At 43.7% G+C, this 144,179-nt stretch overlaps 41 non-coding genes across 41 annotated transcripts; 27 read left to right on the top strand and 14 right to left on the bottom strand.

Moving 5' to 3' along the window:
* Positions 1–29,112: 29,112 nt before the first annotated feature.
* Positions 29,113–29,185, bottom strand: TRNAY-GUA (transfer RNA tyrosine (anticodon GUA)). The gene has a single exon. It is a non-coding gene; the product is annotated as a tRNA-Tyr (tRNA).
* A 2,424-nt stretch (positions 29,186–31,609) lies between these two features.
* On the bottom strand, positions 31,610–31,682 carry TRNAY-GUA (transfer RNA tyrosine (anticodon GUA)). The gene has a single exon. It is a non-coding gene; the product is annotated as a tRNA-Tyr (tRNA).
* A 21,775-nt stretch (positions 31,683–53,457) lies between these two features.
* Positions 53,458–53,530, bottom strand: TRNAY-GUA (transfer RNA tyrosine (anticodon GUA)). The gene has a single exon. It is a non-coding gene; the product is annotated as a tRNA-Tyr (tRNA).
* A 1,102-nt stretch (positions 53,531–54,632) lies between these two features.
* Positions 54,633–54,705, bottom strand: TRNAY-GUA (transfer RNA tyrosine (anticodon GUA)). The gene has a single exon. It is a non-coding gene; the product is annotated as a tRNA-Tyr (tRNA).
* Positions 54,706–55,807: 1,102 nt separating this feature from the next.
* TRNAY-GUA (transfer RNA tyrosine (anticodon GUA)) lies at positions 55,808–55,880 on the bottom strand. Its single transcript has one exon. It is a non-coding gene; the product is annotated as a tRNA-Tyr (tRNA).
* A 16,882-nt stretch (positions 55,881–72,762) lies between these two features.
* Positions 72,763–72,835, bottom strand: TRNAH-AUG (transfer RNA histidin (anticodon AUG)). Its single transcript has one exon. It is a non-coding gene; the product is annotated as a tRNA-His (tRNA).
* Positions 72,836–73,907: 1,072 nt separating this feature from the next.
* On the bottom strand, positions 73,908–73,980 carry TRNAH-AUG (transfer RNA histidin (anticodon AUG)). The gene has a single exon. It is a non-coding gene; the product is annotated as a tRNA-His (tRNA).
* A 2,368-nt stretch (positions 73,981–76,348) lies between these two features.
* On the bottom strand, positions 76,349–76,421 carry TRNAH-AUG (transfer RNA histidin (anticodon AUG)). The gene has a single exon. It is a non-coding gene; the product is annotated as a tRNA-His (tRNA).
* Positions 76,422–76,788: 367 nt separating this feature from the next.
* On the bottom strand, positions 76,789–76,861 carry TRNAH-AUG (transfer RNA histidin (anticodon AUG)). Its single transcript has one exon. It is a non-coding gene; the product is annotated as a tRNA-His (tRNA).
* A 1,100-nt stretch (positions 76,862–77,961) lies between these two features.
* On the bottom strand, positions 77,962–78,034 carry TRNAH-AUG (transfer RNA histidin (anticodon AUG)). The gene has a single exon. It is a non-coding gene; the product is annotated as a tRNA-His (tRNA).
* A 3,049-nt stretch (positions 78,035–81,083) lies between these two features.
* TRNAH-AUG (transfer RNA histidin (anticodon AUG)) lies at positions 81,084–81,156 on the bottom strand. Its single transcript has one exon. It is a non-coding gene; the product is annotated as a tRNA-His (tRNA).
* Positions 81,157–84,312: 3,156 nt separating this feature from the next.
* On the bottom strand, positions 84,313–84,385 carry TRNAH-AUG (transfer RNA histidin (anticodon AUG)). Its single transcript has one exon. It is a non-coding gene; the product is annotated as a tRNA-His (tRNA).
* Positions 84,386–85,927: 1,542 nt separating this feature from the next.
* On the bottom strand, positions 85,928–86,000 carry TRNAH-AUG (transfer RNA histidin (anticodon AUG)). Its single transcript has one exon. It is a non-coding gene; the product is annotated as a tRNA-His (tRNA).
* Positions 86,001–87,489: 1,489 nt separating this feature from the next.
* TRNAH-AUG (transfer RNA histidin (anticodon AUG)) lies at positions 87,490–87,562 on the bottom strand. The gene has a single exon. It is a non-coding gene; the product is annotated as a tRNA-His (tRNA).
* An 11,041-nt stretch (positions 87,563–98,603) lies between these two features.
* TRNAY-GUA (transfer RNA tyrosine (anticodon GUA)) lies at positions 98,604–98,676 on the top strand. Its single transcript has one exon. It is a non-coding gene; the product is annotated as a tRNA-Tyr (tRNA).
* Positions 98,677–99,043: 367 nt separating this feature from the next.
* Positions 99,044–99,116, top strand: TRNAY-GUA (transfer RNA tyrosine (anticodon GUA)). The gene has a single exon. It is a non-coding gene; the product is annotated as a tRNA-Tyr (tRNA).
* Positions 99,117–99,484: 368 nt separating this feature from the next.
* On the top strand, positions 99,485–99,557 carry TRNAY-GUA (transfer RNA tyrosine (anticodon GUA)). The gene has a single exon. It is a non-coding gene; the product is annotated as a tRNA-Tyr (tRNA).
* A 662-nt stretch (positions 99,558–100,219) lies between these two features.
* TRNAY-GUA (transfer RNA tyrosine (anticodon GUA)) lies at positions 100,220–100,291 on the top strand. The gene has a single exon. It is a non-coding gene; the product is annotated as a tRNA-Tyr (tRNA).
* Positions 100,292–101,539: 1,248 nt separating this feature from the next.
* TRNAY-GUA (transfer RNA tyrosine (anticodon GUA)) lies at positions 101,540–101,611 on the top strand. Its single transcript has one exon. It is a non-coding gene; the product is annotated as a tRNA-Tyr (tRNA).
* Positions 101,612–102,272: 661 nt separating this feature from the next.
* Positions 102,273–102,344, top strand: TRNAY-GUA (transfer RNA tyrosine (anticodon GUA)). Its single transcript has one exon. It is a non-coding gene; the product is annotated as a tRNA-Tyr (tRNA).
* A 368-nt stretch (positions 102,345–102,712) lies between these two features.
* TRNAY-GUA (transfer RNA tyrosine (anticodon GUA)) lies at positions 102,713–102,784 on the top strand. The gene has a single exon. It is a non-coding gene; the product is annotated as a tRNA-Tyr (tRNA).
* A 661-nt stretch (positions 102,785–103,445) lies between these two features.
* Positions 103,446–103,518, top strand: TRNAY-GUA (transfer RNA tyrosine (anticodon GUA)). Its single transcript has one exon. It is a non-coding gene; the product is annotated as a tRNA-Tyr (tRNA).
* Positions 103,519–103,885: 367 nt separating this feature from the next.
* TRNAY-GUA (transfer RNA tyrosine (anticodon GUA)) lies at positions 103,886–103,957 on the top strand. Its single transcript has one exon. It is a non-coding gene; the product is annotated as a tRNA-Tyr (tRNA).
* A 1,248-nt stretch (positions 103,958–105,205) lies between these two features.
* On the top strand, positions 105,206–105,277 carry TRNAY-GUA (transfer RNA tyrosine (anticodon GUA)). Its single transcript has one exon. It is a non-coding gene; the product is annotated as a tRNA-Tyr (tRNA).
* Positions 105,278–105,644: 367 nt separating this feature from the next.
* Positions 105,645–105,717, top strand: TRNAY-GUA (transfer RNA tyrosine (anticodon GUA)). The gene has a single exon. It is a non-coding gene; the product is annotated as a tRNA-Tyr (tRNA).
* Positions 105,718–106,965: 1,248 nt separating this feature from the next.
* TRNAY-GUA (transfer RNA tyrosine (anticodon GUA)) lies at positions 106,966–107,037 on the top strand. Its single transcript has one exon. It is a non-coding gene; the product is annotated as a tRNA-Tyr (tRNA).
* Positions 107,038–107,698: 661 nt separating this feature from the next.
* Positions 107,699–107,771, top strand: TRNAY-GUA (transfer RNA tyrosine (anticodon GUA)). Its single transcript has one exon. It is a non-coding gene; the product is annotated as a tRNA-Tyr (tRNA).
* Positions 107,772–108,872: 1,101 nt separating this feature from the next.
* On the top strand, positions 108,873–108,944 carry TRNAY-GUA (transfer RNA tyrosine (anticodon GUA)). The gene has a single exon. It is a non-coding gene; the product is annotated as a tRNA-Tyr (tRNA).
* A 661-nt stretch (positions 108,945–109,605) lies between these two features.
* On the top strand, positions 109,606–109,678 carry TRNAY-GUA (transfer RNA tyrosine (anticodon GUA)). The gene has a single exon. It is a non-coding gene; the product is annotated as a tRNA-Tyr (tRNA).
* Positions 109,679–111,072: 1,394 nt separating this feature from the next.
* TRNAY-GUA (transfer RNA tyrosine (anticodon GUA)) lies at positions 111,073–111,145 on the top strand. Its single transcript has one exon. It is a non-coding gene; the product is annotated as a tRNA-Tyr (tRNA).
* Positions 111,146–111,660: 515 nt separating this feature from the next.
* Positions 111,661–111,733, top strand: TRNAY-GUA (transfer RNA tyrosine (anticodon GUA)). Its single transcript has one exon. It is a non-coding gene; the product is annotated as a tRNA-Tyr (tRNA).
* Positions 111,734–112,100: 367 nt separating this feature from the next.
* Positions 112,101–112,173, top strand: TRNAY-GUA (transfer RNA tyrosine (anticodon GUA)). The gene has a single exon. It is a non-coding gene; the product is annotated as a tRNA-Tyr (tRNA).
* Positions 112,174–112,688: 515 nt separating this feature from the next.
* Positions 112,689–112,761, top strand: TRNAY-GUA (transfer RNA tyrosine (anticodon GUA)). The gene has a single exon. It is a non-coding gene; the product is annotated as a tRNA-Tyr (tRNA).
* A 1,101-nt stretch (positions 112,762–113,862) lies between these two features.
* On the top strand, positions 113,863–113,935 carry TRNAD-GUC (transfer RNA aspartic acid (anticodon GUC)). The gene has a single exon. It is a non-coding gene; the product is annotated as a tRNA-Asp (tRNA).
* A 954-nt stretch (positions 113,936–114,889) lies between these two features.
* On the top strand, positions 114,890–114,962 carry TRNAY-GUA (transfer RNA tyrosine (anticodon GUA)). The gene has a single exon. It is a non-coding gene; the product is annotated as a tRNA-Tyr (tRNA).
* Positions 114,963–116,063: 1,101 nt separating this feature from the next.
* Positions 116,064–116,136, top strand: TRNAD-GUC (transfer RNA aspartic acid (anticodon GUC)). Its single transcript has one exon. It is a non-coding gene; the product is annotated as a tRNA-Asp (tRNA).
* A 954-nt stretch (positions 116,137–117,090) lies between these two features.
* Positions 117,091–117,163, top strand: TRNAY-GUA (transfer RNA tyrosine (anticodon GUA)). The gene has a single exon. It is a non-coding gene; the product is annotated as a tRNA-Tyr (tRNA).
* A 515-nt stretch (positions 117,164–117,678) lies between these two features.
* TRNAY-GUA (transfer RNA tyrosine (anticodon GUA)) lies at positions 117,679–117,751 on the top strand. Its single transcript has one exon. It is a non-coding gene; the product is annotated as a tRNA-Tyr (tRNA).
* Positions 117,752–118,119: 368 nt separating this feature from the next.
* TRNAY-GUA (transfer RNA tyrosine (anticodon GUA)) lies at positions 118,120–118,192 on the top strand. The gene has a single exon. It is a non-coding gene; the product is annotated as a tRNA-Tyr (tRNA).
* A 515-nt stretch (positions 118,193–118,707) lies between these two features.
* Positions 118,708–118,780, top strand: TRNAY-GUA (transfer RNA tyrosine (anticodon GUA)). Its single transcript has one exon. It is a non-coding gene; the product is annotated as a tRNA-Tyr (tRNA).
* Positions 118,781–119,734: 954 nt separating this feature from the next.
* Positions 119,735–119,807, top strand: TRNAD-GUC (transfer RNA aspartic acid (anticodon GUC)). The gene has a single exon. It is a non-coding gene; the product is annotated as a tRNA-Asp (tRNA).
* Positions 119,808–144,179: the final 24,372 nt, after the last annotated feature.

Below are 144,179 nucleotides of genomic sequence, written 5' to 3'. Positions count from 1 at the left end.
ATTGTGGCAAAACTTTGGCTTTCTACGTTACATTTGAGATCCCACACCACCGCTCCCGGGTGGGCTTGAACCACCAACCTATTGGTTAACAGCCGAACGCGCTAACCATTGAGCCACGGAAGCTCAGAAATTAAATGGTTGTCACGTATTGTGGATAAGTTTTGACTTTTTACGTTACATCTGAGACCTCACAACACCGCTCCCGGATGGGCTCGAACCACCAACCTATTGGTTAACAGCCGAACGCGCTAACCATTGCGCCACGGAAGCCCAAAAATTAAATGGTCGTCAGGTGTTGTGGAAAAAACCTTGACTTTTTACGTCACATCTGAGACGTCACAACACCGCTCCCGGATGGGCTCGAACCACACACCTATTGGTTAACAGCCGAACGCGCTAACCTTTGAGCCACGGAAGCTCAGAAATTAAATGGTTGTCAGGTATTGTGGATAAGTTATGACTTTTTACGTTACATCTGAGACCCTACAACACCTCTTCCGGTTGGGCTCGAACCACCAACCTTTCGGTTAACAGCCGAACGCGCTAACCATTGCGCCAAGGAAGCCCAAAAATTTAATGGTCATCAGGTATTGTGGCAAAACTTTGGCTTTCTACGTTACATTTGAGATCCCACACCACCGCTCCCGGGTGGGCTCGAACCACCAACCTATTGGTTAACAGCCGAACGCGCTAACCATTGAGCCACGGAAGCTCAGAAATAAACTGGTTGTCACGTATTGTGGATAAGTTTTGACTTTAAACGCTACATCTGAGACCCCACAACACCTCTTCCGGGTGGGCTTGAACCACCAGCCTTTCGATTAACAGTTGAACGCGCTAATAATTGCGCCTCGGAAGCCCAAAAATTAAATGTTCGTCAGGTATTCTGGAAAAACTCTGACATTTTACGTTACATCTGAGACGTCACAACACCGCTCCCGGATGGGCTCGAACCACCAACCTTTAGGTTAACAGCCGAACGCGCTAACCATTGAGCCACGGAAGCTCAGAAATTAAATGGTTCACAGGTATTGTGGATAAGTTATGACTTATTACGTTACATCTGAGACCCTACAACACCTCTCCCGGTTGGGCTCGAACCACCAACCTTTCGGTTAACAGCCGAACGCGCTAACCATTGCGCCAAGGAAGCCCAAAAATTAAATGTTCGTCAGGTATTGTGGCAAAACTTTGGCTTTCTACGTTACATTTGAGATCCCACACCACCGCTCCCGGGTGGGCTCGAACCACCAACCTATTGGTTAACAGCCGAACGCGCTAACCATTGCGCCACGGAAGCTCAGAAATTAAATGGTTGTCACGTATTGTGGATAAGTTTTGACTTTTTACGCTACATCTGAGACCCCACAACACCTCTTCCGGGTGGGCTTGAACCACCAGCCTTTCGATTAACAGTTGAACGCGCTAATAATTGCGCCACGGAAGCCCAAAAATTAAATGTTCGTCAGGTATTGTGGAAAAACTCTGACATTTTACGTTACATCTGAGACCTCACAACACCGCTCCCGGATGGGCTCGAACCACCAACCTATTGGTTAACAGCCGAACGCGCTAACCATTGCGCCACGGAAGCCCAAAAATTAAATGGTCGTCAGGTGTTGTGGAAAAAACCTTTACTTTTTACGTCACATCTGAGACGTCACAACACCGCTCCCGGAAGGGCTCGAACCACACACCTATTGGTTAACAGCCGAACGCGCTAACCTTTGAGCCACGGAAGCTCAGAAATTAAATGGTTGTCAGGTATTGTGGATAAGTTATGACTTTTTACGTTACATCTGAGACCCTACAACACCTCTTCCGGTTGGGCTCGAACCACCAACCTTTCGGTTAACAGCCAAACGCGCTAACCATTGCGCCAAGGAAGCCCAAAAATTTAATGGTCGTCAGGTATTGTGGCAAAACTTTGGCTTTCTACGTTACATTTGAGATCCCACACCACCGCTCCCGGGTGGGCTCGAACCACCAACCTATTGGTTAACAGCCGAACGCGCTAACCATTGAGCCACGGAAGCTTGAAAATAAACTGGTTGTCACGTATTGTGGATAAGTTTTGACTTTTTACGCTACATCTGAGACCCCACAACACCTCTTCCGGGTGGGCTTGAACCACCAGCCTTTCGATTAACAGTTGAACGCGCTAATAATTGCGCCACGGAAGCCCAAAAATTAAATGTTCGTCAGGTATTGTGGAAAACCTCTGACATTTTACGTTACATCTGAGACGTCACAACACCGCTCCCGGATGGGCTCGAACCACCAACCTTTATGTTAAGAGCCGAACGCGCTAACCATTGAGCCACGGAAGCTCAGAAATTAAATGGTTGTCAGGTATTGTGGATAAGTTATGACTTATTACGTTACATCTGAGACCCTACAACACCGCTCCCGGGTGGGCTCGAACCACCAACCTTTCGGTTAACAGCCGAACGCGCTAACCATTGAGCCACGGAAGCTCAGAAATAAACTGGTTGTCACGTATTGTGGATAAGTTTTGACTTTTTACGCTATATCTGAGACCCCACAACACCTCATCCGGGTGGGCTTGAACCACCAGCCTTTCGATTAACAGTTGAACGCGCTAATAATTGCGCCACGGAAGCCCAAAAATTAAATGTTCGTCGGGTATTGTGGAAAAACTCTGACATTTTACGTTACATCTGAGACGTCACAAAACCGCTCCCGGATGGGCTCGAACCACCAACCTTTCGGTTAACAGCTGAACGCGCTGACCATTGCGCCACGGAAGCCCAAAAATTAAATGGTCGTCAGGTATTGTGGAAACATTTTGGCTTTCAACGTTACATTTGAGATCCCAAAACACCGCTCCCGGGTGGGCTCGAACCACCAACCTATTGGTTAACAGCCGAATTCGCTAACCATTGAGCCACGGAAGCTCAGAATTTAAATGGTTGTCACATATTGTGGAAACGTTTTGACTTTTTACGCTACATCTGAGACCCCACAACACCTCTTCCGGGTGGGCTTGAACCACCAGCCTTTCGATTAACTGTTGAACGCGCTAATAATTGCGCCACGGAAGCCCAAAAATTAAATGTTCGTCAGGTATTGTGGAAAAACTCTGACATTTTTCGTTACATCTGAGACGTCACAACACCGCTCCCGGATGGGCTCGAGCCACCAACCTTTCGGTTAACAGCTGAACGCTCTAACCATTGCGCCACGGAAGCTCAGAAATTAAATGGTTGTCAGGTATTGTGGATAAGTTATGACTTATTACGTTACATCTGAGACCCTACAACACCTCTCCCGGTTGGGCTCGAACCACCAACCTTTCGGTTAACAGCCGAACGCGCTAACCATTGCGCCAAGGAAGCCCAAAAATTTAATGGTCGTCAGGTATTGTGGCAAAACTTTGGCTTTCTACGTTACATTTGAGATCCCACACCACCGCTCCCGGGTGGGCTCGAACCACCAACCTATCGGTTAACAGCCGAACGCGCTAACCATTGAGCCACGGAAGCTCAGAAATAAACTGGTTGTCACGTATTGTGGATAAGTTTTGACTTTTTACGCTACATCTGAGACCCCACAACACCTCATCCGGGTGGGCTTGAACCACCAGCCTTTCGATTAACAGTTGAACGCGCTAATAATTGCGCCACGGAAGCCCAAAAATTAAATGTTCGTCGGGTATTGTGGAAAAACTCTGACATTTTACGTTACATCTGAGACCTCACAACACCGCTCCCGGATGGGCTCGAACCACCAACCTATTGGTTAACAGCCGAACGCGCTAACCATTGCGCCACGGAAGCCCAAAAATTAAATGGTCGTCAGGTGTTGTGGAAAAAACCTTTACTTTTTACGTCACATCTGAGACGTCACAACACCGCTCCCGGAAGGGCTCGAACCACACACCTATTGGTTAACAGCCGAACGCGCTAACCTTTGAGCCACGGAAGCTCAGAAATTAAATGGTTGTCAGGTATTGTGGATAAGTTATGACTTTTTACGTTACATCTGAGACCCTACAACACCTCTTCCGGTTGGGCTCGAACCACCAACCTTTCGGTTAACAGCCAAACGCGCTAACCATTGCGCCAAGGAAGCCCAAAAATTTAATGGTCGTCAGGTATTGTGGCAAAACTTTGGCTTTCTACGTTACATTTGAGATCCCACACCACCGCTCCCGGGTGGGCTCGAACCACCAACCTATTGGTTAACAGCCGAACGCGCTAACCATTGAGCCACGGAAGCTTGAAAATAAACTGGTTGTCACGTATTGTGGATAAGTTTTGACTTTTTACGCTACATCTGAGACCCCACAACACCTCTTCCGGGTGGGCTTGAACCACCAGCCTTTCGATTAACAGTTGAACGCGCTAATAATTGCGCCACGGAAGCCCAAAAATTAAATGTTCGTCAGGTATTGTGGAAAACCTCTGACATTTTACGTTACATCTGAGACGTCACAACACCGCTCCCGGATGGGCTCGAACCACCAACCTTTATGTTAAGAGCCGAACGCGCTAACCATTGAGCCACGGAAGCTCAGAAATTAAATGGTTGTCAGGTATTGTGGATAAGTTATGACTTATTACGTTACATCTGAGACCCTACAACACCGCTCCCGGGTGGGCTCGAACCACCAACCTTTCGGTTAACAGCCGAACGCGCTAACCATTGAGCCACGGAAGCTCAGAAATAAACTGGTTGTCACGTATTGTGGATAAGTTTTGACTTTTTACGCTATATCTGAGACCCCACAACACCTCATCCGGGTGGGCTTGAACCACCAGCCTTTCGATTAACAGTTGAACGCGCTAATAATTGCGCCACGGAAGCCCAAAAATTAAATGTTCGTCGGGTATTGTGGAAAAACTCTGACATTTTACGTTACATCTGAGACGTCACAAAACCGCTCCCGGATGGGCTCGAACCACCAACCTTTCGGTTAACAGCTGAACGCGCTGACCATTGCGCCACGGAAGCCCAAAAATTAAATGGTCGTCAGGTATTGTGGAAACATTTTGGCTTTCAACGTTACATTTGAGATCCCAAAACACCGCTCCCGGGTGGGCTCGAACCACCAACCTATTGGTTAACAGCCGAATTCGCTAACCATTGAGCCACGGAAGCTCAGAATTTAAATGGTTGTCACATATTGTGGAAACGTTTTGACTTTTTACGCTACATCTGAGACCCCACAACACCTCTTCCGGGTGGGCTTGAACCACCAGCCTTTCGATTAACTGTTGAACGCGCTAATAATTGCGCCACGGAAGCCCAAAAATTAAATGTTCGTCAGGTATTGTGGAAAAACTCTGACATTTTTCGTTACATCTGAGACGTCACAACACCGCTCCCGGATGGGCTCGAGCCACCAACCTTTCGGTTAACAGCTGAACGCTCTAACCATTGCGCCACGGAAGCTCAGAAATTAAATGGTTGTCAGGTATTGTGGATAAGTTATGACTTATTACGTTACATCTGAGACCCTACAACACCTCTCCCGGTTGGGCTCGAACCACCAACCTTTCGGTTAACAGCCGAACGCGCTAACCATTGCGCCAAGGAAGCCCAAAAATTTAATGGTCGTCAGGTATTGTGGCAAAACTTTGGCTTTCTACGTTACATTTGAGATCCCACACCACCGCTCCCGGGTGGGCTCGAACCACCAACCTATCGGTTAACAGCCGAACGCGCTAACCATTGAGCCACGGAAGCTCAGAAATAAACTGGTTGTCACGTATTGTGGATAAGTTTTGACTTTTTACGCTACATCTGAGACCCCACAACACCTCATCCGGGTGGGCTTGAACCACCAGCCTTTCGATTAACAGTTGAACGCGCTAATAATTGCGCCACGGAAGCCCAAAAATTAAATGTTCGTCGGGTATTGTGGAAAAACTCTGACATTTTACGTTACATCTGAGACGTCACAAAACCGCTCCCGGATGGGCTCGAACCACCAACCTTTCGGTTAACAGCTGAACGCGCTGACCATTGCGCCACGGAAGCCCAAAAATTAAATGGTCGTCAGGTATTGTGGAAACATTTTGGCTTTCAACGTTACATTTGAGATCCCAAAACACCGCTCCCGGGTGGGCTCGAACCACCAACCTATTGGTTAACAGCCGAATTCGCTAACCATTGAGCCACGGAAGCTCAGAATTTAAATGGTTGTCACATATTGTGGAAACGTTTTGACTTTTTACGCTACATCTGAGACCCACAACACCTCTTCCGGGTGGGCTTGAACCACCAGCCTTTCGATTAACTGTTGAACGCGCTAATAATTGCGCCACGGAAGCCCAAAAATTAAATGTTCGTCAGGTATCGTGGAAAAACTCTGACATTTTTCGTTACATCTGAGACGTCACAACACCGCTCCCGGATGGGCTCGAGCCACCAACCTTTCGGTTAACAGCTGAACGCTCTAATCATTGCGCCACGGAAGCCAAAAAATTAAATGTTCGTCAGGTATTGTGGAAAAACTCTGACATTTTACGTTACATCTGAGACCTCACAACACCGCTCCCGGATGGGCTCAAACCACCAACCTATTGGTTAACAGCCGAACGCGCTAACCATTGCGCCACGGAAGCCCAAAAATTAAAAGGTCGTCAGGTGTTGTGGAAAAAACCTTGACATCTGAGACGTCACAACACCGCTCCCGGATGGGCTCGAACCACACACCTATTGGTTAACAGCCGAACGCGCTAACCTTTGAGCCACGGAAGCTCAGAAATTGAATGGTTGTCAGGTATTGTGGATAAGTTATGACTTTTTACGTTACATCTGAGACCCTAATAACACCTCTTCCGGTTGGGCTCGAACCACCAACCTTTCGCTTAACAGCCGAACGCGCTAACCATTGCGCCAAGGAAGCCCAAAAATTTTAAGGGTCGTCAGGTATTGTGGCAAAACTTTGGCTTTCTACGTTACATTTGAGATCCCACACCACCGCTCCCGGGTGGGCTTGAACCACCAACCTATTGGTTAACAGCCGAACGCGCTAACCATTGAGCCACGGAAGCTCAGAAATTAAATGGTTGTCACGTATTGTGGATAAGTTTTGACTTTTTACGTTACATCTGAGACCTCACAACACCGCTCCCGGATGGGCTCGAACCACCAACCTATTGGTTAACAGCCGAACGCGCTAACCATTGCGCCACGGAAGCCCAAAAATTAAATGGTCGTCAGGTGTTGTGGAAAAAACCTTGACTTTTTACGTCACATCTGAGACGTCACAACACCGCTCCCGGATGGGCTCGAACCACACACCTATTGGTTAACAGCCGAACGCGCTAACCTTTGAGCCACGGAAGCTCAGAAATTAAATGGTTGTCAGGTATTGTGGATAAGTTATGACTTTTTACGTTACATCTGAGACCCTACAACACCTCTTCCGGTTGGGCTCGAACCACCAACCTTTCGGTTAACAGCCGAACGCGCTAACCATTGCGCCAAGGAAGCCCAAAAATTTAATGGTCATCAGGTATTGTGGCAAAACTTTGGCTTTCTACGTTACATTTGAGATCCCACACCACCGCTCCCGGGTGGGCTCGAACCACCAACCTATTGGTTAACAGCCGAACGCGCTAACCATTGAGCCACGGAAGCTCAGAAATAAACTGGTTGTCACGTATTGTGGATAAGTTTTGACTTTAAACGCTACATCTGAGACCCCACAACACCTCTTCCGGGTGGGCTTGAACCACCAGCCTTTCGATTAACAGTTGAACGCGCTAATAATTGCGCCTCGGAAGCCCAAAAATTAAATGTTCGTCAGGTATTCTGGAAAAACTCTGACATTTTACGTTACATCTGAGACGTCACAACACCGCTCCCGGATGGGCTCGAACCACCAACCTTTAGGTTAACAGCCGAACGCGCTAACCATTGAGCCACGGAAGCTCAGAAATTAAATGGTTCACAGGTATTGTGGATAAGTTATGACTTATTACGTTACATCTGAGACCCTACAACACCTCTCCCGGTTGGGCTCGAACCACCAACCTTTCGGTTAACAGCCGAACGCGCTAACCATTGCGCCAAGGAAGCCCAAAAATTAAATGTTCGTCAGGTATTGTGGAAAAACCTTGACTTTTTACGTCACATCTGAGACCTCACAACACCGCTCCCGGATGGGCTCGAACCACCAACCTATTGGTTAACAGCCGAACGCGCTAACCATTGCGCCACGGAAGCCCAAAAATTAAATGGTCGTCAGGTATTGTGGAAAAACTTTGGCTTTCTACGTTACGTTTGAGATCCCACAACGCCGCTGCCGGGTGGGCTCGAACCACTAACCTATTGGTTAACAGCTGAACGCGCTAACCATTGCGCCACGGAAGCCCAAAAATTTAATGCTCGTCAGGTATTGTGTAAAAACCTTGACTTTTTACGTTATATCTGAGACCTCACAACACCGCTCCCGGATGGGCTCGAACCACCAACCTATTGGTTAATAGCCGAACGCGCTAACCATTCAGCCACGGAAGCTCAGAAATTAAATGGTTGTCACGTATTGTGGAAAAGTTTTGACTTTTACGCTACATCTGAGACCCCACAACACCTCTCCCGGTTGGGCTCGAACCACCAACCTTTCGGTTAACAGCCGAACGTGCTAACCATTGCGCCAAGGAAGCCCAAAAATTAAATGTTCGTCAGGTATTGTGGAAAAACCTTGACTTTTTACGTCACATGTGACACCTCACAACACCGCTCCCGGATGGGCTCGAACCACCAACCTATTGGTTAACAGCCGAACGCGCTAACCATTGCGCCACGGAAGCCCAAAAGTTAAATGCTCGTCAGGTATTGTGTAAAAACCTTGACGTTTTACGTCACATCTGAGACCACACAACACCGCTCCCGGATGGGCTCGAACCACCAACCTATTGGTTAACAGCCGAACGCGCTAACCATTGAGCCACGGAAGCTCAGAAATTAAATGTTTGTCAGGTATTGTGGATAAGTTATGACTAATTAAAGCAAAAAGTATAAAAATAATAGTTTCAGTGAACATATTTGAAAATAGTGAAGAATTACTCAAAGTATGCTTCTTTGGCCGTGAAACGTCGATTTTGAAAATGTTATTAAAAATCGAGGTAAATTTTTAATTATTGTTCAATCGAGATGAAATCGCTTTCAATGAGTGTTTTATAGGGAATTAAGCTGAATTCGTTCAAACATTTCTCCAGAATAAAATGCATTTAAAAGTGTACCGAAAAAATCGCATGTTTTTTTTCTTCAAGATACAAAATCCGTGACAACGATTTCTTGTTTAAAATTGAATTTTAACAGTTTGTTGAATGAATATCGTTACATTTGCTTGAATTAACGCAAAAATTACAAAAATAATGGTTTCAGTGGTTATATTTGAAAATAGTGAACAAATACTCAAAATGTTTTTCTTAGGCAGAGTTACGTCGATTTTGAAAATGTTATTAAAAATCGAGGTACATTTTTATTTATTGTTCAATCGAGATGAAATCACTTTTAATGAGTGTTTTATAGGGAATTAAGCTGAATTCGGTCAAAAATTTCTCCAGAAAAAAATGCATTCAAAAAAGTACCGAAAAAATCGCAGGTTTTTCTTCTTCAAGACACAAAATCCGTGAATACGATTTCTTATTGAAAATTGAATTTTAACAGTTTTTTGAATGAATATCGTTACATTGCTTGAATTAAAGCAAAAAGTATAAAAATAATGGTTTCAATGAATATGTTTGAAAATAGTGAAGAAATACTCAAAGTATGCTTCTTTGGCCGTGAAACGTCGATTTTGAAAATGTTGTTAAAAATCGAGGTAAATTTTTAATTATTGTTCAATCGAGATGAAATCACTTTCAATGAGTGTTTTATAGGGAATTAAGCTGAATTCGGTCAAACATTTCTCCAGAAAAAAATGCATTCAAAAGTGTACCGAAAAAATCGCATGTTTTTCTTCTTCAAGATACAAAATCCGTGACAACGATTTCTTATTGAAAAATTGAATTTTAACAGTTTTTTGATTGAATATCGTTACATTTGCTTGAATTAAAGCAAAAAGTATAAAAATAATGGTTTCAGTGAACATATTTGAAAATAGTGAAGAAATACTCAAAGTATGCTTCTTTGGCCGTGAAACGTCGATTTTGAAATTGTTTGAGATCCCACATCACCGCTCCCGGGTGGGCTCAAACCACCAACCTATTGGTTAACAGCCGAACGCGCTAACCATTGCGCCACGGAAGTCCAAAAATTAAATGCTCGTCAGGTATTGTGTAAAAGCCTTGACTTTTTACGTCACATCTGAGACCTCACAACACCGCTCCCGGATGGGCTCGAACCACCAACCTATTGGTTAACAGCCGAACGCGCTAACCATTGAGCCACGGAAGCTCAGAAATTAAATGTTTGTCAGGTATTGTGGATAAGTTATGACTAATTAAAGCAAAAAGTATAAAAATAATAGTTTCAGTGAACATATTTGAAAATAGTGAAGAATTACTCAAAGTATGCTTCTTTGGCCGTGAAACGTCGATTTTGCAAATGTTATTAAAAATCGAGGTAAATTTTTAATTATTGTTCAATCGAGATGAAATCGCTTTCAATGAGTGTTTTATAGGGAATTAAGCTGAATTCGGTCAAACATTTCTCCAGAATAAAATGCATTTAAAAGTGTACCGAAAAAATCGCATGTTTTTTTTCTTCAAGATACAAAATCCGTGACAACGATTTCTTGTTTAAAATTGAATTTTAACAGTTTGTTGAATGAATATCGTTACATTTGCTTGAATTAACGCAAAAATTACAAAAATAATGGTTTCAGTGGTTATATTTGAAAATAGTGAACAAATACTCAAAATGTTTTTCTTAGGCAGAGTTACGTCGATTTTGAAAATGTTATTAAAAATCGAGGTACATTTTTATTTATTGTTCAATCGAGATGAAATCACTTTTAATGAGTGTTTTATAGGGAATTAAGCTGAATTCGGTCAAAAATTTCTCCAGAAAAAAATGCATTCAAAAAAGTACCGAAAAAATCGCAGGTTTTTCTTCTTCAAGACACAAAATCCGTGAATACGATTTCTTATTGAAAATTGAATTTTAACAGTTTTTTGAATGAATATCGTTACATTGCTTGAATTAAAGCAAAAAGTATAAAAATAATGGTTTCAATGAATATGTTTGAAAATAGTGAAGAAATACTCAAAGTATGCTTCTTTGGCCGTGAAACGTCGATTTTGAAAATGTTGTTAAAAATCGAGGTAAATTTTTAATTATTGTTCAATCGAGATGAAATCACTTTCAATGAGTGTTTTATAGGGAATTAAGCTGAATTCGGTCAAACATTTCTCCAGAAAAAAATGCATTCAAAAGTGTACCGAAAAAATCGCATGTTTTTCTTCTTCAAGATACAAAATCCGTGACAACGATTTCTTATTGAAAAATTGAATTTTAACAGTTTTTTGATTGAATATCGTTACATTTGCTTGAATTAAAGCAAAAAGTATAAAAATAATGGTTTCAGTGAACATATTTGAAAATAGTGAAGAAATACTCAAAGTATGCTTCTTTGGCCGTGAAACGTCGATTTTGAAATTGTTTGAGATCCCACATCACCGCTCCCGGGTGGGCTCAAACCACCAACCTATTGGTTAACAGCCGAACGCGCTAACCATTGCGCCACGGAAGTCCAAAAATTAAATGCTCGTCAGGTATTGTGTAAAAGCCTTGACTTTTTACGTCACATCTGAGACCTCACAACACCGCTCCCGGATGAGCTCGAGCCACCAACCTATTGCTTAACAGCCGAACGCGCTAACCATTGAGCCACGGAAGCTCAGAAATTAAATGGTTGTCACGTATTGTGGAAAAGTTTTGACTTTTTACGCTACATCTGAGACCCTACAACACCTCTCCCGGTTGGGCTCGAACCACCAACCTTTCGGTTAACAGCCGAACGCGCTAACCATTGCGCCAAGGAAGCCCAAAAAATAAATGGTAGTCAGGTATTGTGGAAAAACCTTGACTTTTTACGTCACATCTGTGACCTCACAACACCGCTCCCGGATGAGCTCGAGCCACCAACCTATTGCTTAACAGCCGAACGCGCTAACCATTGAGCCACGGAAGCTCAGAAATTAAATGGTTGTCACGTATTGTGGAAAAGTTTTGACTTTTTACGCTACATCTGAGACCCCACAACACCTCTCCCGGGTGGGCTCGAACCTTCAACCTTTCGATTAACAGCTGAACGCGCTAATCATTGCGCCACGGAAGCTCAAAAATTAAATGTTCTTCAGGTATTGTGGAAATCTCTGACATTTTACGTTACATCTGAGACCTCACAACACCGCTCCCGGATGGGCTCGAACCACCAACCTATTGGTTAACAGCCGAAAGCGCTAACCATTGCGCCACGGAAGCCCAAAAATTAAATGGTCGTCAGGTGTTGTGGAAAAAACCTTGACTTTTTACGTCACATCTGAGACGTCACAACACCGCTCCCGGATGGGCTCGAACCACCAACCTATTGGTTAACAGCCGAACGCGCTAACCATTGAGCCACGGAAGCCCAAAAGTTAAATGCTCGTCAGGTATTGTGTAAAAACCTTGACTTTTTACGTCACATCTGAGACCTCACAACACCGCTCCCGGATGGGCTCGAACCAACAACCTATTGGTTAACAGCCGAACGCGCTAACCATTGAGCCACGGAAGCTCAGAAATTAAATGGTTGTCACGTATTGTGGAAAAGTTTTGACTTTTTACGCTACATCTGAGACCCCACAACACCTCTCCCGGGTGGGCTCGAACCTTCACCCTTTCGAATAACAGCTGAACGCGCTAATCATTGCGCCACGGAAGCTCAAAAATTAAATGTTCGTCAGGTATTGTGGAAAAATTCTGACATTTTACGTTACATCTGAGACCTCACAACACCGCTCCCGGATGGGCTCGAACCACCAACCTATTGGTTAACAGCCGAACGCGCTAACCATTGCGCCACGGAAGCCCAAAAATTAAATGGTCGTCAGGTGTTGTGACTTAGCCCCGTAGCAAACTGTATATGTAATGAAAAGTAAAAAATAAACATTTTGAATTTGAATTTGAATTTGAAGTTTTGACTTTTTACGCTACATCTGAGACCCCACAACACCTCTCGATGGTGGGCTCGAACCACCAACCTTTTGAATAACAGCTGAACGCGCTAACCATTGCGCCACGGAAGCCCAAAAATTCAATGTTCGTCAGGTATTGTGGAAAAACTCTGACATTTTATGTTACATCTGAGACGTCACAACACCGCTCCCGGGAGGGCTCAAACCACCAGTCTTTTTACCTCTCCGAGTGACGTATGTCACGGAGAGGTTCTAATTTCGACGTGTCTGTCTGTCTGTCTGTGTGTGTGTCAGTCTGTTGTTATTGACTTACACCCCAGGGGACCGCGTTCGCAGTTTTCAAATCGGAGCAAACGTTTTCCCAAATTCCGGACCGCATTTACAGTTCCCGGAAATTTGGAAAATTGAATTCCACTTACAATGGCTATTATCCATTGCCTATCTAACACCACTATCCTCAGGCCATTTGTCCATCTTACTGACTTCTATAATCCACCTCCATCTGCTGTTTGTCCATCCCACATGGACACCAGTCTGCACACACTGGCTTCTAATCCCCACCCTCTTGTGGTCTTTGTCCATCCCACATGGACACCAGTCTGTACACACTGGCTTCTAATCACCACCGTCATCTGCTCTTTGTCCATCCCACATGGACACCAGTCTGTACACCTGGCTTCTAACACCACCATCTTCTGGTCTTTGTTTTTGTCCATCCCACATAGACACCAGTTTGTACACCTGGCTTCTAACACCACCATCTTCTGGTCTTTGTTTTTGTCCATCCCACATGGACACCAGTCTGTACACCTGGCTTCTACTCCATCATCATCGTTAAGGTTAAGACATACGCGGCGATCGGCCAGGGTTACGAGAAACGTCTGGCCTTCCAATGGCGGGGCTTCCACCAAAGGTTCACGCAATTGCGCTGTTCTTATCAAAGCTGCGATTCGACACCCTTATATACTACCTATGTGAGTAAGGCGACGCAACCGGCGTATGCTTCATTTCAAACTCCAATATTAGTCAAGTCTCTCAAGAATGTTTAATTATTCTTTTTCAAAACGATGTAACGCTCAATAAGGCGAACAACTATCGAAGAAAATATTTAATATTAATTATATTTATTTTAATATTTAAGATAATCATGTCTCTAAACTCAAAATTAATACGGAAAGGGTAAAACAGCAGTCTATGTGTTTGTCTATGTGTCCGTCCGTTGTTTCACTAGTGCGCTGCGTTAGAAGTTCGTTTTTGTTTTGATGTGTAAAGAAATCCTTCAGAACCTTAATATTCCCGTTTTCCATAATATAAAATGAATATGTGGAAATATTTTTCGTAATTATGATGCATTTAGTACTTTTGTATATTTAAACTCCATTTCATTTTGATATTCCAAAGATTTTTTTTAATATTATTATTTAAAATGGATGTTTATATATTACTTAAGCTATACTACATCTGTTTATAGCATAATCCTTCCTAAAGTGAATACAAGCGCAACGCTACAATGGTGGTCAAATGAACTGTTATTTGTCAATAGGTCTAGTGAACCAAAAAGTAAACGCTTGGGTTTGGTTTTCGTTTCTGTAATGCAGAGACATTAACGGTTCAGAGTGAGCCGAAAGTTAAATACACTATTAAATTATTAGGCTTAGATTTTATAATCATGGTGGAAATCTGGGCCGCGCTCAGCAGAGCCCAGCGCTGTTAGCAGTGTCCTACATAACGGGATTTTGTTTTTGAATTTTGACGTCACGGTGCTTAGCGCTGAGCTAGCGCGGTCTTCAAAGAAAACAGTCGGCTTTTTGGATAACGTGACGTAAAACGTGTAGTTCTAAGCTTGGAGAAAAAACCATGGATGAATTAATACAAATAGCTGTATGGGACTATAGCTATTTAATTGGCGTGAAACCAGTTGATCACGCGAGAATTTTAAGAGATATGTTAGTTTCTAATTTTAATTATAAAAGTTGTTATCTATCTCTATAAATATGTTATCATACAATTTTTGTTAAGCCTTGGTACCTTGCACGCTTTATTGCGCTAGCGTCATTTATAAAACGCCGATGACCGGAGAAAAGCTATGACGACAGAGCTCACCGGTAAACATTTCCAAAATCCGCTGTCTTTTTTGGTGAGCTCTGGTGAACGCAGCCCAGACCAGTGAAAGGTCTGATCGTAATCGGATAATAGCTTCGTGTTTTCATGCTTTTTATGGTACGCATTTACTTTCAGTGTGTGAAGCCACAAATAAGCTTTGGTGTTAACAGTCATGTTGACAAAACTAAGAAAATCGTTGAGGTGAAACAAGAGGATAGTGTTTACATGGCAACCCTGTTGTGAATATGGCTTTGAACATAGAGGGCATACAGTTGAGGAGTAGAAAATTGGGCCTTTACAAACACGTAAAGGTAATATCCCTCCAAAGTTTTATCTCTTCATTTCCCGTTTTTCCCACATCGGATGATTTTAATGTGTACAAGTATATCATTATTGGATGTAAAATGTCGTCTGATTTACAGTATATTTGCTATGCTTTGTATACTGCTTTAATATTTCATAGATTTTAACTTAAGAAACATTTCCATATCTGGGTAAATAAGTTTGTAAGTAGTCGTCTTGACTCGGAGAGTTAATATTTTGGTTTTCCCAACTTGTTAATAGTAGCTGAACGCGCTAACCATTGCGCCACGGAAGCCCAAAAATTAAATGGTCGTCAGGTATTGTGGAAAAACTCTGACATTTTACGTTACATCTGAGACCTTACAACACCGCTCCCGGATGGACTCGAACCACCAACCTATTGGTTAACAGCCGAACGCGCTAACCATTGAGCCACGGAAGCTCGGAAGTTAAATGGTTGTCAGGTATTGTGGATAAGTAATGACTTATTACGTTACATCTGAGACCCTACAACACCTCTCCCGGTTTGGCTCGAACCACCAGCCTTTCGATTAACAGCTGAACGCGCTAACCATTGCGCCACGGAAGCCCAAAAATTAAATGGTCGTCAGGTATTGTGGAAAAACCTTGACTTTTTACGTCACATCTGAGACGTCACAACACCGCTCCCGGATGGGCTCGAACCACCAACCTATTGGTTAACAGCCGAACGCGCTAACCATTGAGCCACGTAAGCTCAGAAATTAAATGGTTGTCACGTATTGTGGAAAAGTTTTGACTTTTTACGCTACATCTGAGACCCCACAATACCTCTCCCGGGTGGGCTCGAACCTTCAACCTTTCGATTAACAGCTGAACGCGCTAATCATTGAGCCACGGAAGCCCAAAAATTAAATGTTCGTCAGGTATTGTGGAAAAACTCTGACATTTTACGTTACATCTGAGACGTCACAACACCGCTCCCGGATGGGCTCGAACCACCAACCTATTGGTTAAAAGCCGAACGCGCTAACCATTGAGCCACGGAAGCTCAGAAATTAAATGGTTGTCACGTATTGTGGAAAAGTTTTGACTTTTTACGCTACATCTGAGACCCCACAACAACTCTCCCGGGTGGGCTCGAACCTTCAACCTTTCGATTAACAGCTGAACGCGCTAATCATTCCGCCACGGAAGCCCAAAAATTAAATGTTCGTCAGGTATTGTGGAAAAACTCTGACATTTTACGTTACATCTGAGACGTCACAAAACCGCTCCCGGATGGGCTCGAACCACCAACCTTTCGGTTAACAGCTGAACGCGCTGACCATTGCGCCACGGAAGCCCAAAAATTAAATGGTCGTCAGGTATTGTGGAAACATTTTGGCTTTCAACGTTACATTTGAGATCCCAAAACACCGCTCCCGGGTGGGCTGGAACCACCAACATATTGGTTAACAGCCGAATTCGCTAACCATTGCGCCACGGAAGCCCAAAAATTAAATGGTCGTCAGGTATTGTGGAAAAACTCTGACATTTTACGTTACATCTGAGACCTTACAACACCGCTCCCGGATGGACTCGAACCACCAACCTATTGGTTAACAGCCGAACGCGCTAACCATTGAGCCACGGAAGCTCGGAAGTTAAATGGTTGTCAGGTATTGTAGATAAGTAATGACTTATTACGTTACATCTGAGACCCTACAACACCTCTCCCGGTTTGGCTCGAACCACCAGCCTTTCGATTAACAGCTGAACGCGCTAACCATTGCGCCACGGAAGCCCAAAAATTAAATGGTCGTCAGGTATTGTGGAAAAACCTTGACTTTTTACGTCACATCTGAGACGTCACAACACCGCTCCCGGATGGGCTCGAACCACCAACCTATTGGTTAACAGCCGAACGCGCTAACCATTGAGCCACGTAAGCTCAGAAATTAAATGGTTGTCACGTATTGTGGAACAGTTTTGACTTTTTACGCTACATCTGAGACCCCACAATACCTCTCCCGGGTGGGCTCGAACCTTCAACCTTTCGATTAACAGCTGAACGCGCTAATCATTGAGCCACGGAAGCCCAAAAATTAAATGTTCGTCAGGTATTGTGGAAAAACTCTGACATTTTACGTTACATCTGAGACGTCACAACACCGCTCCCGGATGGGCTCGAACCACCAACCTATTGGTTAAAAGCCGAACGCGCTAACCATTGAGCCACGGAAGCTCAGAAATTAAATGGTTGTCACGTATTGTGGAAAAGTTTTGACTTTTTACGCTACATCTGAGACCCCACAACAACTCTCCCGGGTGGGCTCGAACCTTCAACCTTTCGATTAACAGCTGAACGCGCTAATCATTCCGCCACGGAAGCCCAAAAATTAAATGTTCGTCAGGTATTGTGGAAAAACTCTGACATTTTACGTTACATATGAGACCTCACAACACCGCTCCCGGATGGACTCGAACCACCAACCTATTGGTTAACAGCCGAACGCGCTAACCATTGAGCCACGGAAGCTCAGAAATTAAATGGTTGTCAGGTATTGTGGATAAGTAATGACTTATTACGTTACATCTGAGACCCTACAACACCTCTCCCGGTTTGGCTCGAACCACCAACCTTTCGATTAACAGCTGAACGCGCTAACCATTGCGCCACGGAAGCCCAAAAATTAAATGGTCGTCAGGTATTGTGGAAAAACCTTGACTTTTTACGTCACATCTGAGACGTCACAACACCGCTCCCGGATGGGCTCGAACCACCAACCTATTGGTAAACAGCCGAACGCGCTCACCATTGAGCCACGGAAGCTCAGAAATTGAATGGTTGTCACGTATTGTGGAAAAGTTTTGACTTTTTACGCTACATGTGAGACCCCACAACAACTCTCCCGGGTGGGCTCGAACCTTCAACCTTTCGATTAACAGCTGAACGCGCTAATCATTGCGCCACGGAAGCCCAAAAATTAAATGTTCGTCAGGTATTGTGGAAAAACTCTGACATTTTACGTTACATCTGAGACCTCACAACACCGCTCCCGGATGGGCTCGAACCACCAACCTATTGGTTAACAGCCGAACGCGCTAACCATTGCGCCACGGAAGCCCAAAAATTAAATGGTCGTCAGGTGTTGTGGAAAAAACCTTGACTTTTTACGTCACATCTGAGACGTCACAACACCGCTCCCGGATGGGCTCGAACCACCAACCTATTGGTTAACAGCCGAACGCAATAACCATTGAGCCACGGAAGCCCAAAAGTTAAATGCTCGTCAGGTATTGTATAAAAACCTTGACTTTTTACGTCACATCTGAGACCTCACAACACCGCTCCCGGATGGGCTCGAACCACCAACCTATTGGTTAACAGCCGAACGCGCTAACCATTGAGCTACGGAAGCTCAGAAATGATATGGTTGTCACGTATTGTGGAAAAGTTTTGACTTTTTACGCTACATCTGAGACCCCACAACAACTCTCCCGGGAGGGCTCGAACCTTCAACCTTACGATTAACAGCTGAACGCGCTAATCATTGCGCCACGGAAGCCCAAAAATTAAATGTTCGTCAGGTACTGTGGAAAAACCTTGACTTTTTACGTCACATCTGAGACCTCACAACACCGCTCCCGGATGAGCTCGAGCCACCAACCTATTGGTTAACAGCCGAACGCGCTAACCATTGAGCCACGGAAGCTCAGAAATTAAATGGTTGTCACGTATTGTGGAAAAGTTTTGACTTTTTACGCTACATCTGAGACCCCACAATACCTCTCCCGGGTGGTTTCGAACCTTCAACCTTTCGATTAACAGCTGAACGCGCTAATCATTGCGCCACGGAAGCCCAAAAATTAAATGTTCGTCAGGTATTGTGGAAAAACTCTGACATTTTTCGTTACATCTGAGACGTCACAACACCGCTCCCGGATGGGCTCGAACCACCAACCTATTGGTTAACAGCCGAACGCGCTAACCATTGAGCCACGGAAGCTCAGAAATTAAATGGTTGTCACGTATTGTGGAAAAGTTTTGACTTTTTACGCTACATGTGAGACCCCACAACAACTCTCCCGGGTGGGCTCGAACCTTCAACCTTTCGATTAACAGCTGAACGCGCTAATCATTGCGCCACGGAAGCCCAAAAATTAAATGTTCGTCAGGTATTGTGGAAAAACTCTGACATTTTACGTTACATCTGAGACCTCACAACACCGCTCCCGGATGGGTTCGAACCACCAACCTATTGGTTAACAGCCGAACGCGCTAACCATTGCGCCACGGAAGCCCAAAAATTAAATGGTCGTCAGGTGTTGTGGAAAAAACCTTGACTTTTTACGTAACATCTGAGACGTCACAACACCGCTCCCGGATGGGCTCGAACCACCAACCTATTGGTTAACAGCCGAACGCAATAACCATTGAGCCACGGAAGCCCAAAAGTTAAATGCTAGTCAGGTATTGTGTAAAAACCTTGACTTTTTACGTCACATCTGAGACCTCACAACACCGCTCCCGGATGGGCTCGAACCACCAACCTATTGGTTAACAGCCGAACGCGCTAACCATTGAGCTACGGAAGCTCAGAAATTATATGGTTGTCACGTATTGTGGAAAAGTTTTGACTTTTTACGCTACATCTGAGACCCCACAACAACTCTCCCGGGAGGGCTCGAACCTTCAACCTTTCGATTAACAGCTGAACGCGCTAATCATTGCGCCACGGAAGCCCAAAAATTAAATGTTCGTCAGGTACTGTGGAAAAACCTTGACTTTTTACGTCACATCTGAGACCTCACAACACCGCTCCCGGATGAGCTCGAGCCACCAACCTATTGGTTAACAGCCGAACGCGCTAACCATTGAGCCACGGAAGCTCAGAAATTAAATGGTTGTCACGTATTGTGGAAAAGTTTTGACTTTTTACGCTACATCTGAGACCCCACAATACCTCTCCCGGGTGGGCTCGAACCTTCAACCTTTCGATTAACAGCTGAACGCGCTAATCATTGCGCCACGGAAGCCCAAAAATTAAATGTTCGTCAGGTATTGTGGAAAAACTCTGACATTTTTCGTTACATCTGAGACGTCACAACACCGCTCCCGGATGGGCTCGAACCACCAACCTATTGGTTAACAGCCGAACGCGCTAACCATTGAGCCACGGAAGCTCAGAAATTAAATGGTTGTCACGTATTGTGGAAAAGTTTTGACTTTTTACGCTACATGTGAGACCCCACAACAACTCTCCCGGGTGGGCTCGAACCTTCAACCTTTCGATTAACAGCTGAACGCGCTAATCATTGCGCCACGGAAGCCCAAAAATTAAATGTTCGTCAGGTATTGTGGAAAAACTCTGACATTTTACGTTACATCTGAGACCTCACAACACCGCTCCCGGATGGGTTCGAACCACCAACCTATTGGTTAACAGCCGAACGCGCTAACCATTGCGCCACGGAAGCCCAAAAATTAAATGGTCGTCAGGTGTTGTGGAAAAAACCTTGACTTTTTACGTAACATCTGAGACGTCACAACACCGCTCCCGGATGGGCTCGAACCACCAACCTATTGGTTAACAGCCGAACGCAATAACCATTGAGCCACGGAAGCCCAAAAGTTAAATGCTAGTCAGGTATTGTGTAAAAACCTTGACTTTTTACGTCACATCTGAGACCTCACAACACCGCTCCCGGATGGGCTCGAACCACCAACCTATTGGTTAACAGCCGAACGCGCTAACCATTGAGCTACGGAAGCTCAGAAATTATATGGTTGTCACGTATTGTGGAAAAGTTTTGACTTTTTACGCTACATCTGAGACCCCACAACAACTCTCCCGGGAGGGCTCGAACCTTCAACCTTTCGATTAACAGCTGAACGCGCTAATCATTGCGCCACGGAAGCCCAAAAATTAAATGTTCGTCAGGTACTGTGGAAAAACCTTGACTTTTTACGTCACATCTGAGACCTCACAACACCGCTCCCGGATGAGCTCGAGCCACCAACCTATTGGTTAACAGCCGAACGCGCTAACCATTGAGCCACGGAAGCTCAGAAATTAAATGGTTGTCACGTATTGTGGAAAAGTTTTGATTTTTTACGCTACATCTGAGACCCCACAATACCTCTCCCGGGTGGGCTCGAACCTTCAACCTTTCGATTAACAGCTGAACGCGCTAATCATTGCGCCACGGAAGCCCAAAAATTAAATGTTCGTCAGGTATTGTGGAAAAACTCTGACATTTTTCGTTACATCTGAGACGTCACAACACCGCTCCCGGATGGGCTCGAACCACCAACCTATTGGTTAACAGCCGAACGCGCTAACCATTGAGCCACGGAAGCTCAGAAATTAAATGGTTGTCACGTATTGTGGAAAAGTTTTGACTTTTTACGCTACATGTGAGACCCCACAACAACTCTCCCGGGTGGGCTCGAACCTTCAACCTTTCGATTAACAGCTGAACGCGCTAATCATTGCGCCACGGAAGCCCAAAAATTAAATGTTCGTCAGGTATTGTGGAAAAACTCTGACATTTTACGTTACATCTGAGACCTCACAACACCGCTCCCGGATGGGTTCGAACCACCAACCTATTGGTTAACAGCCGAACGCGCTAACCATTGCGCCACGGAAGCCCAAAAATTAAATGGTCGTCAGGTGTTGTGGAAAAAACCTTGACTTTTTACGTAACATCTGAGACGTCACAACACCGCTCCCGGATGGGCTCGAACCACCAACCTATTGGTTAACAGCCGAACGCAATAACCATTGAGCCACGGAAGCCCAAAAGTTAAATGCTAGTCAGGTATTGTGTAAAAACCTTGACTTTTTACGTCACATCTGAGACCTCACAACACCGCTCCCGGATGGGCTCGAACCACCAACCTATTGGTTAACAGCCGAACGCGCTAACCATTGAGCTACGGAAGCTCAGAAATTATATGGTTGTCACGTATTGTGGAAAAGTTTTGACTTTTTACGCTACATCTGAGACCCCACAACAACTCTCCCGGGAGGGCTCGAACCTTCAACCTTTCGATTAACAGCTGAACGCGCTAATCATTGCGCCACGGAAGCCCAAAAATTAAATGTTCGTCAGGTATTGTGGAAAAACCTTGACTTTTTACGTCACATCTGAGACCTCACAACACCGCTCCCGGATGGGCTCGAACCACCAACCTATTGGTTAACAACCGAACGCGCTAACCATTGACCCACGGAAGCTCAGAAATTAAATGGTTGTCACGTATTGTGGAAAAGTTTTGACTTTTTACGCTACATCTGAGACCCCACAACACCTCTCCCGGGTGGGCTCGAACCTTCAACCTTTCGATTAACAGCTGAACGCGCTAATCATTGCGCCACGGAAGCTCAAAAATTAAATGTTCGTCAGGTATTGTGGAAAAACTCTGACATTTTACGTTACATCTGAGACCTCACAACACCGCTCCCGGATGGACTCGAACCACCAACCTATTGGTTAACAGCCTAACGCGCTAACCATTGCGCCACGGAAGCCCAAAAATTAAATGGTCGTCAGGTGTTGTGGAAAAAACCTTGACTTTTTACGTCACATCTGAGACGTCACAACACCGCTCCCGGATGGGCTCGAACCACCAACCTATTGGTTAACAGCCGAACGCGCTAACCATTGAGCCACGGAAGCCCAAAAGTTAAATGCTCGTCAGGTATTGTGTAAAAACCTTGACTTTTTACGTCACATCTGAGACCTCACAACACCGCTCCCGGATGGGCTCGAACCACCAACCTATTGGTTAACAGCCGAACGCGCTAACCATTGAGCCACGGAAGCTCAGAAATTAAATGGTTGTCACGTATTGTGGAAAAGTTTTGACTTTTTACGCTACATCTGAGACCCCACAACACCTCTCGATGGTGGGCTTGAACCACCAACCTTTCGATTAACAGCTGAACGCGCTAACCATTGCGCCACGGAAGCCCAAAAATTCAATGTTCGTCAGGTATTGTGGAAAAACTCTGACATTTTATGTTACATCTGAGACGTCACAACACCGCTCCCGGGAGGGCTCAAACCACCAGTCTTTTGAATAGCAGCCGAACGCGCTAACCATTGAGCCACGGAAGCCCAAAAGTTAAATGCTCGTCAGGTATTGTGGAAAAACCTTGACTTTTTACGTCACATCTGAGACGTCACAACACCGCTCCCGGATGGGCTCGAACCACCAACCTATTGGTTAACAGCCGAACGCGCTAACCATTGAGCCACTGAAGCTCAGAAATTAAATGGTTGTCACGTATTGTGGAAAAGTTTTGACTTTTTACGCTACATCTGAGACCCCACAATACCTCTCCCGGGTGGGCTCGAACCTTCAACCTTTCGATTAACAGCTGAACGCGCTAATCATTGCGCCACGGAAGCCCAAAAATTAAATGGTCGTCAGGTGTTGTGGCAAAACTTTTGCTTTCTACGTTACATTTGAGATCCCACACCACCGCTTCCGGGTGGGCTCGAACCACCAACCTATTGGTTAACAGCCGAACGCGCTAACCAATGAGCCACGGAAGCTCAGAAATTAATTGGTTGTCACGTATTGTGGATAAGTTTTGACTTTTTACACTACATCTGAGACCCCACAACACCTCTTCCGGGTGGGCTCGAACCACCAGCCTTTCGATTAACAGTTGAACGCGCTAATAATTGCGCCACGGAAGCCCGAAAATTAAATGTTCGTCAGGTATTGTGGAAAAACTCTGACATTTTACGTTACATCTGAGACGTCACAACACCGCTCCCGGATGGGCTCGAACCACCAACCTTTCGGTTAACAGCTGAACGCGCTGACCATTGCGCCACGGAAGCCCAAAAATTAAATGGTCGTCAGGTATTGTGTAAAAACCTTGACTTTTTACGTCACATCTGAGACCTCACAACACCGCTCCCGGATGGGCTCGAACCACCAACCTATTGGTTAACAGCCGAACGCGCTAACCATTGTGCCACGGAAGCTCAGAAATTAACTGGTTGTCAGGTATTGTGGATAAGTTATGACTTATTACGTTACATCTGAGACCCTACAACACCTCTCCCGGTTGGGCTCGAACCACCAACCTTTCGGTTAACAGCCGAACGCGCTAACCATTGCGCCACGGAAGCCCAAAAATTAAATGGTCGTCAGGTATTGTGGAAAAAACATGACTTTTTACGTCACATCTGAGACGTCACAACACCGCTCCGGATGGGCTCGAACCACCAACCTATTGGTTAACAGCCGAACGCGCTAACCATTGAGCCACGGAAGCTCAGAAATTAAATGGTTGTCACGTATTGTGGAAAAGTTTTGACTTTTTACGCTACATCTGAGACCCCACAACACCTCTCCCGGGTGGGCTCGAACCTTCAACCTTTCGATTAACAGCTGATCGCGCAAATCATTGCGCCACGAAACCCAAAAATTAAATGGTCGTCAGGTATTGTGGAAAAACCTTGACTTTTTACGTCACATCTGAGACCTCACAACACCGCTCCCGGATGGGCTTCAACCACCAACCTATTGGTTAACAGCCGAACGCGCTAACCATTGAGCCACGGAAGCTCAGAAATTAAATGGTTGTCAGGTATTGTGGATAAGTTATGACTTATTACGTTACATCTGAGACCCTACAACACCTCTCCCGGTTGGGCTCGAACCACCAACCTTTTGGTTAACAGCCGAACGCGCTAACCATTGCACCACGGAAGCCCAAAAATTAAATGGTCGTCAGGTATTGTGGAAAAAACTTGACTTTTAACGTCACATCTGAGACGTCACAACACCGCTCCCGGATGGGCTCGAACCACCAACCTATTGGTTAACAGCCGAACGCGCTAACCATTGAGCCACGGAAGCTCAGAAATTAAATGGTTGTCACGTAATGTGGAAAAGTTTTGACTTTTTACGCTACATCTGAGACCCCACAACACCTCTCCCGGGTGGGCTCGAACCTTCAACCTTTCGATTAACAGCTGATCGCGCTAATCACTGCGCCACGGAAGCCCAAAAATTAAATGGTCGTCAGGTATTATGGAAAAACTTTGGCTTTTTACGTTACGTTTGAGATCCCACAACGCCGCTCCCGGGTGGGCTCGAACCACTAACCTATTAGTTAACAGCTGAACGCGCTAACCATTGCGCCACGGAAGCCCAAAAATTAAATGCTCGTCAGGTATTGTGTAAAAACCTTGACTTTTTACGTCACATCTGAGACCTCACAACACCGCTCCCGGATGGGCTCGAACCACCAACCTATTGGTTAACAGCCGAACGCGCTAACCATTGAGCCACGGAAGCTCAGAAATTAAATGGTTGTCACGTATTGTGGAAAAGTTTTGACTTTTTACGCTACATCTGAGACCCCACAACACCTCTCCCGGGTGGGCTCCAACCTTCAACCTTTCGATTAACAGCTGAACGTGCTAATCATTACGCCACGGAAGCCCAAAAGTTAAATGCTCGTCAGGTATTGTGTAAAAACCTTGACTTTTTACGTCACATCTGAGACCTCACAACACCGCTCCCGGATTGGCTCGAACCACCAACCTATTGGTTAACAGCCGAACGCGCTAACCATAGAGCCACGGAAGCTCAGAAATTAAATGGTTGTCACGTATTGTGGATAAGTTATGACTTATTACTTTACATCTGAAACCCTACAACACCGCTCCCGGATGGGCTCGAACCACCAACCTATTGGTTAACAGCCGAACGCGCTAACCATTGAGCCACGGAAGCTCAGAAATTAAATGGTTGTCACGTATTGTGGATAAGTTATGACTTATTACGTTACATCTGAGACCCTACAACACCTCTCCCGGTTGGGCTCGAACCACCAACCTTTCGGTTAACAGCCGAACGCGCTAACCATTGCGCCACGGAAGCCCAAAAATTAAATGGTCGTCAGGTATTGTGGAAAAAACATGACTTTTTACGTCACATCTGAGACGTCACAACACCGCTCCCGGATGGGCTCGAACCACCAACCTATTGGTTAACAGCCGAACGCGCTAACCATTGAGCCACGGAAGCTCAGAAATTAAATGGTTGTCACGTATTGTGGAAAAGTTTTGACTTTTTACGCTACATCTGAGACCCCACAACACCTCTCCCGGGTGGGCTCGAACCTTCAACCTTTCGATTAACAGCTGATCGCGCAAATCATTGCGCCACGAAACCCAAAAATTAAATGGTCGTCAGGTATTGTGGAAAAACCTTGACTTTTTACGTCACATCTGAGACCTCACAACACCGCTCCCGGATGGGCTTGAACCACCAACCTATTGGTTAACAGCCGAACGCGCTAACCATTGAGCCACGGAAGCTCAGAAATTAAATGGTTGTCAGGTATTGTGGATAAGTTATGACTTATTACGTTACATCTGAGACCCTACAACACCTCTCCCGGTTGGGCTCGAACCACCAACCTTTTGGTTAACAGCCGAACGCGCTAACCATTGCACCACGGAAGCCCAAAAATTAAATGGTCGTCAGGTATTGTGGAAAAAACTTGACTTTTAACGTCACATCTGAGACGTCACAACACCGCTCCCGGATGGGCTCGAACCACCAACCTATTGGTTAACAGCCGAACGCGCTAACCATTGAGCCACGGAAGCTCAGAAATTAAATGGTTGTCACGTAATGTGGAAAAGTTTTGACTTTTTACGCTACATCTGAGACCCCACAACACCTCTCCCGGGTGGGCTCGAACCTTCAACCTTTCGATTAACAGCTGATCGCGCTAATCACTGCGCCACGGAAGCCCAAAAATTAAATGGTCGTCAGGTATTATGGAAAAACTTTGGCTTTTTACGTTACGTTTGAGATCCCACAACGCCGCTCCCGGGTGGGCTCGAACCACTAACCTATTAGTTAACAGCTGAACGCGCTAACCATTGCGCCACGGAAGCCCAAAAATTAAATGCTCGTCAGGTATTGTGTAAAAACCTTGACTTTTTACGTCACATCTGAGACCTCACAACACCGCTCCCGGATGGGCTCGAACCACCAACCTATTGGTTAACAGCCGAACGCGCTAACCATTGAGCCACGGAAGCTCAGAAGTTAAATGGTTGTCACGTATTGTGGAAAACTTTTGACTTTTTACGCTACATCTGAGACCCCACAACACCTCTCCCGGGTGGGCTCCAACCTTCAACCTTTCGATTAACAGCTGAACGCGCTAATCATTACGCCACGGAAGCCCAAAAGTTAAATGCTCGTCAGGTATTGTGTAAAAACCTTGACTTTTTACGTCACATCTGAGACCTCACAACACCGCTCCCGGATTGGCTCGAACCACCAACCTATTGGTTAACAGCCGAACGCGCTAACCATAGAGCCACGGAAGCTCAGAAATTAAATGGTTGTCACGTATTGTGGATAAGTTATGACTTATTACGTTACATCTGAAACCCTACAACACCGCTCCCGGATGGGCTCGAACCACCAACCTATTGGTTAACAGCCGAACGCGCTAACCATTGAGCCACGGAAGCTCAGAAATTAAATGGTTGTCACGTATTGTGGATAAGTTATGACTTATTACGTTACATCTGAAACCCTACAACACCTCTCCCGGTTGGGCTCGAACCACCAACCTTTCGGTTAACAGCCGAACGCGCTAACCATTGCGCCAAGGAAGCCCAAAAAATAAATGGTCGTCAGGTATTGTGGAAAAACTTTGGCTTTCTACGTTACATTTGAGCCCCACATCACCGCTCCCGGGTGGGCTCGAACCACCAACCTATTGGTTAACAGCCGAACGCGCTAACCATTGCGCCACGGAAGCCCAAAAACTAAATGGTCGTCAGGTATTGTGGAAAAACTTTGGTTTTCTACGTTACATTTGAGATCCCACAACACCGCTCCTGGGTGGGCTCGAACCACCAACCTATTGGTTAACAGCTGAACGCGCTAACCATTGCGAAACGGAAGCCCAAAAATTAAATGCTCGTCAGGTATTGTGTAAAAACCTTGACTTTTTACGTCACATCTGAGAACTCACATAACCGCTCCCGGATGGGCTCGAACCACCAACCTATTGGTTAACAGCCGAACGCGCTAACCATTGAGCCACGGAAGCTTAGAAATTAAATGGTTGTCACGTATTGTGGAAAAGTTTTGACTTTTTACGCTACATCTGAGACCCCACAACACCTCTCCCGGGTGGGCTCGAACCTTCAACCTTTCGATTAACAGATGAACGCGCTAATCATTGCGCCTCGGAAGCCCAAAAATTAAATGTTCGTCAGGTATTGTGGAAAAAATCTGACATTTTACGTTACATCTGAGACCTCACAACACCGCTCCCGGATGGGCTCGAACCACCAACCTATTGGTTAACAGCCGAACGCGCTAACCATTGAGCCATGGAAGTTCAGAAATTAAATGGTTGTCAGGTATTGTGGATAAGATATGACTTATTACGTTACATCTGAGACCCTACAACACCTCTCTTGGTTGGGCTCGAACCACCAACCTTTCGGTTAACAGCCGAACGCGCTAACCATTGCGCCAAGGAAGCCAGAAAAATAAATGGTCGTCAGGTATTGTGGAAAAACTTTGGCTTTCTACGTTACATTTGAAATCCCACATCACCGCTCCCGGGTGGGCTCGAACCACCAACCTATTGGTTTACAGCCGAACGCGCTATCCATTGCGCCACGGAAGCCCAAAAACTGAATGGTCGTCAGGTATTGTGGAAAAACTTTGGCTTTCTACGTTACATTTGAGATCCCACAACACCGCTCCCGGGTGGGATCGAACCACCAACCTATTGGTTAACAGCTGAACGCGCTAACCATTGCGCCACGGAAGCCCAAAAATTAAATGCTCGTCAGGTATTGTGTAAAAACCTTGACTTTTTACGTCACATCTGAGACCTCACAACACCGCTCCCGGATGGGCTCGAACCACCAACCTATTGGTTAACAGCCGAACGCGCTAACCATTGAGCCACGGAAGCTGAGAAATTAAATGGTTGTCAGGTATTGTGGATAAGTTATGACTTATTACGTTACATCTGAGACCCTACAACACCTCTCACGGTTGGGCTCGAACCACCAACCTTTCGATTAACAGCTGAACGCGCTAACCATTGCGCCACGGAAGCCCAAAAATTAAATGCTCGTCAAGTATTGTGGAAAAACTCTGACATTTTACGTTACATCTGAGACGTCACAACACCGCTCCCGGGAGGGCTCGAACCACCAACCTATTGGTTAACAGCCGAACGCTCTAACCATTGAGCCACGGAAGCCCAAAAATTAAATGTTCGTCAGGTATTGAGGTAAAACTTTGACTTTTTACTTCACATCTGAGACCTCACAACACCGCTCCCGGATGGGCTCGAACCACCAACCTTTCGGTTAACAGCCGAACGCGCTAACCATTGAGCCACGGAAGCTCAGAAATTAAATGGTTGTCACGTATTGTGGAAAAGTTTTGACTTTTTACGCTACATCTGAGACCCCACAACACCTCTCCCGGGTGGGCTCGAACCACCAACCTTTCGGTTAACAGCCGAACGCGCTAACCATTCGCCACGGACGCCCAAAAATTAAATGGTCGTCAGGTATTGTGGAAAAACTTTGGCTATTTACGTTACATTTGAGATCCAAAAACACCGCTCCCGGGTGGGCTCGAACCACCAACCTTTCGGTTAACAGCCGAACGCGCTAACCATAGCGCAACGGAAGCCCAAATATTAAATGGTCGTCAGGTATTGAGGTAAAACTTTGACTTTTTACTTCACATCTGAGACCTCACAACACCGCTCCCGGATGGGCTCGAACCACCAACCTTTCGATTAACAGCTGAACGCGCTAACCATTGCGCCACGGAAGCCCAAAAATTAAATGCTCGTCAAGTATTCTGGAAAAACTCTGACATTTTACGTTACATCTGAGACGTCACAACACCGCTCCCGGGAGGGCTCGAACCACCAACCTCTTGGTTAACAGCCGAACGCTCTAACCATTGAGCCACGGAAGCCCAATAATTAAATGTTCGTCAGGTATTGTGGAAAAACTCTAACATTTTACGTTACATCTGAGACGTCACAACACTTCTCCCGGATGGGCTCGAACCACCAACCTATTGGTTAACAGCCGAACGCGCAAACCATTGAGCCACGGAAGCCCAAAAATTAAATGTTCGTCAGGTATTGTGGAAAAACTCTGACATTTTACGTTACATCTGAGACGTCACAACACTTCTCCCGGATGGGCTCGAACCACCAACCTATTGGTTAACAGCCGAACGCGCTAACCATTGAGCCACGGAAGCTCAGAAAATAAATGGTTTTCACGTATTATGGAAAAAATTTGGCTATTTACGTTACATTTGAGATCCCAAAACACCGCTCCCGGGTGGGCTCGAACCACCAACCTTTCGATTAACAGCTGGACGCGCTAATTATTGCGCCACGGAAGCCCAAAAATGAAATGTTCGTCAGGTATTGTGTAAAAACCTTGACTTTTTACGTCACATCTGAGACGTCACAACACCACTCCCGGAAGGGCTCGAACCACCAACCTTTCGGTTAACAACCGAACGCGCTAACCATTGCGCCACGGACGCCCAAAAATTAAATGGTCGTCAGGTATTGAGGTAAAACTTTGACTTTTTACTTCACATCTGAGACCTCACAACACCGCTCCCGGATGGGCTCAAACCACCAGTCTTTTGAATAACAGCTGACCGCAATAACCATTGCGCCACGGAAGCCCAAAATTTAAATGGTCGTCAGGTGCTGTGGAAAAACTATGACATTTATGTTACATCTGAGACCTCACAACACCGCTCCCGGATGGGCTCGAACCACCAACCTATTGGTTAACAGCCGAACGCGCTAATTATTGAGCCACGGAAGCTCAGTAATTAAATGGTTGTCAGGTATTGTGGATAAGATATGACTTATTACGTTACATCTGAGACCCTACAACACCTCTCTTGGTTGGGCTCGAACCACCAACCTTTCGGTTAACAGCCGAACGCGCTAACCATTGCGCCAAGGAAGCCAGAAAAATAAATGGTCGTCAGGTATTGTGGAAAAACTTTGGCTTTCTACGTTACATTTGAAATCCCACATCACCGCTCCCGGGTGGGCTCGAACCACCAACCTATTGGTTTACAGCCGAACGCGCTATCCATTGCGCCACGGAAGCCCAAAAACTGAATGGTCGTCAGGTATTGTGGAAAAACTTTGGCTTTCTACGTTACATTTGAGATCCCACAACACCGCTCCCGGGTGGGATCGAACCACCAACCTATTGGTTAACAGCTGAACGCGCTAACCATTGCGCCACGGAAGCCCAAAAATTAAATGCTCGTCAGGTATTGTGTAAAAACCTTGACTTTTTACGTCACATCTGAGACCTCACAACACCGCTCCCGGATGGGCTCGAACCACCAACCTATTGGTTAACAGCCGAACGCGCTAACCATTGAGCCACGGAAGCTGAGAAATTAAATGGTTGTCAGGTATTGTGGATAAGTTATGACTTATTACGTTACATCTGAGACCCTACAACACCTCTCACGGTTGGGCTCGAACCACCAACCTTTCGATTAACAGCTGAACGCGCTAACCATTGCGCCACGGAAGCCCAAAAATTAAATGCTCGTCAAGTATTGTGGAAAAACTCTGACATTTTACGTTACATCTGAGACGTCACAACACCGCTCCCGGGAGGGCTCGAACCACCAACCTATTGGTTAACAGCCGAACGCTCTAACCATTGAGCCACGGAAGCCCAAAAATTAAATGTTCGTCAGGTATTGAGGTAAAACTTTGACTTTTTACTTCACATCTGAGACCTCACAACACCGCTCCCGGATGGGCTCGAACCACCAACCTTTCGGTTAACAGCCGAACGCGCTAACCATTGAGCCACGGAAGCTCAGAAATTAAATGGTTGTCACGTATTGTGGAAAAGTTTTGACTTTTTACGCTACATCTGAGACCCCACAACACCTCTCCCGGGTGGGCTCGAACCACCAACCTTTCGGTTAACAGCCGAACGCGCTAACCATTCGCCACGGACGCCCAAAAATTAAATGGTCGTCAGGTATTGTGGAAAAACTTTGGCTATTTACGTTACATTTGAGATCCAAAAACACCGCTCCCGGGTGGGCTCGAACCACCAACCTTTCGGTTAACAGCCGAACGCGCTAACCATAGCGCAACGGAAGCCCAAATATTAAATGGTCGTCAGGTATTGAGGTAAAACTTTGACTTTTTACTTCACATCTGAGACCTCACAACACCGCTCCCGGATGGGCTCGAACCACCAACCTTTCGATTAACAGCTGAACGCGCTAACCATTGCGCCACGGAAGCCCAAAAATTAAATGCTCGTCAAGTATTCTGGAAAAACTCTGACATTTTACGTTACATCTGAGACGTCACAACACCGCTCCCGGGAGGGCTCGAACCACCAACCTCTTGGTTAACAGCCGAACGCTCTAACCATTGAGCCACGGAAGCCCAAAAATTAAATGTTCGTCAGGTATTGTGGAAAAACTCTAACATTTTACGTTACATCTGAGACGTCACAACACTTCTCCCGGATGGGCTCGAACCACCAACCTATTGGTTAACAGCCGAACGCCCAAACCATTGAGCCACGGAAGCCCAAAAATTAAATGTTCGTCAGGTATTGTGGAAAAACTCTGACATTTTACGTTACATCTGAGACGTCACAACACTTCTCCCGGATGGGCTCGAACCACCAACCTATTGGTTAACAGCCGAACGCGCTAACCCTTGAGCCACGGAAGCTCAGAAAATAAATGGTTTTCACGTATTATGGAAAAAATTTGGCTATTTACGTTACATTTGAGATCCCAAAACACCGCTCCCGGGTGGGCTCGAACCACCAACCTTTCGATTAACAGCTGGATGCGCTAATTATTGCGCCACGGAAGCCCAAAAATGAAATGTTCGTCAGGTATTGTGGAAAAACTCTGACATTTTACGTAACATCTGAGACGTCACAACACCACTCCCGGAAGGGCTCGAACCACCAACCTTTCGGTTAACAACCGAACGCGCTAACCATTGCGCCACGGACGCCCAAAAATTAAATGGTCGTCAGGTATTGAGGTAAAACTTTGACTTTTTACTTCACATCTGAGACCTCACAACACCGCTCCCGGATGGGCTCAAACCACCAGTCTTTTGAATAACAGCTGACCGCAATAACCATTGCGCCACGGAAGCCCAAAATTTAAATGGTCGTCAGGTGCTGTGGAAAAACTATAACATTTATGTTACATCTGAGACCTCACAACACCGCTCCCGGATGGGCTCGAACCACCAACCTATTGGTTAACAGCCGAACGCGCTAATTATTGAGCCACGGAAGCTCAGTAATTAAATGGTTGTCAGGTATTGTGGAGAAACTCTGACTTTTTACGTTACATCTGAGACCCCACAAAACGCTCCCGGAGGGGCTCGAACCACCAAACTTTCGGTTCGTCAGTTATTGTGGAAAACGTTTGACTTTTTACGTTACATCTGAGACCTCACAACACCGCTCCCAGATGGGCTCGAACCACCAACCTATTGGTTAACAGCCGAACGCGCTAACCATTGAGCCACGGAAGTTCAGAAATTAAATGTTTGTCCCGTATTGTGAAAAACTATTGACTTTTTACGTTACGTCTGAGACCCCACAACACCTCTCCTGGGCGGGCTCGAACCACCAACCTATTGGTTAACAGCCGAACGCGCAAACCATTGAGCCACGGAAGCCCAAAAATTAAATGTTCGTCAGGTATTGTGGAAAAACTCTGACATTTTACGTTACATCTGAGACGTCACAACACTTCTCCCGGATGGGCTCGAACCACCAACCTATTGGTTAACAGCCGAACGCGCTAACCATTGAGCCACGGAAGCTCAGAAAATAAATGGTTTTCACGTATTATGGAAAAACTTTGGCTATTTACGTTACATTTGAGATCCCAAAACACCGCTCCCGGGTGGGCTCGAACCACCAACCTTTCGATTAACAGCTGGACGCGCTAATTATTGCGCCACGGAAGCCCAAAAATGAAATGTTCGTCAGGTATTGTGGAAAAACTCTGACATTTTACGAAACATCTGAGACGTCACAACACCACTCCCGGAAGGGCTCGAACCACCAACCTTTCGGTTAACAACCGAACGCGCTAACCATTGCGCCACGGACGCCCAAAAATTAAATGGTCGTCAGGTATTGTGGGAAAACTTTGGGTTTTTACGTTACATTAGAGATCCCACAACACCGCTCCCGGGTGGGCTCGAACCACCAACCTTTCGGTTAACAGCCGAACGCGCTAACCATAGCGCAACGGAAACCCAAATATTAAATGGTCGTCAGGTATTGAGGTAAAACTTTGACTTTTTACTTCACATCTGAGACCTCACAACACCGCTCCCGGATGGGCTCAAACCACCAGTCTTTTGAATAACAGCTGACCGCAATAACCATTGCGCCACGGAAGCCCAAAATTTAAATGGTCGTCAGGTGCTGTGGAAAAACTATGACATTTATGTTACATCTGAGACCTCACAACACCGCTCCCGGATGGGCTCGAACCACCAACCTATTGGTTAACAGCCGAACGCGCAAATTGTTGAGCCACGGAAGCTCAGTAATTAAATGGTTGTCAGGTATTGTGGAGAAACTCTGACTTTTTACGTTACATCTGAGACCCCACAAAACGCTCCCGGAGGGGCTCGAACCACCAAACTTTCGGTTCGTCAGTTATTGTGGAAAACGTTTGACTTTTTACGTTACATCTGAGACCTCACAACACCGCTCCCAGATGGGCTCGAACCACCAACCTATTGGTTAACAGCCGAACGCGCTAACCATTGCGCCACGGAAGCCCAAATATTAAATGGTCGTCAGGTATTGTGGAAAAACCTCGACTTTTTACGTCACATCTGAGACCTCACAGCACCGCTCCCGGATGGGCACGAACCACCAACCTTTCGACAAATTTTTGACCGAAATCAGCTTAATTCCCTATAAAACACTCATTAAAAGTGATTTCATCTCGATTGAACAATAAATAAAATGTACCTCGGTTTTTAATAACATTTTCAAAATCGACGTTTCACGGCCAAAGAAGCATATTTTGAGTATTTCTCACTATTTTCAAATATAACCACTGAAACCATTATTTTTATACTTTTTGCTTTAATTCAAGCAAATGTAACGATATTCATTCAAAAAACTGTTAAAATTCAATTTTCAATAAGAAATCGTATTGACGGATTTTGTGTCTAGAAGAAGAAAAACGTGCGATTTTTTCGGTTTTTTTTTGAATGCATTTTTTTCTGGAGACATTTTTGACCGAATTCAGCTTAATTCCCTATAAAACACTCATTAAAAGTGATTTCATCTCGATTGAACAATAAATACAAATGTACCTCGATTTTTAATAACATTTTCAAAATCGACGTTTCACGGCCAAAGAAGCATATTTTGAGTATTTTTTCACTATTTTCAAATATAACCACTGAAACCATTATTTTTATACTTTTTGCTTTAATTCAAGCAAATGTAACGATATTCATTCAAAAAACTGTAAAAATTCAATTTTTCAATAAGAAATCGTTGTCACGGATTTTGTATCTTGAAGAAGAAAAACATGCGATTTTTTCGGTACTTTTTTGAATGCATTTTTTTCTGGAGAAATTTTGACCGAATTCAGCTTAATTCCCTATAAAACACTCATTAAAAGTGATTTCATCTCGATTGAACAATAAATAAAAATGTACCTCGATTTTTAATAACATTTTCAAAATCGACGTTTCACGGCCAAAGAAGCATACTTTGAGTATTTCTTCACTATTTTCAAATATAACCACCGAAACCATTATTTTTATCCTTTTGGTTTAATTCAAGCAAATGTAACGATATTCATTCAAAAAACTGTTAAAATTTAATTTTTCAATAAGAAATCGTTGTCACGGATTTTGTATCTTGAAGAAGAAAAACATGCGATTTTTTCGGTACACTTTTGAATGCATTTTTTTCTGGAGATATTTTTGACCGAATTCAGCTTAATTCCCTATAAAACACTCATTAAAAGTGATTTCATCTCGATTGAACAATGAATAAAAATGTACCTCGATTTTTAATAACATTTTCAAAATCGACGTTTCACGGCCAAAGAAGCATATTTTGAGTATTTCTTCACTATTTTCAAATATATTCACTGAAACCATTATTTTTATACTTTTTGCTTTAATTCAAGCAATGTAACGATATTCATTCAAAAAACTGTTAAAATTCAATTTTCAATAAGAAATCGTATTCACGGATTTTGTGTCTTGAAGAAGAAAAACATGCGATTTTTTCGGTACTTTTTTGAATGCATTTTTTTCTGGAGAAATTTTTGACCGAATTCAGCTTAATTCCCTATAAAACACTCATTAAAAGTGATTTCATCTCGATTGAACAATGAATAAAAATGTACCTCGATTTTTAATAACATTTTCAAAATCGACGTAACTCGGCCTAAGAAAAACATTTTGAGTATTTGTTCTCTATTTTCAAATATAACCACTGAAACCATTATTTTTGTAATTTTTGCGTTAATTCAAGCAAATGTAACGATATTCATTCAATAAAATGTTAAAATTCAATTTTAAATAAGAAATCGTTGTCACGGATTTTGTATCTTGAAGAAAAAAAACATGCGATTTTTTCGGTACACTTTTAAATACATTTTATTCTGGAGAAATGTTTGACCGAATTCATCTTAATTCCCTATAAATACTCATTAAAAGTGATTTCATCTCGATTGAACAATAATTAAAAATGTACCTCGATTTTGAATAACATTTTCAAAATCGACGTTTCACGGCCAAAGAAGCATATTTTGAGTATTTCTTCACTATTTTCAAATATATTCACTGAAACCATTATTTTTATACTTTTTGCTTTAATTCAAGCAATGTAACGATATTCATTCAAAAAACTGTTAAAATTCAATTTTCAATAAGAAATCGTACTCACGGATTTTTTATCTTGAAGAAGAAAAACATGCGATTTTTTCGGTACACTTTTGAATGCATTTTTTTCTGGAGAAATGTTTGACCGAATTCAGCTTAATTCCCTATAAAACACTCATTAAAAGTGATTTCATCTCGATTGAACAATAAATACAAATGTACCTCGATTTTTAATAACATTTTCAAAATCGACGTTTCACGGCCAAAGAAGCATATTTTGAGTATTTTTTCACTATTTTCAAATATAACCACTGAAACCATTATTTTTATACTTTTTGCTTTAATTCAAGCAAATGTAACGATATTCATTCAAAAAACTGTAAAAATTCAATTTTTCAATAAGAAATCGTTGTCACGGATTTTGTATCTTGAAGAAGAAAAACATGCGATTTTTTCGGTACTTTTTTGAATGCATTTTTTTCTGGAGAAATTTTGACCGAATTCAGCTTAATTCCCTATAAAACACTCATTAAAAGTGATTTCATCTCGATTGAACAATAAATAAAAATGTACCTCGATTTTTAATAACATTTTCAAAATCGACGTTTCACGGCCAAAGAAGCATACTTTGAGTATTTCTTCACTATTTTCAAATATAACCACCGAAACCATTATTTTTATCCTTTTGGTTTAATTCAAGCAAATGTAACGATATTCATTCAAAAAACTGTTAAAATTTAATTTTTCAATAAGAAATCGTTGTCACGGATTTTGTATCTTGAAGAAGAAAAACATGCGATTTTTTCGGTACACTTTTGAATGCATTTTTTTCTGGAGATATTTTTGACCGAATTCAGCTTAATTCCCTATAAAACACTCATTAAAAGTGATTTCATCTCGATTGAACAATGAATAAAAATGTACCTCGATTTTTAATAACATTTTCAAAATCGACGTTTCACGGCCAAAGAAGCATATTTTGAGTATTTCTTCACTATTTTCAAATATATTCACTGAAACCATTATTTTTATACTTTTTGCTTTAATTCAAGCAATGTAACGATATTCATTCAAAAAACTGTTAAAATTCAATTTTCAATAAGAAATCGTATTCACGGATTTTGTGTCTTGAAGAAGAAAAACATGCGATTTTTTCGGTACTTTTTTGAATGCATTTTTTTCTGGAGAAATTTTTGACCGAATTCAGCTTAATTCCCTATAAAACACTCATTAAAAGTGATTTCATCTCGATTGAACAATGAATAAAAATGTACCTCGATTTTTAATAACATTTTCAAAATCGACGTAACTCGGCCTAAGAAAAACATTTTGAGTATTTGTTCTCTATTTTCAAATATAACCACTGAAACCATTATTTTTGTAATTTTTGCGTTAATTCAAGCAAATGTAACGATATTCATTCAATAAAATGTTAAAATTCAATTTTAAATAAGAAATCGTTGTCACGGATTTTGTATCTTGAAGAAAAAAAACATGCGATTTTTTCGGTACACTTTTAAATACATTTTATTCTGGAGAAATGTTTGACCGAATTCATCTTAATTCCCTATAAATACTCATTAAAAGTGATTTCATCTCGATTGAACAATAATTAAAAATGTACCTCGATTTTGAATAACATTTTCAAAATCGACGTTTCACGGCCAAAGAAGCATATTTTGAGTATTTCTTCACTATTTTCAAATATATTCACTGAAACCATTATTTTTATACTTTTTGCTTTAATTCAAGCAATGTAACGATATTCATTCAAAAAACTGTTAAAATTCAATTTTCAATAAGAAATCGTACTCACGGATTTTTTATCTTGAAGAAGAAAAACATGCGATTTTTTCGGTACACTTTTGAATGCATTTTTTTCTGGAGAAATGTTTGACCGAATTCAGCTTAATTCCCTATAAAACACTCATTAAAAGTGATTTCATCTCGATTGAACAATAAATAAAAATGTACCTCGATTTTTAATAACATTCTCAAAATCGACGTAACTCGGCCTGAGAAAAACATTTTGAGTATTTGTTCACTATTTTCAAATATAACCACTGAAACCATTATTTTTATACTTTTTGCTTTAATTCAAGAAATGTAACGATATTCATTCAAAAAACTGTTAAAATTCAATTTTTAATAAGAAATCGTACTCACGGATTTTTTATCTTGAAGAAGAAAAACATGCGATTTTTTCGGTACACTTTTGAATGCATTTTTTTCTGGAGAAATGTTTGACCGAATTCAGCTTAATTCCCTATAAAACACTCATTAAAAGTGATTTCATCTCGATTGAACAATAAATAAAAATGTACCTCGATTTTTAATAACATTCTCAAAATCGACGTAACTCGGCCTGAGAAAAACATTTTGAGTATTTGTTCACTATTTTCAAATATAACCACTGAAACCATTATTTTTATCCTTTTAGTTTAATTCAAGCAAATGTAACGATATTCATTCAAAAAACAGTTAAAATTTAATTTTTTCAATAAGAAATCGTTGTCACGGATTTTGTATCTTGAAGAAGAAAAACATGCGATTTTTTCGGTACACTTTTGAATGCATTTTTTTCTGGAGAAATTTTTCACCGAATTCAGCTTAATTCCCTATAAAACACTCATTAAAAGTGATTTCATCTCGATTGAACAATAAATAAAAATGTACCTCGATTTTTAATAACATTTTCAAAATCGACGTTTCACGGCCAAAGAAGCATATTTTGAGTTATTCTTCACTATTTTCAAATATATTCGCTGAAACCATTATTTTTATACTTTTTGCTTTAATTCAAGCAATGTAACGATAATCATTCAAAAAACTGTTGAAATTCAATTTTCAATAAGAAATCGTATTGACGGATTTTGTATCTTGAAGAAGAAAAACATGCGATTTTTTCGGTACACTTTTGAATGCATTTTTTTCTGGAGATATTTTTGACCGAATTCAGCTTAATTCCCTATAAAACACTCATTAAAAGTGATTTCATCTCGATTGAACAATGAATAAAAATGTACCTCGATTTTTAATAACATTTTCAAAATCGACGTTTCACGGCCAAAGAAGCATATTTTGAGTATTTCTTCACTATTTTCAAATATATTCACTGAAACCATTATTTTTATACTTTTTGCTTTAATTCAAGCAATGTAACGATATTCATTCAAAAAACTGTTAAAATTCAATTTTCAATAAGAAATCGTATTCACGGATTTTGTGTCTTGAAGAAGAAAAACATGCGATTTTTTCGGTACTTTTTTGAATGCATTTTTTTCTGGAGAAATTTTTGACCGAATTCAGCTTAATTCCCTATAAAACACTCATTAAAATTGATTTCATCTCGATTGAACAATGAATAAAAATGTACCTCGATTTTTAATAACATTTTCAAAATCGACGTAACTCGGCCTAAGAAAAACATTTTGAGTATTTGTTCTCTATTTTCAAATATAACCACTGAAACCATTATTTTTGTAATTTTTGCGTTAATTCAAGCAAATGTAACGATATTCATTCAATAAAATGTTAAAATTCAATTTTAAATAAGAAATCGTTGTCACGGATTTTGTATCTTGAAGAAAAAAAACATGCGATTTTTTCGGTACACTTTTAAATACATTTTTTTCTGGAGAAATGTTTGACCGAATTCATCTTAATTCCCTATAAATACTCATTAAAAGTGATTTCATCTCGATTGAACAATAATTAAAAATGTACCTCGATTTTTAATAACATTTTCAAAATCGACGTTTCACGGCCAAAGAAGCATATTTTGAGTATTTCTTCACTATTTTCAAATATATTCACTGAAACCATTATTTTTATACTTTTTGCTTTAATTCAAGCAATGTAACGATATTCATTCAAAAAACTGTTAAAATTCAATTTTCAATAAGAAATCGTACTCACGGATTTTTTATCTTGAAGAAGAAAAACATGCGATTTTTTCGGTACACTTTTGAATGCATTTTTTTCTGGAGAAATGTTTGACCGAATTCAGCTTAATTCCCTATAAAACACTCATTAAAAGTGATTTCATCTCGATTGAACAAGAAATAAAAATGTACCTCGATTTTTAATAACATTCTCAAAATCGACGTAACTCGGCCCGAGAAAAACATTTTGAGTATTTGTTCACTATTTTCAAATATAACCACTGAAACCATTATTTTTATACTTTTTGCTTTAATTCAAGAAATGTAACGATATTCATTCAAAAAACTGTTAAAATTCAATTTTCAATAAGAAATCGTACTCACGGATTTTTTATCTTGAAGAAGAAAAACATGCGATTTTTTCGGTACACTTTTGAATGCATTTTTTTCTGGAGAAATGTTTGACCGAATTCAGCTTAATTCCCTATAAAACACTCATTAAAAGTGATTTCATCTCGATTGAACAATAAATAAAAATGTACCTCGATTTTTAATAACATTCTCAAAATCGACGTAACTCGGCCTGAGAAAAACATTTTGAGTATTTGTTCACTATTTTCAAATATAACCACTGAAACCATTATTTTTATCCTTTTGGTTTAATTCAAGCAAATGTAACGATATTCATTCAAAAAACAGTTAAAATTTAATTTTTCAATAAGAAATCGTTGTCACGGATTTTGTATCTTGAAGAAGAAAAACATGCGATTTTTTCGGTACACTTTTGAATGCATTTTTTTCTGGAGAAATTTTTCACCGAATTCAGCTTAATTCCCTATAAAACACTCATTAAAAGTGATTTCATCTCGATTGAACAATAAATAAAAATGTACCTCGATTTTTAATAACATTTTCAAAATCGACGTTTCACGGCCAAAGAAGCATATTTTGAGTATTTCTTCACTATTTTCAAATATATTCACTGAAACCATTATTTTTATACTTTTTGCTTTAATTCAAGCAATGTAACGATAATCATTCAAAAAACTGTTGAAATTCAATTTTCAATAAGAAATCGTATTCACGGATTTTGTGTCTTGAAAAAGAAAAACATGCGATTTTTTCGGTCGTCAGGTATTGTGGAAAATCTTTGGCTTTCTACGTTACATTTGAGATCCCACAACACCGCTCCCGGATGGGCTCGAACCACCAACCTATTGGTTAACAGCCGAACGCGCTAACCATTGAGCCACGGAAGCTCAGAAATTAAATGGTTGTCAGGTATTGTGGAAAAGTTTTGACTTTTCACGCAACGTCTGAGACGTCACAACACCGCTCCCGGATGGGCTCGAACCACCAACCTATTTGTTAACAGCCGAACGCGCTAACCATTGAACCACGGAAGCTCAGAAATTAAATGGTTGTCCCGTATTGTGGAAAAGTTTTGACTTTTTACGCTACATCTGAGACCCCACAAAACGCTCCCGGATGGGCTCGAACCACCAAACTTTCGGTTCGTCAGTTATTGTGGAAAAAGTTTGACTTTTTACGTTACATCTGAGACCTCACAACACCGCTCCCAGATGGGCTCGAACCACCAACCTATTGGTTAACAGCCGAAAGCGCTAACCATTGAGCCACGGAAGCTCAGAAATTAAATGGTTGTCAGGTATTGTGGAAAAACCTTGACTTTTTACGTCACATCTGAGACGTCACAACACCGCTCCCGCATGGGCTCGAACCACCAACCTATTTGTTAACAGCCGAACGCGCTAACCATTGAGCCACGGAAGCTCAGAAATTAAATTCTACAGGGCCGGTAGGCCCTTGTAGATATGACTTGACACCCTTTTGTAACGTTAAAGCAAAATTCACATGCTTTTACTAAATTTCCTATGGAGATTAACATGGCGTTTTTCGTGATTTACCCCCATCGCGAACAGAAAAACTACAGCGAAGTTACTTTTCGGAATACTCTTGAATTAACAATTAAGTATTCAAGGTGTGCTATCGGCTAGTTTAATTTAAATCAATTATCTCTAAGTATGTTAGTTTTAGTTAATTCTGAAAGTACGTCAAAAATTACTTTTGGGTCAGACTATCTAGCAGTAGACGCTGACAAATTACTTTGGTATTTCATCCGAGCTTGAGCACCTTTATATATATTTTCTAATTAACTGTAGCACCCTTAATAAGAAATACGTTGTTATCAGGTCGAATTTTCGTCTAGAAAAGTAATTCAGGTAAATAATTGCAGTTAACAGAGGTTTTTATATCATTCAAAGTAAGTTTTTGGAACGTTCTTTACGGCCAAGGCTTAAGTTGTATTTTAGTTTGTCTATGTAATATAGTTTTTATAGTGTCTTTCCCAGGGTGAGAAATAAGGCGGTGGCACTGGGCAAATGACCAGTTTAAAAATTGCTTTGACCAGTTTATTTATTAAATGCCTGGGGGTCCAGTGGTCACCGTGACCACTTTTTAAATTCCCCTTCTTTAGTAAAAAAATAATTCCCAGAAGTGGGTTATAGAAATTAATGCTTATAAAACAAATAAACAGTATAATAAAACCATCCCTATGGCCATTTCAGTGCAGCTCTGACAGTATATAGAAATATTAAGTGGTCATTCACCAGTTTTTTAATTAAAACCCTTGGGCTCTACTGGTCAAATGACCAGTTTAAAAATTTTCCTTATTTCTCACCCTGGTCTTTCCCCTTTAAAGATAAAAAAGCTAATTTCCAGCTCTGTATTTCAAAAATACGCAGTCTGCTTCGTTTTCTGCTACCAACAAATATAGGAGGTATACAGGGTTTCATTATTTGTTAATCTCACTAAAATGGTACTAATTGTGAAGGTGTGTAATATATTTCCTTAAACTGAACCAATGTAGAGGAATTTCCATGTTTACATCAGCACAGATTCTCTCAACGTAACCACGTTGGAAACGGAGGGTTAAAACAGTTTTTTCCTGGAGAAACAGTCCGTATATGATATTACGTTTTATAAATTATTTGTTACCAAGAGTGGATTGTTTAATTTAGAAATATAAGTAACAGTGGTGCTGGTTAATCCAGGAGAACATTGTCTTTAAGTTTAGTCAAATAAATTCCATGTGCAGATTTTTTCAACGTAAACAGAGGGTTGCGTTCGCTATTTCCACAGTCCTTATTGCCGTTTGTTTATATGTCAGAATTGCTATGAATTGTTTAGGTATTTGATTTAATTACTGGTATTTAAGCGAAACTATGGAATCACATCATTCATTAACATTGTAACCTTTGTAGCGATCCGTTGTAACGGGCTCCCCGGTACAACATATTTAATTGTTAATCTTCACGTTACCGCAAATTTAGCACGGGGCATGATTAAAATTGAACGCAATGTGTTGGAACTAATCAAAAACTCATCTAAACATTAAAATTAAGGTTAATAATTTTTTGAAGCTCAATTTATAAGCTAAATCAATACTGCCAAACCACAATCCTTCATTAATTTCAACATAATTAAGTATAATTAGGGTGAATTTAAACATAAAATATACATATTTTGGATAAAAACTCGAATAAATTTTAAATGGACTACTTGATTAATATTTAAACTGTATAGCTGTTGATAAAGCCTCGTATTTCTATTTCTCACTTAATCAAGATAAACCTTTAAATTAAACTTAATCAGGATAAACCTTTAAATTATACTTAATTAGGATAAACCTTTAATTAAACTCAATCGAGATAAACCTTTAAATTAAACTTAATCGATATAAACCTTTAAACTAAACTTAATCGATATAAACCTTTAAATTAAACTTAATCGATATAAACCTTTAAACCAAACTTAATCGAGATAAACCTTTAAATTAAACTTAATCGAGATAAGCCTTTAAACCAAACTTAATCGAGATAAGCCTTTAAACTAAACTTAATCGAGATAAGCCTTTACACCAAACTTAATCGAGATAAGCCTTTAAACCAAAACTTAATCGAGATAAACCTTTGAACTAAACTTAATCGAGATAATCCTTTAAATTAAACTTAATCGAGATAAACCTTTAAATTAAACGTAATCGAGATAAACCTTTAAATTAAACGTAATCGAGATAACCCTTTAAATTAAACTTAATCGAGATAAACCTTTGAACTAAACTTAATCGAGATAAAAATTAGAACTAAACTTAATCGAGATAAACCTTTAAACTAAACTTAATCGAGATAAACCTTTAAACTAAACTTAATCGAGATAAACCTTTAAACTAAACTTAATCGAGATAAGCCTTTAAACTAAACTTAATCGAGATAAACCTTTAAACTAAACTTAATCGAGATAAGCCTTTAAACTAAACTTAATCGAGATAAACCTTTAAACGTAAGTAAAATTAAGGTGAATTTAACCCAAAACACGATTTTTTTGGTTAAATTCATGGATACCTTATTTAATTAAAATTAAAACTACACTTATCTTTCACCCAGTCTCAATTTTCCTATTTAATCTTTACAATTAAATGAGCACTTAAGTCCATATTTACCCGCATTTCAAGTCCATATTTACCCGCATTTCAAGTCCATATTTACCCGCAATTCAAGTCCATATTTAGACCCATTTCAAGTCGATATTTGGACCCATTTCAAGTCGATATTTAGACCCATTTCAAGTCGATATTTAGACCCATTTCAAGTCGATATTTAGACCCATTTCAAGTCGATATTTAGACCCATTTCAAGTCGATATTTAGACCCATTTCAAGTCGATATTTAGACCCATTTCAAGTCGATATTTAGACCCATTTCAAGTCGATATTTAGACCCATTTCAAGTCGATATTTAGACCCATTTCAAGTCGATATTTAGACCCATTTCAAGTCCATATTTAGACCCATTTCAAGTCCATATTTACCCTATTTCAAGTCGATATTTAGACCCATTTTAAGTCCATATTTACCCCCATTTTAAGTCCATATTTACCCCCATTTTAAGTCCATATTTACCCCCATTTCAAGTCCATATTTAGACCCATTTCAAGTCCATATTTAGACCCATTTCAAGTCCATATTTAGACCCATTTCAAGTCGATATTTAGACCCATTTCAAGCCGATATTTGGACCCATTTCAAGTCGATATTTAGAACCATTTCAAGTCCATATTTAGACCGATTTCAAGTCGATATTTAGACCCATTTCAAGTCCATATTTAGACCCATTTCAAGTCCATATTTACCGTATTTCAAGTCGATATTTAGACCCATTTTAAGTCCATATTTACCCCCATTTCAAGTCCATATTTAGACCCATTTCAAGTCGATATTTAGACCCATTTCAAGTCGATATTTAGACCCATTTCAAGTCGATATTTAGACCCATTTCAAGCCGATATTTGGACCCATTTCAAGTCGATATTTGGACCCATTTCAAGTCGATATTTAGAACCATTTCAAGTCGATATTTAGAACCATTTCAAGTCGATATTTAGAACCATTTCAAGTCGATATTTAGACCGATTTCAAGTCGATATTTAGACCCATTTCAAGTCGATATTTAGACCCATTTCAAGTCGATATTTAGACCCATTTCAAGTCGATATTTACCCCCATTTCAAGTCGATATTTACCCCCATTTCAAGTCGATATTTACCCCCATTTCAAGTCGATATTTACCTCCATTTCAAGTCCATATTTACCCCCATTTCAAGTCCATATTTACCCCCATTTCAAGTCCAAATTTACCCCCATTTCACGTCCAAATTTACCCCATTTCAAGTCCATATTTACCCCCATTTCATGTCCGTATTTACCCCCATTTCATGTCCGTATTTACCCCCATTTCATGTCCGTATTTACCCCCATTTCATGTCCGTATTTACCCCCATTTCATGTCCGTATTTACCCCCATTTCATGTCCGTAATTACCCCCATTTCATGTCCGTAATTACCCCCATTTCTTGTCCCAATTTACCCCCATTTCATGTCCCAATTTACACCCATTTCTTGTCCCAATTTACACCCATTTCATGTCCCAATTTGCCTCCATTTCATGTCCCAATTTGCCCCCATTTCATGTCCCATTTCATGTCCCAATTTACCCCCATTTCATGCCCCAATTTAAAACCCCTATTAATCTCATATCAAACCCCTGTTCACCCCATTTCAGGACCATGCACCTGATTTACAGGAATATTTATAGTCTTGTTCAGTGGGACTTCACTACCTTTCCTATTGTGTTGTACACGTTGAAGGCTCTCTTATTATATCAATCCTGACTGAACACGATTTTAAGTAAAAAAGTTAATGCCGTTAAAATTATCCAAATGAACTCTTTTGGGCAACAACTAATGTAATGGAGTCAGATTGGTTTTAATAATGAGCATGTTTTACTTTTTAAAACATATCACTTAAAAACCTTTCTGAGGTCTGTATGCACAATTTTTTAAAAATACATGCTTATTGGAAAATATTTCATGGCATAAGAATTTTATTTTTTATTTTACAAACCGAGATTAATATTAGGTCATTACTAATCAACTCGGCCCTTTTCCAAAAAATCGTTTATTTTTCAAGGTCTCTCAACAAAAAACGTTGAAAATATTGCTTGTTTTATAGGTCGGGTTAGGTAAGGCATATGTTAATTAGGTTACGTGTCATTGAAACACAAATTTCAAGCATTGTACCTCCTAATAGTAGACGTATTTATCCTATAAATGTTATAAATTTAATAAAAAAAAGTTCAATAATAACAAACGTTTTATCGTTGACAGCTTTTAAAAATAAAAATATTTGCTTTTAATAATATGTGGTTTTTCATAGGCACTATATTACGTTAGAAAATTATTTTTGGGAACTCATTCTATGTTCAAACTTCGTTTAAGTTCGTTACAGTGTTACGTAATTTGACTTAAAAATTAAAATAAGCGAATCGCTTTATAACGGTGCATTTCTGCGATTTAAAAATATTTCATTCTTCTAAACTATAAATTTTGCTTAATGTTTTACAAAATAGATGGGATTATTGCTCATTTTACATAACCACTCAAGTTAATGAGATGTTAACGGGCGTAGATTGAATTTTAATTTAAGCCAAGATGTTTGTCCCATTAGACCAAATCCAAAACCGCCAAATTGCGGTAGTTTTCAGCCGAATTGGAATTCGGTCGTAAGGCAGGCAAACGGTTAATTACCATAGTACAATTAACTTGAAATGGGTCAATAGGGCCTTTAAACGGGGGAAATAGGGTCTTTAATGGGTAAACAGGTCTTTAAATGGGTAAACAGGGACTTGAAATGGTGTATTGACCGGTTTGTTTTACACCATAAACGTGGTGCTAAATATGGAAAAAATAAATATTTAACAACTCTTTCACTTCACTTGGTTTAATAATGTGACAGAGGTAGCGTACTTTTTCCATACTTTTAACACCATTAAACTAAGTAATATTAGAAGTTCAACAGATTGCCTAACAAAGATGTTAAAAACCACTGTAAATGGTGCATAAATGCCTAATATTTCCTTAATACTTGCAAATAATATTAGCAAATGGCGTGAATTGATCATAAAAATGGGGTTAAAGTACACCCTAAATGATGTCTTTTTGGCACCGGAAAACAGCATATATGGTGTTTGAATGCACCGTTATATTTTAGAGTGCAAATGTATGACGGTGAAGCAAACATGATTATTCAAAATTTAATTACATTAAGACTGAAGTGACAGATATTATAAAAAACCGTCTTGGTTTGGACCAAGGCCGAAAAAACAAACGATATGTTTGAGGTTTATCAATTGACTGAAGTTCCAGATATTGAAATTTTTTTCTAGTTATTTTTATCCACTCAATCCTTAATCAATATTTAATTCAATCAACTGATTTTACTGTTAATGGATCTAGTCCCTCTAAATTAATTGAAAAAATTACATATCTACGCTTTTTCAAGAACAATTACATTTTCCGAAAACATTTTATCATGAAATTAATTATTTTGAAGGGATTTCGTGTCAATGCTCACTAACTTGTAAGCACCTTGACCAAAATAGTTTTAATTGTTGCTGGCTTGACAAATTTTCAAGTTTGCACCAAAAGAAGTTTAAATCTGTTTTATGTTGTTGATAAGACTGTCGTTTACAGTGAATGTCGTCTACTTAAGACAAAGCAACAAAGTTTATCCTGCGTGGTTAAGGGTAAAGATCACATAAACAGAAATACTTCTCAGTACCAATGACTTGTTATATTCATTTCCCGCGGAGATAATATGGTTAAACACATCATTCATTACTAGTTATGCCAAGAAGGTCACATTTAACTCCGACACCCCCTCCCTTCCTCTATTTTCCCAATATATTGCATTTTATAATCACCAGTGGTTCCAGTGTATGGGTCATCTGAGCCGTCGCAACACACTATATTATATTACCATATAGATCGATACCTTTTCACATTAGTAAACGGTACATGACACTCCGGACTTGCTCGCCAACATTATTAACCTAACACTATAAAACATTCGTGTACATGAATGGTTATGGTTATGGCTTGACACTCGCTAGCGCCCGAACGACCGATCACTCAGTGTAATCGGTGTACAGTACATTTGTAAGTGAGTTTGGAAATTACATACAGAGAAACTAAAACACAGGTGTGATCCCGCCATTGGGGTGTTTTCTCTCTTTCATTTTCTCGCTCGCTTAGAAGCACCGCTATAGGCAGTGCTAGTTAACTAGCCTCCTGCTCGTAGTGAACTTTGGCACCGTCTGGCGATGACCCTTGGTGCGAGGGAGAATACACCCCAATGGTGGCCTCGCCCCTGTGTTTTCCGAAATGATCTTTACGCTTGCTAAAATGATTACGCGTAATACGTAACCGGTGTAAAGTAGGGGGTGACGTTTCAAATGAAGACTGAGTTATGACCAAGAAATTCTAAAGTATGGAAATGGAAGTTCCAGTGCAACTTTACCTTCATAGAGGCGACAATAGAAATGTAGCATTTCGATATACGAAATTTAATGTATAAATTCGCGCAACACCCTGGTTTGGCATCAATTAAATATTCACATTTTCCATTCGAGTTATGCCAAAGTTCGCTTGCTCTTTTTAGACATCCAGTAGAACATTTCAAATATTCAATACTGATCCCTCAACACGTACTCCCTTCAAAATAATTAATTTCATGATAAAATGTTTTCGGAAAATGTAATTGTTCTTGAAAAAGCGTAGATATGTAATTTTTTCAATTAATTTAGAGGGACTAGATCCATTAACAGTAAAATCAGTTGATTGAATTAAATATTGATTAAGGATTGAGTGGATAAAAATAACTAGAAAAAAATTTCAATATCTGGAACTTCAGTCAATTGATAAACCTCAAACATATCGTTTGTTTTTTCGGCCTTGGTCCAAACCAAGACGGTTTTTTATAATATTCGTCAGTTATTGTGGAAAAACTCTGACATTTTACGTTACATCTGAGACCTCACAGCACCGCTCCCGGGAGGGCTCAAACCACCAGTCTTTTGAATAACAGCTGAACGCGCTAACCATGCGCCACGGAAGCCCAAAAATTAATTGGTCGTCAGGTGCTATGGAACAACCTTGACTTGTTACGTCACATCTGAGACCTCACAACACCGCTCCCGGATGGGCTCGAACCACCAACCTATTGGTTAACAGCCGAACGCGCTAACCCTTGCGCCACGGAAGCTCAAAAGTTCAATGCTCGTCAGGTATTGTGTAAAAACCTTGACTTTTTACGTCACATCTGAGACCTCACAACACCGCTCCCGGATGGGCTCGAACCACCAACCTATTGGTAAACAGCCGAACGCGCTAATCATTGCGCCACGGAAGCCCAAAAATTAAATGTTCGTCGGTATTGTGGAAAAACTCTGACATTTTACGTCACATCTGAGACCTCACAACACCGCTCCCGGATGGGCTCGAACCACAAACCTATTGGTTAACAGCCGAACGCGCTAACCATTGAGCCACGGAAGCTCAGAAATTAAATGGTTGTCAGGTATTGTGGATAAGTTATGACCTATTACGTTACATCTGAGACCCTACAACAACTCTCCCGGTTGGGCTCAAACCACCAACCTTTCGGTTAACAGCCGAACGCGCTAACCATTGGGAGAAGGAAGCCCAAAAATTAAATGGTCGTCAGGTATTGTGGAAAAACCTTGACTTTTTACGTCGCATCTGAGACCTCACAACACCGCTCCTGAATGGGCTCGTACCACCAACCTATTGGTTAACAGCCGAACGCGCTAACCATTGAGCCACGGAAGCTCAGAAATTAAATGGTCGTCACGTATTGTGGAAAAACTTTGGCTTTCTGCGTTACATTTGAGATCCCACAACATCGCTCCCGGGTGGTCTCGAACCACCAACCTTTCGATTAACAGCTGAACGCGCTAACCATTGCGCCAAGGAAGCCCAAAAATTAAATGGTCGTCAGGTATTGTGCAAAAACCATGACTTTTTACGTCACATCTGAGACCTCACAACACCGCTCCCGAATGGGCTTGAACCACCAACCTTTCGGTTAACAGTCGAACGCGCTAACCATTGCGCCACGGAAGCCCAAAAATTAAATGGTCGTCAGGTTTTGTGGAAAAACTTTGGCTTTCTACGTTACATTGGAGATCCCACAACACCGCTCCCGCGTGGGCTCGAACCACCAACCTATTGGTTAACAGCCGAACGCGCTAACCATTGAGCCACGGAAGCTCAGAAATTAAATGGTTGTCAGGTATTATGGAAAAACTTTGGCTTTCTACGTTACATTTGAGACCCCACAACACCTCTCCCGGGTGGGCTCGAACCACCAACCTTTCGATTAACAGCTGAACGCGATAACCATGGCGCCACGGAAGCCCAAAAATTAAATGGTCGTCAGGTATTGTGAAAAAACCTTGACTTTTTACGTCGTATCTGAGACGTCACAGCACCGCTCCCGGATGGGCTTGAACCACCAACCTTTCGGTTAACAGCCGAACGCGCTAACCATTGCGCCACGGAAGCCCAAAAATTAAATGGTCGTCAGGTATTGTGGAAAAACTTGGCTTTCTACGTTACATTCGAGATCCCACAACACCGCTCCCGGGTGGGCTTGAACCACCAACCTATTGGTTAACAGCTGAACGCGCTAACCATTGCGCCACGGAAGCCCAAAAATTAAATGCTCGTCAGGTATTGTGTAAAAAGCTTGACTTTTTACGTCACATCTGAGACCTCACAACACCGCTCCCGGATGGGCTAGAACCACCAACCTATTGGTTAACAGCCGAACGCGCTAACCATTGCGCCGCGGAAGCCCAAAAGTTAAATGCTCGTCAGGTATTGTGTAAAAAGCTTGACTTTTTACGTCACATCTGAGACCTCACAACACCGCTCCCGGATGGGCTCGAACCACCAACCTATTGGTTAACAGCCGAACGCGCTAACCATTGCGCCACGGAAGCCCAAGAATTAAATGGTCGTCAGGTATTGTGGAAAAACTTTGGCTTTCTACGTTACATTTGAGATCCCACAACACCGCTCCCGGGTGGGCTCGAACCACCAACCTATTTTTTAACAGCCGAACGCGCTAACCATTGAGCCACGGATCCTCAGAAATTAAATGGTTGTCACGTATTGTGGAAACGTTTTGACTTTTTACGCTACATCTGAGACCCCACAACACCTCTCCCGGGTGAGCTCGAACTTTCAACCTTTCGATTAACAGCTGAACGCGCTAATCATTGCACCACGGAGCCCAAAAATTAAATGGTCGTCAGGTATTGTGGAAAAACTTTGGCTTTCTACGTTACATTTGAGATCCCACAACACCGCTCCCGGGTGGGCTCGAACCACCAACCTATTTTTTAACAGCCGAACGCGCTAACCATTGAGCCACGGAACCTCAGAAATTAAATGGTTGTCACGTATTGTGGATAAGTTATGACTTATTACGTTACATCTGAGACCCTACAACACCTCTCCCGGTTGGGCTCGAACCACCAACCTTTCGGTTAACAGCCGAACGCGCTAACCATTGCACCAAGGAAGCCCAAAAATTAAATGGTCGTCAGGTATTGTGGAAAATCTTTGGCTTTCTACGTTACATTTGAGATCCCACAACACCGCTCCCGGGTGGGCTCGAACCACAAACCTATTGGTTTACAGCCGAACGCGCTAACCATTGCGCCACGGAAGCCCAAAAACTAAATGGTCGTCAGGTATTGTGGAAAAAACTTGGCTTTCTACGTTACATTCGAGATCCCACAACACCGCTCCCGGGTGGGCTTGAACCACCAACCTATTGGTTAACAGCTGAACGCGCTAACCATTGCGCCACGGAAGCCCAAAAATTAAATGCTCGTCAGGTATTGTGTAAAAAGCTTGACTTTTTACGTCACATCTGAGACCTCACAACACCGCTCCCGGATGGGCTAGAACCACCAACCTATTGGTTAACAGCCGAACGCGCTAACCATTGCGCCGCGGAAGCCCAAAAGTTAAATGCTCGTCAGGTATTGTGTAAAAAGCTTGACTTTTTACGTCACATCTGAGACCTCACAACACCGCTCCCGGATGGGCTCGAACCACCAACCTATTGGTTAACAGCCGAACGCGCTAACCATTGCGCCACGGAAGCCCAAGAATTAAATGGTCGTCAGGTATTGTGGAAAAACTTTGGCTTTCTACGTTACATTTGAGATCCCACAACACCGCTCCCGGGTGGGCTCGAACCACCAACCTATTTTTTAACAGCCGAACGCGCTAACCATTGAGCCACGGATCCTCAGAAATTAAATGGTTGTCACGTATTGTGGAAACGTTTTGACTTTTTACGCTACATCTGAGACCCCACAACACCTCTCCCGGGTGAGCTCGAACTTTCAACCTTTCGATTAACAGCTGAACGCGCTAATCATTGCACCACGGAGCCCAAAAATTAAATGGTCGTCAGGTATTGTGGAAAAACTTTGGCTTTCTACGTTACATTTGAGATCCCACAACACCGCTCCCGGGTGGGCTCGAACCACCAACCTATTTTTTAACAGCCGAACGCGCTAACCATTGAGCCACGGAACCTCAGAAATTAAATGGTTGTCACGTATTGTGGATAAGTTATGACTTATTACGTTACATCTGAGACCCTACAACACCTCTCCCGGTTGGGCTCGAACCACCAACCTTTCGGTTAACAGCCGAACGCGCTAACCATTGCACCAAGGAAGCCCAAAAATTAAATGGTCGTCAGGTATTGTGGAAAATCTTTGGCTTTCTACGTTACATTTGAGATCCCACAACACCGCTCCCGGGTGGGCTCGAACCACAAACCTATTGGTTTACAGCCGAACGCGCTAACCATTGCGCCACGGAAGCCCAAAAACTAAATGGTCGTCAGGTATTGTGGAAAAAACTTGGCTTTCTACGTTACATTCGAGATCCCACAACACCGCTCCCGGGTGGGCTTGAACCACCAACCTATTGGTTAACAGCTGAACGCGCTAACCATTGCGCCACGGAAGCCCAAAAATTAAATGCTCGTCAGGTATTGTGTAAAAAGCTTGACTTTTTACGTCACATCTGAGACCTCACAACACCGCTCCCGGATGGGCTAGAACCACCAACCTATTGGTTAACAGCCGAACGCGCTAACCATTGCGCCGCGGAAGCCCAAAAGTTAAATGCTCGTCAGGTATTGTGTAAAAAGCTTGACTTTTTACGTCACATCTGAGACCTCACAACACCGCTCCCGGATGGGCTCGAACCACCAACCTATTGGTTAACAGCCGAACGCGCTAACCATTGCGCCACGGAAGCCCAAGAATTAAATGGTCGTCAGGTATTGTGGAAAAACTTTGGCTTTCTACGTTACATTTGAGATCCCACAACACCGCTCCCGGGTGGGCTCGAACCACCAACCTATTTTTTAACAGCCGAACGCGCTAACCATTGAGCCACGGATCCTCAGAAATTAAATGGTTGTCACGTATTGTGGAAACGTTTTGACTTTTTACGCTACATCTGAGACCCCACAACACCTCTCCCGGGTGAGCTCGAACTTTCAACCTTTCGATTAACAGCTGAACGCGCTAATCATTGCACCACGGAGCCCAAAAATTAAATGGTCGTCAGGTATTGTGGAAAAACTTTGGCTTTCTACGTTACATTTGAGATCCCACAACACCGCTCCCGGGTGGGCTCGAACCACCAACCTATTTTTTAACAGCCGAACGCGCTAACCATTGAGCCACGGAACCTCAGAAATTAAATGGTTGTCACGTATTGTGGATAAGTTATGACTTATTACGTTACATCTGAGACCCTACAACACCTCTCCCGGTTGGGCTCGAACCACCAACCTTTCGGTTAACAGCCGAACGCGCTAACCATTGCACCAAGGAAGCCCAAAAATTAAATGGTCGTCAGGTATTGTGGAAAATCTTTGGCTTTCTACGTTACATTTGAGATCCCACAACACCGCTCCCGGGTGGGCTCGAACCACAAACCTATTGGTTTACAGCCGAACGCGCTAACCATTGCGCCACGGAAGCCCAAAAACTAAATGGTCGTCAGGTATTGTGGAAAAACTTTGGCTTTCTACGTTACATTTGAGATCCCACAACACCGCTCCCGGGTGGGCTCGAACCACCAACCTATTTTTTAACAGCCGAACGCGCTAACCATTGAGCCACGGAACCTCAGAAATTGAATGGTTGTCACGTATTGTGGAAACGTTTTGACTTTTTACGCTACATCTGAGACCCCACAATACCTCTCCCGGGTGGGCTCGAACTTTCAACCTTTCGATTAACAGCTGAACGCGCTAATCATTGCACCACGGAGCCCAAAAATTAAATGTTCGTCAGGTATTGTGGAAAAAATCTGACATTTTACGTTTCATCTGAAACCTCACAACACCGCTCCCGGATGGGCTCGAACCACCAACCTATTGGTTAACAGCCGAACGCGCTAACCATTGAGCCACGGAAGCTCAGAAATTAAATGGTTGTCAGGTATTGGCTTTCTACGTTACATTTGAGATCCCACAACACCGCTCCCGGGTGGGCTCGAACCACCAACCTATTGGTTAACAGTTGAACGCGCTAACCATTGAGCCACGGAACCTCAGAAGTTAAATGACTGTCACGTATTGTGGAAACGTTTTGACTTTTTACGCTACATCTGAGACCCCACAACACCTCTCCCGGGTGGGCTCGAACCGTCAACCTTTCGATTAACAGCTGAACGCGCTAATCATTGCACCACGGAGCCCACAAATTAAATGCTCGTCAGGTATTGTGTAAAAACCTTGACTTTTTAAGTCACATCTGAGACCTCACAACACCGCTCCCGGATGGGCTCGAACCACCAACCTATTGGTTAACAGCCGAACGCGCTAACCATTGCGCCACGGAAGCCCAAGAATCAAATGGTCGTCAGGTATTGTGGAAAAACTTTGGCTTTCTACGTTACATTTGACGTTATAGTGATTATTCTCATTAAGTAGAAAGAGGCGTGGTCTGGTATCTGTCGGGTCGTTTTCGCCTAAAATTAGAATTGGAACTCTGTTTTCGAATTTATAAACAAATATAGAATAGGGGGATAAATAAACTTTAAATTTCTGGAATGAATCGGAGGTACCGCATTCGGATACAGAGACTCCGGCCTTTTGACAAAGATCTAAAGCCTCTGTTTTTTGGCTTGTGTAACGGGGTCCTGCTTGTGATATGGTCACGTAACGATTTTTTAACTCTGTGTTGTTTTCGTTGTTCATGTGGAGACGATGAGCGACAGCAACACAAAGGCTACGCGCTAAACAGAGATTATCAGTGTTTGGTATTCGTCGAATCCCCCTTCGATCCTTTGAAAAAATACTGAATGGCTTGAGTTGACGATGATTAGAACGTCCATACCCTTCTGGTATTCTGACTATACTAAATATCATTTTTATAGGTCCTTGAAAAAAATGTTCGATCTCATCATCATAAAGTAACTCGGCTAGTTGATCAAAGAGAATAGAAGGGTCTACTTGATCGAGCCTTTTAAAGGATAATTCAAGTTCCGAACGACAGTTTATACCCAGACTTCGTAAAGTTATTTGCACGTAATCTGTTGCTCTATATTCGCTTAATACGTGTTCCGTAATAGAACATATGCTATCCACCGGATCATCAGTTATATTTAGAGTTATTTCCCTGCCATACATATTAAAATGTTCAAAAAATCTCTCGCTCTGCTCTAGAATTTCGCAAGATGGTACATCTTCTATAGGCGAAGGGGGACACCCCCCACCCCATTGATCATAAACATTCGCCTCGGCCTCCTCCGAATCTACGATGGAGCTCTTTTCGCTGGGGGCGTAATCGGAAAAGTTCAGAGACATATATTCAAAAGGGTCGTTCTCTCGTCCAGTGAGGGGAGGGGGGAGGGATTTAAAAAAAAAAATTTTGTAAATATTTTTTATGAATTTTAAATAAATTGTTTTTGTACTTTATTTACTTCTTTTTATTCTGAGAGAGCGGTAGCTCTCTTAGATAAGACTTCATACTGCTTTTAATGTATAAGGAGAGTTTTTTGTTTGGATGTAGTTTTTTTTGTATTATATTAATTCATTCGAAAAAATTCCACAGAACTACAATTCGGGCCCTTAATATGTGGTTAAAATTTCAAAGAGATCCATAAATTAGTTTATTTTATAAAAAATAAAGTTGCTAAGGGTGGTTTTCATTTCTATAAAATTAATCACACCTTTTGATGAAAAACAGGAATTTTTCCCATAGAAATAACATGGGAAATTTTTCGAAAAAAACAAATCGGTTATTCGTGATTTAGGAAAACTATACGTTGGTTAGTTTTGGGAACGGTCTTAAATTAAACTTTAAACTATAATCTAGGATCATTTTTCTTGTTATTAAGAAAAATTAATTTTAAGTATGTTTAATTTTAAATTTCAAAAACTACCCCAATCTGCGATATTTTGGCATGGATACACTGTTTTATTAGCAAATATCAGCGCAACCAATATTGGCCTTTTTTTACGTATAGTTGCCTCATAATAATCCGATTGTTTATTCTTAATGCCTTTTGGTTGAAATGGCCTATCGATAGTGAGATAAGACTGCTTTAATAGCTCTTTTCCCCTTTTTCACCCCGTTTGTGGCCGCCATTTTTTTAAGGTGAAAAAATTTGAGAGTGGGTCCTTTTTCGTTGTCATTTTCATATATTTTGAGGATTTGCTCATGGATGGATTTTAAATATAATATAAAGTAGGTTTCAAGCTTTAATATAAGCCCAATTTCATAATTTTCCACCTTTTTATTGTCCCACAATCTATTTCTAAACTTGGCACTTTTTTTAAGGCGGTGAAATTGCGCTAAGCCTTGGCTTACCGTTAATTTTGCCATTTAAAAAAATGTTTACCTCTCGTTGCCCGTTACTTCGCCTTCTCGTATCGTCGAATTTTTAAAGTTTAGACTTTGAAAGTAGTGCTTAGTTTTCTTAAATATTACTTAACTGTATAAAATTTTAATATTATAATTGCGTAAAACGAATGCAATGTTTTTTGTTGATGGAACGCGCCTTGCATTTGAATTTCGTTCCCTCGAAACTACCCCCTTTTAAGTTACTGGCCGGACTCCGCCGGAGGCTTTTTCTTTAACGCCGCGGTCGCTCCTAAAATGTATACGCTCAGTGTGTTGTTGTGTTTGCATTTTAATGCTTCTAATCGTAGTGCGTGTCGAGGTTTACGAATCCAACGTGTGTTGCGAAATGAAAATCAAGGGTGGATACTATATGATCTATGCTTTAAAAGGAATTTGACGGCGACATGCAGCCAAGCAAAACGGTATTAGGCCTTGCCAAAACTTGACTGAGCTAGTGCACCTTGTCAGATTATCACATATAATAAATTCACCCTCGGATATCCTGTGACTAGGAGATGCTTACAAAGTTACTAACCCTCGATTTTGGAGGTAGATACTGTCTAGTGACACTTAAAGTAACGATTTAATCTTATAAACAGACTACCATCATAAGCCCATATCGTAAATTAAACGATGTTGATATCAAAGCTTACTTGAAATACCAATACCAATTTTTTTAACTTAATGAATCTTAAATATCAACATCAAAAATTATCTTCTGAAAGAGATATCTACTTATATTCCATTCAAATTTCTCGCAACATTTCAAATTAACGAATAGAAATGTGCAAATGAAGTTCAAACTGATTAATTGGGCAAATTGCTATATTGGTCACCATTACCGATCACAGATAGATTTGCGCCCTTCAGTAGTGTCATAAGGTAGTGTTTATTATGCTTGTGAAATGGTAAGCGAAATCTGTGATTAAAGTTTAAAATAGACATGAGCAAAAACGGCTTTATTCATATCAACTCGATTACCGAATATCTAAATTTGACTAAAATTAACAAAATATTCTATTCATGGTTAAAAATCTTGTTTGAAGCAGCAAGCCATTTAATCCTTATTTACCTTCTTTTGAAAAAAAATAATAGGTTGATACCTCTTTCAGTAGATGATTGATTGATATTTCAGTTTCATTGAGTCAAAAAAAATTGGTTCCGCCATTGGTTAAATTACAATATTGACCAATCGACAATCACAAATTTTAATAACTAAATTACAAAAACCGGTTCAAAACCATATTAGTTTTGAAACGATTAAATTATAATTTTAAACATATATACTAGTTAATTCCTCGTAGGTAATTAGTTTATTGCCTTAGTGAAATTAATGCTGAATATTATATACACAAAATAAATAATAAATTAACTTCTAAAATTTAAATGTGAAGTGTGTGTGCATTATTTCCCAATTAATAAAAGATATCCACCTATTTTCATTCAAATTAATTACTAATTTGTAGATAATGGATAGAAAATGTCGAGCTCTAATTGCGATATAGCTAAAATCAATCCCACTGGCTATTTATAATACAATATAACCTTTGCCCTATGTTTACTGTTTTGAATTTTATTTGTAAAATTTAAAACATAAAATAGTATTACAATTTTTTTAATTAAATAATTATTAATAAATTTCAATAAAATAGATACTGGTTAAATACATAACACTACTTTTTATTAAGTTTCTGAAATTATCGGAGCTAAATATCAAAGACACATATTTAATTGCTCTCATTTCGACACAACTGCAACCGTATAGATTTATTCATTTAATAACATTTCTCATTTCTAATTATTTAAATTCAAAGGGCTGTATTAACTTTTAAAGGTGAAAACCCAGCTGACTGAGAAGTAAAAAATACCAGGCTGCCAGGCTGTCTCTAACACAACAGAGTTGGCCATTCTCGCTTATGAGAAATGAATCCTTGTCATATGCATCTCTGGACTTTAGGAGCTCCAGGACTCCCAACTGAAGCAGGGTGGGAAATAGGGATTTTTTTAAAACTAGACATTGGGCCAGCGACCCCCCTGCCCTGGAATAAATGAACTGGTCCATGACCATTGACCAGGGCGCGGCGTCTGCTAAACTAAAGAAGTGGGTAATTAAAATAGTTGAGATAATGTCTCGACCCTGGTTACCCTAGAATTTCCTTAGTGGTCCTGTGGACCACTGCTCCCCCTCCGATTTAATTTTTAAACTGGTCATTTTCCCTGTGCCACCGCCTTATTTACAACGCTGAACTGAAGATTTCTTTTGACCGGACCATAGCCTACTCGATCACGCGCAACACGTCGCAAGCTGCTTGCGCTATAGCGCGAGTCAGGGTGGGAAATAAGGATATATTTAAACTGGACATTAGGCCAGAGACCCTCCTGACTTGGAATAAATAAACTGGTCCGTGACCATTGGCCAGAGCACGTCGTCTGCTAAGCTAAGGAAGTGGATAATTAAAATATTAGAATTTTAATGTGTGGACTCTGGTTACCCTTGAATTTTTTAGTAGTCTCGTGGACCACTAACCCCCCTCCGATTTAATTTTTGAACTGTAACAGGCAATTTTTAAACTCGTCATTTGCCCTGTGTTACCGCCTTATTTCCCACGCTGGCGCGAGTTGCTTTGTGTTGTCGAGTGCGTGATGGAGCGGGCTATGCCTGGAGTCCCAACCCCCGTTACTTACTACCAAAATACCCACTAGCATAGCCCACTCGATCACGCTCTCTTTTCCCCGGCTACATATTTTGAAGAGGGCACTTTTTAGGCGTATTTATTAACAATCTTGGATCACCTTTGTGGACTTTTAGGGTAGCCCTTATAAATTGAGTCGGCATTGCCCTCACTATATTGTGTTTAAGGTTTATAAGCTTAATATCAAACAGACGTTAGTTAATGCTACAAAAAAGTTCGAAATTGATAATCTCGGATCGTCTTTGAGAAGTTTTAAGGATATCCGAATTTCATATTGGGCTTATGAAAAGTTTGAGCTAAAGGTTAAACAGACATAGGCTAAATCAGCGTTTTAAAAAATTGTGTAAAACTGTCAATTTGGTCCTATTTGTGGAATTTTTAGGGGAGCGCCTCGCGTTTCAATAAAGGGTTTAAAAAATTGTATTATGTTAATTACAATAAGAATACAAACTTTAAATGAGTTACGTTTTTATTTTTTGGAGTATCATTATAAATAAATGACTGATTGAGCTAAAGTTACGGTCCCCTTTTTATATGTTTCTGCTTAGTGTAGATTTTGAAAATGTAAAACAGTTTCTTAACAATCTTAATTAAAATGAAGACTGAAGGAGCAGATATTAATCAAAAATGTCTTGATTAGAATCAAGTCCTAAAAAGTATCGATAAGACTGAGGTTATCACTTGACTGAAGGATCAGATATTAACTTTTCTTTTTAATTGAAACTTAAAGGCATGCTTAAGAAAAAACAACGTTCCATTACCGTTTTCCGTTGAAATAACTTATTTTACAGGTAATCAATTTCAAAAATTTACTTATCTCGGGTTTTCGGGCACAATTCCATTCCCCCAAAACATTTTATCATTACATTACTTTTGAGAGATAAGCTTTAAAACAATAGAAAACTGAATGAGCGGTCTGTTTAGCCATGACCAAAACCTTCAAATCAGTGTTGCTAATGTTAGAAAGTGGATTTTCCCACTTCCATTTTAAAAATTTGCCGCATTTCCCACACCCCCTTTTTTACAGTCATATTTATCTGGACTATTTTATCATACTGAGTTTAATATGGAATATCACTCCGCATGGCTTTGACAATATGTACAAATGCTATAAAGCTTTAAAATTCTCAAAATATACTTTCTTTTTTTTTTCAGTGCCAAACTTAAAATCACCGAATTTATTTCAAAATGTCGCTTGAAATTATTAAACCGGATAAAATTTTCGAAAATGCACTAATTTTAACTGTGCAGTTAAAATTAGTGCATTTATGAAAATTTTGCACTATTAACCCTTGAACAGGAAAATTCCGACATTTGATTGATTTCGGAAAAATATTACTTTTTCCCCACAGAGCCTAAAACCAAACCTAAATCTCCCACGATGTGGGAAATTACCCACACATTGGCAACACTGCTTTAAAAACTTACAACAAGCACACTTTCGAGACATGTTCTGAACAAATTAGTGCTTAACCCGCTAATAGTACGACCACAGAGAATTGATGTAAACTGTAGTTGAAATATATTCATGTGCGACCTGCGGCACTGAATGGTCTCTAACCATTGTTTGAAACTAGAGAGAGAGCAATAGTGAGCAGCATTAATCATGTCCTGAGCTATGAGAATGAACAGTATGACTGTTGACTGAAGTACACTAGACATTACATCATTTTTCATAACCACGAGTAAAAATCTAACTGTCCCTACTTAATTTTCCGCCATTGTTTTAAAACGTATCCACTGCGAAGCATGCCGGGCACAAATGAGGGAATGTCATACACGTACTCTCTCAAAAGTGATTAATGTAATGATAAAATGTTTTGGGGGAATGGAATTGTGCCCGAAAACCCGAGATAAGTAAATTTTTGAAATTGATTACCTGTAAAATAAGTTATTTCAACGGAAAACGGTAATGGAACGTTGTTTCTTAAGCATGCCTTTAAGTTTCAATTAAAAAGAAAAGTTAATATCTGATCCTTCAGTCAAGTGATAACCTCAGTCTTATCGATACTTTTTAGGACTTGATTCTAATCAAGACATTTTTGATTAATTTAAAATAAGTTCCTATCAAAAAACTTCGACAAGTTTAAAAGTTTTTCCTACACTTTAGTTATATCTACTTTTATATTTCGTAGGCTTAAAATTTAAAAACTAGAACACATAGAAATTTATATCATTTCTGTGTAGTATTAGTTATATAAAATGGAACAGTTTTTCAGTTTTAAATTCAAATTATTTTGAAACACCAATGAAAAAATACAAATTATCAAATAGATAAAAATTTAAAAATGCGTTAACATGTGCATTCTCTCTTTCAAATAAGTTATTTGACCCGAAATTACCGAGAATACATTATAATTATAAAAATTACTTTGAAGATTTTCTTCTTCAATTACATTATTAAATTTCATTACCACTTGGTACGATGTTACGAAATTGGTGAAGTAACCCACAACTGCGTCGAATTTTTCGGGCTGCCCATCTAAACACGGTATACGATCGTGATCGCCATATAAATTATCATAAATATCATTATAAAATTCTATAATAATATCAGTCATGTGCGTGAATACAATTTCATGGTTACTTAACTTAGTAAGATGCTCCTTAACGGCATTCGAAACTCGGTTCAATGCCGCTGTTTCTAGACTGTCCAAAACAATGGAATCGTCATTTAGTAAATCTTTAATATGACACGTATTATGATACGCCACAACAGTTGTTTTTTCATTTGCGTTATCGATCAAAACGATTTCAAAGTTATTGGTTTCGTGGCCCGCCGTCCATCCTGCTAATACGGGTAAACGCGGGATCAACTTCTCCCATGTACTTGTTGAAATGGCGAAACTTTTTACCGACTGCTTCCTACATAAGCGAATCTCGGGATCGAGGGTGCCGTTCACGAACCCCGTTGTCAGGAACAACTCTCTAGAAATGTGGAATCTACCGTTGATTTTTCGTTCGTTAGTTACGCCAATCTTCCTCTTAACAGCTTCTTGATTTTCCATGTTGCACGTTTAAGGTCTTCTCGAATTATGATACACTCCTCTGTCGTGTTCCACGGTTTTTATACTAAATTTCCTAAGTAGCTATCGCGAAATATCTATTGTCCTTGACTGTTCTGTTGTTAGATTGTAGGCGTATTTTTATGTCAAAGTTCTGAAACCATAGATTAAGAAATTCTAACATTCCCAAAATCAGTAATATAAAGAATACAATAAGTAGTTATTGAGGGTTAACCTCCAAGATCCGACGAATTCTTGACAACCTTTGTGTACTTGCCTCCATAACAGCTGACGAGTAAGTATATAACACAATAGTAAACTTGACCTATTTATCTATTTTGACCCACATTCCTTAGCTCGACCTGTCAATATTTGATTGACGAAATATTTTCCTAACATCTTCAAAGACCTAAGGTCATTGTTGAAGAACCCTCTCCCCTTCTTCGATTATAAGCGTATTTTTAGATGCGTTTTTCAAACCAGGGATTAAGGAATTCCAGCACTCTCAAGACCAATAAGATAAATAGCACAATGAGCAGTTTTTAAATCTCCAAGATCCGACGAATTCCTGACAAGCTTTGTGTACTTGACAGTTGAGGAGTAAATAAATTACACAATAGTAAACTTGACCTATTTATCTACTATTCTCAACATTCCTTAAATAGAACTGTCACAATTTGATTGATTGAAGAAATTATTTCCTAACATTTTCTCAATGTCATTGTTGAAGAAGTCCCCACCTAGTGGAATGTCGCACCAACTCTTTTGTTATAATTATTCCTTTTGTTGAATTATAAAATCTATTGCAAATTCGTTGTTTTGTTATACGACTATTTGACACCCTGTCAAGCCATCGTACGTCTATCTTATATCACCTATTGTTCACTGTCAAACAATGTTAGACGTGTTTAAACATGTCGGAAATCAGCTGCGATGGCCTTTGCTAGGACCTTGTATTGTTAGTCAATAATTTCGAAAAATCAACTGTCCTTGACCCCCCTTGAGAGGAGGAAGAGAAGGGGGGGGTAGGAATCTAGTATAAAGAACGTGAGAAAATAACAGTACTTCACAGTCGAACATCAATCGTCAAAACCTCAACATGGACGCTGAAGCACTTCGCTGGACACTTGACGAAATGGCCGTAAATAAGCCTTGTAACATAGTCGAAATATACAAGTTTTATTATTTTCTATGCTCTTATTTACACTTAGATCCTGCTAATATACCTTCAACATTACCCGGTTTTATCATAAATGGCGGCTTAAATAATGTTCAAACGTTCCTCGATCTAATAGACTATATGAAGAACGTTCCTCGTACACCTGAAACCTGTCAAACACATGACGAATTGGAACATTTATATAATTTAATTCCTACCCCTTTAAAAATTTCTTACTTAGACCGCGTGAAAAGACGGAAGCAAGAAATGGAACGTAATAACCATGAATCTTTGAGACCCAGTTTCGATAATTCACAAACTGGCAGGGAGATGGGGGAGATTCTAGATAACGCGTGTCAACAAGACGAGACGGAAAACGACCCTTTTGAATATATGTCTCTGAACTTTTCCGATTACGCTCCCAGCGAAAAGAGCTCCATCCTAGATTCGGAGGAGGCCGAGGCGAATGTTTATGATCAATGGGGTGGGGGGTGTCCCCCTTCGCCTATAGAAGATGTACCATCTTGCGAAATTCTAGAGCAGAGCGAGAGATTTTTTGAACATTTTAATATGTATGGCAGGGAAATAACTCTAAATATAACTGATGATCCGGTGGATAGCATATGTTCTATTACGGAACACGTATTAAGCGAATATAGAGCAACAGATTACGTGCAAATAACTTTACGAAGTCTGGGTATAAACTGTCGTTCGGAACTTGAATTATCCTTTAAAAGGCTCGATCAAGTAGACCCTTCTATTCTCTTTGATCAACTAGCCGAGTTACTTTATGATGATGAGATCGAACATTTTTTTCAAGGACCTATAAAAATGATATTTAGTATAGTCAGAATACCAGAAGGGTATGGACGTTCTAATCATCGTCAACTCAAGCCATTCAGTATTTTTTCAAAGGATCGAAGGGGGATTCGACGAATACCAAACACTGATAATCTCTGTTTAGCGCGTAGCCTTTGTGTTGCTGTCGCTCATCGTCTCCACATGAACAACGAAAACAACACAGAGTTAAAAAATCGTTACGTGACCATATCACAAGCAGGACCCCGTTACACAAGCCAAAAAACAGAGGCTTTAGATCTTTGTCAAAAGGCCGGAGTCTCTGTATCCGAATGCGGTACCCCCGATTCATTCCAGAAATTTAAAGTTTATTTATCCCCCTATTCTATATTTGTTTATAAATTCGAAAACAGAGTTCCAATTCTAATTTTAGGCGAAAACGACCCTACAGATACCAGACCACGCCTCTTTCTACTTAATGAGAATAATCACTATAACGTCATAACAAATTTAAAACCATTGTTTAGTCACGAACACTTTTGCGAGAAGTGCCTCACACCTTACTGGCGTGTTCAATCTCATAAATGCAATGATTTTTGCTTTAAATGTATGCGTCCGACTGTTTGTCATGGACGTGCAAAAACATGCGACTCCTCCCTACGAAAATTCTGGGGTGACGATTGTTATAACAGCCATTTGGTTCCTGTTGGTAACAGAAAAGCCCTTTGCGAGCGGCTTTACCATTGCAAAAGCTGCTTTAAAATAATTGATTTCGTAAAACGTACTACTAGACATAGTTGTGGGGAGATGTTCTGTCATATATGTGGGAAGCATCAACCCAGCGATCAACCGGGAGAGGTGTTGTAGGGTCTCAGATGTAACGTAATAAGTCAAAACTTATCCACAATACCTGACAACCATTTAATTTTTGGGCTTCCGTGGCGCAATGATTAGCGCGTTCAGCTGTTAATCGAAAGGTTGAAGGTTCGAGCCCACCCGGGAGAGGTGTTGTGGGGTCTCAGATGTAACGTAATAAGTCAAAACTTACATCTGGGACCCTACAACACCTCTCCCGGTTGGGTTCGAACCACCAACCTTACGGTTAACAGCCGAACGCGCTAACCATTGCGCCACGGAAGCCCAAAAACTAAATGGTCGTCAGGTATTGTGTAAAAACCTTGACTTTTTACGTCACATCTGAGACCTCACAACACCGCTCCCGAGTGGGCTCGAACCTTCAACCTTTCGATTAACAGCTGAACGCGCTAATCATTGCGCCACGGAAGCCCAAAAATTAAATGTTCGTCAGGTATTCTGGAAAAACTCTGACATTTTACGTTACATCTGAGACCTCACAACACCGCTCTCGGATGGGCTCGAACCACCAACCTATTGGTTAACAGCCGAACGCGCTAACCATTGAGCCACGGAAGCTCAGAAATTAAATGGTTGTCAGGTATTGTGGATAAGTTTTGACTTTTTACGTTACATCTGAGACCCTACAACACCTCTCCCGGTTGGGCTCGAACCACCAACCTTTCGGTTAACAGCCGAACGCGCTAACCATTGCGCCAAGGAAGCCCAAAAAATAAATGGTCGTCAGGTATTGTGGAAAAACTTTGGCTTTCTACGTTACATTTGAGATCCCACAACACCGCTCCCGGGTGGGCTCGAACCAACAACCTATTGGTTAACAGCCGAACGCGCTAACCATTGCGCCACGGAAGCCCAATAATTAAATGCTCGTCAGGTATTGTGTAAAAACCTTCACTTTTTACGTCACAACTGAGGCCTCACAACACCGCTCCAGGATGGGCTCGAACCACCAACCTATTGGTTAACAGCCGAACGCGCTAACCATTGAGCCACGGAAGCTCAGAAATTAAATGGTTGTCACGTATTGTGGAAAAGTTTTGACTTTTTACGCTACATCTGAGACCCCACAACACCTCTCCCGTGTGGGCTCGAACCTCCAACCTTTCGATTAACAGCTGAACGCGCTAGTCATTGCGCCACGGAAGCCCACAAATTAAATGTTCCACAGGTATTGTGGAAAAACTCTGACATTTTACGTTACATCTGAGACCTCACAACACCGCTCTCGGATGGGCTCGAACCACCAACCTATTGGTTAACAGCCGAACGCGCTAACCATTGAGCCACGGAAGCTCAGAAATTATATGGTTGTCACGTATTGTGGAAAAGGTTTGACTTTTTACGTTACATCTGAGACCCTACAACACCTCTCCCGGTTGGGCTCGAACCACCAACCTTTCGGTTAACAGCCGAACGCGCTAACCATTGCGCCAAGGAAGCCCAAAAAATAAATGGTCGTCAGGTATTGTGGAAAAACTTTGGCTTTCTACGTTACATTTGAGATCCCACAACACCGCTCCCGGGTGGGCTCGAACCAACAACCTATTGGTTAACAGCCGAACGCGCTAACCATTGCGCCACGGAAGCCCAATAATTAAATGCTCGTCAGGTATTGTGTAAAAACCTTGACTTTTTACGTCACATCTGAGACCTCACAACACCGCTCCCGAGTGGGCTCGAACCTTCAACCTTTCGATTAACAGCTGAACGCGCTAATCATTGCGCCACGGAAGCCCAAAAATTAAATGTTCGTCAGGTATTCTGGAAAAACTCTGACATTTTACGTTACATCTGAGACCTCACAACACCGCTCTCGGATGGGCTCGAACCACCAACCTATTGGTTAACAGCCGAACGCGCTAACCATTGAGCCACGGAAGCTCAGAAATTAAATGGTTGTCAGGTATTGTGGATAAGTTTTGACTTTTTACGTTACATCTGAGACCCTACAACACCTCTCCCGGTTGGGCTCGAACCACCAACCTTTCGGTTAACAGCCGAACGCGCTAACCATTGCGCCAAGGAAGCCCAAAAAATAAATGGTCGTCAGGTATTGTGGAAAAACTTTGGCTTTCTACGTTACATTTGAGATCCCACAACACCGCTCCCGGGTGGGCTCGAACCAACAACCTATTGGTTAACAGCCGAACGCGCTAACCATTGCGCCACGGAAGCCCAATAATTAAATGCTCGTCAGGTATTGTGTAAAAACCTTCACTTTTTACGTCACAACTGAGGCCTCACAACACCGCTCCAGGATGGGCTCGAACCACCAACCTATTGGTTAACAGCCGAACGCGCTAACCATTGAGCCACGGAAGCTCAGAAATTAAATGGTTGTCACGTATTGTGGAAAAGTTTTGACTTTTTACGCTACATCTGAGACCCCACAACACCTCTCCCGTGTGGGCTCGAACCTCCAACCTTTCGATTAACAGCTGAACGCGCTAGTCATTGCGCCACGGAAGCCCACAAATTAAATGTTCCACAGGTATTGTGGAAAAACTCTGACATTTTACGTTACATCTGAGACCTCACAACACCGCTCTCGGATGGGCTCGAACCACCAACCTATTGGTTAACAGCCGAACGCGCTAACCATTGAGCCACGGAAGCTCAGAAATTAAATGGTTGTCACGTATTGTGGAAAAGGTTTGACTTTTTACGTTACATCTGAGACCCTACAACACCTCTCCCGGTTGGGCTCGAACCACCAACCTTTCGGTTAACAGCCGAACGCGCTAACCATTGCGCCAAGGAAGCCCAAAAAATAAATGGTCGTCAGGTATTGTGGAAAAACTTTGGCTTTCTACGTTACATTTGAGATCCCACAACACCGCTCCCGGGTGGGCTCGAACCAACAACCTATTGGTTAACAGCCGAACGCGCTAACCATTGCGCCACGGAAGCCCAATAATTAAATGCTCGTCAGGTATTGTGTAAAAACCTTCACTTTTTACGTCACAACTGAGGCCTCACAACACCGCTCCAGGATGGGCTCGAACCACCAACCTATTGGTTAACAGCCGAACGCGCTAACCATTGAGCCACGGAAGCTCAGAAATTAAATGGTTGTCACGTATTGTGGAAAAGTTTTGACTTTTTACGCTACATCTGAGACCCCACAAGACCTCTCCCGTGTGGGCTCGAACCTCCAACCTTTCGATTAACAGCTGAACGCGCTAGTCATTGCGCCACGGAAGCCCACAAATTAAATGTTCCACAGGTATTGTGGAAAAACTCTGACATTTTACGTTACATCTGAGACCTCACAACACCGCTCTCGCATGGGCTCGAACCACCAACCTATTGGTTAACAGCCGAACGCGCTAACCATTGAGCCACGGAAGCTCAGAAATTAAATGGTTGTCACGAATTGTGGAAAAGTTTTGACTTTTTACGCTACATCTGAGACCCCACAACACATCTCCCGGGTGGGCTCGAACCTTCAACCTTTCGATTAACAGCTGAACGCGCTAATCATTGCGCCACGGAAGCCCAAAAATTAAATGTTCGTGAGGTATTGTGGAAAAACGCTGACATTTTACGTTACATCTGAGACCTCACAACACCGCTCCCGGATGGACTCGAACCACCAACCTATTGGTTAACAGCCGAAGGCGCTACCCATTGAGCCACGGAAGCTCAGAAATTGAATGGTTGTCAGGTATTGTGGATAAGTTTTGACTTTTTACGTTACATCTGAGACCCTACAACACCTCTCCCGGTTGGGCTCGAACCACCAACCTTTCGGTTAACAGCCGAACGCGCTAACCATTGCGCCAAGGAAGCCCAAAAAATAAATGGTCGTCAGGTATTGTGGAAAAACTTTGGCTTTCTACGTTACATTTGAGATCCCACAACACCGCTCCCGGGTGGGCTCGAACCACCAACCTATTGGTTAACAGCCGAACGCGCTAACCATTGCGCCACGGAAGCCCAATAATTATATGCTCGTCAGGTATTGTGTAAAAACCTTCACTTTTTACGTCACAACTGAGGCCTCACAACACCGCTCCAGGATGGGCTCGAACCACCAACCTATTGGTTAACAGCCGAACGCGCTAACCATTGAGCCACGGAAGCTCAGAAATTAAATGGTTGTCACGTATTGTGGAAAAGTTTTGACTTTTTACGCTACATCTGAGACCCCACAACACCTCTCCCGGGTGGGCTCGAACCTCCAACCTTTCGATTAACAGCTGAACGCGCTAGTCATTGCGCCACGGAAGCCCACAAATTAAATGTTCCACAGGTATTGTGGAAAAACTCTGACATTTTACGTTACATCTGAGACCTCACAACACCGCTCTCGGATGGGCTCGAACCACCAACCTATTGGTTAACAGCCGAACGCGCTAACCATTGAGCCACGGAAGCTCAGAAATTAAATGGTTGTCACGTATTGTGGAAAAGTTTTGACTTTTTACGCTACATCTGAGACCCCACAACACCTCTCCCGGGTGGGCTCGAACCTCCAACCTTTCGATTAACAGCTGAACGCGCTAGTCATTGCGCCACGGAAGCCCAAATATTAATTGGTCGTCAGGTATTGTGGAAAACTCTTGACTTTTACGTCACATCTGAGACCTCACAACACCGCTCCCGGATGGGCTCGAACCACCAACCTTTCGGTTAACAGCCGAACGCGCCAACCATTGAGCCACGGAAGCTCAGTAATTAAATGGTTGTCAGGTATTGTGGAGAAACTCTGACTTTTTACGTTACATCTGAGACCCCACAAAACGCTCCCGGAGGGGCTCGAACCACCAACCTTTTGAATAACAGCTGAGCGCACTAACCATTGCGCCACGTAAGCCCAAATATTAAATGGTCGTCAGGTATTGTGGAAAAACTATGACATATTACGTTACATCTGAGACCTCACAACACCGCTTTCGGGTGGGCTCGAACCACCAACCTTTCGGTTAACAGCCGAACGTGCTAACCATTGCGCCAAGGAAGCCCAAATATTAAATGGTCGTCAGGTATTGTGGAAAAACCTCGACTTTTTACGTCACATCTGAGACCCCACAAAACGCTCCCGGAGGGGCTCGAACCACCAACCTTTTGAATAACAGCTGAGCGCACTAACCATTGCGCCACGTAAGCCCAAATATTAAATGGTCGTCAGGTATTGTGGAAAAACTATGACATTTTACGTTACATCTGAGACCTCACAACACCGCTTTCGGGTGGGCTCGAATCACCAACCTTTCGGTTAACAGCCGAACGCGCTAACCATTGCGCCACGGAAGCCCAAATATTAAATGGTCGTCAGGTATTGTGGAAAAACCTCGACTTTTTACGTCACATCTGAGACATCACAACACCGCTCCCGGGTACGCTCGAACCACCAACCTTTTGAATAACAGTTGAGCGCGCTAACCATTGCGCCACGGAAGCCCAAAAATTAAATGTTCGTCAGGTATTGTGGAAAAACCTCGACTTTTTACGTCACATCTGAGACCTCACAACACCGCTCCCGGATGGGCACGAACCACCAACCTTTCGGTTCATAGCCGAACGCGTTAACCAATGCGCCACGGAAACCCAAAAATTTAATGGTCGTCAGGTATTGTGGAAAAACTTTGGTTTTTACGTTACATTTGAGATCCCACAACACCGGTCCCGGGTGGGCTCGAACCACCAACCTATTGGTTAACAGCCGAACGCGCTAACAATTAAGCCACGGAAGCTCAGAAATTAAATGGTTATCACGTATTGTGGAAAAATTTTGAATTTTTATGCTACATCTGAGACCCCACAACACCGCTCCCGGGTGGGCTCGAACCACCAACCTATTGGTTAAAAGCCGAACGTAATTAAATGGTTGTCAGGTATTGTGGAGAAACTCTGACTTTTTACGTTACATCTGAGACCCCACAAAACGCTCCCAGAGGGGCTCGAACCACCAACCTTTTGAATAACAGCTGAGCGCACTAACCATTGCGCCACGTAAGCCCAAATATTAAATGGTCGTCAGGTATTGTGGAAAAACTATGACATTTTACGTTACATCTGAGACCTCACAACACCGCTTTCGGGTGGGCTCGAACCACCAACCTTTCGGTTAACAGCCGAACACGCTAACCATTGCGCCACGGAAGCCCAAATATTAAATGGTCGTCAGGTATTGTGGAAAAACCTCGACTTTTTACGTCACATCTGAGACCCCACAAAACGCTCCCGGAGGAGCTCGAACCACCAACCTTTTGAATAACAGCTGAGCGCACTAACCATTGCGCCACGTAAGCCCAAATATTAAATGGTCGTCAGGTATTGTGGAAAAACTATGACATTTTACGTTACATCTGAGACCTCACAACACCGCTATCGGGTGGGCTCGAACCACCAACCTTTCGGTTAACAGCCGAACGCGCTAACCATTGCGCCACGGAAGCCCATATATTAAATGGTCGTCAGGTATTGTGGAAAAACCTCGACTTTTTACGTCACATCTGAGACATCACAACACCGCTCCCGGGTACGCTCGAACCACCAACCTTTTGAATAACAGTTGAGCGCGCTAACCATTGCGCCACGGAAGCCCAAAAATTAAATGTTCGTCAGGTATTGTGGAAAAACCTCGACTTTTTACGTCACATCTGAGACCTCACAACACCGCTCCCGGATGGGCACGAACCACCAACCTTTCGGTTCATAGCCGAACGCGCTAACCAATGCGCCACGGAAACCCAAAAATTCAATGGTCGTCAGGTATTGTGGAAAAACTTTGGTTTTTACGTTACATTTGAGATCCCACAACACCGGTCCCGGGTGGGCTCGAACCACCAACCTATTGGTTAACAGCCGAACGCGCTAACAATTAAGCCACGGAAGCTCAGAAATTAAATGGTTATCACGTATTGTGGAAAAGTTTTGAATTTTTATGCTACATCTGAGACCCCACAACACCGCTCCCGGGTGGGCTCGAACCACCAACCTATTGGTTAACAGCCGAACGCGCTAACCATTGAGCCACGGAAGCTCAGGAATTAAATGGTTGTCCCGTATTGTGGAAAAGTTTTGACTTTTTACGCTACATCTGAGACCCAACAACACCTCTCCCGGGTGGGCTCGAACCACCCACCTTTCGGTTAACTGCTGAACGCACTAACCATTGCGCCACGGAAGCCCAAATATTAATTGGTCGTCAGGTATTGTGGAAAACTCTTGACTTTTACGTCACATCTGAGACCTCACAACACCGCTCCCGGATGGGCTCGAACCATAAACCTTTCGGTTAACAGCCGAACGCGCCAACCATTGAGCCACGGAAGCTCAGTAATTAAATGGTTGTCAGGTATTGTGGAGAAACCTTGACTTTTTACGCCACATCTGAGACCTCACAACACCGGTTTCGGGTGGGCTCGAACCACCAACTTACTGGTTAACAGCCGAACGCGCTAACCATTGAGCCACGGAAGCCCAAAAATTAAATGTTCGTCAGGTATTGTGGAAAAACTCTGACTTTTCACGTTACATCTGAGACACCACAAAACGCTCCCGGATGGGCACGAACCACCAACCTTTCGGTACATAGCCGAACGCGCTAATCAATGCGCCACGGAAACCCAAAAATTCAATGGTCGTCAGGTATTGTGGAATAACTTTGGTTTTTACGTTACATTTGAGATCCCACAACACCGGTCCCGGGTGGGCTCGAACCACCAACCTATTGGTTAACAGCCGAACGCGCTAACAATTAAGCCACGGAAGCTCAGAAATTAAATGGTTATCACGTATTGTGGAAAAGTTTTGAATTTTTATGCTACATCTGAGACCTCACAACACCGGTTTCGGGTGGGCTCGAACCACCAACTTACTGGTTAACAGCCGAACGCGCTAACCATTGAGCCACGGAAGCCCAAAAATTAAATGTTCGTCAGGTATTGTGGAAAAACTCTGACTTTTCACGTTACATCTGAGACACCACAAAACGCTCCCGGATGGGCTCGAACCACCAAACTTTCGGTTCGTCAGTTATTGTGGAAAACGTTTGACTTTTTAAGTTACATCTGAGACCTCACAACACCGCTCCCAGATGGGCTCGAACCACCAACCTATTGGTTAACAGCCGAACGCGCTAACCATTGAGCCACGGAAGTTCAGAAATTAAATGTTCGTCAGTTATTGTGGAAAAACTATGACATTTTACGTTACATCTGAGACCTCACACCACCGCTTTCGGGTGGGCTCGAACCACCAACCTTTCGGTTAACAGCCGAACGCGCTAACCATTGCGCCACGGAAGCCCAAATATTAAATGGTCGTCAGGTATTGTGGAAAAACCGCGACTTTTTACGTCACATCTGAGACATCACAACACCGCTCCCGGGTACGCTCGAACCACCAACCTTTTGAATAACAGTTGAGCGCGCTAACCATTGCGCAACGGAAGCCCAAGAATTAAATGGTCGTCAGGTATTGTGAAAAAACTTTGGCTTTTTACGTTACATTTGAGATCCCACAACACCGCTCCCGGGTGGGCTCGAACCACCAAACTATTGTTTTACTGCTGAACGCGCTAACCATTGCGCCACGGAAGCCCAAATATTAAATGGTCGTCAGGTATTGTGGAAAAACCTCGACTTTTTACGTCACATCTGAGACCCCACAAAACGCTCCCGGAGGAGCTCGAACCACCAACCTTTTGAATAACAGCTGAGCGCACTAACCATTGCGCCACGTAAGCCCAAATATTAAATGGTCGTCAGGTATTGTGGAAAAACTATGACATTTTACGTTACATCTGAGACCTCACAACACCGCTTTCGGGTGGGCTCTAACCACCAACCTTTCGGTTAACAGCCGAACGCGCTAACCATTGCGCCACGGAAGCCCATATATTAAATGGTCGTCAGGTATTGTGGAAAAACCTCGACTTTTTACGTCACATCTGAGACATCACAACACCGCTCCCGGGTACGCTCGAACCACCAACCTTTTGAATAACAGTTGAGCGCGCTAACCATTGCGCCACGGAAGCCCAAAAATTAAATGTTCGTCAGGTATTGTGGAAAAACCTCGACTTTTTACGTCACATCTGAGACCTCACAACACCGCTCCCGGATGGGCACGAACCACCAACCTTTCGGTTCATAGCCGAACGCGCTAACCAATGCGCCACGGAAACCCAAAAATTCAATGGTCGTCAGGTATTGTGGAAAAACTTTGGTTTTTACGTTACATTTGAGATCCCACAACACCGGTCCCGGGTGGGCTCGAACCACCAACCTATTGGTTAACAGCCGAACGCGCTAACAATTAAGCCACGGAAGCTCAGAAATTAAATGGTTATCACGTATTGTGGAAAAGTTTTGAATTTTTATGCTACATCTGAGACCCCACAACACCGCTCCCGGGTGGGCTCGAACCACCAACCTATTGGTTAACAGCCGAACGCGCTAACCATTGAGCCACGGAAGCTCAGGAATTAAATGGTTGTCCCGTATTGTGGAAAAGTTTTGACTTTTTACGCTACATCTGAGACCTCACAACACCGCTCCCGGATGGGCACGAACCACCAACCTTTCGGTTCATAGCCGAACGCGCTAACCAATGCGCCACGGAAACCCAAAAATTCAATGGTCGTCAGGTATTGTGGAAAAACTTTGGTTTTTACGTTTCATTTGAGATCCCACAACACCGGTCCCGGGTGGGCTCGAACCACCAACCTATTGGTTAACAGCCGAACGCGCTAACAATTAAGCCACGGAAGCTCAGAAATTAAATGGTTATCACGTATTGTGGAAAAGTTTTGAATTTTTATGCTACATCTGAGACCCCACAACACCGCTCCCGGGTGGGCTCGAACCACCAACCTATTGGTTAACAGCCGAACGCGCTAACCATTGAGCCACGGAAGCTCAGGAATTAAATGGTTGTCCCGTATTGTGGAAAAGTTTTGACTTTTTACGCTACATCTGAGACCCAACAACACCTCTCCCGGGTGGGCTCGAACCACCCACCTTTCGGTTAACTGCTGAACGCACTAACCATTGCGCCACGGAAGCCCAAATATTAATTGGTCGTCAGGTATTGTGGAAAACTCTTGACTTTTACGTCACATCTGAGACCTCACAACACCGCTCCCGGATGGGCTCGAACCATAAACCTTTCGGTTAACAGCCGAACGCGCCAACCATTGAGCCACGGAAGCTCAGTAATTAAATGGTTGTCAGGTATTGTGGAGAAACCTTGACTTTTTACGCCACATCTGAGACCTCACAACACCGGTTTCGGGTGGGCTCGAACCACCAACTTACTGGTTAACAGCCGAACGCGCTAACCATTGAGCCACGGAAGCCCAAAAATTAAATGTTCGTCAGGTATTGTGGAAAAACTATGACATTTTACGTTACATCTGAGACCTCACAACACCGCTTTCGGGTGGGCTCGAACCACCAACCTTTCGGTTAACAGCCGAACGCGCCAACCATTGAGCCACGGAAGCTCAGTAATTAAATGGTTGTCAGGTATTGTGGAGAAACCTTGACTTTTTACGCCACATCTGAGACCTCACAACACCGGTTTCGGGTGGGCTCGAACCACCAACTTACTGGTTAACAGCCGAACGCGCTAACCATTGAGCCACGGAAGCCCAAAAATTAAATGTTCGTCAGGTATTGTGGAAAAACTCTGACTTTTCACGTTACATCTGAGACACCACAAAACGCTCCCGGATGGGCACGAACCACCAACCTTTCGGTTCATAGCCGAACGCGCTAACCAATGCGCCACGGAAACCCAAAAATTCAATGGTCGTCAGGTATTGTGGAAAAACTTTGGTTTTTACGTTACATTTGAGATCCCACAACACCGGTCCCGGGTGGGCTCGAACCACCAACCTATTGGTTAACAGCCGAACGCGCTAACAATTAAGCCACGGAAGCTCAGAAATTAAATGGTTATCACGTATTGTGGAAAAGTTTTGAATTTTTATGCTACATCTGAGACCTCACAACACCGGTTTCGGGTGGGCTCGAACCACCAACTTACTGGTTAACAGCCGAACGCGCTAACCATTGAGCCACGGAAGCCCAAAAATTAAATGTTCGTCAGGTATTGTGGAAAAACTCTGACTTTTCACGTTACATCTGAGACACCACAAAACGCTCCCGGATGGGCTCGAACCACCAAACTTTCGGTTCGTCAGTTATTGTGGAAAACGTTTGACTTTTTAAGTTACATCTGAGACCTCACAACACCGCTCCCAGATGGGCTCGAACCACCAACCTATTGGTTAACAGCCGAACGCGCTAACCATTGAGCCACGGAAGTTCAGAAATTAAATGTTCGTCAGTTATTGTGGAAAAACTATGACATTTTACGTTACATCTGAGACCTCACAACACCGCTTTCGGGTGGGCTCTAACCACCAACCTTTCGGTTAACAGCCGAACGCGCTAACCATTGCGCCACGGAAGCCCAAATATTAAATGGTCGTCAGGTATTGTGGAAAAACCGCGATTTTTACGTCACATCTGAGACATCACAACACCGCTCCCGGGTACGCTCGAACCACCAACCTTTTGAATAACAGTTGAGCGCGCTAACCATTGCGCAACGGAAGCCCAAAAATTCAATGGTCGTCAGGTATTGTGGAAAAACTTTGGTTTTTACGTTACATTTGAGATCCCACAACACCGGTCCCGGGTGGGCTCGAACCACCAACCTATTGGTTAACAGCCGAACGCGCTAACAATTAAGCCAGGGAAGCTCAGAAATTAAATGGTTATCACGTATTGTGGAAAAGTTTTGAATTTTTATGCTACATCTGAGACCCCACAACACCGCTCCCGGGTGGGCTCGAACCACCAACCTATTGGTTAACAGCCGAACGCGCTAACCATTGAGCCACGGAAGCTCAGGAATTAAAAGGTTGTCCCGTATTGTGGAAAAGTTTTGACTTTTTACGCTACATCTGAGACCCCACAACACCTCTCTCGGGTGGGCTCGAACCACCCACCTTTCGGTTAACTGCTGAACGCACTAACCATTGCGCCACGGAAGCCCAAATATTAATTGGTCGTCAGGTATTGTGGAAAACTCTTGACTTTTACGTCACATCTGAGACCTCACAACACCGCTCCCGGATGGGCTCGAACCACCAACCTTTCGGTTAACAGCCGAACGCGCCAACCATTGAGCCACGGAAGCTCAGTAATTAAATGGTTGTCAGGTATTGTGGAGAAACCTTGACTTTTTACGCCACATCTGAGACCTCACAACACCGGTTTCGGGTGGGCTCGAACCACCAACCTATTGGTTAACAGCCGAACGCGCTAACAATTAAGCCACGGAAGCTCAGAAATTAAATGGTTATCACGTATTGTGGAAAAGTTTTGAATTTTTATGCTACATCTGAGACCTCACAACACCGGTTTCGGGTGGGCTCGAACCACCAACTTACTGGTTAACAGCCGAACGCGCTAACCATTGAGCCACGGAAGCCCAAAAATTAAATGTTCGTCAGGTATTGTGGAAAAACTCTGACTTTTCACGTTACATCTGAGACACCACAAAACGCTCCCGGATGGGCTCGAACCACCAAACTTTCGGTTCGTCAGTTATTGTGGAAAACGTTTGACTTTTTAAGTTACATCTGAGACCTCACAACACCGCTCCCAGATGGGCTCGAACCACCAACCTATTGGTTAACAGCCGAACGCGCTAACCATTGAGCCACGGAAGTTCAGAAATTAAATGTTCGTCAGTTATTGTGGAAAAACTATGACATTTTACGTTACATCTGAGACCTCACAACACCGCTTTCGGGTGGGCTCTAACCACCAACCTTTCGGTTAACAGCCGAACGCGCTAACCATTGCGCCACGGAAGCCCAAATATTAAATGGTCGTCAGGTATTGTGGAAAAACCGCGACTTTTTACGTCACATCTGAGACATCACAACACCGCTCCCGGGTACGCTCGAACCACCAACCTTTTGAATAACAGTTGAGCGCGCTAACCATTGCGCAACGGAAGCCCAAAAATTCAATGGTCGTCAGGTATTGTGGAAAAACTTTGGTTTTTACGTTACATTTGAGATCCCACAACACCGGTCCCGGGTGGGCTCGAACCACCAACCTATTGGTTAACAGCCGAACGCGCTAACAATTAAGCCAGGGAAGCTCATAAATTAATTGGTTATCACGTATTGTGGAAAAGTTTTGAATTTTTATGCTACATCTGAGACCCCACAACACCGCTCCCGGGTGGGCTCGAACCACCAACCTATTGGTTAACAGCCGAACGCGCTAACCATTGAGCCACGGAAGCTCAGGAATTAAAAGGTTGTCCCGTATTGTGGAAAAGTTTTGACTTTTTACGCTACATCTGAGACCCCACAACACCTCTCTCGGGTGGGCTAGAACCACCCACCTTTCGGTTAACTGCTGAACGCACTAACCATTGCGCCACGGAAGCCCAAATATTAATTGGTCGTCAGGTATTGTGGAAAACTCTTGACTTTTACGTCACATCTGAGACCTCACAACACCGCTCCCGGATGGGCTCGAACCACTAACCTTTCGGTTAACAGCCGAACGCGCCAACCATTGAGCCACGGAAGCTCAGTAATTAAATGGTTGTCAGGTATTGTGGAGAAACCTTGACTTTTTACGCCACATCTGAGACCTCACAACACCGGTTTCGGGTGGGCTCGAACCACCAACTTACTGGTTAACAGCCGAACGCGCTAACCATTGAGCCACGGAAGCCCAAAAATTAAATGTTCGTCAGGTATTGTGGAAAAACTATGACATTTTACGTTACATCTGAGACCTCACAACACCGCTTTCGGGTGGGCTCGAACCACCAACCTTTCGGTTCATAGCCGAACGCGCTAACCAATGCGCCACGGAAACCCAAAAATTCAATGGTCGTCAGGTATTGTGGAAAAACTTTGGTTTTTACGTTACATTTGAGATCCCACAACACCGGTCCCGGGTGGGCTCGAACCACCAACCTATTGGTTAACAGCCGAACGCGCTAACAATTAAGCCACGGAAGCTCAGAAATTAAATGGTTATCACGTATTGTGGAAAAGTTTTGAATTTTTATGCTACATCTGAGACCCCACAACACCGCTCCCGGGTGGGCTCGAACCACCAACCTATTGGTTAACAGCCGAACGCGCTAACCATTGAGCCACGGAAGCTCAGGAATTAAATGGTTGTCCCGTATTGTGGAAAAGTTTTGACTTTTTACGCTACATCTGAGACCCCACAACACCTCTCCCGGGTGGGCTCGAACCACCCACCTTTCGGTTAACTGCTGAACGCACTAAAAATTGCGCCACGGAAGCCCAAATATTAATTGGTCGTCAGGTATTGTGGAAAACTCTTGACTTTTACGTCACATCTGAGACCTCACAACACCGCTCCCGGATGGGCTCGAACCACCAACCTTTCGGTTAACAGCCGAACGCGCCAACCATTGAGCCACGGAAGCTCAGTAATTAAATGGTTGTCAGGTATTGTGGAGAAACCTTGACTTTTTACGCCACATCTGAGACCTCACAACACCGGTTTCGGGTGGGCTCGAACCACCAACTTACTGGTTAACAGCCGAAGGCGCTAACCATTGCGCCACGGAAGCCCAAATATTAAATGGTCGTCAGGTATTGTGGAAAAACCGCGACTTTTTACGTCACATCTGAGACATCACAACACCGCTCCCGGGTACGCTCGAACCACCAACCTTTTGAATAACAGTTGAGCGCGCTAACCATTGCGCAACGGAAGCCCAAAAATTCAATGGTCGTCAGGTATTGTGGAAAAACTTTGGTTTTTACGTTACATTTGAGATCCCACAACACCGGTCCCGGGTGGGCTCGAACCACCAACCTATTGGTTAACAGCCGAACGCGCTAACAATTAAGCCAGGGAAGCTCAGAAATTAAATGGTTATCACGTATTGTGGAAAAGTTTTGAATTTTTATGCTACATCTGAGACCCCACAACACCGCTCCCGGGTGGGCTCGAACCACCCACCTTTCGGTTAACTGCTGAACGCACTAACCATTGCGCCACGGAAGCCCAAATATTAATTGGTCGTCAGGTATTGTGGAAAACTCTTGACTTTTACGTCACATCTGAGACCTCACAACACCGCTCCCGGATGGGCTCGAACCACCAACCTTTCGGTTAACAGCCGAACGCGCCAACCATTGAGCCACGGAAGCTCAGTAATTAAATGGTTGTCAGGTATTGTGGAGAAACCTTGACTTTTTACGCCACATCTGAGACCTCACAACACCGGTTTCGGATGGGCTCGAACCACCAACCTTTCGGTTAACAGCCGAACGCGCCAACCATTGAGCCACGGAAGCTCAGTAATTAAATGGTTGTCAGGTATTGTGGAGAAACCTTGACTCTTTACGCCACATCTGAGACCTCACAACACCGGTTTCGGGTGGGCTCGAACCACCAACTTACTGGTTAACAGCCGAACGCGCTAACCATTGAGCCACGGAAGCCCAAAAATTAAATGTTCGTCAGGTATTGTGGAAAAACTATGACATTTTACGTTACATCTGAGACCTCACAACACCGCTTTCGGGTGGGCTCGAACCACCAACCTTTCGGTTAACAGCCGAACGCGCTAACCATTGCGCCACGGAAGCCCAAATATTAAATGGTCGTCAGGTATTGTGGAAAAACCGCGACTTTTTACGTCACATCTGAGACATCACAACACCGCTCCCGGGTACGCTCGAACCACCAACCTTTTGAATAAGAGTTGAGCGCGCTAACCATTGCGCAACGGAAGCCCAAGAATTAAATGGTCGTCAGGTATTGTGAAAAAACTTTGGCTTTTTACGTTACATTTGAGATCCCACAACACCGCTCCCGGGTGGGCTCGAACCACCAACCTATTGTTTTACTGCTGAACGCGCTAACCATTGCGCCACGGAAGCCCAAAAATTAAATGTTCGTCAGTTATTGTGGAAAAACTCTGACATTTTACGTTACATCTGAGACCTCACAGCACCGCTCCCGGGAGGGCTCAAACCACCAGTCTTTTGAATAATAGCTGAACGCGCTAACCATTGCGCCACAGAAGCCCAAAATTTAAATGGTCGTCAGGTGCTGTGGAAAAACTATGACATTTTACGTTACATCTGAGACCTCACAACACCGCTCCCGGATGGGCTCGAACCACCAACCTATTGGTTAACAGCCGAACGCGCTAACCATTGAGCCACGGAAGCTCAGTAATTAAATGGTTGTCAGGTATTGTGGAGAAAGTCTGACTTTTTACGTTACATCTGATACCCCACAAAACGCTCCCGGAGGGGCTCGAACCACCAACCTTTTGAATAACAGCTGAGCGCACTAACCATTGCGCCACGTAAGCCCAAATATTAAATGGTCGTCAGGTATTGTGGAAAAACTATGACATTTTACGTTACATCTGAGACCTCACAACACCGCTTTCGGGTGGGCTCGAACCACCAACCTTTCGGTTAACAGCCGAACGCGCTAACCATTGTGCCACGGAAGCCCATATAATAAATGGTCGTCAGGTATTGTGGAAAAACCTCGACTTTTTACGTCACATCTGAGACATCACAACACCGCTCCCGGGTACGCTCGAACCACCAACCTTTTGAATAACAGTTGAGCGCACTAACCATTGCGCCACGTAAGCCCAAATATTAAATGGTCGTCAGGTATTGTGGAAAAACTATGACATTTTACGTTACATCTGAGACCTCACAACACCGCTTTCGGGTGGGCTCGAACCACCAACCTTTCGGTTAACAGCCGAACGCGCTAACCATTGCGCCACGGAAGCCCATATATTAAATGGTCGTCAGGTATTGTGGAAAAACCTCGACTTTTTACGTCACATCTGAGACATTACAACACCGCTCCCGGGTACGCTCGAACCACCAACCTTTTGAATAACAGTTGAGCGCGCTAACCATTGCGCCACGGAAGCCCAAAAATTAAATGTTCGTCAGGTATTGTGGAAAAACCTCGACTTTTTACGTCACATCTGAGACCTCACAACACCGCTCCCGGATGGGCACGAACCACCAACCTTTCGGTTCATAGCCGAACGCGCTAACCAATGCGCCACGGAAACCCAAAAATTCAATGGTCGTCAGGTATTGTGGAAAAACTTTGGTTTTTACGTTACATTTGAGATCCCACAACACCGGTCCCGGGTGGGCTCGAACCACCAACCTATTGGTTAACAGCCGAACGCGCTAACAATTAAGCCAGGGAAGCTCAGAAATTAAATGGTTATCACGTATTGTGGAAAAGTTTTGAATTTTTATGCTACATCTGAGACCCCACAACACCGCTCCCGGGTGGGCTCGAACCACCAACCTATTGGTTAACAGCCGAACGCGCTAACCATTGAGCCACGGAAGCTCAGGAATTAAATGGTTGTCCCGTATTGTGGAAAAGTTTTGACTTTTTACGCTACATCTGAGACCCCACAACACCTCTCCCGGGTGGGCTCGAACCACCCACCTTTCGGTTAACTGCTGAACGCACTAACCATTGCGCCACGGAAGCCCAAATATTAATTGGTCGTCAGGTATTGTGGAAAACTCTTGACTTTTACGTCACATCTGAGACCTCACAACACCGCTCCCGGATGGGCTCGAACCACCAACCTTTCGGTTAACAGCCGAACGCGCCAACCATTGAGCCACGGAAGCTCAGTAATTAAATGGTTGTCAGGTATTGTGGAGAAACCTTGACTTTTTACGCCACATCTGAGACCTCACAACACCGGTTTCGGGTGGGCTCGAACCACCAACCTTTCGGTTAACAGCCGAACGCGCCAACCATTGAGCCACGGAAGCTCAGTAATTAAATGGTTGTCAGGTATTGTGGAGAAACCTTGACTTTTTACGCCACATCTGAGACCTCACAACACCGGTTTCGGGTGGGCTCGAACCACCAACTTACTGGTTAACAGCCGAACGCGCTAACCATTGAGCCACGGAAGCCCAAAAATTAAATGTTCGTCAGGTATTGTGGAAAAACTATGACATTTTACGTTACATCTGAGACCTCACAACACCGCTTTCGGGTGGGCTCGAACCACCAACCTTTCGGTTAACAGCCGAACGCGCTAACCATTGTGCCACGGAAGCCCATATAATAAATGGTCGTCAGGTATTGTGGAAAAACCTCGACTTTTTACGTCACATCTGAGACATCACAACACCGCTCCCGGGTACGCTCGAACCACCAACCTTTTGAATAACAGTTGAGCGCACTAACCATTGCGCCACGTAAGCCCAAATATTAAATGGTCGTCAGGTATTGTGGAAAAACTATGACATTTTACGTTACATCTGAGACCTCACAACACCGCTTTCGGGTGGGCTCGAACCACCAACCTTTCGGTTAACAGCCGAACGCGCTAACCATTGCGCCACGGAAGCCCATATATTAAATGGTCGTCAGGTATTGTGGAAAAACCTCGACTTTTTACGTCACATCTGAGACATTACAACACCGCTCCCGGGTACGCTCGAACCACCAACCTTTTGAATAACAGTTGAGCGCGCTAACCATTGCGCCACGGAAGCCCAAAAATTAAATGTTCGTCAGGTATTGTGGAAAAACCTCGACTTTTTACGTCACATCTGAGACCTCACAACACCGCTCCCGGATGGGCACGAACCACCAACCTTTCGGTTCATAGCCGAACGCGCTAACCAATGCGCCACGGAAACCCAAAAATTCAATGGTCGTCAGGTATTGTGGAAAAACTTTGGTTTTTACGTTACATTTGAGATCCCACAACACCGGTCCCGGGTGGGCTCGAACCACCAACCTATTGGTTAACAGCCGAACGCGCTAACAATTAAGCCAGGGAAGCTCAGAAATTAAATGGTTATCACGTATTGTGGAAAAGTTTTGAATTTTTATGCTACATCTGAGACCCCACAACACCGCTCCCGGGTGGGCTCGAACCACCAACCTATTGGTTAACAGCCGAACGCGCTAACCATTGAGCCACGGAAGCTCAGGAATTAAATGGTTGTCCCGTATTGTGGAAAAGTTTTGACTTTTTACGCTACATCTGAGACCCCACAACACCTCTCCCGGGTGGGCTCGAACCACCCACCTTTCGGTTAACTGCTGAACGCACTAACCATTGCGCCACGGAAGCCCAAATATTAATTGGTCGTCAGGTATTGTGGAAAACTCTTGACTTTTACGTCACATCTGAGACCTCACAACACCGCTCCCGGATGGGCTCGAACCACCAACCTTTCGGTTAACAGCCGAACGCGCCAACCATTGAGCCACGGAAGCTCAGTAATTAAATGGTTGTCAGGTATTGTGGAGAAACCTTGACTTTTTACGCCACATCTGAGACCTCACAACACCGGTTTCGGGTGGGCTCGAACCACCAACCTTTCGGTTAACAGCCGAACGCGCCAACCATTGAGCCACGGAAGCTCAGTAATTAAATGGTTGTCAGGTATTGTGGAGAAACCTTGACTTTTTACGCCACATCTGAGACCTCACAACACCGGTTTCGGGTGGGCTCGAACCACCAACTTACTGGTTAACAGCCGAACGCGCTAACCATTGAGCCACGGAAGCCCAAAAATTAAATGTTCGTCAGGTATTGTGGAAAAACTCTGACTTTTCACGTTACATCTGAGACACCACAAAACGCTCCCGGATGGGCTCGAACCACCAAACTTTCGGTTCGTCAGTTATTGTGGAAAACGTTTGACTTTTTACGTTACATCTGAGACCTCACAACACCGCTCCCAGATGGGCTCGAACCACCAACCTATTGGTTAACAGCCGAACGCGCTAACCATTGAGCCACGGAAGTTCAGAAATTAAATGTTCGTCAGTTATTGTGGAAAAACTATGACATTTTACGTTACATCTGAGACCTCACAACACCGCTTTCGGGTGGGCTCGAACCACCAACCTTTCGGTTAACAGCCGAACGCGCTAACCATTGCGCCACGGAAGCCCAAATATTAAATGGTCGTCAGGTATTGTGGAAAAACCGCGACTTTTTACGTCACATCTGAGGCATCACAACACCGCTCCCGGGTACGCTCGAACCACCAACCTTTTGAATAACAGTTGAGCGCGCTAACCATTGCGCCACGGAAGCCCAAAAATTAAATGTTCGTCAGGTATTGTGGAAAAACTCTGACTTTTTACGTCACATCTGAGACCTCACAACACCGCTCCCGGATGGGCACGAACCACCAACCTTTCGGTTCATAGCCGAACGCGCTAACCAATGCGCCACGGAAACCCAAAAATTCAATGGTCGTCAGGTATTGTGGAAAAACTTTGGTTTTTACGTTACATTTGAGATCCCACAACACCGGTCCCGGGTGGGCTCGAACCACCAACCTATTGGTTAACAGCCGAACGCGCTAACAATTAAGCCACGGAAGCTCAGAAATTAAATGGTTATCACGTATTGTGGAAAAGTTTTGAATTTTTATGCTACATCTAAGACCCCACAACACCGCCCCCGGGTGGGCTCGAACCACCAACCTATTGGTTAACAGCCGAACGTGCTAACCATTGAGCCACGGAAGCTCAGGTATTAAATGGTTGTCCCGTATTGTGGAAAAGTTTTGACTTTTTACGCTACATCTGAGACCCCACAACACCTCTCCCGGGTGGGCTCGAACCACCAACCTTTCGGTTAACAGCTGAACGCGCTAACCATTGCGCCACGGAAGCCCAAAAATTAAATGTTCGTCAGTTATTGTGGAAAAACTCTGACATTTTACGTTACATCTGAGACCTCACAGCACCGCACCCGGGAGGGCTCAAACCACCAAATTACTGGTTAACAGCCGAACGCGCTAACCATTGAGCCACGGAAGTTCAGAAATTATATGGTTGTCTCGTATTGTGGAAAAACTCTGACTTTTTACGTCACATCTGAGACCTCACAACACCGCTCCCGGGAGGGCTTAAACCACCAGCTTTTAAATAACAGCTGAACGCTCTAACCATTGCGCCACGGAAGCCCAAATATTAAATGTTCGTCAGTTATTGTGGAAAAACTCTGACATTTTACGTTACATCTGAGACCTCACAGCACCGCACCCGGGAGGGCTCAAACCACCAAATTACTGGTTAACAGCCGAACGCGCTAACCATTGAGCCACGGAAGTTCAGAAATTATATGGTTGTCTCGTATTGTGGAAAAACTCTGACTTTTTACGTCACATCTGAGACCTCACAACACCGCTCCCGGGAGGGCTTAAACCACCAGCTTTTAAATAACAGCTGAACGCTCTAACCATTGCGCCACGGAAGCCCAAATATTAAATGGTCGTCAGGTATTGTGGAAAACTCTTGACTTTTTACGTCACATCTGAGACCTCACAACACCGCTCCCGGATGGGCTCGAACCACCAACCTTTCGGTTAACAGCCGAACGCGCCACCCATTTCGCCATGGAAGCTAGAAACTTATATGGTCGTCAGGTATTGTGGAAAAACTTTGACTTTTTACGTCACATCTGAGACCTCACAACACCTCTCCCGGGTGGGCTCGAACCACCAAATTACTGGTTAACAGCCGAACGCGCTAACCATTGAGCCACGGAAGTTCAGAAATTATATGGTTGTCTCGTATTGTGGAAAAACTCTGACTTTTTACGTCACATCTGAGACCTCACAACACCGCTCCCGGGAGGGCTTAAACCACCAGCTTTTAAATAACAGCTGAACGCGCTAACCATTGCGCCACGGAAGCCCAAAAATTAAATGTTCGTCAGTTATTGTGGAAAAACTCTGACATTTTACGTTACATCTGAGACCTCACAGCACCGCACCCGGGAGGGCTCAAACCACCAAATTACTGGTTAACAGCCGAACGCGCTAACCATTGAGCCACGGAAGTTCAGAAATTATATGGTTGTCTCGTATTGTGGAAAAACTCTGACTTTTTACGTCACATCTGAGACCTCACAACACCGCTCCCGGGAGGGCTTAAACCACCAGCTTTTAAATAACAGCTGAACGCTCTAACCATTGCGCCACGGAAGCCCAAATATTAAATGGTCGTCAGGTATTGTGGAAAACTCTTGACTTTTTACGTCACATCTGAGACCTCACAACACCGCTCCCGGATGGGCTCGAACCACCAACCTTTCGGTTAACAGCCGAACGCGCCACCCATTTCGCCATGGAAGCTAGAAACTTATATGGTCGTCAGGTATTGTGGAAAAACTTTGACTTTTTACGTCACATCTGAGACCTCACAACACCTCTCCCGGGTGGGCTCGAACCACCAAACTTTCGGTTAACAGCTGTACGCGCTAACCATTGAGCCACGGAAATTCAGAAATTAAATGTTTGTCCCGTATTGTGGAAAAGTTTTGACTTTTTACGCTACATCTGAGACCCCACAACGCCTCTCCTGGGTGGGCTCGAAACACCAACCTTTCGGTTAACTGCTGAACGCGCTAACCATTGCGCCACGGAAGCCCAAATATTAAATGTTCGTCAGTTATTGTGGAAAAACTATGACATTTTACGTTACATCTGAGACCTCACAACACCGCTTTCGGGTGGGCTCGAACCACTAACCATTCGGTTAACAGCCGAACGCGCTAACCATTGCGCCACGGAAGCCCAAATATTAAATGGTCGTCAGGTATTGTGGAAAAACCTCGACTTTTTACGTCACATCTGAGACCTCACAACTCCGCTCCCGGATGGGCACGAACCACCAACCTTTCGGTTCATAGCCGAAAGCGCTAACCAATGCGGCACGGAAACCCAAAAATTAAATGGTTGTCAGGTATTGTGGAAAAACTTTGGTTTTTACGTTACATCTGAGACCCCACAACGCCTCTCCTGGGTGGGCTCGAAACACCAACCTTTCGGTTAACTGCTGAACGCGCTAACCATTGCGCCACGGAAGCCCAAATATTAAATGTTCGTCAGTTATTGTGGAAAAACTATGACATTTTACGTTACATCTGAGACATCACAACACCGCTCCCGGGTACGCTCGAACCACCAACCTTTTGAATAACAGTTGAGCGCGCTAACCATTGCGCCACGGAACCCCAAAAATTAAATGTTTGTCAGGTATTGTGGAAAAACTCTGACTTTTTACGTCACATCTGAGACCTCACAACTCCGCTCCCGGATGGGCACGAACCACCAACCTTTCGGTTCATAGCCGAAAGCGCTAACCAATGCGGCACGGAAACCCAAAAATTAAATGGTTGTCAGGTATTGTGGAAAAACTTTGGTTTTTACGTTACATTTGAGATCCCACAACACCGGTCCCGGGTGGGCTCGAACCACCACTTTCAATAAGTGTTTTATAGGGAATTAAGCTGAATTCGGTCAAAAATTTCTCCAGAAAAAAATGCATTCAAAAAAGTACCGAAAAAATCGCAGGTTTTTCTTCTTCAAGACACAAAATCCGTGAATACGATTTCTTATTGAAAATTGAATTTTAACAGTTTTTTGAATGAATATCGTTACATTGCTTGAATTAAAGCAAAAAGTATAAAAATAATGGTTTCAATGAATATATTTGAAAATAGTGAAGAAATACTCAAAGTATGATTCTTTGGCCGTGAAACGTCGATTTTGAAAATGTTATTAAAAATCGAGGTAAATTTTTAATTATTGTTCAATCGAGATGAAATCACTTTCAATGAGTGTTTTATAGGGAATTAAGCTGAATTCGGTCAAACATTTCTCCAGAAAAAAATGCATTCAAAAGTGTACCGAAAAAATCGCATGTTTTTCTTCTTCAAGATAGAAAATCCGTGACAACGATTTCTTATTGAAAAATTGAATTTTAACAGTTTTTTGAATGAATATCGTTATATTTGCTCGAATTAAAGCAAAAAGTATAAAAATAATGGTTTCAGTGGTTATATTTGAAAATAGTGAAGAAATACTCAAAATATGCTTCTTTGGCCGTGAAACGTCGATTTTGAAAATGTTATTAAAAATCGAGGTACATTTTTATTTATTGTTCAATCGAGATGAAATCACTTTTAATGAGTGTTTTATAGAGAATTAAGCTGAATTGGGTCAAAAATTTCTCCAGAAAAAAATGCATTCAAAAAAGTACCGAAAAAATCGCATGTTTTTCTTCTTCAAGATACAAAATCCGTGACAACGATTTCTTATTGAAAAATTTAATTTTAACAGTTTTTTGATTGAATATCGTTACATTTGCTTGAATTAAAGCAAAAAGTATAAAAATAATGGTTTCAGTGAACATATTTGAAAATAGTGAAGAAATACTACAGTCACTGTTAACAAGATCTAACTGCATTCTCGACGCTCCCACTACCGTGATTATTGCTATCTTTCTGTTGTGCCCTACTTGTGAGAAGTCAGTTCGCTTTCGCTCGTGATCGATTAGTTTTGTTGCCAAATCCGGCCCCATCAAAAACGAGTAACTAGCAAACCGTGTTAAAAAATCTTCTGTTATTGCGTCGCAACCTAAAAAAAATGGCGTGTAAATTCAAGACCAACGTACTTTCGTGAAACATTCAACGCCCGCTATATAAAAAATAAAATCGAATATCTCTTATTTTATCAGCAACCGACGAAAAATTTGGAATCTCAATTTTTCACTCTTCAGAGCACCAGCCACTGTGAACAAGGACTAACTGTATTCTATCTTTCAGGTATGAATGATCACCTTTAACGTATTCAACGTCTCGCCTTCCACTGTGATCGCTACCGTCGGCTTAGCTACTTGCAAATCGTCGTAAGTCATCCCGCTTTTTCTGGTGGACAGCTTTCTCCAAGACCCGTATTTGCCTCGTGATAAGTACCATTAACTCATAACTTACAATCCGTGCTGAAACAAAAAACATCCGTTTTTGCGTCGCTTAAAAAAGACCTGGCGTGCAAAGCCAAGAGCATCGGTCTTCTTAAAAAAATCAAAGCCCGCTTCTAAAAAAAAAAGAAAGGAACTACTCTCGCTTATCTCATCTACAACCGAGGATTTAAATTGTGATCTCAACGCTTTGGAGCTTCAGTCACTGGTAACAAGATCTAACTGCATTCTCGACGCTCCCACTACCGTGATTATTGCTATCTTTCTGTTGTGCCCTACTTGTGAGAAGTCAGTTCGCTTTCGCTCGTGATCGATTAGTTTTGTTGCCAAATCCGGCCCCATCAAAAACGAGTAACTAGCAAACCGTGTTAAAAAATCTTCTGTTATTGCGTCGCAACCTAAAAAAACTGGCGTGTAAATTCAAGACCAACGTACTTTCGTGAAACATTCAACGCCCGCTATATAAAAAATAAAATCGAATATCTCTTATCTTATCAGCAACCGACGAAAAATTTGGAATCTCAATTTTTCACACTTCAGAGCACCAGCCACTGTGAACAAGGACTAACTGTATTCTATCTTTCAGGTAGTATAGTATCTATTTTTTACACAATTATCTTTCACTGGTGCTCTCACAAAGAACTTATCCATCCACCGTAACTATGGCTGATACCCAAACAATCCTATCCGAATTACAAAAAATGAGGACAGAGGCTAGGAATGACAATACTGAAGTTGTTAAAAAAATTGAAGCTATCAATAGTAAAATTTCAGATACTAATATTAAGATAGATAAAATATGTCAGAAAGTAAACGAGCATGAATTGAGAATTGAAAAGCTAGAAAAACAGGCCGAGAAAATAGACACCTTAGAATTTGAAACAGGGGCTTTCGCTGAAGAGGTAAATGGGAAGCTAGATCAGAAAAATAAGGAGATCCAGGAATTACAAAAACAACTTGATATTCTTGAAACTGACAATCGCAAAAATAATATAGTAATAACAGGTCTACCAGAAAAAACAGGTGAAGATAGAAATAATCTGGCCAAGGAAGTCAACACTGTACTTAAGGAGTTATTAGGAATTGATTTTAAAATTTTCTCATATCAAGTGTCTAGGAGAGGCGAAAACCGTCGAATAATCTTAAAGCTAAATAACGCCGAACTTAAATCTATAATTCTAAAAAATGCTTATAAATTAAGAGGTTCAAAAATCTATATATCGCATGACTTTACAATACGACAGGAACTTGCAAGGTATCACTTAAGAAATTTTGTTAGAGAAAAGGGGAAAGAACACGCCAAATTTAAAACTAATTTTGCTGTGGAATTTGAACATAACATTTACCATTTTAACGAAACTAAGCTCAGAGTTCAAATAAAACACTAAAACCGCATAAAAACAAAGCCTTTCGAATTTAATCCACATTTTTTAACCTGTAATGAAAGCTGTTTATGCCAATATAAGAACTGCGAATTTAAATTTCCCTAGCCTTGTTAGCCACTATGCAAAGATAAAAATTGACATTTATGCTCTAACTGAAACATGGTTCCAGAATAATTATTCTGTCTACATCCCAAACTATCTTTTTACTGGTATTGGAAACAGACGAGGAGGCGGTGTGGGTTTTTATGTACATAAGGACATAAATTTCTCTATTTTAGAGGGAACTTGCGTATTTAATAGCGATATTGAGAGTTATGGTATAAAATTGCAAGACACTGGGGACGTTTTTGTTATTATATATCGACCACATTCTTCAAATTTTGACACATTCATAATGACTTGCGAATCTATTTTATGCACTGCAGGCAACTGCAAAGTTAACAAAACAGTACTTGGAGACTTTAATTTCGATTTTAATTCAGATACTCCCTGCCCACAATCTATAATAGATCTCTATTCTAGCTACGGTCTCAAGAGAATGATTTATGCCGCAACTAGGGTAACCTTAAGTACCTCGAGTTGCATAGACAATATATTTACGAGCGCTCAGGCCAATGCTGAAATATTTAGTGATATTGATGTCTCAGACCACCTACCCATCCTCCTTACTTATGATAAAGTCACAACCGGGAAATCCCAGCAAATCAGAGACCTAAGTCAAGCAAATCTTTTAAAATTTGCCAACATTGTCAGTAATATTAATTGGACTGATCTGTACAGCCAGAAAGACTCAGACCTTGCTTATAACTTCTTTGAAGACAAGATAACCGCCGCCTATAATAATAGTTTCAAAATTAAAACTATAAAATTTTCCCCCGAATCCTGGATTACAGAAAACGTAAAACAATCAATTAGAATCAAAAGAAAACTGTTTAAAATTTACAGGAAAAAACCTACCATAGAAAACCATAAGGAATATACCACCTAAGAAATTCTTTAAATAACCAAATACGAAATGCTAGAAGTACATACATTAGAAATAAGATATCTAAGGCCACATCAAATAAATCCAAGTGGAAAATAATAAATGAAACAACCGGCAGGCTAAAATCGAATTCGCAGATTCCTGGTAGTATCAAACCTAACGCTATTAATATACATTTTACAACAGTTATTGATTCAACCCGAAATTTTAACGTACCGCTTATGTTTAAATCAAACCCATCAACCTTTGCCCTATTTAAAACTTTTGAACTTGAGGTAAAGAATGTAATTGACGGTCTACCTCAATCATCTGCACCAGGAAAAGATGAAATACACCCCAAACCCTTAAAATTTGTAGCAAACTATTTAATAGGTCCCCTTGTCTTCCTAATCAACCTCTCGTTCGCCACAGGAGTTTATCCTGGACGGCTAAAACATGCAATGATAACACCAATTTTAAAAAAAGGTGATCCTCTTATCCTTAGTAACTATAGACCTATATCTGTACTCTCGACATTTGCTAAAATTTATGACAAACTTTTTTTAAATAGGCTGAGCTCTTTTTGTGATAAATACAATATCTTATCGACAAACCAATTTGGGTTTCGTAAAGATAGTAGTACCGAGCTAGCCATTACTAACTTATATAAGTCAATTTTGAATGCACTTGACAAGTCATGGTATTGCCTAGGGATTTTTCTTGACCTTGAAAAAGCTTTCGATAGTGTGCCTCATAAAAGACTATTAGATAAACTGGATCGACTGGGTATAAGAGGACTGTCTCTGAAATGGATATCAAGTTACCTCTCAAATCGGAAATGCTCAACCAAATTAAATAATAATATATCAGATTCGCTGGACATAACTATCGGTGTCCCTCAAGGTTCGGTATTATCCCCACTGCTTTTTAATCTATATATTAACGATATAGTAGAAAAGCTACCCAAAGAGCTTCTTCGTCTTTATGCAGATGACACAGTTTTACTATTGGAAAATAAGCACTTACCTGCTTTAATATTGCAAGGAAACACGTATTTACAAATTATAAACTCTTGGCTAGAGGAAAACGGTCTAAAATTGAACAAATTAAAAACAGAATATATAACAAAAGAGTTGGTGCGACATTCCACTAGGTGGGGACTTCTTCAACAATGACATTGAGAAAATGTTAGGAAAGAATTTCTTCAATCAATCAAATTGTGACAGTTCTATTTAAGGAATGTTGAGAATAGTAGATAAATAGGTCAAGTTTACTGTTGTGTAATTTATTTACTCCTCAACTGTCAGGTACACAAAGCTTGTCAGGAATTCGTCGGATCTTGGAGATTTAAAAACCGCTCATTGTGCTATTTATCTTATTGGTCTTGAGAGTGCTGGAATTCCTTAATCCCTGGTTTGAAAAACGCACCTAAAAATACGCTTATAATCGAAGAAGGGGAGAGGGTTCTTCAACAATGACCTTAGGTCTTTGAAGATGTTAGGAAAATATTTCGTCAATCAAATATTGACAGGTCGAGCTAAGGAATGTGGGTCAAAATAGATAAATAGGTCAAGTTTACTATTGTGTTATATACTTACTCGTCAGCTGTTATGGAGGCAAGTACACAAAGGTTGTCAAGAATTCGTCGGATCTTGGAGGTTAACCCTCAAAAACTACTTATTGTATTCTTTATATTACTGATTTTGGGAATGTTAGAATTTCTTAATCTATGGTTTCAGAACTTTGACATAAAAATACGCCTACAATCTAACAACAGAACAGTCAAGGACAATAGATATTTCGCGATAGCTACTTAGGAAATTTAGTATAAAAACCGTGGAACACGACAGAGGAGTGTATCATAATTCGAGAAGACCTTAAACGTGCAACATGGAAAATCAAGAAGCTGTTAAGAGGAAGATTGGCGTAACTAACGAACGAAAAATCAACGGTAGATTCCACATTTCTAGAGAGTTGTTCCTGACAACGGGGTTCGTGAACGGCACCCTCGATCCCGAGATTCGCTTATGTAGGAAGCAGTCGGTAAAAAGTTTCGCCATTTCAACAAGTACATGGGAGAAGTTGATCCCGCGTTTACCCGTATTAGCAGGATGGACGGCGGGCCACGAAACCAATAACTTTGAAATCGTTTTGATCGATAACGCAAATGAAAAAACAACTGTTGTGGCGTATCATAATACGTGTCATATTAAAGATTTACTAAATGACGATTCCATTGTTTTGGACAGTCTAGAAACAGCGGCATTGAACCGAGTTTCGAATGCCGTTAAGGAGCATCTTACTAAGTTAAGTAACCATGAAATTGTATTCACGCACATGACTGATATTATTATAGAATTTTATAATGATATTTATGATAATTTATATGGCGATCACGATCGTATACCGTGTTTAGATGGGCAGCCCGAAAAATTCGACGCAGTTGTGGGTTACTTCACCAATTTCGTAACATCGTACCAAGTGGTAATGAAATTTAATAATGTAATTGAAGAAGAAAATCTTCAAAGTAATTTTTAAAATTATAATGTATTCTCGGTAATTTCGGGTCAAATAACTTATTTGAAAGAGAGAATGCACATGTTAACGCATTTTTAAATTTTTATCTATTTGATAATTTGTATTTTTTCATTGATGTTTCAAAATAAATTGAATTTAAAACTGAAAAACTGTTCCATTTTATATAACTAATACTACACAGAAATGATATAAATTTCTATGTGTTCTAGTTTTTAAATTTTAAGCCTACGAAATATAAAAGTAGATATAACTAAAGTGTAGGAAAAACTTTTAAACTTGTCGAAGTTTTTCGATAGGAACTTATTTTAAATAAAAAGAAGTAAATAAAGTACAAAAACAATTTATTTAAAATTCATAAAAAATATTTAATAAATTTTTTTTTAACTCCCTCCCCCCTCCCCTCACTGGACGAGAGAACGACCCTTTTGAATATATGTCTCTGAACTTTTCCGATTAAGCCCCCAGCGAAAAGAGCTCCATCGTAGATTCGGAGGAGGCCGAGGCGAATGTTTATGATCAATGGGGTGGGGGGTGTCCCCCTTCGCCTATAGAAGATGTACCATCTTGCGAAATTCTAGAGCAGAGCGAGAGATTTTTTGAACATTTTAATATGTATGGCAGGGAAATATCTCTAAATATAACTGATGATCCGGTGGATAGTATATGTTCTATTACGGAACACGTATTAAGCGAATATAGAGCAACAGATTACGTGCAAATAACTTTACGAAGTCTGGGTATAAACTGTCGTTCGGAACTTGATTTATCCTTTAAAAGACTCGATCAAGTAGACCCTTCTATTCTCTTTGATCAACTAGCCGAGTTACTTTATGATGATGAGATCGAACATTTTTTTCAAGGACCTATAAAAATGATATTTAGGACCCCGTTACACAAGCCAAAAACAGAGGCTTTAGATCTTTGTCAAAAGGCCGGAGTCTCTGTATCCGAATGCGGTACCTCCGATTCATTCCAGAAATTTAAAGTTTATTTATCCCCCTATTCTATATTTGTTTATAAATTCGAAAACAGAGTTCCAATTCTAATTTTAGGCGAAAACGACCCTACAGATACCAGACCACGCCTCTTTCTACTTAATGAGAATAATCACTATAACGTCAAATGTAACGTAGAAAGCCAAAGTTTTTCCACAATACCTGACGACCATTTAATTCTTGGGCTTCCGTAACGCAATGGTTAGCGCGTTCGGCTGTTAACCAATAGGTTGGTGGTTCGAGCCCTTCCGGGAGCGGTGTTGTGAGGTCTCAGATGAAACGTAAAATGTCAGATTTTTTCCACAATACCTGACGAACATTTAATTTTTGGGCTCCGTGGTGCAATGATTAGCGCGTTCAGCTGTTAATCGAAAGGTTGAAAGTTCGAGCCCACCCGGGAGAGGTGTTGTGGGGTCTCAGATGTAGCGTAAAAAGTCAAAACGTTTCCACAATACGTGACAACCATTCAATTTCTGAGGTTCCGTGGCGCAATGGTTAGCGCGTTCGGCTGTTAAAAAATAGGTTGGTGGTTCGAGCCCACCCGGGAGCGGTGTTGTGGGATCTCAAATGTAACGTAGAAAGCCAAAGTTTTTCCACAATACCTGACGACCATTTAGTTTTTGGGCTTCCGTGGCGCAATGGTTAGCGCGTTCGGCTGTAAACCAATAGGTTGGTGGTTCGAGCCCTTCCGGGAGCGGTGTTGTGAGGTCTCAGATGAAACGTAAAATGTCAGATTTTTTCCACAATACCTGACGAACATTTAATTTTTGGGCTCCGTGGTGCAATGATTAGCGCGTTCAGCTGTTAATCGAAAGGTTGAAAGTTCGAGCCCACCCGGGAGAGGTGTTGTGGGGTCTCAGATGTAGCGTAAAAAGTCAAAACGTTTCCACAATACGTGACAACCATTCAATTTCTGAGGTTCCGTGGCGCAATGGTTAGCGCGTTCGGCTGTTAAAAAATAGGTTGGTGGTTCGAGCCCACCCGGGAGCGGTGTTGTGGGATCTCAAATGTAACGTAGAAAGCCAAAGTTTTTCCACAATACCTGACGACCATTTAGTTTTTGGGCTTCCGTGGCGCAATGGTTAGCGCGTTCGGCTGTAAACCAATAGGTTTGTGGTTCGAGCCCACCCGGGAGCGGTGTTGTGGGATCTCAAATGTAACGTAGAAAGCCAAAGATTTTCCACAATACCTGACGACCATTTAATTTTTGGGCTTCCTTGGTGCAATGGTTAGCGCGTTCGGCTGTTAACCGAAAGGTTGGTGGTTCGAGCCCAACCGGGAGAGGTGTTGTAGGGTCTCAGATGTAACGTAATAAGTCATAACTTATCCACAATACGTGACAACCATTTAATTTCTGAGGTTCCGTGGCTCAATGGTTAGCGCGTTCGGCTGTTAAAAAATAGGTTGGTGGTTCGAGCCCACCCGGGATCGGTGTTGTGGGATCTCAAATGTAACGTAGAAAGCCAAAGTTTTTCCACAATACCTGACGACCATTTAATTCTTGGGCTTCCGTGGCGCAATGGTTAGCGCGTTCGGCTGTAAACCAATAGGTTTGTGGTTCGAGCCCACCCGGGAGCGGTGTTGTGGGATCTCAAATGTAACGTAGAAAGCCAAAGTTTTTCCACAATACCTGACGACCATTTAATTCTTGGGCTTCCGTGGCGCAATGGTTAGCGCGTTCGGCTGTTAACCAGTAGGTTGGTTGTTCGAGCCCAACCGGGAGAGGTGTTGTGGGGTCTCTGATGTAGCGTAAAAAGTCAAAACGTTTCCACAATACGTGAAAACCATTTAATTTCTGAGGTTCCGTGGCTCAATGGTTAGCGCTTTCGGCTGTTAACCAATAGGTTGGTGGTTCGAGCCCACCCGGGAGCGGTGTTGTGGGATCTCAAATGTAACGTAGAAAGCCAAAGTTTTTCCACAATACCTGACGACCATTTAATTCTTGGGCTTCCGTGGCGCAATGGTTAGCGCGTTCGGCTGTTAACCAATAGGTTGGTGGTTCGAGCCCATCCGGGAGCGGTGTTGTGAGGTCTCAGATGTGACGTAAAAAGTCAAGGTTTTTACACAATACCTGACGAGCATTTAATTTTTGGGCTTCCGTGGCGCAATGGTTAGCGCGTTCAGCTGTTAACCAATAGGTTGGTGGTTCGAGCCCACCCGGGAGCGGTGTTGTGGGATCTCAAATGTAACGTAGAAAGCCAAAGTTTTTCCACAATACCTGACGACCATTTAGTTTTTGGGCTTCCGTGGCGCAATGGTTAGCGCGTTCGGCTGTAAACCAATAGGATGGTGGTTCGAGCCACCCGGGAGCGGTGTTGTGGGATCTCAAATGTAACGTAGAAAGCCAAAGATTTTCCACAATACCTGACGACCATTTAATTTTTGGGCTCCGTGGTGCAATGGTTAGCGCGTTCGGCTGTTAACCGAAAGGTTGGTGGTTCGAGCCCAACCGGGAGAGGTGTTGTAGGGTCTCAGATGTAACGTAATAAGTCATAACTTATCCACAATACGTGACAACCATTTAATTTCTGAGGTTCCGTGGCTCAATGGTTAGCGCGTTCGGCTGTTAAAAAATAGGTTGGTGGTTCGAGCCCACCCGGGATCGGTGTTGTGGGATCTCAAATGTAACGTAGAAAGCCAAAGTTTTTCCACAATACCTGACGACCATTTAATTCTTGGGCTTCCGTGGCGCAATGGTTAGCGCGTTCGGCTGTTAACCAGTAGGTTGGTTGTTCGAGCCCAACCGGGAGAGGTGTTGTGGGGTCTCAGATGTAGCGTAAAAAGTCAAAACGTTTCCACAATACGTGAAAACCATTTAATTTCTGAGGTTCCGTGGCTCAATGGTTAGCGCGTTCGGCTGTTAACCAATAGGTTGGTGGTTCGAGCCCACCCGGGAGCGGTGTTGTGGGATCTCAAATGTAACGTAGAAAGCCAAAGTTTTTCCACAATACCTGACGACCATTTAATTCTTGGGCTTCCGTGGCGCAATGGTTAGCGCGTTCGGCTGTTAACCAGTAGGTTGGTTGTTCGAGCCCAACCGGGAGAGGTGTTGTGGGGTCTCAGATGTAGCGTAAAAAGTCAAAAGTTTCCACAATACGTGAAAACCATTTAATTTCTGAGGTTCCGTGGCTCAATGGTTAGCGCGTTCGGCTGTTAACCAATAGGTTGGTGGTTCGAGCCCACCCGGGAGCGGTGTTGTGGGATCTCAAATGTAACGTAGAAAGCCAAAGTTTTTCCACAATACCTGACGACCATTTAATTCTTGGGCTTCCGTGGCGCAATGGTTAGCGCGTTTGGCTGTTAACCAATAGGTTGGTGGTTTGAGCCCATCCGGGAGCGGTGTTGTGAGGTCTCAGATGTGACGTAAAAAGTCAAGGTTTTTACACAATACCTGACGAGCATTTAATTTTTGGGCTTCCGTGGCGCAATGGTTAGCGCGTTCAGCTGTTAACCAATAGGTTGGTGGTTCGAGCCCACCCGGGAGCGGTGTTGTGGGATCTCAAATGTAACGTAGAAAGCCAAAGTTTTTCCACAATACCTGACGACCATTTAGTTTTCGGGCTTCCGTGGCGCAATGGTTAGCGCGTTCGGCTGTAAACCAATAGGTTGGTGGTTCGAGCCACCCGGGAGCGGTGTTGTGGGATCTCAAATGTAACGTAGAAAGCCAAAGATTTTCCACAATACCTGACGACCATTTAATTTTTGGGCTCCGTGGTGCAATGATTAGCGCGTTCAGCTGTTAATCGAAAGGTTGAAAGTTCGAGCTCACCCGGGAGAGGTGTTGTGGGGTCTCAGATGTAGCGTAAAAAGTCAAAACGTTTCCACAATACGTGACAACCATTTAATTTCTGAGGATCCGTGGCTCAATGGTTAGCACGTTCGGCTGTTAAAAAATAGGTTGGTGGTTCGAGCCCACCCGGGAGCGGTGTTGTGGGATCTCAAATGTAACGTAGAAAGCCAAAGTTTTTCCACAATACCTGACGACCATTTAATTCTTGGGCTTCCGTGGCGCAATGGTTAGCGCGTTCGGCTGTTAACCAATAGGTTGGTGGTTCGAGCCCATCCGGGAGCGGTGTTGTGAGGTCTCAGATGTGACGTAAAAAGTCCAGGTTTTTACACAATACCTGACGAGCATTTAATTTTTGGGCTTCCGTGGCGCAATGGTTAGCGCGTTCAGCTGTTAACTACTAGGTTGGTGGTTCGAGCCCACCCGGGGGCGGTGTTGTGGGATCTCAAATGTAACGTAGAAAGCCAAAGTTTTTCCACAATACCTGACGACCATTTAGTTTTTGGGCTTCCGTGGCGCAATGGTTAGCGCGTTCGGCTGTAAACCAATAGGTTGGTGGTTCGAGCCACCCGGGAGCGGTGTTGTGGGATCTCAAATGTAACGTAGAAAGCCAAAGATTTTCCACAATACCTGACGACCATTTAATTCTTGGGCTTCCGTGGCGCAATGGTTAGCGCGTTTGGCTGTTAACCAATAGGTTGGTGGTTTGAGCCCATCCGGGAGCGGTGTTGTGAGGTCTCAGATGTGACGTAAAAAGTCAAGGTTTTTACACAATACCTGACGAGCATTTAATTTTTGGGCTTCCGTGGCGCAATGGTTAGCGCGTTCAGCTGTTAACCAATAGGTTGGTGGTTCGAGCCCACCCGGGAGCGGTGTTGTGGGATCTCAAATGTAACGTAGAAAGCCAAAGTTTTTCCACAATACCTGACGACCATTTAGTTTTTGGGCTTCCGTGGCGCAATGGTTAGCGCGTTCGGCTGTAAACCAATAGGTTGGTGGTTCGAGCCACCCGGGAGCGGTGTTGTGGGATCTCAAATGTAACGTAGAAAGCCAAAGATTTTCCACAATACCTGACGACCATTTAATTTTTGGGCTCCGTGGTGCAATGATTAGCGCGTTCAGCTGTTAATCGAAAGGTTGAAAGTTCGAGCTCACCCGGGAGAGGTGTTGTGGGGTCTCAGATGTAGCGTAAAAAGTCAAAACGTTTCCACAATACGTGACAACCATTTAATTTCTGAGGATCCGTGGCTCAATGGTTAGCACGTTCGGCTGTTAAAAAATAGGTTGGTGGTTCGAGCCCACCCGGGAGCGGTGTTGTGGGATCTCAAATGTAACGTAGAAAGCCAAAGTTTTTCCACAATACCTGACGACCATTTAATTCTTGGGCTTCCGTGGCGCAATGGTTAGCGCGTTCGGCTGTTAACCAATAGGTTGGTGGTTCGAGCCCATCCGGGAGCGGTGTTGTGAGGTCTCAGATGTGACGTAAAAAGTCCAGGTTTTTACACAATACCTGACGAGCATTTAATTTTTGGGCTTCCGTGGCGCAATGGTTAGCGCGTTCAGCTGTTAACCACTAGGTTGGTGGTTCGAGCCCACCCGGGGGCGGTGTTGTGGGATCTCAAATGTAACGTAGAAAGCCAAAGTTTTTCCACAATACCTGACGACCATTTAGTTTTTGGGCTTCCGTGGCGCAATGGTTAGCGCGTTCGGCTGTAAACCAATAGGTTGGTGGTTCGAGCCCACCCGGGAGCGGTGTTGTGGGATCTCAAATGTAACGTAGAAAGCCAAAGATTTTCCACAATACCTGACGACCATTTAATTTTTGGGCTCCGTGGTGCAATGATTAGCGCGTTCAGCTGTTAATCGAAAGGTTGAAAGTTCGAGCTCACCCGGGAGAGGTGTTGTGGGGTCTCAGATGTAGCGTAAAAAGTCAAAACGTTTCCACAATACGTGACAACCATTTAATTTCTGAGGATCCGTGGCTCAATGGTTAGCACGTTCGGCTGTTAAAAAATAGGTTGGTGGTTCGAGCCCACCCGGGAGCGGTGTTGTGGGATCTCAAATGTAACGTAGAAAGCCAAAGTTTTTCCACAATACCTGACGACCATTTAATTCTTGGGCTTCCGTGGCGCAATGGTTAGCGCGTTCGGCTGTAAACCAATAGGTTGGTGGTTCGAGCCACCCGGGAGCGGTGTTGTGGGATCTCAAATGTAACGTAGAAAGCCAAAGATTTTCCACAATACCTGACGACCATTTAATTCTTGGGCTTTCGTGGCGCAATGGTTAGCGCGTTCGGCTGTTAACCAGTAGGTTGGTTGTTCGAGCCCAACCGGGAGAGGTGTTGTGGGGTCTCAGATGTAGCGTAAAAAGTCAAAACGTTTCCACAATACGTGAAAACCATTTAATTTCTGAGGTTCCGTGGCTCAATGGTTAGCGCGTTCGGCTGTTAACCAATAGGTTGGTGGTTCGAGCCCACCCGGGAGCGGTGTTGTGGGATCTCAAATGTAACGTAGAAAGCCAAAGTTTTTCCACAATACCTGACGACCATTTAATTCTTGGGCTTCCGTGGCGCAATGGTTAGCGCGTTCGGCTGTTAACCAATAGGTTGGTGGTTCGAGCCCATCCGGGAGCGGTGTTGTGAGGTCTCAGATGTGACGTAAAAAGCCAAAGTTTTTCCACAATACCTGACGACCATTTAGTTTTTGGGCTTCCGTGGCGCAATGGTTAGCGCGTTCGGCTGTAAACCAATAGGTTGGTGTTTCGAGCCACCCGGGAGCGGTGTTGTGGGATCTCAAATGTAACGTAGAAAGCCAAAGATTTTCCACAATACCTGACGACCATTTAATTTTTGGGCTCCGTGGTGCAATGATTAGCGCGTTCAGCTGTTAATCGAAAGGTTGTAAGTTCGAGCTCACCCGGGAGAGGTGTTGTGGGGTCTCAGATGTAGCGTAAAAAGTCAAAACGTTTCCACAATACGTGACAACCATTTAATTTCTGAGGATCCGTGGCTCAATGGTTAGCACGTTCGGCTGTTAAAAAATAGGTTGGTGGTTCGAGCCCACCCGGGAGCGGTGTTGTGGGATCTCAAATGTAACGTAGAAAGCCAAAGTTTTTCCACAATACCTGACGACCATTTAATTCTTGGGCTTCCGTGGCGCAATGGTTAGCGCGTTTGGCTGTTAACCAATAGGTTGGTGGTTTGAGCCCATCCGGGAGCGGTGTTGTGAGGTCTCAGATGTGACGTAAAAAGTCAAGGTTTTTACACAATACCTGACGAGCATTTAATTTTTGGGCTTCCGTGGCGCAATGGTTAGCGCGTTCAGCTGTTAACCAATAGGTTGGTGGTTCGAGCCCACCCGGGAGCGGTGTTGTGGGATCTCAAATGTAACGTAGAAAGCCAAAGTTTTTCCACAATACCTGACGACCATTTAGTTTTTGGGCTTCCGTGGCGCAATGGTTAGCGCGTTCGGCTGTAAACCAATAGGTTGGTGGTTCGAGCCACCCGGGAGCGGTGTTGTGGGATCTCAAATGTAACGTAGAAAGCCAAAGATTTTCCACAATACCTGACGACCATTTAATTTTTGGGCTCCGTGGTGCAATGATTAGCGCGTTCAGCTGTTAATCGAAAGGTTGAAAGTTCGAGCTCACCCGGGAGAGGTGTTGTGGGGTCTCAGATGTAGCGTAAAAAGTCAAAACGTTTCCACAATACGTGACAACCATTTAATTTCTGAGGATCCGTGGCTCAATGGTTAGCACGTTCGGCTGTTAAAAAATAGGTTGGTGGTTCGAGCCCACCCGGGAGCGGTGTTGTGGGATCTCAAATGTAACGTAGAAAGCCAAAGTTTTTCCACAATACCTGACGACCATTTAATTCTTGGGCTTCCGTGGCGCAATGGTTAGCGCGTTCGGCTGTAAACCAATAGGTTTGTGGTTCGAGCCCACCCGGGAGCGGTGTTGTGGGATCTCAAATGTAACGTAGAAAGCCAAAGTTTTTCCACAATACCTGACGACCATTTAATTCTTGGGCTTCCGTGGCGCAATGGTTAGCGCGTTCGGCTGTTAACCAGTAGGTTGGTTGTTCGAGCCCAACCGGGAGAGGTGTTGTGGGGTCTCAGATGTAGCGTAAAAAGTCAAAACGTTTCCACAATACGTGAAAACCATTTAATTTCTGAGGTTCCGTGGCTCAATGGTTAGCGCGTTCGGCTGTTAACCAATAGGTTGGTGGTTCGAGCCCACCCGGGAGCGGTGTTGTGGGATCTCAAATGTAACGTAGAAAGCCAAAGTTTTTCCACAATACCTGACGACCATTTAATTCTTGGGCTTCCGTGGCGCAATGGTTAGCGCGTTCGGCTGTTAACCAATAGGTTGGTGGTTCGAGCCCATCCGGGAGCGGTGTTGTGAGGTCTCAGATGTGACGTAAAAAGCCAAAGTTTTTCCACAATACCTGACGACCATTTAGTTTTTGGGCTTCCGTGGCGCAATGGTTAGCGCGTTCGGCTGTAAACCAATAGGTTGGTGTTTCGAGCCACCCGGGAGCGGTGTTGTGGGATCTCAAATGTAACGTAGAAAGCCAAAGATTTTCCACAATACCTGACGACCATTTAATTTTTGGGCTCCGTGGTGCAATGATTAGCGCGTTCAGCTGTTAATCGAAAGGTTGTAAGTTCGAGCTCACCCGGGAGAGGTGTTGTGGGGTCTCAGATGTAGCGTAAAAAGTCAAAACGTTTCCACAATACGTGACAACCATTTAATTTCTGAGGATCCGTGGCTCAATGGTTAGCACGTTCGGCTGTTAAAAAATAGGTTGGTGGTTCGAGCCCACCCGGGAGCGGTGTTGTGGGATCTCAAATGTAACGTAGAAAGCCAAAGTTTTTCCACAATACCTGACGACCATTTAATTCTTGGGCTTCCGTGGCGCAATGGTTAGCGCGTTTGGCTGTTAACCAATAGGTTGGTGGTTTGAGCCCATCCGGGAGCGGTGTTGTGAGGTCTCAGATGTGACGTAAAAAGTCAAGGTTTTTACACAATACCTGACGAGCATTTAATTTTTGGGCTTCCGTGGCGCAATGGTTAGCGCGTTCAGCTGTTAACCAATAGGTTGGTGGTTCGAGCCCACCCGGGAGCGGTGTTGTGGGATCTCAAATGTAACGTAGAAAGCCAAAGTTTTTCCACAATACCTGACGACCATTTAGTTTTTGGGCTTCCGTGGCGCAATGGTTAGCGCGTTCGGCTGTAAACCAATAGGTTGGTGGTTCGAGCCACCCGGGAGCGGTGTTGTGGGATCTCAAATGTAACGTAGAAAGCCAAAGATTTTCCACAATACCTGACGACCATTTAATTTTTGGGCTCCGTGGTGCAATGATTAGCGCGTTCAGCTGTTAATCGAAAGGTTGAAAGTTCGAGCTCACCCGGGAGAGGTGTTGTGGGGTCTCAGATGTAGCGTAAAAAGTCAAAACGTTTCCACAATACGTGACAACCATTTAATTTCTGAGGATCCGTGGCTCAATGGTTAGCACGTTCGGCTGTTAAAAAATAGGTTGGTGGTTCGAGCCCACCCGGGAGCGGTGTTGTGGGATCTCAAATGTAACGTAGAAAGCCAAAGTTTTTCCACAATACCTGACGACCATTTAATTCTTGGGCTTCCGTGGCGCAATGGTTAGCGCGTTCGGCTGTTAACCAATAGGTTGGTGGTTCGAGCCCATCCGGGAGCGGTGTTGTGAGGTCTCAGATGTGACGTAAAAAGTCAAGGTTTTTACACAATACCTGACGAGCATTTAATTTTTGGGCTTCCGTGGCGCAATGGTTAGCGCGTTCAGCTGTTAACCACTAGGTTGGTGGTTCGAGCCCACCCGGGGGCGGTGTTGTGGGATCTCAAATGTAACGTAGAAAGCCAAAGTTTTTCCACAATACCTGACGACCATTTAGTTTTTGGGCTTCCGTGGCGCAATGGTTAGCGCGTTCGGCTGTAAACCAATAGGTTGGTGGTTCGAGCCCACCCGGGAGCGGTGTTGTGGGATCTCAAATGTAACGTAGAAAGCCAAAGATTTTCCACAATACCTGACGACCATTTAATTTTTGGGCTCCGTGGTGCAATGATTAGCGCGTTCAGCTGTTAATCGAAAGGTTGAAAGTTCGAGCTCACCCGGGAGAGGTGTTGTGGGGTCTCAGATGTAGCGTAAAAAGTCAAAACGTTTCCACAATACGTGACAACCATTTAATTTCTGAGGATCCGTGGCTCAATGGTTAGCACGTTCGGCTGTTAAAAAATAGGTTGGTGGTTCGAGCCCACCCGGGAGCGGTGTTGTGGGATCTCAAATGTAACGTAGAAAGCCAAAGTTTTTCCACAATACCTGACGACCATTTAATTCTTGGGCTTCCGTGGCGCAATGGTTAGCGCGTTCGGCTGTAAACCAATAGGTTTGTGGTTCGAGCCCACCCAGGAGCGGTGTTGTGGGATCTCAAATGTAACGTAGAAAGCCAAAGATTTTCCACAATACCTGACGACCATTTAATTTTTGGGCTCCGTGGTGCAATGATTAGCGCGTTCAGCTGTTAATCGAAAGGTTGTAAGTTCGAGCTCACCCGGGAGAGGTGTTGTGGGGTCTCAGATGTAGCGTAAAAAGTCAAAACGTTTCCACAATACGTGACAACCATTTAATTTCTGAGGATCCGTGGCTCAATGGTTAGCACGTTCGGCTGTTAAAAAATAGGTTGGTGGTTCGAGCCCACCCGGGAGCGGTGTTGTGGGATCTCAAATGTAACGTAGAAAGCCAAAGTTTTTCCACAATACCTGACGACCATTTAATTCTTGGGCTTCCGTGGCGCAATGGTTAGCGCGTTTGGCTGTTAACCAATAGGTTGGTGGTTTGAGCCCATCCGGGAGCGGTGTTGTGAGGTCTCAGATGTGACGTAAAAAGTCAAGGTTTTTACACAATACCTGACGAGCATTTAATTTTTGGGCTTCCGTGGCGCAATGGTTAGCGCGTTCAGCTGTTAACCAATAGGTTGGTGGTTCGAGCCCACCCGGGAGCGGTGTTGTGGGATCTCAAATGTAACGTAGAAAGCCAAAGTTTTTCCACAATACCTGACGACCATTTAGTTTTTGGGCTTCCGTGGCGCAATGGTTAGCGCGTTCGGCTGTAAACCAATAGGTTGGTGGTTCGAGCCACCCGGGAGCGGTGTTGTGGGATCTCAAATGTAACGTAGAAAGCCAAAGATTTTCCACAATACCTGACGACCATTTAATTTTTGGGCTCCGTGGTGCAATGATTAGCGCGTTCAGCTGTTAATCGAAAGGTTGAAAGTTCGAGCTCACCCGGGAGAGGTGTTGTGGGGTCTCAGATGTAGCGTAAAAAGTCAAAACGTTTCCACAATACGTGACAACCATTTAATTTCTGAGGATCCGTGGCTCAATGGTTAGCACGTTCGGCTGTTAAAAAATAGGTTGGTGGTTCGAGCCCACCCGGGAGCGGTGTTGTGGGATCTCAAATGTAACGTAGAAAGCCAAAGTTTTTCCACAATACCTGACGACCATTTAATTCTTGGGCTTCCGTGGCGCAATGGTTAGCGCGTTCGGCTGTTAACCAATAGGTTGGTGGTTCGAGCCCATCCGGGAGCGGTGTTGTGAGGTCTCAGATGTGACGTAAAAAGTCAAGGTTTTTACACAATACCTGACGAGCATTTAATTTTTGGGCTTCCGTGGCGCAATGGTTAGCGCGTTCAGCTGTTAACCACTAGGTTGGTGGTTCGAGCCCACCCGGGGGCGGTGTTGTGGGATCTCAAATGTAACGTAGAAAGCCAAAGTTTTTCCACAATACCTGACGACCATTTAGTTTTTGGGCTTCCGTGGCGCAATGGTTAGCGCGTTCGGCTGTAAACCAATAGGTTGGTGGTTCGAGCCCACCCGGGAGCGGTGTTGTGGGATCTCAAATGTAACGTAGAAAGCCAAAGATTTTCCACAATACCTGACGACCATTTAATTTTTGGGCTCCGTGGTGCAATGATTAGCGCGTTCAGCTGTTAATCGAAAGGTTGAAAGTTCGAGCTCACCCGGGAGAGGTGTTGTGGGGTCTCAGATGTAGCGTAAAAAGTCAAAACGTTTCCACAATACGTGACAACCATTTAATTTCTGAGGATCCGTGGCTCAATGGTTAGCACGTTCGGCTGTTAAAAAATAGGTTGGTGGTTCGAGCCCACCCGGGAGCGGTGTTGTGGGATCTCAAATGTAACGTAGAAAGCCAAAGTTTTTCCACAATACCTGACGACCATTTAATTCTTGGGCTTCCGTGGCGCAATGGTTAGCGCGTTCGGCTGTAAACCAATAGGTTTGTGGTTCGAGCCCACCCAGGAGCGGTGTTGTGGGATCTCAAATGTAACGTAGAAAGCCAAAGTTTTTCCACAATACCTGACGACCATTTAATTCTTGGGCTTCCGTGGCGCAATGGTTAGCGCGTTCGGCTGTTAACCAGTAGGTTGGTTGTTCGAGCCCAACCGGGAGAGGTGTTGTGGGGTCTCAGATGTAGCGTAAAAAGTCAAAACGTTTCCACAATACGTGAAAACCATTTAATTTCTGAGGTTCCGTGGCTCAATGGTTAGCGCGTTCGGCTGTTAACCAATAGGTTGGTGGTTCGAGCCCACCCGGGAGCGGTGTTGTGGGATCTCAAATGTAACGTAGAAAGCCAAAGTTTTTCCACAATACCTGACGACCATTTAATTCTTGGGCTTCCGTGGCGCAATGGTTAGCGCGTTCGGCTGTTAACCAATAGGTTGGTGGTTCGAGCCCATCCGGGAGCGGTGTTGTGAGGTCTCAGATGTGACGTAAAAAGCCAAAGTTTTTCCACAATACCTGACGACCATTTAGTTTTTGGGCTTCCGTGGCGCAATGGTTAGCGCGTTCGGCTGTAAACCAATAGGTTGGTGTTTCGAGCCACCCGGGAGCGGTGTTGTGGGATCTCAAATGTAACGTAGAAAGCCAAAGATTTTCCACAATACCTGACGACCATTTAATTTTTGGGCTCCGTGGTGCAATGATTAGCGCGTTCAGCTGTTAATCGAAAGGTTGTAAGTTCGAGCTCACCCGGGAGAGGTGTTGTGGGGTCTCAGATGTAGCGTAAAAAGTCAAAACGTTTCCACAATACGTGACAACCATTTAATTTCTGAGGATCCGTGGCTCAATGGTTAGCACGTTCGGATGTTAAAAAATAGGTTGGTGGTTCGAGCCCACCCGGGAGCGGTGTTGTGGGATCTCAAATGTAACGTAGAAAGCCAAAGTTTTTCCACAATACCTGACGACCATTTAATTCTTGGGCTTCCGTGGCGCAATGGTTAGCGCGTTCGGCTGTAAACCAATAGGTTTGTGGTTCGAGCCCACCCGGGAGCGGTGTTGCGGGATCTCAAATGTAACGTAGAAAGCCAAAGATTTTCCACAATACCTGACGACCATTTAATTTTTGGGCTTCCTTGGTGCAATGGTTAGCGCGTTCGGCTGTTAACCGAAAGGTTGGTGGTTCGAGCCCAACCGGGAGAGGTGTTGTAGGGTCTCAGATGTAACGTAATATGTCATAACTTATCCACAATACGTGACAGCCATTTCATTTCTGAGGTTCCGTGGCTCAATGGTTAGCGCGTTCGGCTGTTAAAAAATAGGTTGGTGGTTCGAGCCCATCCGGGAGCGGTGTTGTGAGGTCTCAGATGTGACGTAAAAAGTCAAGGTTTTTACACAATACCTGACGAGCATTTAATTTTTGGGCTTCCGTGGCGCAATGGTTAGCGCGTTCAGCTGTTAACCACTAGGTTGGTGGTTCGAGCCCACCCGGGGGCGGTGTTGTGGGATCTCAAATGTAACGTAGAAAGCCAAAGTTTTTCCACAATACCTGACGACCATTTAGTTTTTGGGCTTCCGTGGCGCAATGGTTAGCGCGTTCGGCTGTAAACCAATAGGTTGGTGGTTCGAGCCCACCCGGGAGCGGTGTTGTGGGATCTCAAATGTAACGTAGAAAGCCAAAGATTTTCCACAATACCTGACGACCATTTAATTTTTGGGCTCCTTGGTGCAATGATTAGCGCGTTCAGCTGTTAATCGAAAGGTTGTAAGTTCGAGCTCACCCGGGAGAGGTGTTGTGGGGTCTCAGATGTAGCGTAAAAAGTCAAAACGTTTCCACAATACGTGACAACCATTTAATTTCTGAGGATCCGTGGCTCAATGGTTAGCACGTTCGGCTGTTAAAAAATAGGTTGGTGGTTCGAGCCCACCCGGGAGCGGTGTTGTGGGATCTCAAATGTAACGTAGAAAGCCAAAGTTTTTCCACAATACCTGACGACCATTTAATTCTTGGGCTTCCGTGGCGCAATGGTTAGCGCGTTCGGCTGTAAACCAATAGGTTTGTGGTTCGAGCCCACCCGGGAGCGGTGTTGCGGGATCTCAAATGTAACGTAGAAAGCCAAAGATTTTCCACAATACCTGACGACCATTTAATTTTTGGGCTTCCTTGGTGCAATGGTTAGCGCGTTCGGCTGTTAACCGAAAGGTTGGTGGTTCGAGCCCAACCGGGAGAGGTGTTGTAGGTTCTCAGATGTAACGTAATATGTCATAACTTATCCACAATACGTGACAGCCATTTCATTTCTGAGGTTCCGTGGCTCAATGGTTAGCACGTTCGGCTGTTAAAAAATAGGTTGGTGGTTCGAGCCCATCCGGGAGCGGTGTTGTGAGGTCTCAGATGTGACGTAAAAAGTCAAGGTTTTTACACAATACCTGACGAGCATTTAATTTTTGGGCTTCCGTGGCGCAATGGTTAGCGCGTTCAGCTGTTAACCACTAGGTTGGTGGTTCGAGCCCACCCGGGGGCGGTGTTGTGGGATCTCAAATGTAACGTAGAAAGCCAAAGTTTTTCCACAATACCTGACGACCATTTAGTTTTTGGGCTTCCGTGGCGCAATGGTTAGCGCGTTCGGCTGTAAACCAATAGGTTGGTGGTTCGAGCCCACCCGGGAGCGGTGTTGTGGGATCTCAAATGTAACGTAGAAAGCCAAAGATTTTCCACAATACCTGACGACCATTTAATTTTTGGGCTCCGTGGTGCAATGATTAGCGCGTTCAGCTGTTAATCGAAAGGTTGAAAGTTCGAGCTCACCCGGGAGAGGTGTTGTGGGGTCTCAGATGTAGCGTAAAAAGTCAAAACGTTTCCACAATACGTGACAACCATTTAATTTCTGAGGATCCGTGGCTCAATGGTTAGCGCGTTCGGCTGTTAAAAAATAGGTTGGTGGTTCGAGCCCACCCGGGAGCGGTGTTGTGGGATCTCAAATGTAACGTAGAAAGCCAAAGTTTTTCCACAATACCTGATGACCATTTAATTCTTGGGCTTCCGTGGCGCAATGGTTAGCGCGTTCGGCTGTTAACCAATAGGTTGGTGGTTCGAGCTCATCCGGGAGCGGTGTTGTGAGGTCTCAGATGTGACGTAAAAAGTCAAGCTTTTTACACAATACCTGACGAGCATTTAACTTTTGGGCTTCCGCGGCGCAATGGTTAGCGCGTTCGGCTGTTAACCAATAGGTTGGTGGTTCGAGCCCATCCGGGAGCGGTGTTGTGAGGTCTCAGATGTGACGTAAAAAGTCAAGGTTTTTACACAATACCTGACGATCATTTAATTTTTGGGCTTCCGTGGCGCAATGGTTAGCGCGTTCAGCTGTTAACCAATAGGTTGGCGGTTCGAGCCCACCCGGGAGCGGTGTTGTGGGATCTCAAATGTAGCGTAGAAAGCCAAAGTTTTTCTACATTACCTGACGACCATTTAATTTTTGGGCTTCCGTGGCGCAATGGTTAGCACGTTCGGCTGTTAACCAATAGGTTGTTGGTTCGAGCCCACCCGGGAGCGGTGTTGTGGGATCTCAAATGTAACGTAGAAAGCCAAAGTTTTTCCACAATACCTGACGACCATTTAATTTTTGGGCTTCCGTGGCGCAATGGTTAGCGCGTTCGGCTGTTAACCGAAAGGTTGATGGTTCAAGCCCACCCGGGAGCGGTGTTGTGGGATCTCGAATGTAACGTAGAAAGCCAAGTTTTTCCACAATACCTGACGACCATTTAATTTTTGGGCTTCCTTGGCGCAATGGTTAGCGCGTTCATCTGTCAATCGAAAGGTTGGTGGTTCGAGACCACCCGGGAGCGATGTTGTGGGATCTCAAATGTAACGCAGAAAGCCAAAGTTTTTCCACAATACGTGGCGACCATTTAATTTCTGAGCTTCCGTGGCTCAATGGTTAGCGCGTTCGGCTGTTAACCAATAGGTTGGTGGTACGAGCCCATTCGGGAGCGGTGTTGTGAGGTCTCAGATGCGACGTAAAAAGTCAAGGTTTTTCCACAATACCTGACGACCATTTAATTTTTGGGCTTCCTTGGCCCAATGGTTAGCGCGTTCGGCTGTTAACCGAAAGGTTGGTGGTTTGAGCCCAACCGGGAGAGTTGTTGTAGGGTCTCAGATGTAACGTAATAAGTCATAACTTATCCACAATACCTGACAACCATTTAATTTCTGAGCTTCCGTGGCTCAATGGTTAGCGCGTTCGGCTGTTAACCAATAGGTTTGTGGTTCGAGCCCATCCGGGAGCGGTGTTGTGAGGTCTCAGATGTGACGTAAAAAGCCAAAGTTTTTCCACAATACCTGACGACCATTTAGTTTTTGGGCTTCCGTGGCGCAATGGTTAGCGCGTTCGGCTGTAAACCAATAGGTTGGTGTTTCGAGCCACCCGGGAGCGGTGTTGTGGGATCTCAAATGTAACGTAGAAAGCCAAAGATTTTCCACAATACCTGACGACCATTTAATTTTTGGGCTCCGTGGTGCAATGATTAGCGCGTTCAGCTGTTAATCGAAAGGTTGAAAGTTCGAGCTCACCCGGGAGAGGTGTTGTGGGGTCTCAGATGTAGCGTAAAAAGTCAAAACGTTTCCACAATACGTGACAACCATTTAATTTCTGAGGATCCGTGGCTCAATGGTTAGCACGTTCGGCTGTTAAAAAATAGGTTGGTGGTTCGAGCCCACCCGGGAGCGGTGTTGTGGGATCTCAAATGTAACGTAGAAAGCCAAAGTTTTTCCACAATACCTGACGACCATTTAATTCTTGGGCTTCCGTGGCGCAATGGTTAGCGCGTTCGGCTGTAAACCAATAGGTTTGTGGTTCGAGCCCACCCGGGAGCGGTGTTGCGGGATCTCAAATGTAACGTAGAAAGCCAAAGATTTTCCACAATACCTGACGACCATTTAATTTTTGGGCTTCCTTGGTGCAATGGTTAGCGCGTTCGGCTGTTAACCGAAAGGTTGGTGGTTCGAGCCCAACCGGGAGAGGTGTTGTAGGGTCTCAGATGTAACGTAATATGTCATAACTTATCCACAATACGTGACATCCATTTCATTTCTGAGGTTCCGTGGCTCAATGGTTAGCGCGTTCGGCTGTTAAAAAATAGGTTGGTGGTTCGAGCCCATCCGGGAGCGGTGTTGTGAGGTCTCAGATGTGACGTAAAAAGTCAAGGTTTTTACACAATACCTGACGAGCATTTAATTTTTGGGCTTCCGTGGCGCAATGGTTAGCGCGTTCAGCTGTTAACCACTAGGTTGGTGGTTCGAGCCCACCCGGGGGCGGTGTTGTGGGATCTCAAATGTAACGTAGAAAGCCAAAGATTTTCCACAATACCTGACGACCATTTAATTTTTGGGCTCCGTGGTGCAATGATTAGCGCGTTCAGCTGTTAATCGAAAGGTTGAAAGTTCGAGCTCACCCGGGAGAGGTGTTGTGGGGTCTCAGATGTAGCGTAAAAAGTCAAAACGTTTCCACAATACGTGACCACCATTTAATTTCTGAGGATCCGTGGCTCAATGGTTAGCGCGTTCGGCTGTTAAAAAATAGGTTGGTGGTTCGAGCCCACCCGGGAGCGGTGTTGTGGGATCTCAAATGTAACGTAGAAAGCCAAAGTTTTTCCACAATACCTGATGACCATTTAATTCTTGGGCTTCCGTGGCGCAATGGTTAGCGCGTTCGGCTGTTAACCAATAGGTTGTTGGTTCGAGCCCACCCGGGAGCGGTGTTGTGGGATCTCAAATGTAACGTAGAAAGCCAAAGTTTTTCCACAATACCTGACGACCATTTAATTTTTGGGCTTCCGTGGCGCAATGGTTAGCGCGTTCGGCTGTTAACCGAAAGGTTGATGGTTCAAGCTCACCCGGGAGCGGTGTTGTGGGATCTCGAATGTAACGTAGAAAGCCAAGTTTTTCCACAATACCTGACGACCATTTAATTTTTGGGCTTCCTTGGCGCAATGGTTAGCGCGTTCATCTGTCAATCGAAAGGTTGGTGGTTCGAGACCACCCGGGAGCGATGTTGTGGGATCTCAAATGTAACGCAGAAAGCCAAAGTTTTTCCACAATACGTGACGACCATTTAATTTCTGAGCTTCCGTGGCTCAATGGTTAGCGCGTTCGGCTGTTAACCAATAGGTTGGTGGTACGAGCCCATTCGGGAGCGGTGTTGTGAGGTCTCAGATGCGACGTAAAAAGTCAAGGTTTTTCCACAATACCTGACGACCATTTAATTTTTGGGCTTCCTTGGCCCAATGGTTAGCGCGTTCGGCTGTTAACCGAAAGGTTGGTGGTTTGAGCCCAACCGGGAGAGTTGTTGTAGGGTCTCAGATGTAACGTAATAAGTCATAACTTATCCACAATACCTGACAACCATTTAATTTCTGAGCTTCCGTGGCTCAATGGTTAGCGCGTTCGGCTGTTAACCAATAGGTTTGTGGTTCGAGCCCATCCGGGAGCGGTGTTGTGAGGTCTCAGATGTGACGTAAAAAGCCAAAGTTTTTCCACAATACCTGACGACCATTTAGTTTTTGGGCTTCCGTGGCGCAATGGTTAGCGCGTTCGGCTGTAAACCAATAGGTTGGTGTTTCGAGCCACCCGGGAGCGGTGTTGTGGGATCTCAAATGTAACGTAGAAAGCCAAAGATTTTCCACAATACCTGACGACCATTTAATTTTTGGGCTCCGTGGTGCAATGATTAGCGCGTTCAGCTGTTAATCGAAAGGTTGAAAGTTCGAGCTCACCCGGGAGAGGTGTTGTGGGGTCTCAGATGTAGCGTAAAAAGTCAAAACGTTTCCACAATACGTGACAACCATTTAATTTCTGAGGATCCGTGGCTCAATGGTTAGCACGTTCGGCTGTTAAAAAATAGGTTGGTGGTTCGAGCCCACCCGAGAGCGGTGTTGTGGGATCTCAAATGTAACGTAGAAAGCCAAAGTTTTTCCACAATACCTGACGACCATTTAATTCTTGGGCTTCCGTGGCGCAATGGTTAGCGCGTTCGGCTGTAAACCAATAGGTTTGTGGTTCGAGCCCACCCGGGAGCGGTGTTGAGGGATCTCAAATGTAACGTAGAAAGCCAAAGATTTTCCACAATACCTGACGACCATTTAATTTTTGGGCTTCCTTGGTGCAATGGTTAGCGCGTTCGGCTGTTAACCGAAAGGTTGGTGGTTCGAGCCCAACCGGGAGAGGTGTTGTAGGGTCTCAGATGTAACGTAATATGTCATAACTTATCCACAATACGTGACAGCCATTTCATTTCTGAGGTTCCGTGGCTCAATGGTTAGCGCGTTCGGCTGTTAAAAAATAGGTTGGTGGTTCGAGCCCATCCGGGAGCGGTGTTGTGAGGTCTCAGATGTGACGTAAAAAGTCAAGGTTTTTACACAATACCTGACGAGCATTTAATTTTTGGGCTTCCGTGGCGCAATGGTTAGCGCGTTCAGCTGTTAACCACTAGGTTGGTGGTTCGAGCCCACCCGGGGGCGGTGTTGTGGGATCTCAAATGTAACGTAGAAAGCCAAAGTTTTTCCACAATACCTGACGACCATTTAGTTTTTGGGCTTCCGTGGCGCAATGGTTAGCGCGTTCGGCTGTAAACCAATAGGTTGGTGGTTCGAGCCCACCCGGGAGCGGTGTTGTGGGATCTCAAATGTAACGTAGAAAGCCAAAGTTTTTCCACAATACCTGACGACCATTTAATTCTTGGGCTTCCGTGGCGCAATGGTTAGCGCGTTCGGCTGTTAACCAGTAGGTTGGTTGTTCGAGCCCAACCGGGAGAGGTGTTGTGGGGTCTCAGATGTAGCGTAAAAAGTCAAAACGTTTCCACAATACGTGACAACCATTTAATTTCTGAGGATCCGTGGCTCAATTGTTAGCACGTTCGGCTGTTAAAAAATAGGTTGGTGGTTCGAGCCCACCCGAGAGCGGTGTTGTGGGATCTCAAATGTAACGTAGAAAGCCAAAGTTTTTCCACAATACCTGACGACCATTTAATTCTTGGGCTTCCGTGGCGCAATGGTTAGCGCGTTCGGCTGTAAACCAATAGGTTTGTGGTTCGAGCCCACCCGGGAGCGGTGTTGAGGGATCTCAAATGTAACGTAGAAAGCCAAAGATTTTCCACAATACCTGACGACCATTTAATTTTTGGGCTTCCTTGGTGCAATGGTTAGCGCGTTCGGCTGTTAACCGAAAGGTTGGTGGTTCGAGCCCAACCGGGAGAGGTGTTGTAGGGTCTCAGATGTAACGTAATATGTCATAACTTATCCACAATACGTGACAGCCATTTCATTTCTGAGGTTCCGTGGCTCAATGGTTAGCGCGTTCGGCTGTTAAAAAATAGGTTGGTGGTTCGAGCCCATCCGGGAGCGGTGTTGTGAGGTCTCAGATGTGACGTAAAAAGTCAAGGTTTTTACACAATACCTGACGAGCATTTAATTTTTGGGCTTCCGTGGCGCAATGGTTAGCGCGTTCAGCTGTTAACCACTAGGTTGGTGGTTCGAGCCCACCCGGGGGCGGTGTTGTGGGATCTCAAATGTAACGTAGAAAGCCAAAGTTTTTCCACAATACCTGACGACCATTTAGTTTTTGGGCTTCCGTGGCGCAATGGTTAGCGCGTTCGGCTGTAAACCAATAGGTTGGTGGTTCGAGCCCACCCGGGAGCGGTGTTGTGGGATCTCAAATGTAACGTAGAAAGCCAAAGATTTTCCACAATACCTGACGACCATTTAATTTTTGGGCTCCGTGGTGCAATGATTAGCGCGTTCAGCTGTTAATCGAAAGGTTGAAAGTTTGAGCTCACCCGGGAGAGGTGTTGTGGGGTCTCAGATGTAGCGTAAAAAGTCAAAACGTTTCCACAATACGTGACAACCATTTAATTTCTGAGGATCCGTGGCTCAATGGTTAGCGCGTTCGGCTGTTAAAAAATAGGTTGGTGGTTCGAGCCCACCCGGGAGCGGTGTTGTGGGATCTCAAATGTAACGTAGAAAGCCAAAGTTTTTCCACAATACCTGATGACCATTTAATTCTTGGGCTTCCGTGGCGCAATGGTTAGCGCGTTCGGCTGTTAACCAATAGGTTGGTGGTTCGAGCTCATCCGGGAGCGGTGTTGTGAGGTCTCAGATGTGACGTAAAAAGTCAAGCTTTTTACACAATACCTGACGAGCATTTAACTTTTGGGCTTCCGCGGCGCAATGGTTAGCGCGTTCGGCAATTAACCATTAGGTTGGTGGTTCGAGCCCATCCGGGAGCGGTGTTGTGAGGTCTCAGATGTGACGTAAAAAGTCAAGGTTTTTACACAATACCTGACGATCACTTAATTTTTGGGCTTCCGTGGCGCAATGGTTAGCGCGTTCAGCTGTTAACCAATAGGTTGGCGGTTCGAGCCCACCCGGGAGCGGTGTTGTGGGATCTCAAATGTAGCGTAGAAAGCCAAAGTTTTTCTACATTACCTGACGACCATTTAATTTTTGGGCTTCCGTGGCGCAATGGTTAGCACGTTCGGCTGTTAACCAATAGGTTGTTGGTTCGAGCCCACCCGGGAGCGGTGTTGTGGGATCTCAAATGTAACGTAGAAAGCCAAGTTTTTCCACAATACCTGACGACCATTTAATTTTTGGGCTTCCTTGGCGCAATGGTTAGCGCGTTCATCTGTCAATCGAAAGGTTGGTGGTTCGAGACCACCCGGGAGCGATGTTGTGGGATCTCAAATGTAACGCAGAAAGCCAAAGTTTTTCCACAATACGTGACGACCATTTAATTTCTGAGCTTCCGTGGCTCAATGGTTAGCGCGTTCGGCTGTTAACCAATAGGTTGGTGGTACGAGCCCATTCGGGAGCGGTATTGTGAGGTCTCAGATGCGACGTAAAAAGTCAAGGTTTTTCCACAATACCTGACGACCATTTAATTTTTGGGCTTCCTTGGCCCAATGGTTAGCGCGTTCGGCTGTTAACCGAAAGGTTGGTGGTTTGAGCCCAACCGGGAGAGTTGTTGTAGGGTCTCAGATGTAACGTAATAAGTCATAACTTATCCACAATACCTGACAACCATTTAATTTCTGAGCTTCCGTGGCTCAATGGTTAGCGCGTTCGGCTGTTAACCAATAGGTTTGTTGTTCGAGCCCATCCGGGAGCGGTGTTGTGAGGTCTCAGATGTGACGTAAAATGTCAGAGTTTTTCCACAATACCGACGAACATTTAATTGTTGGGCTTCCGTGGCGCAAGGGTTAGCGCGTTCGGCTGTTAACCAATAGGTTGGTGGTTCAAGCCCATCTGGGAGCGGTGTTGTGAGGTCTCAGATGTGACGTAACAAGTCAAGGTTGTTCCTTAGCACCTGACGGAAGCTTAGAATTTAAATGGTTGTCACATATTGTGGAAACGTTTTGACTTTTTACGCTACATCTGAGACCCCACAACACCTCTTCCGGGTGGGCTTGAACCACCAGCCTTTCGATTAACAGTTGAACGCGCTAATAATTGCGCCACGGAAGCCCAAAAATTAAATGTTCGTCAGGTATTGTGGAAAAACTCTGACATTTTTCGTTACATCTGAGACGTCACAACACCGCTCCCGGATGGGCTCGAGCCACCAACCTTTCGGTTAACAGCTGAACGCTCTAATCATTGCGCCACGGAAACCCAAAAATTAAATGTTCGTCAGGTATTGTGGAAAAACTCTGACATTTTACGTTACATCTGAGACCTCACAACACCGCTCCCGGATGGGCTCAAACCACCAACCTATTGGTTAACAGCCGAACGCGCTAACCATTGCGCCACGGAAGCCCAAAAATTAAAAGGTCGTCAGGTGTTGTGGAAAAAACCTTGACATCTGAGACGCCACAACACCGCTCCCGGATGGGCTCGAACCACACACCTATTGGTTAACAGCCGAACGCGCTAACCTTTGAGCCACGGAAGCTCAGAAATTGAATGGTTGTCAGGTATTGTGGATAAGTTATGACTTTTTACGTTACATCTGAGACCCTATAACACCTCTTCCGGTTGCGCTCGAACCACCAACCTTTCGCTTAACAGCCGAACGCGCTAACCATTGCGCCAAGGAAGCCCAAAAATTTTAAGGGTCGTCAGGTATTGTGGCAAAACTTTGGCTTTCTACGTTACATTTGAGATCCCACACCACCGCTCCCGGGTGGGCTCGAACCACCAACCTATTGGTTAACAGCCGAACGCGCTAACCATTGAGCCACGGAAGCTCAGAAATTAAATGGTTGTCACGTATTGTGGATAAGTTTTGACTTTTTACGCTACATCTGAGACCCCACAACACCTCTTCCGGGTGGGCTTGAACCACCAGCCTTTCGATTAACAGTTGAACGCGCTAATAATTGCGCCACGGAAGCCCAAAAATTAAATGTTCGTCAGGTATTGTGGAAAAACTCTGACATTTTACGTTACATCTGAGACCTCACAACACCGCTCCCGGATGGGCTCGAACCACCAACCTATTGGTTAACAGCCGAACGCGCTAACCATTGCGCCACGGAAGCCCAAAAATTAAATGGTCGTCAGGTGTTGTGGAAAAAACCTTGACTTTTACGTCACATCTGAGACGTCACAACACCGCTCCCGGATGGGCTCGAACCACACACCTATTGGTTAACAGCCGAACGCGCTAACCTTTGAGCCACGGAAGCTCAGAAATTAAATGGTTGTCAGGTATTGTGGATAAGTTATGACTTTTTACGTTACATCTGAGACCCTACAACACCTCTTCCGGTTGGGCTCGAACCACCAACCTTTCGGTTAACAGCCGAACGCGCTAACCATTGCGCCAAGGAAGCCCAAAAATTTAATGGTCGTCAGGTATTGTGGTAAAACTTTGGCTTTCTACGTTACATTTGAGATCCCACACCACCGCTCCCGGGTGGGCTCGAACCACCAACCTATTGGTTAACAGCCGAACGCGCTAACCATTGAGCCACGGAAGCTCAGAAATAAACTGGTTGTCACGTATTGTGGATAAGTTTTGACTTTTTACGCTACATCTGAGACCCCACAACACCTCTTCCGGGTGGGCTTGAACCACCAACCTTTCGCTTAACAGCCGAACGCGCTAACCATTGCGCCAAGGAAGCCCAAAAATTTTAAGGGTCGTCAGGTATTGTGGCAAAACTTTGGCTTTCTACGTTACATTTGAGATCCCACACCACCGCTCCCGGGTGGGCTCGAACCACCAACCTATTGGTTAACAGCCGAACGCGCTAACCATTGAGCCACGGAAGCTCAGAAATTAAATGGTTGTCAGGTATTGTGGATAAGTTATGACTTATTACGTTACATCTGAGACCCTACAACACCTCTCCCGGTTGGGCTCGAACCACCAACCTTTCGGTTAACAGCCGAACGCGCTAACCATTGCGCCAAGGAAGCCCAAAAATTAAAGGTTCGTCAGGTATTGTGGAAAAACCTTGACTTTATACGTCACATCTGAGACCTCACAACACCGCTCCCGGATGGGCTCGAACCACCAACCTATTGGTTAACAGCCGAACGCGCTAACCATTGCGCCACGGAAGCCCAAAAATTAAATGGTCGTCAGGTGTTGTGGAAAAAACCTTGACTTTTTACGTCACATCTGAGACGTCACAACACCGCTCCCGGATGGGCTCGAACCACACACCTATTGGTTAACAGCCGAACGCGCTAACCATTGAGCCACGGAAGCTCAGAAATAAACTGGTTGTCACGTATTGTGGATAAGTTTTGACTTTTTACGCTACATCTGAGACCCCACAACACCTCTTCCGGGTGGGCTTGAACCACCAGCCTTTCGATTAACAGTTGAACGCGCTAATAATTGCGCCTCGGAAGCCCAAAAATTAAATGTTCGTCAGGTATTCTGGAAAAACTCTGACATTTTACGTTACATCTGAGACGTCACAACACCGCTCCCGGATGGGCTCGAACCACCAACCTTTAGGTTAACAGCCGAACGCGCTAACCATTGAGCCACGGAAGCTCAGAAATTAAATGGTTGTCAGGTATTGTGGATAAGTTATGACTTATTACGTTACATCTGAGACCCTACAACACCTCTCCCGGTTGGGCTCGAACCACCAACCTTTCGGTTAACAGCCGAACGCGCTAACCATTGCGCCAAGGAAGCCCAAAAATTAAATGTTCGTCAGGTATTGTGGAAAAACCTTGACTTTTTACGTCACATCTGAGACCTCACAACACCGCTCCCGGATGGGCTCGAACCACCAACCTATTGGTTAACAGCCGAACGCGCTAACCATTGCGCCACGGAAGCCCAAAAATTAAATGGTCGTCAGGTATTGTGGAAAAACTTTGGCTTTCTACGTTACGTTTGAGATCCCACAACGCCGCTCCCGGGTGGGCTCGAACCACTAACCTATTGGTTAACAGCTGAACGCGCTAACCATTGCGCCACGGAAGCCCAAAGATTTAATGCTCGTCAGGTATTGTGTAAAAACCTGACTTTTTACGTTATATCTGAGACCTCACAACACCGCTCCCGGATGGGCTCGAACCACCAACCTATTGGTTAATAGCCGAACGCGCTAACCATTCAGCCACGGAAGCTCAGAAATTAAATGGTTGTCACGTATTGTGGAAAAGTTTTGACTTTTACGCTACATCTGAGACCCCACAACACCTCTCATGGGTGGGCTCGAACCTTCAACCTTTCGATTAACAGCTGAACGCGCTAATCATTGCGCCACGGAAGCCCAAATATTAAATGCTCGTCAGGTATTGTGTAAAAACCTTGACTTTTTACGTCACATCTGAGACCTCAAAACACCGCTCCCTGATGGGCTCGAACCACCAACCTATTGGTTAACAGCCGAACGCGCTAACCATTGAGCCACGGAAGCTCAGAAATTAAATGGTTGTCAGGTATTGTGGATACGTTATGACTTATTACGTTACATCTGAGACCCTACAACACCTCTCCCGGTTGGGCTCGAACCACCAACCTTTCGGTTAACAGCCGAACGCGCTAACCATTGCGCCAAGGAAGCCCAAAAATTAAATGTTCGTCAGGTATTGTGGAAAAACCTTGACTTTTTACGTCACATCTGACACCTCACAACACCGCTCCCGGATGGGCTCGAACCACACACCTATTGGTTAACAGCCGAACGCGCTAACCTTTGAGCCACGGAAGCTCAGAAATTGAATGGTTGTCAGGTATTGTGGATAAGTTATGACTTTTTACGTTACATCTGAGACCCTACAACACCTCTTCCGGTTGGGCTCGAACCACCAACCTTTCGGTTAACAGCCGAACGCGCTAACCATTGCGCCAAGGAAGCCCAAAAATTTAATGGTCGTCAGGTATTGTGGCAAAACTTTGGCTTTCTACGTTACATTTGAGATCCCACACCACCGCTCCCGGGTGGGCTCGAACCACCAACCTATTGGTTAACAGCCGAACGCGCTAACCATTGAGCCACGGAAGCTCAGAAATAAACTGGTTGTCACGTATTGTGGATAAGTTTTGACTTTTTACGCTACATCTGAGACCCCACAACACCTCTTCCGGGTGGGCTTGAACCACCAGCCTTTCGATTAACAGTTGAACGCGCTAATAATTGCGCCTCGGAAGCCCAAAAATTAAATGTTCGTCAGGTATTCTGGAAAAACTCTGACATTTTACGTTACATCTGAGACGTCACAACACCGCTCCCGGATGGGCTCGAACCACCAACCTTTAGGTTAACAGCCGAACGCGCTAACCATTGAGCCACGGAAGCTCAGAAATTACATGGTTGTCAGGTATTGTGGATAAGTTATGACTTATTACGTTACATCTGAGACCCTACAACAATTCTCCCGGTTGGGCTCGAACCACCAACCTTTCGGTTAACAGCCGAACGCGCTAACCATTGCGCCAAGGAAGCCCAAAAATAAAATGTTCGTCAGGTATTCTGGAAAAACTCTGACATTTTACGTTACATCTGAGACGTCACAACACCGCTCCCGGATGGGCTCGAACCACCAACCTATTGGTTAATAGCCGAACGCGCTAACCATTCAGCCACGGAAGCTCAGAAATTAAATGGTTGTCACGTATTGTGGAAAAGTTTTGACTTTTACGCTACATCTGAGACCCCACAACACCTCTCATGGGTGGGCTCGAACCTTCAACCTTTCGATTAACAGCTGAACGCGCTAATCATTGCGCCACGGAAGCCCAAATAATAAATGCTCGTCAGGTATTGTATAAAAACCTTGACTTTTTACGTCACATCTGAGACCTCACAACACCGCTCCCGGATGGGCTCGAACCACCAACCTACTGGTTAACAGCCGAACGCGCTAACCATTGAGCCACGGACGCTCAGAAATTAAATGTTTGTCAGGTATTGTGGATAAGTTATGACTAATTAAAGCAAAAAGTATAAAAATAATAGTTTCAGTGAACATATTTGAAAATAGTGAAGAATTACTCAAAGTATGCTTCTTTGGCCGTGAAACGTCGATTTTGAAAATGTTATTAAAAATCGAGGTAAATTTTTAATTATTGTTCAATCGAGATGAAATCGCTTTCAATGAGTGTTTTATAGGGAATTAAGCTGAATTCGGTCAAACATTTCTCCAGAATAAAATGCATTTAAAAGTGTACCGAAAAAATCGCATGTTTTTTTTCTTCAAGATACAAAATCCGTGACAACGATTTCTTGTTTAAAATTGAATTTTAACAGTTTGTTGAATGAATATCGTTACATTTGCTTGAATTAACGCAAAAATTACAAAAATAATGGTTTCAGTGGTTATATTTGAAAATAGTGAACAAATACTCAAAATGTTTTTCTTAGGCAGAGTTACGTCGATTTTGAAAATGTTGTTAAAAATCGAGGTAAATTTTTAATTATTGTTCAATCGAGATGAAATCACTTTTAATGAGTGTTTTATAGGGAATTAAGCTGAATTCGGTCAAAAATTTCTCCAGAAAAAAATGCATTCAAAAAAGTACCGAAAAAATCGCAGGTTTTTTTTCTTCAAGACACAAAATCCGTGAATACGATTTCTTATTGAAAATTGAATTTTAACAGTTTTTTGAATGAATATCGTTACATTGCTTGAATTAAAGCAAAAAGTATAAAAATAATGGTTTCAATGAATATATTTGAAAATAGTGAAGAAATACTCAAAGTTTGCTTCTTTGGCCGTGAAACGTCGATTTTGAAAATGTTGTTAAAAATCGAGGTAAATTTTTAATTATTGTTCAATCGAGATGAAATCACTTTCAATGAGTGTTTTATAGGGAATTAAGCTGAATTCGGTCAAACATTTCTCCAGAAAAAAATGCATTCAAAAGTGTACCGAAAAAATCGCATGTTTTTCTTCTTCAAGATACAAAATCCGTGACAACGATTTCTTATTGAAAAATTGAATTTTAACAGTTTTTTGATTGAATATCGTTACATTTGCTTGAATTAAAGCAAAAAGTATAAAAATAATGGTTTCAGTGAACATATTTGAAAATAGTGAAGAAATACTCAAAGTATGCTTCTTTGGCCGTGAAACGTCGATTTTGAAATTGTTTGAGATCCCACATCACCGCTCCCGGGTGGGCTCAAACCACCAACCTATTGGTTAACAGCCGAACGCGCTAACCATTGCGCCAAGGAAGCCCAAAAATTAAATGTTCGTCAGGTATTGTGGAAAAACCTTGACTTTTTACGTCACATCTGAGACCTCACAACACCGCTCCCGGATGAGCTCGAGCCACCAACCTATTGGTTAACAGCCGAACGCGCTAACCATTGAGCCACGGAAGCTCAGAAATTAAATGGTTGTCACGTATTGTGGAAAAGTTTTGACTTTTTACGCTACATCTGAGACCCTACAACACCTCTCCCGGTTGGGCTCGAACCACCAACCTTTCGGTTAACAGCCGAACGCGCTAACCATTACGCCAAGGAAGCCCGAAAAATAAATGGTCGTCAGGTATTGTGGAAAAACCTTGACTTTTTACGTCACATCTGAGACCTCACAACACCGCTCCCGGATGAGCTCGAGCCACCAACCTATTGGTTAACAGCCGAACGCGCTAACCATTGAGCCACGGAAGCTCAGAAATTAAATGGTTGTCAGGTATTGTGGATAAGTAATGACTTATTACGTTACATCTGAGACCCTACAACACCTCTCCCGGTTTGGCTCGAACCACCAGCCTTTCGATTAACAGCTGAACGCGCTAACCATTGCGCCACGGAAGCCCAAAAATTAAATGGTCGTCAGGTATTGTGGAAAAACCTTGACTTTTTACGTCACATCTGAGACGTCACAACACCGCTCCCGGATGGGCTCGAACCACCAACCTATTGGTTAACAGCCGAACGCGCTAACCATTGCGCCACGGAAGCCCAAAAATTAAATGGTCGTCAGGTGTTGTGGAAAAAACCTTGACTTTTTACGTCACATCTGAGACGTCACAACACCGCTCCCGGATGGGCTCGAACCACCAACCTATTGGTTAACAGCCGAACGCGCTAACCATTGAGCCACGGAAGCCCAAAAGTTAAATGCTCGTCAGGTATTGTGTAAAAACCTTGACTTTTTACGTCACATCTGAGACCTCACAACACCGCTCCCGGATGGGCTCGAACCACCAACCTATTGGTTAACAGCCGAACGCGCTAACCATTGAGCCACGGAAGCTCAGAAATTAAATGGTTGTCACGTATTGTGGAAAAGTTTTGACTTTTTACGCTACATCTGAGACCCCACAACACCTCTCCCGGGTGGGCTCGAACCTTCAACCTTTCGATTAACAGCTGAACGCGCTAATCATTGCGCCACGGAAGCTCAAAAATTAAATGTTCGTCAGGTATTGTGGAAAAACTCTGACATTTTACGTTACATCTGAGACCTCACAACACCGCTCCCGGATGGGCTCGAACCACCAACCTATTGGTTAACAGCCTAACGCGCTAACCATTGCGCCACGGAAGCCCAAAAATTAAATGGTCGTCAGGTGTTGTGGAAAAAACCTTGACTTTTTACGTCACATCTGAGACGTCACAACACCGCTCCCGGATGGGCTCGAACCACCAACCTATTGGTTAACAGCCGAACGCGCTAACCATTGAGCCACGGAAGCCCAAAATTTAAATGCTCGTCAGGTATTGTGTAAAAAACTTGACTTTTTACGTCACATCTGAGACCTCACAACACCGCTCCCGGATGAGCTCGAGCCACCAACCTATTGGTTAACAGCCGAACGCGCTAACCATTGAGCCACGGAAGCTCAGAAATTAAATGGTTGTCACGTTTTGTGGAAAAGTTTTGACTTTTTACGCTACATCTGAGACCCTACAACACCTCTCCCGGTTGGGCTCGAACCACCAACCTTTCGGTTAACAGCCGAACGCGCTAACCATTGCGCCAAGGAAGCCCAAAAAATAAATGGTCGTCAGGTATTGTGGAAAAACCTTGACTTTTTACGTCACATCTGAGACCTCACAACACCGCTCCCGGATGAGCTCGAGCCACCAACCTATTGGTTAACAGCCGCACGCGCTAACCATTGAGCCACGGAAGCTCAGAAATTAAATGGTTGTCACGTATTGTGGAAAAGTTTTGACTTTTTACGCTACATCTGAGACCCCACAACACCTCTCCCGGGTGGGCTCGAACCTTCAACCTTTCGATTAACAGCTGAACGCGCTAATCATTGCGCCACGGAAGCCCAAAAATTAAATGTTCGTCAGGTATTGTGGAAAAACTCTGACATTTTACGTTACATCTGAGACCTCACAACACCGCTCCCGGATGGACTCGAACCACCAACCTATTGGTTAACAGCCGAACGCGCTAACCATTGAGCCACGGAAGCTCAGAAATTAAATGGTTGTCAGGTATTGTGGATAAGTAATGACTTATTACGTTACATCTGAGACCCTACAACACCTCTCCCGGTTTGGCTCGAACCACCAACCTTTCGATTAACAGCTGAACGCGCTAACCATTGCGCCACGGAAGCCCAAAAATTAAATGGTCGTCAGGTATTGTGGAAAAACCTTGACTTTTTACGTCACATCTGAGACGTCACAACACCGCTCCCGGATGGGCTCGAACCACCAACCTATTGGTTAACAGCCGAACGCGCTAACCATTGAGCCACGGAAGCTCAGAAATTAGATGGTTGTCACGTATTGTGGAAAAGTTTTGACTTTTTACGCTACATCTGAGACCCCACAATACCTCTCCCGGGTGGGCTCGAACCTTCAACCTTTCGATTAACAGCTGAACGCGCTAATCATTGCGCTACGGAAGCCCAAAAATTAAATGTTCGTCAGGTATTGTGGAAAAACTCTGACATTTTACGTTACATCTGAGACCTCACAACACCGCTCCCGGATGGGCTCGAACCACCAACCTATTGGTTAACAGCCGAACGCGCTAACCATTGAGCCACGGAAGCTCAGAAATTAAATGGTTGTCACGTATTGTGGAAAAGTTTTGACTTTTTACGCTACATGTGAGACCCCACAACAACTCTCCCTGGTGGGCTCGAACCTTCAACCTTTCGATTAACAGCTGAACGCGCTAATCATTGCGCCACGGAAGCCCAAAAATTATATGTTCGTCAGGTATTGTGGAAAAACTCTGACATTTTACGTTACATCTGAGACCTCACAACACCGCTCCCGGATGGGCTCGAACCACCAACCTATTGGTTAACAGCCGAACGCGCTAACCATTGCGCCACGGAAGCCCAAAAATTAAATGGTCGTCAGGTGTTGTGGAAAAAACCTTGACTTTTTACGTCACATCTGAGACGTCACAACACCGCTCCCGGATGGGCTCGAACCACCAACCTATTGGTTAACAGCCGAACGCGCTAACCATTGAGCCACGGAAGCCCAAAAGTTAAATGCTCGTCAGGTATTGTGTAAAAACCTTGACTTTTTACGTCACATCTGAGACCTCACAACACCGCTCCCGGATGGGCTCGAACCACCAACCTATTGGTTAACAGCCGAACGCGCTAACCATTGAGCCACGGAAGCTCAGAAATTAAATGGTTGTCACGTATTGTGGAAAAGTTTTGACTTTTTACGCTACATCTGAGACCCCACAACACCTCTCCCGGGTGGGCTCGAACCTTCAACCTTTCGATTAACAGCTGAACGCGCTAATCATTGCGCCACGGAGGCTCAAAAATTAAATGTTCGTCAGGTATTGTGGAAAAACTCTGACATTTTGCGTTACATCTGAGACCTCACAACACCGCTCCCGGATGGGCTCGAACCACCAACCTATTGGTTAACAGCCGAACGCGCTAACCATTGAGCCACGGAAGCTCAGAAATTAAATGGTTGTCACGTATTGTGGAAAAGTTTTGACTTTTTACGCTACATGTGAGACCCCACAACAACTCTCCCTGGTGGGCTCGAACCTTCAACCTTTCGATTAACAGCTGAACGCGCTAATCATTGCGCCACGGAAGCCCAAAAATTAAATGTTCGTCAGGTATTGTGGAAAAACTCTGACATTTTACGTTACATCTGAGACCTCACAACACCGCTCCCGGATGGGCTCGAACCACCAACCTATTGGTTAACAGCCGAACGCGCTAACCATTGCGCCACGGAAGCCCAAAAATTAAATGGTCGTCAGGTGTTGTGGAAAAAACCTTGACTTTTTACGTCACATCTGAGACGTCACAACACCGCTCCCGGATGGGCTCGAACCACCAACCTATTGGTTAACAGCCGAACGCGCTAACCATTGAGCCACGGAAGCCCAAAACTTAAATGCTCGTCAGGTATTGTGTAAAAACCTTGACTTTTTACGTCACATCTGAGACCTCACAACACCGCTCCCGGATGGGCTCGAACCACCAACCTATTGGTTAACAGCCGAACGCGCTAACCATTGAGCCACGGAAGCCCAAAAGTTAAATGCTCGTCAGGTATTGTGTAAAAACCTTGACTTTTTACGTCACATCTGAGACCTCACAACACCGCTCCCGGATGGGCTCGAACCACCAACCTATTGGTTAACAGCCGAACACGCTAACCATTGAGCCACGGAAGCTCAGAAATTAAATGGTTGTCACGTATTGTGGAAAAGTTTTGACTTTTTACGCTACATCTGAGACCCCACAACACCTCTCGATGGTGGGCTTGAACCACCAACCTTTCGATTAACAGCTGAACGCGCTAACCATTGCGCCACGGAAGCCCAAAAATTCAATGTTCGTCAGGTATTGTGGAAAAACTCTGACATTTTATGTTACATTTGAGACGTCACAACACCGCTCCCGGATGGGCTCGAACCACCAACCTATTGGTTAACAGCCGAATGCGCTAACCATTGAGCCACTGAAGCTCAGAAATTAAATGGTTGTCACGTATTGTGGAAAAATTTTTGACTTTTTACGCTACATCTGAGACCCCACAATACCTCTCCCGGGTGGGCTCGAACCTTCAACCTTTCGATTAACAGCTGAACGCGCTAATCATTGCGCCACGGAAGCCCAAAAATTAAATGGTCGTCAGGTGTTGTGGCAAAACTTTTGCTTTCTACGTTACATTTGAGATCCCACACCACCGCTTCCGGGTGGGCTCGAACCACCAAAATATTGGTTAACAGCCGAACGCGCTAACCAATGAGCCACGGAAGCTCAGAAATTAAATGGTTGTCACGTATTGTGGATAAGTTTTGACTTTTTACACTACATCTGAGACCCCACAACACCTCTTCCGGGTGGGCTCGAACCACCAGCCTTTCGATTAACAGTTGAACGCGCTAATAATTGCGCCACTGAAGCCCGATAATTAAATGTTCGTCAGGTATTGTGGAAAAACTCTGACATTTTACGTTACATCTGAGACGTCACAACACCGCTCCCGGATGGGCTCGAACCACCAACCTTTCGGTTAACAGCTGAACGCGCTGACCATTGCGCCACGGAAGCCCAACAATTAAATGGTCGTCAGGTATTGTGGAAAAACCTTGACTTTTTACGTCACATCTGAGACCTCACAACACCGCTCCCGGATGGGCTCGAACCACCAACCTATTGGTTAACAGCCGAACGCGCTAACCATTGAGCCACGGAAGCTCAGAAATTAAATGGTTGTCAGGTATTGTGGATAAGTAATGACTTATTACGTTACATCTGAGACCCTACAACACCTCTCCCGGTTGGGCTCGAACCACCAACCTTTCGGTTAACAGCCGAACGCGCTAACCGTTGCGCCAAGGAAGCCCAAAAATTAAATGTTCGTCAGGTATTGTGGAAAAACCTTGACTTTTTACGTCACATCTGAGACCTCACAACACCGCTCCCGGATGAGCTCGAGCCACCAACCTATTGGTTAACAGCCGAACGCGCTAACCATTGAGCCACGGAAGCTCAGAAATTAAATGGTTGTCACGTATTGTGGAAAAGTTTTGACTTTTTACGCTACATCTGAGACCCCACAACACCTCTCCCGGGTGGGCTCGAACCTTCAACCTTTCGATTAACAGCTGAACGCGCTAATCATTGCGCCACGGAAGCCCAAAAATTAAATGTTCGTCAGGTATTGTGGAAAAACTCTGACATTTTACGTTACATCTGAGACGTCACAACACCGCTCCCGGATGGGCTCGAACCACCAACCTATTGGTTAACAGCCGAACGCGCTAACCATTGAGCCACGGAAGCTCAGAAATTATATGGTTGTCACGTATTGTGGAAAAGTTTTGACTTTTTACGCTACATCTGAGACCCCACAATACCTCTCCCGGGTGGGCTCGAACCTTCAACCTTTCGATTAACAGCTGAACGCGCTAATCATTGCGCCACGGCAGCCCAAAAATTAAATGGTCGTCAGGTGTTGTGGCAAAACTTTTGCTTTCTACGTTACATTTGAGATCCCACACCACCGCTTCCGGGTGGGCTCGAACCACCAAAATATTGGTTAACAGCCGAACGCGCTAACCAATGAGCCACGGAAGCTCAGAAATTAAATGGTTGTCACGTATTGTGGATAAGTTTTGACTTTTTACACTACATCTGAGACCCCACAACACCTCTTCCGGGTGGGCTCGAACCACCAGCCTTTCGATTAACAGTTGAACGCGCTAATAATTGCGCCACGGAAGCCCGAAAATTAAATGTTCGTCAGGTATTGTGGAAAAACTCTGACATTTTACGTTACATCTGAGACGTCACAACACCGCTCCCGGATGGGCTCGAACCACCAACCTATTGGTTAACAGCCGAACGCGCTAACCATTGAGCCACGGAAGCTCAGAAATTATATGGTTGTCACGTATTGTGGAAAAGTTTTGACTTTTTACGCTACATCTGAGACCCCACAACAACTCTCCCGGGAGGGCTCGAACCTTCAACCTTTCGATTAACAGCTGAACGCGCTAATCATTGCGCCACGGAAGCCCAAAAATTAAATGTTCGTCAGGTATTGTGGAAAAACCTTGACTTTTTACGTCACATCTGAGACCTCACAACACCGCTCCCGGATGGGCTCGAACCACCAACCTATTGGTTAACAACCGAACGCGCTAACCATTGACCCACGGAAGCTCAGAAATTAAATGGTTGTCACGTATTGTGGAAAAGTTTTGACTTTTTACGCTACATCTGAGACCCCACAACACCTCTCCCGGGTGGGCTCGAACCTTCAACCTTTCGATTAACAGCTGAACGCGCTAATCATTGCGCCACGGAAGCCCAAAAATTAAATGTTCGTCAGGTATTGTGGAAAAACTCTGACATTTTACGTTACATCTGAGACGTCACAACACCGCTCCCGGATGGGCTCGAACCACCAACCTATTGGTTAACAGCCGAACGCGCTAACCATTGAGCCACGGAAGCTCAGAAATTATATGGTTGTCACGTATTGTGGAAAAGTTTTGACTTTTTACGCTACATCTGAGACCCCACAACAACTCTCCCGGGAGGGCTCGAACCTTCAACCTTTCGATTAACAGCCGAACGCGCTAACCATTGCGCCACGGAAGCCCAAAAATTAAAAGGTCGTCAGGTGTTGTGGAAAAAAACCTTGACATCTGAGACGCCACAACACCGCTCCCGGATGGGCTCGAACCACACACCTATTGGTTAACAGCCGAACGCGCTAACCTTTGAGCCACGGAAGCTCAGAAATTGAATGGTTGTCAGGTATTGTGGATAAGTTATGACTTTTTACGTTACATCTGAGACCCTATAACACCTCTTCCGGTTGCGCTCGAACCACCAACCTTTCGCTTAACAGCCGAACGCGCTAACCATTGCGCCAAGGAAGCCCAAAAATTTTAAGGGTCGTCAGGTATTGTGGCAAAACTTTGGCTTTCTACGTTACATTTGAGATCCCACACCACCGCTCCCGGGTGGGCTCGAACCACCAACCTATTGGTTAACAGCCGAACGCGCTAACCATTGAGCCACGGAAGCTCAGAAATTAAATGGTTGTCACGTATTGTGGATAAGTTTTGACTTTTTACGCTACATCTGAGACCCCACAACACCTCTTCCGGGTGGGCTTGAACCACCAGCCTTTCGATTAACAGTTGAACGCGCTAATAATTGCGCCACGGAACCCCAAAAATTAAATGTTCGTCAGGTATTGTGGAAAAACTCTGACATTTTACGTTACATCTGAGACCTCACAACACCGCTCCCGGATGGGCTCGAACCACCAACCTATTGGTTAACAGTCGAACGCGCTAACCATTGCGCCACGGAAGCCCAAAAATTAAATGGTCGTCAGGTGTTGTGGAAAAAACCTTGACTTTTTACGTCACATCTGAGACGTCACAACACCGCTCCCGGATGGGCTCGAACCACACACCTATTGGTTAACAGCCGAACGCGCTAACCTTTGAGCCACGGAAGCTCAGAAATTAAATGGTTGTCAGGTATTGTGGATAAGTTATGACTTTTTACGTTACATCTGAGACCCTACAACACCTCTTCCGGTTGGGCTCGAACCACCAACCTTTCGGTTAACAGCCGAACGCGCTAACCATTGCGCCAAGGAAGCCCAAAAATTTAATGGTCGTCAGGTATTGTGGTAAAACTTTGGCTTTCTACGTTACATTTGAGATCCCACACCACCGCTCCCGGGTGGGCTCGAACCACCAACCTATTGGTCAACAGCCGAACGCGCTAACCATTGAGCCACGGAAGCTCAGAAATAAACTGGTTGTCACGTATTGTGGATAAGTTTTGACTTTTTACGCTACATCTGAGACCCCACAACACCTCTTCCGGGTGGGCTTGAACCACCAACCTTTCGCTTAACAGCCGAACGCGTTAACCATTGCGCCAAGGAAGCCCAAAAATTTTAAGGGTCGTCAGGTATTGTGGCAAAACTTTGGCTTTCTACGTTACATTTGAGATCCCACACCACCGCTCCCGGGTGGGCTCGAACCACCAACCTATTGGTTAACAGCCGAACGCGCTAACCATTGAGCCACGGAAGCTCAGAAATTAAATGGTTGTCAGGTATTGTGGATAAGTTATGATTTATTACGTTACATCTGAGACCCTACAACACCTCTCCCGGTTGGGCTCGAACCACCAACCTTTCGGTTAACAGCCGAACGCGCTAACCATTGCGCCAAGGAAGCCCAAAAATTAAAGGTTCGTCAGGTATTGTGGAAAAACCTTGACTTTATACGTCACATCTGAGACCTCACAACACCGCTCCCGGATGGGCTCGAACCACCAACCTATTGGTTAACAGCCGAACGCGCTAACCATTGCGCCACGGAAGCCCAAAAATTAAATGGTCGTCAGGTGTTGTGGAAAAAACCTTGACTTTTTACGTCACATCTGAGACGTCACAACACCGCTCCCGGATGGGCTCGAACCACACACCTATTGGTTAACAGCCGAACGCGCTAACCATTGAGCCACGGAAGCTCAGAAATAAACTGGTTGTCACGTATTGTGGATAAGTTTTGACTTTTTACGCTACATCTGAGACCCCACAACACCTCTTCCGGGTGGGCTTGAACCACCAGCCGTTCGATTAACAGTTGAACGCGCTAATAATTGCGCCTCGGAAGCCCAAAAATTAAATGTTCGTCAGGTATTCTGGAAAAACTCTGACATTTTACGTTACATCTGAGACGTCACAACACCGCTCCCGGATGGGCTCGAACCACCAACCTTTAGGTTAACAGCCGAACGCGCTAACCATTGAGCCACGGAAGCTCAGAAATTAAATGGTTGTCAGGTATTGTGGATATGTTATGACTTATTACGTTACATCTGAGACCCTACAACACCTCTCCCGGTTGGGCTCGAACCACCAACCTTTCGGTTAACAGCCGAACGCGCTAACCATTGCGCCAAGGAAGCCCAAAAATTAAATGTTCGTCAGGTATTGTGGAAAAACCTTGACTTTTTACGTCACATCTGAGACCTCACAACACCGCTCCCGGATGGGCTCGAACCACCAACCTATTGGTTAACAGCCGAACGCGCTAACCATTGCGCCACGGAAGCCCAAAAATTAAATGGTCGTCAGGTATTGTGGAAAAACTTTGGCTTTCTACGTTACGTTTGAGATCCCACAACGCCGCTCCCGGGTGGGCTCGAACCACTAACCTATTGGTTAACAGCTGAACGCGCTAACCATTGCGCCACGGAAGCCCAAAGATTTAATGCTCGTCAGGTATTGTGTAAAAACCTTGACTTTTTACGTTATATCTGAGACCTCACAACACCGCTCCCGGATGGGCTCGAACCACCAACCTATTGGTTAATAGCCGAACGCGCTAACCATTCAGCCACGGAAGCTCAGAAATTAAATGGTTGTCACGTATTGTGGAAAAGTTTTGACTTTTACGCTACATCTGAGACCCCACAACACCTCTCATGGGTGGGCTCGAACCTTCAACCTTTCGATTAACAGCTGAACGCGCTAATCATTGCGCCACGGAAGCCCAAATATTAAATGCTCGTCAGGTATTGTGTAAAAACCTTGACTTTTTACGTCACATCTGAGACCTCAAAACACCGCTCCCTGATGGGCTCGAACCACCAACCTATTGGTTAACAGCCGAACGCGCTAACCATTGAGCCACGGAAGCTCAGAAATTAAATGGTTGTCAGGTATTGTGGATACGTTATGACTTATTACGTTACATCTGAGACCCCACAACACCTCTTCCGGGTGGGCTTGAACCACCAGCCTTTCGATTAACAGTTGAACGCGCTAATAATTGCGCCACGGAAGCCCAAAAATTAAATGTTCGTCAGGTATTGTGGAAAAACCTTGACTTTTTACGTTACATCTGACACCTCACAACACCGCTCCCGGATGGGCTCGAACCACACACCTATTGGTTAACAGCCGAACGCGCTAACCTTTGAGCCACGGAAGCTCAGAAATTGAATGGTTGTCAGGTATTGTGGATAAGTTATGACTTTTTACGTTACATCTGAGACCCTATAACACCTCTTCCGGTTGGGCTCGAACCACCAACCTTTCGCTTAACAGCCGAACGCGCTAACCATTGCGCCAAGGAAGCCCAAAAATTTAATGGTCGTCAGGTATTGTGGCAAAACTTTGGCTTTCTACGTTACATTTGAGATCCCACACCACCGCTCCCGGGTGGGCTCGAACCACCAACCTATTGGTTAACAGCCGAACGCGCTAACCATTGAGCCACGGAAGCTCAGAAATAAACTGGTTGTCACGTATTGTGGATAAGTTTTGACTTTTTACGCTACATCTGAGACCCCACAACACCTCTTCCGGGTGGGTTTGAACCACCAGCCTTTCGATTAACAGTTGAACGCGCTAATAATTGCGCCTCGGAAGCCCAAAAATTAAATGTTCGTCAGGTATTCTGGAAAAACTCTGACATTTTACGTTACATCTGAGACGTCACAACACCGCTCCCGGATGGGCTCGAACCACCAACCTTTAGGTTAACAGCCGAACGCGCTAACCATTGAGCCACGGAAGCTCAGAAATTACATGGTTGTCAGGTATTGTGGATAAGTTATGACTTATTACGTTACATCTGAGACCCTACAACAATTCTCCCGGTTGGGCTCGAACCACCAACCTTTCGGTTAACAGCCGAACGCGCTAATCATTGCGCCACGGAAGCCCAAATAATAAATGCTCGTCAGGTATTGTATAAAAACCTTGACTTTTTACGTCACATCTGAGACCTCACAACACCGCTCCCGGATGGGCTCGAACCACCAACCTACTGGTTAACAGCCGAACGCGCTAACCATTGAGCCACGGACGCTCAGAAATTAAATGTTTGTCAGGTATTGTGGATAAGTTATGACTAATTAAAGCAAAAAGTATAAAAATAATAGTTTCAGTGAACATATTTGAAAATAGTGAAGAATTACTCAAAGTATGCTTCTTTGGCCGTGAAACGTCGATTTTGAAAATGTTATTAAAAATCGAGGTAAATTTTTAATTATTGTTCAATCGAGATGAAATCGCTTTCAATGAGTGTTTTATAGGGAATTAAGCTGAATTCGGTCAAACATTTCTCCAGAATAAAATGCATTTAAAAGTGTACCGAAAAAATCGCATGTTTTTTTTCTTCAAGATACAAAATCCGTGACAACGATTTCTTGTTTAAAATTGAATTTTAACAGTTTGTTGAATGAATATCGTTACATTTGCTTGAATTAACGCAAAAATTACAAAAATAATGGTTTCAGTGGTTATATTTGAAAATAGTGAACAAATACTCAAAATGTTTTTCTTAGGCAGAGTTACATCGATTTTGAAAATGTTATTAAAAATCGAGGTACATTTTTATTTATTGTTCAATCGAGATGAAATCACTTTTAATGAGTGTTTTATAGGGAATTAAGCTGAATTCGGTCAAAAATTTCTCCAGAAAAAAATGCATTCAAAAAAGTACCGAAAAAATCGCACGTTTTTCTTCTTCAAGACACAAAATCCGTGAATACGATTTCTTATTGAAAATTGAATTTTAACAGTTTTTTGAATGAATATCGTTACATTGCTTGAATTAAAGCAAAAAGTATAAAAATAATGGTTTCAATGAATATATTTGAAAATAGTGAAGAAATACTCAAAGTTTGCTTCTTTGGCCGTGAAACGTCGATTTTGAAAATGTTGTTAAAAATCGAGGTAAATTTTTAATTATTGTTCAATCGAGATGAAATCACTTTCAATGAGTGTTTTATAGGGAATTAAGCTGAATTCGGTCAAACATTTCTCCAGAAAAAAATGCATTCAAAAGTGTACCGAAAAAATCGCATGTTTTTCTTCTTCAAGATACAAAATCCGTGACAACGATTTCTTATTGAAAAATTGAATTTTAACAGTTTTTTGATTGAATATCGTTACATTTGCTTGAATTAAAGCAAAAAGTATAAAAATAATGGTTTCAGTGAACATATTTGAAAATAGTGAAGAAATACTCAAAGTATGCTTCTTTGGCCGTGAAACGTCGATTTTGAAATTGTTTGAGATCCCACATCACCGCTCCCGGGTGGGCTCAAACCACCAACCTATTGGTTAACAGCCGAACGCGCTAACCATTGCGCCAAGGAAGCCCAAAAATTAAATGTTCGTCAGGTATTGTGGAAAAACCTTTACTTTTTACGTCACATCTGAGACCTCACAACACCGCTCCCGGATGAGCTCGAGCCACCAACCTATTGGTTAACAGCCGAACGCGCTAACCATTGAGCCACGGAAGCTCAGAAATTAAATGGTTGTCACGTATTGTGGAAAAGTTTTGACTTTTTACGCTACATCTGAGACCCTACAACACCTCTCCCGGTTGGGCTCGAACCACCAACCTTTCGGTTAACAGCCGAACGCGCTAACCATTGCGCCAAGGAAGCCCGAAAAATAAATGGTCGTCAGGTATTGTGGAAAAACCTTGACTTTTTACGTCACATCTGAGACCTCACAACACCGCTCCCGGATGAGCTCGAGCCACCAACCTATTGGTTAACAGCCGAACGCGCTAACCATTGAGCCACGGAAGCTCAGAAATTAAATGGTTGTCACGTATTGTGGAAAAGTTTTGACTTTTTACGCTACATCTGAGACCCCACAACACCTCTCCCGGGTGGGCTCGAACCTTCAACCTTTCGATTAACAGCTGAACGCGCTAATCATTGCGCCACGCAAGCCCAAAAATTAAATGTTCGTCAGGTATTGTGGAAAAACTCTGACATTTTACGTTACATCTGAGACCTCACAACACCGCTCCCGGATGGACTCGAACCACCAACCTATTGGTTAACAGCCGAACGCGCTAACCATTGAGCCACGGAAGCTCAGAAATTAAATGGTTGTCAGGTATTGTGGATAAGTAATGACTTATTACGTTACATCTGAGACCCTACAACACCTCTCCCGGTTTGGCTCGAACCACCAGCCTTTCGATTAACAGCTGAACGCGCTAACCATTGCGCCACGGAAGCCCAAAAATTAAATGGTCGTCAGGTGTTGTGGAAAAAACCTTGACTTTTTACGTCACATCTGAGACGTCACAACACCGCTCCCGGATGGGCTCGAACCACCAACCTATTGGTTAACAGCCGAACGCGCTAACCATTGAGCCACGGAAGCCCAAAAGTTAAATGCTCGTCAGGTATTGTGTAAAAACCTTGACTTTTTACGTCACATCTGAGACCTCACAACACCGCTCCCGGATGGGCTCGAACCACCAACCTATTGGTTAACAGCCGAACGCGCTAACCATTGAGCCACGGAAGCTCAGAAATTAAATGGTTGTCACGTATTGTGGAAAAGTTTTGACTTTTTACGCTACATCTGAGACCCCACAACACCTCTCCCGGGTGGGCTCGAACCTTCAACCTTTCGATTAACAGCTGAACGCGCTAATCATTGCGCCACGGAAGCTCAAAAATTAAATGTTCGTCAGGTATTGTGGAAAAACTCTGACATTTTACGTTACATCTGAGACCTCACAACACCGCTCCCGGATGGGCTCGAACCACCAACCTATTGGTTAACAGCCTAACGCGCTAACCATTGAGCCACGGAAGCCCAAAATTAAATGCTCGTCAGGTATTGTGTAAAAACCTTGACTTTTTACGTCACATCTGAGACCTCACAACACCGCTCCCGGATGAGCTCGAGCCACCAACCTATTGGTTAACAGCCGAACGCGCTAACCATTGAGCCACGGAAGCTCAGAAATTAAATGGTTGAAACGTTTTGTGGAAAAGTTTTGACTTTTTACGCTACATCTGAGACCCTACAACACCTCTCCCGGTTGGGCTCGAACCACCAACCTTTCGGTTAACAGCCGAACGCGCTAACCATTGCGCCAAGGAAGCCCAAAAAATAAATGGTCGTCAGGTATTGTGGAAAAACCTTGACTTTTTACGTCACATCTGAGACCTCACAACACCGCTCCCGGATGAGCTCGAGCCACCAACCTATTGGTTAACAGCCGCACGCGCTAACCATTGAGCCACGGAAGCTCAGAAATTAAATGGTTGTCACGTATTGTGGAAAAGTTTTGACTTTTTACGCTACATCTGAGACCCCACAACACCTCTCCCGGGTGGGCTCGAACCTTCAACCTTTCGATTAACAGCTGAACGCGCTAATCATTGCGCCACGGAAGCCCAAAAATTAAATGTTCGTCAGGTATTGTGGAAAAACTCTGACATTTTACGTTACATCTGAGACCTCACAACACCGCTCCCGGATGGACTCGAACCACCAACCTATTGGTTAACAGCCGAACGCGCTAACCATTGAGCCACGGAAGCTCAGAAATTAAATGGTTGTCAGGTATTGTGGATAAGTAATGACTTATTACGTTACATCTGAGACCCTACAACACCTCTCCCGGTTTGGCTCGAACCACCAACCTTTCGATTAACAGCTGAACGCGCTAACCATTGCGCCACGGAAGCCCAAAAATTAAATGGTCGTCAGGTATTGTGGAAAAACCTTGACTTTTTACGTCACATCTGAGACGTCACAACACCGCTCCCGGATGGGCTCGAACCACCAACCTATTGGTTAACAGCCGAACGCGCTAACCATTGAGCCACGGAAGCTCAGAAATTAGATGTTGTCACGTATTGTGGAAAAGTTTTGACTTTTTACGCTACATCTGAGACCCCACAATACCTCTCCCGGGTGGGCTCGAACCTTCAACCTTTCGATTAACAGCTGAACGCGCTAATCATTGCGCTACGGAAGCCCAAAAATTAAATGTTCGTCAGGTATTGTGGAAAAACTCTGACATTTTACGTTACATCTGAGACCTCACAACACCGCTCCCGGATGGGCTCGAACCACCAACCTATTGGTTAACAGCCGAACGCGCTAACCATTGAGCCACGGAAGCTCAGAAATTAAATGGTTGTCACGTATTGTGGAAAAGTTTTGACTTTTTACGCTACATGTGAGACCCCACAACAACTCTCCCTGGTGGGCTCGAACCTTCAACCTTTCGATTAACAGCTGAACGCGCTAATCATTGCGCCACGGAAGCCCAAAAATTATATGTTCGTCAGGTATTGTGGAAAAACTCTGACATTTTACGTTACATCTGAGACCTCACAACACCGCTCCCGGATGGGCTCGAACCACCAACCTATTGGTTAACAGCCGAACGCGCTAACCATTGCGCCACGGAAGCCCAAAAATTAAATGGTCGTCAGGTGTTGTGGAAAAAACCTTGACTTTTTACGTCACATCTGAGACGTCACAACACCGCTCCCGGATGGGCTCGAACCACCAACCTATTGGTTAACAGCCGAACGCGCTAACCATTGAGCCACGGAAGCCCAAAAGTTAAATGCTCGTCAGGTATTGTGTAAAAACCTTGACTTTTTACGTCACATCTGAGACCTCACAACACCGCTCCCGGATGGGCTCGAACCACCAACCTATTGGTTAACAGCCGAACGCGCTAACCATTGAGCCACGGAAGCTCAGAAATTAAATGGTTGTCACGTATTGTGGAAAAGGTTTGACTTTTTACGCTACATCTGAGACCCCACAACACCTCTCCCGGGTGGGCTCGAACCTTCAACCTTTCGATAAACAGCTGAACGCGCTAATCATTGCGCCACGGAGGCTCAAAAATTAAATGTTCGTCAGGTATTGTGGAAAAACTCTGACATTTTACGTTACATCTGAGACCTCACAACACCGCTCCCGGATGGGCTCGAACCACCAACCTATTGGTTAACAGCCGAACGCGCTAACCATTGAGCCACGGAAGCTCAGAAATTAAATGGTTGTCACGTATTGTGGAAAAGTTTTGACTTTTTACGCTACATGTGAGACCCCACAACAACTCTCCCTGGTGGGCTCGAACCTTCAACCTTTCGATTAACAGCTGAACGCGCTAATCATTGCGCCACGGAAGCCCAAAAATTAAATGTTCGTCAGGTATTGTGGAAAAACTCTGACATTTTACGTTACATCTGAGACCTCACAACACCGCTCCCGGATGGGCTCGAACCACCAACCTATTGGTTAACAGCCGAACGCGCTAACCATTGCGCCACGGAAGCCCAAAAATTAAATGGTCGTCAGGTGTTGTGGAAAAAACCTTGACTTTTTACGTCACATCTGAGACGTCACAACACCGCTCCCGGATGGGCTCGAACCACCAACCTATTGGTTAACAGCCGAACGCGCTAACCATTGAGCCACGGAAGCCCAAAAGTTAAATGCTCGTCAGGTATTGTGTAAAAACCTTGACTTTTTACGTCACATCTGAGACCTCACAACACCGCTCCCGGATGGGCTCGAACCACCAACCTATTGGTTAACAGCCGAACGCGCTAACCATTGAGCCACGGAAGCTCAGAAATTAAATGGTTGTCACGTATTGTGGAAAAGTTTTGACTTTTTACGCTACATCTGAGACCCCACAACACCTCTCCCGGGTGGGCTCGAACCTTCAACCTTTCGATTAACAGCTGAACGCGCTAATCATTGCGCCACGGAGGCTCAAAAATTAAATGTTCGTCAGGTATTGTGGAAAAACTCTGACATTTTACGTTACATCTGAGACCTCACAACACCGCTCCCGGATGGGCTCGAACCACCAACCTATTGGTTAACAGCCT

Source organism: Phalangium opilio, unplaced genomic scaffold (genome assembly GCF_054372755.1).
Source record: "Phalangium opilio isolate 3A_F unplaced genomic scaffold, DU_Popi_V2 ptg000329l_1, whole genome shotgun sequence".
NCBI classification, from domain to species: Eukaryota; Metazoa; Arthropoda; class Arachnida; order Opiliones; family Phalangiidae; genus Phalangium; species Phalangium opilio.
This window is presented reverse-complemented; position numbering and strand designations above follow the sequence as displayed.